This window comes from Vulpes lagopus, chromosome 1 (genome assembly GCF_018345385.1).
Source record: "Vulpes lagopus strain Blue_001 chromosome 1, ASM1834538v1, whole genome shotgun sequence".
Lineage (NCBI taxonomy): Eukaryota > Metazoa > Chordata > Mammalia > Carnivora > Canidae > Vulpes > Vulpes lagopus.
The window spans coordinates 50759199-50903377 of NC_054824.1; the positions used below are offsets into that span (position 1 = coordinate 50759199).

General features: G+C 36.2%; 2 protein-coding genes and 1 non-coding gene across 4 annotated transcripts; all 3 read right to left on the minus strand.

The window, feature by feature from the left end:
• Nucleotides 1–12174: 12174 nt before the first annotated feature.
• Nucleotides 12175–97716, minus strand: FAM83B (family with sequence similarity 83 member B). 2 transcript variants are annotated; one of them, XM_041760310.1, is made up of 5 exons: nucleotides 97583–97716; nucleotides 78496–78999; nucleotides 25410–25574; nucleotides 24334–24458; nucleotides 12175–18160 (listed from the first exon to the last, which is right to left on the minus strand). In XM_041760310.1, exons 2-5 carry the CDS (start codon nucleotides 78949–78951, stop codon nucleotides 15859–15861), a joined length of 3048 nt encoding a protein of 1015 aa, XP_041616244.1. In that variant the 5' UTR covers nucleotides 78952–78999; nucleotides 97583–97716; the 3' UTR covers nucleotides 12175–15858. The 2 variants fall into 2 exon arrangements, with proteins under 2 accessions (XP_041616244.1, XP_041616254.1); XM_041760320.1 differs by lacking the exons at nucleotides 78496–78999; nucleotides 97583–97716 and adding an exon at nucleotides 73888–73973.
• LOC121474798 lies at nucleotides 63513–63620 on the minus strand. The gene has a single exon (XR_005983531.1). It is a non-coding gene; the product is annotated as a U6 spliceosomal RNA (small nuclear RNA).
• A 27479-nt stretch (nucleotides 97717–125195) lies between the features above and the next one.
• LOC121486665 (glyceraldehyde-3-phosphate dehydrogenase-like) lies at nucleotides 125196–126277 on the minus strand. The gene has a single exon (XM_041747748.1). The coding sequence runs from the start codon at nucleotides 126275–126277 to the stop codon at nucleotides 125282–125284; it is 996 nt and encodes a 331-aa protein (XP_041603682.1). The 3' UTR covers nucleotides 125196–125281.
• Nucleotides 126278–144179: the final 17902 nt, after the last annotated feature.

Genomic DNA, 144179 nt, shown 5'->3' on the forward strand with positions numbered 1-144179 from the left:
AAAAAAGAAAAAAAAGAAATACTCCAAGGCGCTCATGACCCAGCAACTAAACGCTGTGCTCTGAGGGTCCCTTAAATTTCATGTCTCTTCTGTCTCCTGATCCCCGGAGACTTATTGAAACCAAGATCTTCAATCTGTGAGCCCTGAAGCCTTCTTACCCCCTTGCTCTTTGGAATCCTGTGTCATTGTTGCCTTTGATCACATTTGTGTGAGGCAATCATGGTAGCATCCCCCTTAAGGGAACCAGTTTGAAGCTTCTTTCCATATTTTGAATCACTGTCAGGTTATTAAAATGATTTTAAAGAAAAAAAATAAATTTGAATTTGGATAAGTCAATAATGGAGCCTGATGTAGAAAAGTAACTAATCTAAAAATCCATAATTTAGTGTGGATAAGGATCATGATCAGTTGCCACAGTTTAAAAACAGGTTTTGCCACTTAACCAAACTAAGGTGTATTGCTATCATAGCACGTGGTCTGTGAGAATCCCAAACATTCTTAAGATTCCCTGACATGAGACAAAGAGCACTTAAAACTGACTTCTCAGGTTCGCTATACATTAAGACATCTCACAATCTCTAAACCATTGCATTTAGGAATCTAATAAAAGTAAATGGGATTCTATCACTTTGACAAATGGAAAGGCTGTTACTTCATGAAAATCACAGAAAGGCTGGGAGGGAACACGTGTCGCAAGCTGACACTGGCACAGCACCTGTGACCCACCGGCTGCCGCCCACCTGCCGCCCACTGGCCTGCCCCACCTCCCAGTCATTCTGCTCTAACCAATCTGTGACCTCTGGTTTTCTATTTCTTGTAACTTGCTCAGAAACATTTCAAGCTAGATGATATTTATTTATTTATTTAAATTTTTATTTATTTACGATAGTCACACACATAGAGAAAGAGAGAGAGAGAGGCAGAGACATAGGCAGAGGGAGAAGCAGGCTCCATGCACCGGGAGCCCGACGTGGGATTCGATCCCGGGTCTCCAGGATCGCGCCCTGGGCCAAAGGCAGATGCTAAACCGCTGCGCCACCCAGGGATCCCAAGCTAGATGATATTTAAATATTTTCTTTACCTTCACATGTTTAAAGTTCTAATTCCCAACATCTGAAAATCAACCTCTTTGTCGAACTTGGAGTTCACTGGAAAAATACTGCCAAGAGTTTAAAAGTTATTATCGCCTTCATCCAAGAAAACACATTTAAAAAATGCTGGTCCTACTATGCAAATATTTACCTGTGCCCTTTTTTCAAGGGCCCTCAAATCACATGGTAAATGTCTTTCATATTCAAAGACTTTTATGAAATACCAAATATTATTATTTTCATTATAATAAAGGAAATCAAGCACAAAGATGTTCAGTGCCAATACGTGGTTTGTCAGAAGTACATTCAGATTTTCACTTTCCCTCTGTTCTTCCCTCCATTTTTATCTAATTTTATTTTAAAACAAAGTCTTTCATCTTATCATGATTAGAATGCAAAATATTCTCAAGTTTTCCCTCTGGAAATCAAATGAGATTAGTGCCAAGCACTGTGAAAGCACTTGATACAACAAATGTTTAACTCTGAATCTCATAAAACACATTTAAAAAAAATTCTTTGCAAAGTTCAATACACATTGTTTTTTTTGTTGTTGTTGTTGAATTAGCAAAATACATAACAGAATTTTCTCTTCTCTTTAAAAAAGCAGTATTATATTCTGCTTGAGGGAGAACAATAAAACATCAAACCAAGTTTAGACTCCCATGTGCATGAAAACTGCAGTAGGTAACTGATGCCAGCCTTCTGTGAGTGTCTCAAGTGACCACAAGGAGATATAAAAACAGGAAGAACCAGAAAACCAGTTAAGCAGAGGCATGCAGGCAGTACTTTTGAATAATCAGATATGACAAAAACATAATGTATTAAGATGACCTAAGGGTTTTTCTTGTGTCTAGGTAGAAATCAGAAAACCCTCATTTTTATAACTGTAACAAATTATACCTTATGACACAGAACTATTTGGAGAATTGCTTGTAAGCATGTATCCCCACTTCTCCTTTTTGTATGCATAACCCCCCCTGTTGCTAACAAGCTTTGGAGCAGTTCTTCAGAGCAATCTGAAAGACTGCTTGCTAGGCTATGGTCCTCAGTAAGACAACTAATAAAGTTTTTACTAACCTATTTTGAGGTTGCCTTTCTTTCAGTTGACAATGTGGCAACCACGAAGGGACCCCAAAACAGACACCACTTGCTCATCTGGACTCCACCAGGAAACAGAGCTTTGGTACTGGTTCTTGTGCCCAAATGTGTCTTTACATTGAGTACAATGGACTGGGTAAGTTCTTCCTGAGATCCAGGGCTCCCCACTTGGTAGATGATCCAGAGCTTTATTCATTGTTGTTATTTTTCTTTCTTCTGCAAAGTTAGGAAAAGGTGCCATTCTGCATATGACCCATATTTCAGGTCTTAACCTTTCTTTCTTTCTCCTGCAGTCAGGAAAGAGCCCCATTTTGTAATTAACACAGGTTCCTGTTCCATCCTTTGTCTCTTCTTCCTGCGTACTTCAGAAAGGGGTGCCGTGCTGTGTAGAACACAGGTTGCAAGTCTATTGAGGGACAAATTTTTTATCCCAGAAATTAAAAATTCTTCAGAATTTTGCCAATTTGAATACTCGATGCTACAATGGCATAAATGAGAATCTGAAGAAATTCAAAGACAAGGGACAGGAGCTCCTCTCATTGGAGAGTGTAGGGGTTAATCTTACACCCTGTAGTGGTCTCATAGGGATCCCCCTTTACAGTACAGATAATTTGGTTTCTCTGTGGAGGGATACATATAAGAAACTTTTGCTCATCATTCCGAACACTTTTGTTTTAGCCCGACTTAATGCAGAGAAACACTGAGACACAAATACCATCAACCAACTCCAGGATGAGACCTGGAGGTACAAGGTCACTTTAATCAGCACACTGGTCCACACCTAAAACCCCTTAGGTAGTACCAAGCATTTAAACCCACTAGGAATGAGATAAACCATTACAACCAGAAAAACAGGATGAGTAACACTTTCAACATTCCAGGGGATTCATGTTTAACAGACATAGATCATATATTTGCAAGCTTCTAAATAAATGAGAAAATTCTATTAAAAATGATTCTAATGTTCAAATGGCCTAACTGGGGATCTTTTGAAATACCTTGGGTTTACCCACCCAATCAAGAAAGCCAGCTATTAAATTCAACAACTGGAGTGGGAGGCATATTTTGATTGGTATTTAGAAGCTTCTAAAAAAAAAAAAAAAAAAAAAAAACACTGGCCACATACTATGCATGCAAGAAACTAATAAGAACCTTTCTGAAATAGTGACAAAATTGAGCTTAAAATCATCAACTCCTGAAGAAGTATTTCCTTTTATTCCACTTTTTTTTATCCTTTAAATGAGTTGCCAGGAGTGAGGTATTAAAATCAAAGCCTCCTTCTCCTCACCATGCTAAACCCATGGTGGCTTTATAGTCAAAAGTTGGCCAGATTAGAAGCTGAAATTCAAACCCTGATGGTTTCTTTTAGGTCTTCTCCCCTAAATTAAAGTTAGCACTATACACCCAAATGGAAAAAAAGGAAGTTGAGGATAATGTAGTTGGATGGGTAGATAAACCTGTGACATTATTTAAATTGTCACCCAATTCCTTGAGGGATTCAAAGCAACTGTCTTAATCTCACAAATCTTTGCAAAACTAGACCTATGGCCCCAAAAACAATTCAAAGTACTTCAACCTGTCCTTTTCAGAATCTCCAAACCTCCTTTATTTAGGTCAAGGTTTGTAACCTCTCTGGTAACTCTTATCTAAATTATCCCTATTCCTGAATTGGAAGAAAAAAAAAAAAAGGAAAAGGAAAAAGAGGGCTTTTAAAAATTCAAATGAGTATAGAAACATGCCTGCTCAAAATCTAGCCCACAGCTTCTGAGAAAGTTTACTTACCAAAGATAATATAAATATGAAATGTCTTTCTCACAAATATTAAAACGAAGAGCTTTAACAATCTGAGGAAGTGTCCTTAACTTATTCTATCTGCCGAAAAACCCCAGTTTGGATCCAGTTGTTGTGTTGTAAACTCATGTGTTCTGTATTATCATACCCATCTTATGGTTAAAAAATTGAAAAACAATAAGACTTCTGCTTGAGAGTGTCTGTATTGTAGATTTGTGGTATTTTCCACCTCTAGATAGTATTGCCAAAAAAAGTAATTTGTAAAAGAGCTCTAATTGGCCTACAGAAAATTAAGCATTTGTATGCATTAACTTCTCAGAAATATAATAGAATTAGCCCAAGTAAGTTTTCAGTTCACATGACCTAGTATTAATCTTAAAAAAAACAAAATAAAACAACAAAAAAACCCCTAAAACTAATTGAAGTTTGTTGGTTTACATAAAACAAGTTTGGTTTTGTTTTTAGAACTGTCAACATTCAATATACTTGTATCCTACCTATGTTTACTCAAAGTCAAATAAGCTTGTGTTACCTCTGTTACAGAATTTGTCAGCAAGAAAGATAATTTTTTTAAAGATTTTATTTATTTATTCATGAGAGACACACAGAGAGAGAGGCAGAGATGTAGGCAGAGGGTGAAGCAGGCTCCATGCAGGGAGCCCGATGTGGGACTTGATCCCGGGACTCTAGAATCATGCCCTGAGCCAAAAGCAGATGCTCAACCACTAAGCCACCTAGCATCCCTGCAAAAAAGATAATTTAAAGATGATAGCTGATAAGCATCTCAAATATTTTATTAATAACAAGTGAATTAAAATAGATATAAAAGTTTTAAAATTTGTCAGCAATATTCATGTCTACTTCAAGTATTTTCCCCTACTTTTTTTTTTTTTTTTTGTTTGTGTAACTTAAAACCTTAGAGTTTTGCAAAGTTACATGATGGATAGCCATTAAATATCTAGATCATTTTCAAATAAGATAAAATACTGAAACATTAATTACTAATGTAGGTTTATCTACCTTTGACTTTCTGTTATACAGAAACTAAAGGTATTTGGGTCTATTAATAAACATTTTGTGCCATGTTGAAACATATACTATAGAGAAGGCATGTATTTCTAAAAATTACTAAATGTATTTGTAAATTGTTCATCTAAAGAATACTGGAACCACAGGCTCACAATTGCTTACTACTTTAGTTTCCACTAGAAACTGAGGTTCCCAAGAGTTAAGAATTCTAGCAAATGTAATTAAGATTAATGAACATAATAAGGAAAACAACTCTATGCAAGGAAAGTGGGATACATGCTTTTGATATAAAAAACAAAAGGCATGAGGAATAGGAATGCATTTTTGTTTAGGAATATGAACATTATTTTGTCCAAAAGTGAGACTATTTAAATAGGGAAAACACAGGACAAATCTAAATTAAAAAAAAAAAAGAGAGAGAGAGAGAAGTCAAAAAAAGAAAGAAAAGAAAAAAGTTGTAGAAAGTTCTTAAGAAGGAAATCTTTGGAAAGTAATTTTATATATGATCAGTAGTGGCTAAGATTAGAATTAATTTATATAAAATGAGTTTTAATGTCAAAAGTACACTGGTATAAGATTGGAATTTGGTTTTTCTCTGTTAAAATGACAAAGTTTTCTTAGATTATTGGTCTACTCTTAATGTGAAATTATAAACAAAGTTTCTTTTTTTTTTTTTTTAATTTTTTTTTTTTTTATTTATGATAGTCACAGAGAGAGAGAGAGAGAGAGAGAGAGAGAGAGAGAGAGAGAGGCAGAGACACAGGCAGAGGGAGAAGCAGGCTCCATGCACCGGGAGCCCGATGTGGGATTCGATCCCGGGTCTCCAGGATCACGCCCTGGGCCAAAGACAGGTGCCAAACCGCTGCGCCACCCAGGGATCCCTAAACAAAGTTTCTTAACCTTTAATGTTATCACCTAGAAAAACAAAGTTTCTGTTTTGTCTTTATGAAATCTTTGACCACTTAAGAAAACTGAATCTTATATTAAAAGAGCTAAATTTTGCCAACAACTTGTAATTTCTATATTTGCCTCTAGAATCTTTTATTGCAAAAATAAAAGGAATCTTTTATTGCTACCTTGGTTAAATAGAGAAGTATTATTAAATATTAAGTTTTGACCTATAATCTTATTTAGGCATGTTCTTTAAAACTTTTATATTTTTGACAAACTTCACAAAATTTAAATTTTAAGTGAAGTCTTTTTGACTCATTAGTCTTGTTTATTGATATGTTAAATTATTTGGGAAGCATTGTCAGATAAATGATAAAACTTCTTAGATTATATGAGTGAATGCTACTAATATAATTGTTCTAGATATTACATGAAATTTCTCAAGTTTTGATATGTTTTGGTATAATATTATCACTTGTAAGTCTAATTATTGAAATGGTGTGTGTCACAGAAATAGCCAGATTTCCTTGTCAACTGCCTTAAAATGAACTCTCATCAGATCTCTAACCATAGCCATTTTTGAATCTTTTTTCATTTACCATTATTGTTTTTACCTTACAAATGTGAGACTCTTACAAATGTGTTTCAGCTTCAAGGAGATTCATGGAAAAGACTTATGACACATGCAGGTATCTGATACCCTTACAGTTATAAAACTAATCTGGGTTAAGGAGTTGCCAGAACTAGTGGGAAACTGGATTCAAACAGAACAAGAATTAGTAACACAGTAGTGAATGGACTTTTGTTTGAAACATTTACTAGTTCTGTAATGTTTGCTCTTCCAGATTTAAGGAAACTTTCTCTTAAGCTATCCATGATTTAGAGGATTTGAAACTCTCAGTAAATTCTCTTACTTCCAAGGCAGTTATAGTTATTTGCATAAGTTCAATAAGAATTTGTTCTCCTAACAGGACATATTGGAAACATCACTTATATTACCAAGGCTTTGACTGGAATGTCATTTTTGAGAGAGACATACATAGACTCAGAGATGACTAGACTGCTTTGAGGAACTAAAGTTGATTTTATGCAGCCAATGAAGCCCCTTGGAAAAATCAGCCTGATACTGCTGACAGGGTTCCTGGGAGCCTTACCAAGTGAATAAGGAAGGTCACTTCCTGGCAGGTGTGAACATCAGAATATTTTGGGGACCTCAAGAAGAAAAGAAGTAACCCAAATCTATAGGTATTATAGCCAAATCTGATGGCAAGTATTTGGCTTGGCTTCTTAGTCTCAAGGGGCTATTAAAAACTCAATTTGAAATTCTTGCAGCAACACAGATTTGAAAGGATCTATGTGGACAATTCCTATTCTTGCTGGCATTGTGTAAATAATTAGGAAAATATTTTTAAGACGACTTATTTACAGACAAAGTGGTTTTAATTTGGCAATCTTCAGTGGAAATGAGAGTGATTTCTAAGAGAAAAATTGTTTTAGTAACATAATTTTGTGTATGTTAGATTCTAGCTCTGATGGTCTCTGAGTGTTTGTTCTTTGCCTATAAAATTGGGCTGGATCCTGAATTATTCTGGTTTCCTCCAATATCTGGCTATGATTCTCCAAACTAAGATTTCCAATTTTCTTCTGTTCTTCTGAATTAGAATCAGTGAGAACTTTAGACTGAAGCTAGAAAATTTGAGGTCAACTTCAGAAAAATTGCCACAACAGTCATATTTAGATAATCATCGTACTTGTTGCTAAATGGGCCACTCAGAAAAATCACCAGAGATATTCCAAGTGAACCAGGGTAATCTGTCAGACTGCACTGCCTGCCTTACTCCATCTGAAGATGCTTTGAGCCTGACATCTAGACTTGGTCTTACGGATAGAAAGTAGGACTCAGACACTGGGTTTATAATTTGCTCTATTAACCTGTGTTTTTCTTTTCTTTCCATTGGAAATGCCTCTATTAATTACCTACATTGCTTGCTCAATGAGAGTCCAACTGTAGGACCACCTCTCAAATTAAGACAACTGTTTAACTGAACTGACCTAGTCTCAAGACGAAGAGTGGTTCATGAGATGTGAAACACATTTCTTACCTAAGATCCAGTTAAACTCCAGCTAGGAGGGAGTAAGGTTGATATGTGATGTTATTCTAAGAAAAAAAAAAATCTTATCAAAAGGGGGAATGTTAAATTGTACCCACACTACAAAGACTTTTGGTGAAAATTTATTCCAGATATGAGACAGATTTATCTGGATGACTCTCAGAGTAGCTTAAGTCAAAGGGCTCCACTCTGCTGGAACATGCCAATCATACCAAATATCAGCCTTAAGTGACCCAACACCCAGTCTCAGGAAAATTTTAGCTCAATGGCTTGGTTCTGAAATTCTTGGTTTTAAATCTATTCTAATGGTTCTGGCTAAGATGTCAGCCTTTTTACTGCTAACACAGAGTACAAATTAACTTGTGTGCACTGGTGTACTCAGACTTGCACTAAGCTAATGGTCAAATATCTAGATGCTATAAATAATATATACATTTCTGTATAAAGTTTGACAGTTTATGCCTAGACACAAAAAATACCTCAGGCTATAAAATTCATAAACTTTAGCAAATGTAAAAGTTTACAGATAGTTTTCCTTTCTAGGAGATATTTGCCTCGTATATCAGAATAACTGAAGGAACCTTCCTAATGCCCTGGGACAAAGAGATATTTGGTCACCATTGCCTGCCATAGGTTGCAGTTGCCAAAAAGAGGGATCATGCATGAAAACTGCAGTAGGCAACGGATACCAGCCTTCTGTGACAGTCTCAGGTGACCTCAAGGAGATACAAAAACAGAAAGAACCAGAAAACCAGTTAAATAGAGGCATGCAGACAGTACTTTTGAATAATCAGCTATGATTAAAACATAGGTATTTGATGAAGAAATCAGAAAACCCTAGTTTTACAACTACTACACATTATACCTTGGGACACGCACATATTGGGAGAACTGCTTAAAAGCATGTATGTCTCCTTTTCCCCTTTTTGTATATATAACTCCCTGTAGCTAGAAATTTTCAGAGCAGTTCTTCAAAGCAATTTGAAAGACTATTTACTGGGCATTGGTCCTCAGTAAGACAACAACAACCAAAAGACATTTACTAATTTACCATTTTGAGGTTGGCTTTCTTCCAGTTGGCACCCCAGTTATAAAAACACTAAGTCTAAGCTTTCCAGTAGACTCTTACTAACAAAAATGCTTATTTTGATTTAAGAGTATCTAACTTATTTAGCCTTAGTAGTGAACTAAAAATTTTGATAGTTTGTAAACCAATCAAATGAATAAACCAAAAAACACTCCCTCTCACAACCTAAAAGAACCTTCTTTTAAAAATGTGGTCTATTAAATCTAATCAAATGAGCCTGATACCTGAGACACAGAGAGATTGTGAAAAATCTTTATTCCTATAGCTAGAGAAAAGTTTAGAGACAAAATGTGTTAATGTCAGGATAGACCCTGAAAGTTTTTCTTTAAAATAAGTCCCCGATTAAATGTTCTTGGTTTCGTTTTGTTTGGGGTTATTGCCGCCCCCCCCCCCCCACATTTACCTCTTTCTAATTAAAGCAAAATAGTGGGAACTATTCTGTCAAATTGATTTTGGGAATTTTGTCACAATGTTTTGTGTTTTCTTGTGGCTCTGTTACAGCTGCAACTTGTACTTCCCAAGCCATTCGCATTCAGTAAGAATAAGGGAACAGTAAGTTCCCATCTAAATATGTCCTGGTGGGGTGTCCACCTTCCCTCATTTTTTACCACATATGTTCTAAGAGTCCCTAGAGAGACTTACTAGCTTGGCTTCCTCATGGCACCTATTCTTCACTGCTCTGGCCCTCTGTGATAATACTGCCAATTACTGCTCACACCAAAAGTGGTAGATGTACCTACTTGCTGCTCAGCAGTCTGCAGTCATTGCTGTAACATTTTAACATTAGCAGAGAGGCTGCTGTTGAATACAGGAAGCTGTGCTGAGGATCATGGTGTGGATGTCCATGGTGGTGGCCCGACACCTGACTCCCTGTGCACCAGCCATGTAGAGTTTAGAGAAGCCACTCTTCCACTGGCAGTGTAGCTGACCTACATTGATGGCCGATTTGAATGACTTTACACACAGTAACCATTTCCTTCCCTTGTGTGCCAACTGTCTTTCAACTGAATTTGAATAGCTCTACTCCATTTTCCTTTAGGATATATTCTTCACCAGGGGCTTTCTTTCCTTAAAAAAAAAAAAAAAAAAAAAAAAAAATTTGTTCTCAGAAGACTAGCCCCGTTGGATCTATAAAGATGACAAGATCCTAGGGTAATGTGGCTGAAATTTAAACTAGGACCCATGTTGCATTAACTCATTCATGGTTTTTTAATACAAAATGTATATTTTAATGTATGGATATTAGTAGAACATATATTTATGTAACTGTAGTTAAGGAAATGACGGGATAGCCACATAGAATATCTATTAGGCATCTCTTCTGTGTAATTTGGTAAGCATTAGGAGTATATCAAAGCACAAATTTGGACAAATAGGCTTCGGGTAGCATACACATTTTTGCTATTAGTTTGGGCTATTCTTAAAACACTCATGAAGATTTGCTACAGCTTCTGATTATGCAGACATTCTCTTTTCTTCCTTACATCAAGTCTACTATAAGGGCACCTGGGTGGCTCAGTCATGATCTCAGTGTCCTGGCATCAAGCCCTGTGTAGGCTCCTTGCTCAGTGGGGAGTTTGCTTCTTCCTCTGCCTCTCCCTGTGCTCATGCTGGTGCTCTTTCTGAAATAAATAAGATCTTAAAATAAAAAAGTATCTACTATAACCTACATATTTGGAACAAAGTAGGTTCCCAGTATGTTAGATAAAAAAATGAGCTAGATTGGATTCCAGTGGCAGCACCGTGGATAACTCCATGCATGGCAAAATAGAGCTGGAGGCAGCACCGTGGAGGACTCCACACATGGCAAAATAGAGCTGGAGGCCAGATACACCAACCTTGCTGTCTTCCCCCATCTGACTGTGGTGATCATTGGCATGTTCTTCACTGTCTATTTCTGTTTATGAGGTTACCTCCACCAACTGCACTTGGGATAGCTACAGAGTGCCTCATCTCCTTGGTGGCCTTGATCTTCATTGACTTTGGAATCTTCTTCCTGTTGCTCTAGATTGGCATCTATGTATGAACTCCCAAGGGTTTCAGCTAGGTGGATTCACTGAATACCTGCTTTGTAAACTATTTTTTTTTTACTATTGCTGCAAATGTCCTACCTGCTGCCCACAATAAAGGCAGATGTGTGACCCCCCCCCAAAAAAAGAGCCAGATTGTTAAAACAGCATGTAATTATTTCCCATAGGCAAGACACACACCTACTCCTTTCAATTCTCTTTTGTCTTATGTCCAGCTACCTTTGATTGGTCTTTGACTCCTTAAATCAACAGAGCCTAGTTGTGGGTTTCCTCTAGGATGGTCACAAAAGTAAAACTTTACTTATTTTCCTCACCATCCCATTGAAACAGGGCTTTCTTAAACATCTGTATTTATAGTAAATGGAAAAAAGAAATCAAGTTTTTTCCTTAAAATTATACTTACCTACTTAAAAATTACATTTGTCTTTAAAATGACACTATTTAATTCCCAATACACAGAATTTCAACTGCATCTTACTCTGTGATATATAAGGGATTATATAAGGGATATATATATCCTGTGTGAGATAAGGGATTTTTTTTTCTAGGAAAAACATATTTTGAATTTTAAATAACTTTAGGTTGTTTAATGTCACTAATTGATCTACTACAGATGCATTTTTAGAATATTTTATTCAGACTAAATGCTACAAAGTTAAACAAAAGACAGCTATCAGGTTTTTCTTTCTTTTTTTTTTTTTAGCAAAATTGTCCTATTTTTCAACATCCCAAGTTATTAAAAATTAAATTGATGAGTTTAAAGTAATGAATTTAAAGTAATAATGAAGACAATGTGTATAGGATATTGTTGTTTAAGGGAAGAATACTGTCACTGGCTATCAAATATGGATAAATATTGTATGAAATATAATTGCTAATCAAAAGTAAAACGAAGTGTTTGACTTTATTTCAAAATTCATAAATATTAAAAATATGCATGATGTAAATCATATAAAAGTAAGTAAAAACATGTATTTAAATGGAGAAATGCAGAGTATGAAGATAAAAAACGACTTACAATATATTGATGTTTGTACAAAATTATTTAATATTCATTTATTAGATCTAAAAACAAGCTACTTTGGAAGAATATTTCTTTGATAACATTTAGATATACAAAAAATGACTCTTTGGTTTATAATTTCATCCTTTTCATTTTAAATATGCTAGAACCAAACTAAATATTAAAATAAACCTTTTAAGAAACAGTATCAGACATGGTTAATGTGAAATAAATGATTTACTTATTTCCCTTAGCCATAGTCACATTGAGTCATATTTGTCTTTCATGACAAATCTTTGGAATAATAGTTGAATAACTAGATAATCTTGAGTAAAGTTAAAGTTGAATGTAGCCAGAGTTCAACTTCTTCCTTGCTTATCTGGATCACACTAGATGTCATCTTGATTAAACGAGATACTTGCTTCCATAAAAGTAGACTGCCTACATATACCCATTACTCAATATGCCACATTAGAAGTATGGCTAATCCCAATCATTCTAATAGAGAGATACCAGCATGTTCAGAATATAGGCACTTAAAACTATTGTAAAGGTATCTGCCAAGACTTATTTGAATTCATACTTACTTTCTTGAGTTTCTGCTTACAAACTAATATATTACGTAGAGAGTAAAAACTGCCTTACCAACTCAAAGGATTAGTTTTTAATATGAAAGTACACCTAAGTGTCATTATCTTTCCACCAATATTAATATGGGAAGAAAACAAAAGTATTTTGCTTGAAATGATTACATTTGTGAAGTCTGTAAGTGTCTGTTTAAAACTTAAACTCTGAGTAAATTATTTGAAGTGTTATGTGCTTGCTCAGCCTTCACCCTGAGGAATTTCTCAGCCCCAGAAACTTGGGAAAGTTACTACACAAAGATTCTGATATACAGATGTTTCTGAAGTGAAAAATAAATAAATAAAAGGAAAATAAAGACAAAAGTCAGAAGAGAATAAGTCTGTACAAAAGCTGAAGCTACCTGTCACAGCATCCTGAAACAAAGCATCCTGCACTTCTCAATGCCACTAGGGAGAGGAGCAATTCAGCAACTCTGCTTCCAGAAATGGTAGCAGTTGCTGTAAAAAGGCAACAGGCTTTTTGCTTGTAATTTAAAAATGATTAAAACTAGTCTATGTAATTTCAGCTTCAAAGTTATCTTGTTCTACATCTTAGGACTTCCACTTTCAGAGCGGCCTAATGAAAATTAGCCCATTATCCCCTTACACCTGAAAAATGTCCCATCTAACAGACAAAGAATGGTTAATATTAAAGTCAATCTGGTTTGGGTAACTGTGGGTTCTGTCTTTGGCAAGTGGGTAAAGGACCATGATCCAGAATTTAAAAAGTGAATTGTTCTAAGAGCAAAAGGAAAATTCTCTTTCATTCACTGGACTCCAATTCTAATGCTTTTTAAAAGTTGATACTAATATATGAAGATGATACAATTTCTAGAATTCTAAAAAATAGTCCACTAACAATCAGATTGTTTCAATGCAATTTAATTCCTTACTGGATGATAGGCAAATGCACATTCCCATAGTTATTATTTTTTTAATGCAAAACTTTGGTAGATGTGACTACTTTTCCTCTGAAAGATAAGTTTTCTCTCTCAAAGTTTTATTTGTATGCTATTCACTTATTAGAAAGTCTGCAAAATTTTCAATCTGTTACCTGTAGCTTTCCAAAACAGTAAAATCCCATGTTGTAGTAGTTGGGAATTCCTATGTTATAATGGGAGTTTTAAAACCTTCTTTTATGAATGATGTTAAACTGAGTTTATATTCTGGATTTGTTTATAAAGTGTGATAAAGTGGCTATGTTACTACAAGATTTCTGCAATTTGTAAAGATAGAGCAAAAGAGAGAGAACATTCAGAAAAGTTCCCTCAATTATAGTGGAGTAGGAGCCAGCAAAGTGTGGTGTTGTTTAGTAATAAAAAGAGGCCTTTGCATTTAAAACCAATTTTGTGTTCAAACCTAGTTCTACCAATGAAGAACCGTGTGACTCTTGGAAAGTTATGTAACTTCTCAAAGGATTAGTTTTCTCATTTGCAAAAAGGAGCTACTGACTTCACAGGGCTATTGTGAATATTTAACAAGGTAATATATTTAACACTGAGCTTCATTCCCTGCCTAGCTTTCTAACCTAATGCGCTGCTTTCCCTAGCATAGATACAAGTTAAACCTGTAGTTCCTTTCCCTTTTTCATTGTCACAGGTCAACCAGCACAGCAGATATTAACTGTGGGAACTATAGGTTCTAGCTCAAGACCTGGTCTATACATGTGCTCAACTAAATGTTAGGTTTTCTTTTCCCTACTATGTTTTCTCTTGTCATGTTCTTATCATGGTGTTTAACCACTACAGAAAAGTATCTTAATGATTGATATTTTAATGCTCTTGTTTTATTTAATGACATGGATATTATTTGACTGAATCCTGAATTTTTAAAACATACTGCCCCATATTATAACTTAGAAGGTGTTAAATAATACATTTAAAGCGTTATAGAAACCCTTCACACCTCTCAAATGACACATTATTTCTTGAATTCTGTCCTTTGTGGATGAAGTAAAACCAAGGTAAAGTCTCTTTAATGCATGTGGGGCTTTAATTACTCTAAGAAGGGCAAAAGGGCATCTTATGATCTAAATATCATCATCCAGTTAAGATATGGAGAGATTTAAAACTTTCAACTGTCTATGCTCATGAAAGAATTAGGCTAGATACCACTTCTCATGTTCATCACAGTACTTTTCATGCAAACACTATGCACTCATAGTATATTTGGCCCAGTGTGAAAAACAGCAAGGGCTTTTGCAAGCAAAACACCTAAGCATTGTCATACTGATCTAAGATAAAAAATTACGTAGAAGTTTACATTTCTAAAAGCTTTTTTTTTTTTTTAAATCTTAGAAAGAGAGGTATAACTCAGGTTTCTTAAATTATCTGCTGCTTGCTCTAATTTCAGGAAAGGAATGACTATGAAAGTTCAGCAGCTCACTGATGAGTGAAGTATGGGCTCCCTTGGTCCAGAATAGAAAGAAGGACAACATGTATGGTTTTCACAAAATTAGGAAAAGAAATTTCTACCATGTACTACATGAAGCTGATCCTTTGCAAACACCTCAGTCAAAATGAAAGATATGCTGAGCTACATGGTTTAAACTGCACTGTTGCTGCCTGACCAGTTGTATATGCTTCATAGGAAAATTAATGAAATATTAATAAAACATAACTTATTCTATAGAGTTTAAAGGGAATTAAAACCCAAAGAGGCTTTGTCCTATTTTCTCATAATTTGGACATATGAAAACCCACAAAGATATATTATAGAGGGCCACTGATAGTACTATGATCCTTTTTTAAAAGGAAAGACTTCAGAATAAATGCTTAAAATCCATACACTGTCTCTCCACTAAAGTTTCTATTTGAGACTTAAGAATATCTTGAGTCTGAAGAATATATTACATTTTTTGCCATTACCATTTAAAAATCATGTATATAGAGACATTCCATTGGCATTGTAATTAAGCACAACTAACTTTATCACACAGAACAACTTCACTGTATATCAGTACAGTGGTAAACATGTCATACCACAAACTCTCTTCCCTACAAAAATCTACTGGCATGTTACAAAAACTGTCCACAATATTCTTTGGAGAAATATTTATAGCTATAGTCATTTGTATTTTAACAACTATTTGAAATTATACTATTTCATTTATTTTTGTGTATAAAGTTTCCAAACTTCTGCATAAATCCTCGGAACTTGTTTTCATTTGGCTGGTATGAGTGATAAACACCAGTGTTGTAATTAAGCATCGGGCTGGACCTGCCATAACTATTGCCCACAGTTGTGGATTTTATTTCTGGGCGGTGCACACCAGTATTTGGTATGTTGCTTGCTGGCTGAATAGAACTTTCGATCTTATAGAATGGCTCGAAGCGACTGTAAATGCGCCTGTCGGTTGAATGAGATCTTAGAAGCTCATTGGGTTTAGGCCTTGGAGAAGAAGCTGGTTTTCTTTCAGGAGCAAGAGCTGTATTAATCTCCTTTGAATCTCGGTATTGGATCTGTTCAGTGTTAAATCTAGGGGCAGAGGCATCTCCTGCTCTTTCCAAGAACTTGTTTTCAACCGGACCTGGAGAAGGCATTCTTTTACTACTTTCATCGGGTGGAGAATTCATCCCCTGAGGTGAGCTAATAGTTACATCTTCCTTACTCTTGTGAATACTGCCTTGAGAATTTGATGAGGAAGAACGCTTTCTTCTAGGAGATGAATCCATTTTTGGTTCTGATTTTTTTGGTTTTTGATTATCTTCAGCCTCAGAAACTAAAGTGTCAGAACTACTACACATTCTATAAAAGGCAGGTGCTTTATTTTTGGATAGATTTTCTTTCTTCTCTGGGGTAAGGCTAAGTAATGACCTTAACTTCTGAGATCCCTTTTTCAAGAAACTTGGAGAACCTTTAACTTCCTTCTTTGAAGTGAGTTCTTTGCTAGGTTCATCTTTATTCATATCAAGCAAAGCGGCAATGGAAATTGACTTGGCAGCAGGGCCACTTGGAGGTTCTCTCTTGATGACCTCCCTGTCCTCTTCTATGCTCTGGGTCACATTGTGCATGCTTTTAGAACTTTTCAACAAATCCTCTTTGGGTTTTTCTGGTTGTCTAACTCGATTCCTGGTAAGTGTACTATAGACATAATGCTTACTATGTCCGTGATCTAAATTGGCTTTTGAGTGGTCGAAGAATGGGAAACTTCGCCTTTTGAGCAGATTCTCATTTTGTTGATTCTTCAGATTTTCTGCCTGCTTATTTACACACAAGGATGTATATAAATAGTTGTTTGAGTCTGTATGGCCATTTGTAGTTTGATTTAAGACTGCTGAGTGGTTTTCGGGAACCTGCAAGGTGTGCATTTTGGGTGCCTCTGACTGCAACGGGAGCTTAGGGGCTGATTCTGGCACAGGTTTGTCTGTCGTATGCTGTACACTCGTAGGGGTGTCCGGGACCTCTTTAGGTGTGTCACTTCCCTGGGAACCAATGACTGTTGAATTTGAGGAGCCAGTTGTACAACTGTTAACTTCTTCCTGTTCAGGTAATGTTGGTTTAAACACAAAAGAGGAACGAAGCCGAGAATGAGTGTAATGGGCATTGGCTTTCAAATTTTCAGAACTATCATAGCCCTCAAACCGGTCACCTAGAGCCGATCCATTTGAATCAGGTGCAGCTTCTGAATGATCATTTAAGTAGGATTCAATTCTCCAGTTACGCAAGAATGACTTTGTGGTATGTTCAAGGGTTGGCATTCTTTGCTGCAAAAAGCGAATATGATTATCCGTCCCGTTGAAAGATCTCCGCACATTTGAGTTCCTTTCTGCAAGATTTGTTGTTTTTCTCTGGGCAAGCCGATCAGCAAAACTCTGGGCAGGTGTGTTACGGTGGCTTGCATAGCCTCCTCGTGATGAGGAGGCCACACTAAGACTATCTGAAGGCTTTTTCCAATTACCTGGAGGATTAATGTTTCGATTCAGAACCCTGTTAAGCAGCAGGTGTGGTGCTGTTTCTGGCTGTTCCCCAGCATAACTATGCCTCTTCCAATTTTCATTTATCTGACTGGATTGATACTGACGGACTGTATTTGGACCATTAAAGTTTGGAATAAAATGAGGCTTGTATCCATGATTTCTTATGCTATATTTGTCATGTTCATTTAGAGTATATATTCCTCTGTTTTTGAAATAACTAGATTCTAGCTTATGAATTTTGTCTTGTCTGCCAAAAAGGTTTCTTTGGCTCGAAATGGAAGCTAATGAAGAAAGTGAACGCTGGTAGGTGCCATTCTCCCAGAGTGTTTTGCCATGTTTCACCCTTGCTGATTCTTCCTGAGCAAATGAACTGGGGACACAGGATCTGGCATAGAGAGTTCTAAATTCTTCATCAAAGGACTCAACAAGTTGTCCTGTGATTATCTGAACCATGCTGAGGTGAGCTTTTTCAAATGACCACATGTAGCTGAAAAAGAATCAAAATTGGAAAATTTCAATTTTTCTATCAAAAGATTAATGACAATATATACCTCCACTAAGAAAAATGTGTCATTTAACATCATCAGGAAGAGTATTTTTGTTCATTTTCCCTGGCTACCATTATTTAGAACATCTTCAATCATTAAATTCTTGTAGTACCTTTATTTCCCTACTCCCATTTTCATATCCTAAATAACAAAGCAACTCAAGTCCTGGCTTTGAACCCACCCATAATTTCTGACATTACTTTCTAGAAGTCCAAAGAAAAGCCTGCTGTGCATTCTGCATCTCTGCCTACTAAGATTTTATGGTATAGAAAACATTGTATTTCATATCTAATATCCTGGCAGAAGGTATCAGTGGAAAAGTTGAGAGACTTGGCTTTTATTGAGTTCTCTACCCACACAAGCTTGGGCTTCAGTTTCCAAAATACTAGCACAATCCTATCATTCCTTATAGTTCTAGCATGTTAAAATGCAAGATAGGTCGTTGCTAATACATTCATCTTATCTCTGTGGCTTACTCAGGAAGTGCACTTTGGGATGCCAGGGCTTGTGGACAGAGAGAGGACCTGTGGCCAGTAGCCCCGGTCCATAAAGGGCACTTTACTGCTTACTTTGCTGGACAGGGAACTAGTAAATTTAGCCTCAAAAGCTATGCCAGTCAGAATGCCAAATAAAATCTTTTGATATAAAATATAATCTCTAGGAAATTAAAGTTTGTAACTACTTTATAGTTGTGAAACTATACAGTTTAAGTTGTGAAACTTCTACAGTTTAGAGGGGACAGATGAAATTTCATATACAATTTCAAACCTGATTTGTAAAAATTTAGATAATCTAACCTACAGAGTCACTGAACCAAAAACGGAATTGCTAATATGCTCTGTACCAAATACTATACATGATATAATAGGAGTTAATAAAGGAGAAAGGAGACAGAGACATTCTTTACCATGAAGGAACTTACTTGTTATAGAGGAGACACAATAACAAAAACAGATGAAATACTAAAAGAATGTACAGAGTATGAATTTAAAATACACAAAATATCATAAATAATAGTGTAAAACTTAAGAGCCTTATTATTCTGATATAGTGAGCTTTATACAGTGTACTTATTGAATGCATGGTAGAAGAAGAATAATTCACTAAGTGCTCTTTTTGTACAGATGTGTGGGCCACCAGGCTGACTTAAAATAAATGATACAAAGTGAATCACTAAAGGAATTTTCAACCCCATTGAAAATATCAATACAAAATTCATAAGAAACAGCAAATAAAGGAATGAATAGTTAGTTATGAGATACGAGAAAATTCCTGGAGACAAGTAGAAGTTAGCTGTATTTTGACAGAGACCAGACAACCCAGAAGGTCAAACACAAAAAGGTGTGGAACAGTTTGTGGGGGGAGAAGAAACACATGGGAATAAAAAGGAAATAAAAATGGCCATGTTTTGGTTGAACAAAGAAAACATATTTAGCTGATGAAGTTATATAGGAGACTAACGAATGAGTGGGGAAAGTCTTGAAAGCAAAGCAAAGTTTGCATAGGATCCCCCTGCCCCCCCGCCAAATTCAGATAAATTATCATAAAAAGATGTTTTGGGATAATTTTTTTCCAGTAACTATTTGTAGTATAGACTTGAAGGATGAGCAACCAAATTTACTGTGATGAGTAAAATAATTGGAATAAGGTGGTAAGAGCCCAAACCAGTGTATAAATTGGAATAAAGGATAAAAATGTTGAGCTGGTAACAAGAAGGGAGAACCAGAATATTGGCATGTCATAAAGGACATGTATAGATTCTGAAATATAAACAGCTTTCAGGTGTTGAGCTCAGGAAACTGAGAAGATAATGGTACTGAAATATATGTTGCAACTGGAGAAATTACCTTGCTTTGGTAAATCAGAAAACAATATTGTGATATCACTTTAGGTAACAGTAAGACATCCAACTGTATATATTCAATGTAGAGATTATTCTCCGGAAACACTGAACAGTCCTAAATAAAAGAGCTATTTTACTGACATTCAGGCAACTTTCAATAAAACTGTCAAGACTAGCCAATCACTCTCCTGTAAACTCAGCTGTTGATAAATATTTCCCATGCAATTTCCAATAAGCATTAGAGTCCCTCATTTTTTAACAAATTCACAGCATAAGATCAGCAGACATCTGAAGAAAGTTAGAAGATGGCTTAAAAAAGCTTAAAAGCTTAGATGCAAAACAGAGACCAAAACAAACAGGAAACAGGCACCTGGAGGAAACAGACATTGCACAGAGAAGAATACATATAAAAACAGAGACACAAAAATACTATAATTAATATCTTCAAAGAAAAAGAGAAAATGATGCATCTATAAAACACAAACAGGATGCATTGAAAATGGTACAAGTAGAAGACATTCAAAATATTTGATAGCAAAATTTTAAAAAGAAGTTGTAATAGATGTGTTAGAATAAAAACTGAGGAAAATCCCCCAGGCAATACAATGCCACTCAGCCCCAAACAGAAAATCAGAAGAAAAAAAAAATACAATGGGAGCAGAAACCTAGTTAGTAAGAGCCTGAGAGAGAGAGATAAAGAGAGAGAATAGAGACAACTGAAGAGAGGAAATGATCCAAGAATAAATAAGAAAATGTCCCAGAATTGAAATATAGATTTGGATTGCCTAGAACAATACATTTTTAAAAAGCCTACACTTAGAAACATAATAAATTTTAGAATAGCAGGGGATGGAAGAGAAACCTTAGAAGTTTCCAGAAAGAGAAAAAAAGTTACATAAGAATGTGAATAACAATTGTTTGAGACTTCTCAAACAACAGTAATTTTGATTGCCAGGCAGTGCCTTTCAAAGTTGGAGGAAAGATGATTCGATTTAGAGTTCCATCCCCAGTTAAGCCATTAATCACCTAAAATTATAAATTTTATATTTATATTTATAAATTATATTTTTAAAACATTTTTATAAGAATATAAATTTTAAAATTCCATACTGATGGAAATTGTTCTTGAGCAAACATAAGAGAAAAACTAGGACTTGAAAAAAAAAAAGAAGGAAAAATGGGATTAAATGAGATTTAAGAAATTGTGGCTCAAACTACCCAGGGGTATGGGAAATTGCAGGACCCCAGCAGTGCTTCAAGTTAAAGATCTGCTAGTCTGGATGGGACATGACAGATTACTGGTAGTAAATGAGCATTTGAGAAAGTTGTTCATGTGCTAAGAAATCTGTAGAATCAACTGGAAAAAAAATAGCAATAGATAAATAAGAAACAAAGACAATGAAAAAACCAAAACCAAATGGTCATTATTAACTTCATTATATAAAAAGGAAGCATATTATAAATGACTCCGTGGCCCATCAATGATCAATTCTGACATAATTTCAATAATGTAAACTGAGACTTCTCCCTGAACAAATAACTGTGATAAAACTGTACTGGGTGAATGGCAACTAGGAGGGCAAGTAGATATGGGTGAATAGGAAATGTAACCCTTCAATTATCATAGTATAGAGTCAAGAGATAAAATCTAAAAGTGATAAAGTGAGCATTCATAGTATAATCACATTATGTAAGAGAATGTAGTAACTATCAGAAGAACTAGCTGAGAGAATTAAATAACTAACTGTATCTGGAGATGAGGATCCAGGAATGGATACAGGTGGAGAACAAAGATTGATCAAGGCTTGAGCTGAGATCAAGAGTCAGATAGTCTTCAAGTCTGATTAGAGATGGTACCCAGAAGCCAACAACTTCAGTGAAACTTATGTTTAAAGTAGCTTTTATAGAAACCATAAGATTAAAAAAAAAAAAAAAAGCTTATAAAGCTCTCTCTCAGTCAAATTTGTGGACCATATTTACTAAATATGTTCCAGATTTTCACATGACAATATCAAATGAGGGTATCCAATTTATTTTTATTTATTTAATTTTTTGGGTATCCAATTTATAATTTGATTTGTACATATTGATTAAAAATGTCTATGTGTTTTGTCTTATCAATGTTAGTATCATGATAAGACAAAACACTTGTGTTTTTCTGATAAAACTGTCATCATGATGAGTGAACTGCCACACAATGTAGGAGTATGGTGAGTGCAGACAACAGGCCTCTTTGGAAATGCTTGGAGTTTAAAATATGAAGACATTTTATGGCAAAGAATTTTGAATTAAAGAAGGTGGCATTTTGATTTGGGGTATGAGGAAGATTATGGCAATATTGGAAAAGGAAACAATTTTACCCTAAAATAAGTCAACTTTTAATCAGTTTCTACAAAAACTGGTTCATGACTGTTACATCAAATCCTGTTACAATACTATTAATACGAAAGGTTCATAATAATTAGGAAAAAAAGATAATCATTTTTTTAAAGAAGTATATTTACAATTAACATGTAATAGTAAGGCAAGCAGAATTGGTACATAAGAATTTTGGTGAATTTTTATCATCTGCGGTCCTAGGCATTCTATATTCACTTTTATAAACAGTAACTTAAATTCTGCCTCTGTCTTATGATATACATAGACAAAGAGGTTTTGTTGCTGCTGTTTGTTTTTCCCAACAGCCTTTTAAAGTAATTCAGGCATAGTCATCTCAACATACAGAACCTATTAATGCCTAGTGGTAGCAAAACAAAGTTAAGGCGAATTTATTGTTCAAGGTAATCTTAAAAGTCAAGTTAAATAATAAAAATAAAGCATCCATTATGATGAGATTAACTAATAAATACCATTCTATAAGTTAACTACTAATTTTAATTAAAATTTCAATTAAAAACCCTATAAAACCAAGTGTGTCTGAAGAAATACATACATGTATAATGAGTCTTTAAAAGCACTCATTAATTTCAAGCACTGGTTGTAATTTCTGTTCTTAACAAGTTTTCCTTTAGAACTCCAAATGGCACTTTCAAAAAAGGTCCCTGAGCTTAAAGGGAAAGTTAGCAGGGAGTAACAACTAAAACATTCCTAAAATAATAGGTGACTTTAGGGGCTATGATGCATTTACTCCTTTAATTCTTACACCAATGACATGAGATAGGCTCTAGGATTATCATTACTTTACAGAGGAGTAAACGTAAGTGCAACCAAGATGAGTAACTTGCCTACGGCCAATCACTTCAACATGTTATCTCCTTCTTGTGGACTTTTTAAATTCTTAAGAGAAAGGGTAAAAGTTTTCCCTCGTCCTATTTATACCCACAGCTCTCCTGGCTCCTTCCACAGTCTTTAGTAATGAGTTTGTGCTGCCCTGGTGACCTAGTAGTTTGCATGTGCTTGTTGGTATTTTTATCTGCCTGTTGATATAATCTTATTGTTTATCCCATTTAGGACTGATTCCCAGAATTTACAAGAGACTATTAGGGTAGCCCTTGTACTCTGGAGACAGCAGGGCTCAGACTGGGCTGCCAGGGCTGCCAGGGCTGGACTGCTTCTGACCTTTAGCTGTGGAGTTTTTAGACTAGTCACTTAACCTTCTGGAACTTCAGGTTCATCATTTATAAATGTAGATGAGAACAGCTGCCCTCTAGATAAGTAGTAAGGATTGGGGGATGGCATAATGCAAAAGAGCCAAGCTGGAACAGAGTAGATATTCCACCAGTGGTAGCCTTCAAATATGCCAGAAAATAGTAACCCAAGTAACCTTGTCTAATATCTACTAAGGGATTTTAAATAGCCTGACTCTAAAATGCTTTTTTGGGTAGCACTATATATAATGACTACATGATGATAACCATCAGATTCTAATAATACTAAAATAAGGACAATCCATATGTCAAGTTGCTCAAAGTGATAAAGTACTTCTAATTTTACGAGCAATTATTAAGTCCATACCAAGACTGTTTTTGTAAGGAGTAAAATCACTCCTAGCATTATAGAACTGTAAGGAACCTGAAATATTAGTCACAATCACCCCCCCAACCCCAAATTTGGGGATGAAGAACTTGGAGCCCAAGAAAGTTATATGACTTGCCCAATGTCTTAATGTTCTTTAAAGCACAACCAGAACTAAAACCCAAGTCTCCAAGCTTCCATGCAAAGGTTTTTTTCTTTTTTTCTAAGAAATAAGTAAATAGATTATATTAAAATTTAAAACTAATAAATTCTATAAATGAATGATAATGCTGGAGGTAAACATAATGATCTTACCTGTAGGAACCATACATAACTTTCTGGCAGTCAATTAACAAAAATTTCTGTTCCAATTTTCCATGAAATTTTGCTCCTGTTTTGGAAAGATAATCTTGGCCTTTTACTGTCCGCACTCGAATATTCTAGAATTACATGTAAATATAAAGTAAAATTATAACTTGAAAAGAGATATTTTGAAAGTGAAATACATGTCAATGTATAATCTTAGTACCAAAAGAGTATATTGAAATAATGTTTTAAAACACATAACAGCAACAACAAAAAATGGCAAAAGCAAATTTTAAAACATCACCCAAAAAAGAAATACTCAGGAAAAAGTCACTTAAAATATGTACTTTGACATAACATAAATAGGAGCCATTATTTTATATTTTACACAGAATGACTTCATAAATCACCTGGGATCCCATGTAAGAGAACCTTTCAGGTTACAGGTAGCAATGATTCCACAATAACTACGATTAAAATCCATGTTCCTTTTAAAAGTCAAATGTAACTGAAAACACTATGCCTAACGATTGTGATAAGCAACATCTGCTGAGTGAAAGAATCACTTGAGTCAGTGGTTTCAGGGTTATGCATGGAGAAATTGAAGCACTCATTCTGACTGAGCAAAGTTAATTCAGAAGCTTAAGTGCCCCATCGTCAAGAAAAGCACCTTATAAAACCATCATGAAGACGTGTGTTTTCAGCCACATTCCAAAAAGTACAAGGGTACCCTTCTGTGATCAAGCATTATACTACCTTATATATACTAATGCATATTTGTATACGTTTTTATTTTTGGTGTAATACAGCTTACCTTGCCTTAAATTCAACTGAGATAAAAATTGGTACACAAAAGGGACCCCTGGGTAGCTCAGTGGTTGAGCATTTGCCTTTGGCTCAGGGTGTGATCCTGGTGTCCCGGGATTGAGTCCCACATCAGACTCCTCGTGGGAAGCCTGCTTCTCCCTCTGCCTATGTCTCTGCCTCTCTTTTTCCGTGTCTCTCATGAATAAATAAATAAAATCTTTTAAAAAAATGGTACACAAAATATTTGAAGAACAAACAAACAAAGATGGAATTCTTACCCTGAGTCGTTGAACTTGACAGCCCTGTTTTTCAGTCATATTTAGGAAATGATTAAAGTTGGACTCATCAAGCAGAATGTATATAGATATTCCTCGAGTTGATGCCTCTACTATTTCTTTGAAAATGTCCACATCTGTAAATATATCCATCACTAAAGCAATGACCTATTAAAAATGAGAATGTGAAACAATTTTAGATACCCAGTAGGGAAAGGTTTAGAAATTGTTTGTTTTCAATAATAACTGGATAAAAGAAAATAATCAAATACATAATATTTATAAATATATACACAATATGTTTGCAGTTTCCTAAAGATGCAAAGGTATACTGAAAATAAACAAGTGACTACATACACATTTGAAGAACTAAGTAATTTCATACTGACTTTAAGTCAAAGGGGATCTTCACTCAGCCTGTCTCTGCCTCTCTCTCTCTCTCTCTCTGTGTCTTTCACAAATAAATAAATCTTTTTAAAAATGGGGGATCTTCGGGATCCCTGGGTGGCACAGCGGTTTGACGCCTGCCTTTGGCCCAGGGCGCGATCCTGGAGACCGGGGATCGAATCCCACGTCGGGCTCCTGGTGCATGGAGCCTGCTTCTCCCTCTGCCTGTGTCTCTGCCTCTCTCTCTCTCTCTGTGAGACTATCATTAAAAAAAAAAAAAAATGGGGGATCTTCATTTCAGTAGGATGCTGAACAAAGGGCAAACCCAAATCACAGTTGAAAGGATGCAAGTAGGGTAGTAGTAGAAGACAGGAAGATTGAAGGTGGAAACCAGTGTTACAAATTTTTGTGGGAAACATTTCAGGGGAAAAATAAGCTTTCTGAAACTAGTTGTTAGTAATAAATGTCTTGCAGTACTGAGAATGAGAAAAAAAAATCTTATAGAAATACAAATATAGCTAGGAAGCAGCCAAAGCTGAGAAAAGGTATACGGCTTGAAGACTAGAAAATTAAATACATGTGCCTAAAATGAGCTTAGCAGGCAAAATAAGCAGAATAAACAAAAGAAAGAAAATGGACAAAAAGGCAGTAAAATTAAGAAGATGAACACAGAAATTTCCTGAAGAACAGATCCCTAAAATGGAGAGAGTCCACGTTAACTGTTGGCAACAAAACCAATATTGACTCTGAGAAGCAGTGGAGTAAAATAAAGCTTAAAGAAAGGGGAAATCATTTCACTGACCACCTACTATGTGCTAGACAAGAACAAAAAATTCCTGCCCTTGGTGAAGATTACATTTAGGTCAGGGAAGAAACCATAAATAGAGTAATTCAGTAATAAGCTACAATTTTTTTTTTTAAAGAGTTATTTCAGAAAGAGAAATTGCATGTCAGTGTATGCATGTATAGGGCCAGGGGCAGGGGAAGAGGGATAAGCAGACTCCTGGCCAAGCATGGAGAATGACACAGGGCTTGATCTCATGACCCTGAGATCACGACTTGAGCCAAAATCAAGAGGTAGACGGGGCAAATGAGCCACCCAGGTGCCCCTATACGATGAGAAGTTTATTTGGGAAAAAAAAAATAGAAAAGAATAAGGGGATCATGAGCCCCAAGAAATTGAGAAGGTAAGGTTTGGGACTTTCTAGATAGATCTCTTTGATAAAGTGTCCTTTGAGCAAAGACAATTAAAAGGAACTGAGTTAGTTATCAACATGGATATCCTGAGAAACTGTGTTCTAGGCAGGGAGTACTAGCAGTGCAAAGGCCGAACATCAGGAATTTGCCTGGTATATTTAAGAAACAGCAAGGAGACAGCAGAAATGAAATGAAATCACAATGCCTTGAAGGTATTATAAAGCCGTCAGCCTTCCATCTGAGTAAGATTGTAAACTATAAGCAGCTCATCAGTTAAGGCAATATGCAATCTGATTTATGTTTGAAAAGGACTGTTCTGTCTACCGTATTGATTCTAAGGGTGGGAATCAGGGTGGAAACAGAGAGGCCAGTAAGAATCACTGGAGCAATTTAAGTGAGGGGTGATGGTGGCTAGGAGGAGGATGGTCCTGGTCCTAATCACCATCAATGATGAAGACAAATGGCCAAATGCTGGATATCTTTGAGCCAAAGGATTTCTGAATGGATTGAAAATAGGATGTTAGGGGATCCCTGGGTGGCTCAGCTGTTTAGCACCTGCCTTTGGCCCAGGGCGTGATCCTGGAGTCCTGGGATCCAGTCCTACATCAGGCTCCCTGCATAGAGCCTGCTTCTCCCTCTGCCTGTGTCTCTGCCCCCACCCCTGTCTCATGAATAAATAAATAAAATCTTAAAAGGAAAAAGAAAAAAAATAGGATGTTAGAAGAAAAGAGGGGAAATAGAAGGTGACTAAAATTTTTAGTCTCACCCACCTGAAGGACCAAGTTGTCACCTACTGAGATGGGGAAGAATGCAGCTACACTAAATCTTAGGCAGAAGATTAAAATGGCTAGTTAAATTCAAGGGGCCAAGTGGAATGCTAAGTAGAGAAGTCTAGGCTAGAGATGTCAATTGGGTATCAGTTGTGCAGAGATAACAATTAAATCAAAGTAACCAAGGGAGACTAGTTTAAATAGAAAAGGAAACCAAGGATTCAGCCCTGGGACAAGAGAGAGTGCCAACAAAGAACACTCTAGTTTTGGTGGAGTGGTAAGAGCAAAAGCCCTACTGTAAGGGATTCAAAAGGGAATGGGAAGACAGATACTGGAAAGCAGTATGCAACTCTTTGAGTAAGCTGACTATAATAAGCAGCAGAGAAATGAAGAGGTAGCTGTGGGTAGAGCTGGGTCAAGAGGAGTTTTACTTTTCTGTTTTAAGGTGAGAGAAATAACAGCATGTCTGTATGCTAATGGAATGAGTGCAAATGAATGATGTAAGAGATATGGGGAAGAAAAGAATTTCTGAAGCAATGTATTATTAGGCAATAAAAGAGAAAAACTAGTGTAAAAAATAATTAGAGCACAAGAATAAAGACCAGTAAAAGATCATCTATAATATCAAGACAGAAGACCAAGGGTGCAGATGCTGGTGGAAAGGCAGGTATGGTAGTGATGCTGTGCAAGTTCTCTGGTGAATGCTTCAATTTTTTCCATGAACTGGGAAGCAAAACTTCAACTGAGAAGACCCTAGATTATGGAAGACATGTTAAAAGATGACAAAAGGGGTATTTAGTAATCATCTAGGATGGTAGGAAACAGAATAAACTATAGAAATACAGTATAATTACAGGGCAGTATTAAGGATTCACTAAATTACAAACTTAATATGAGAACAGAAGGGGTGCCTGGGTGGCTCATTGGTTGAGCATCTGCCTTTGGCTCAGGTTGTGATCCCAGGATCCTGGGATCGAGTACCATATCAGGCTCCCCAAGGGGAGACTGCTTCTTCTTCTTCTGCCTATGTCTCTGCCTCTCTCTCTCTCTCTCTGTGTGTGTGTGTGTCTCTCATGAATAAATAAAATCTTTAGAAAAATAAAAAAATGAAATGAGAACAGTCAATGTGGTTGTGAATTATTCTCCAACTTTATTCAGCTGCAGGGATGTCATCATGGAGCAGGCAGAGAGTTTTGACCTAATCCTGGATGTAGTTATAGCCATGAGAGTACAATGGAGTGAGAGAAGGAAGGGGAACTGAGGACATAGGTAATGGGAAGAGCTAAAGTGACTGGTCATAGGATATAAAATAAACATCATGGGTATGAGATGCAGTGAAATGGGAATGGAATCAATGAATTTGTAAAGTCTTGAGGGGGTTAAAAAACAAATATTAATAAATTATTATTTTTTATGTTGACACTAATATAATAGTAATAAAAGTCCTATCTTTTAAATATACATATTAACATAATATAGCTACAGATGAAATGATACACTGCCTTGTATTTTTTTCACACTGTAGTTGAAACAAAATTGGCAATGAATTGATAATCGTTGAAACTGGCTGATGGTACATGAGGGTTCTATATACTTACTCTCTACTTTTGGAAACTTCCACAGCACAAAGTTTAAAAAATAAATAAACACAGGAATATTAGATGTTAGCAGGTACCAAAGGGAGTAAGTCATAAATATATAGAGAAGTGATAGTCAGATGGGGGATACCTGAATTAGGTTCTATAGGACTTGCAATTATAGGTTATGTTGTTATCAAGGATATGACTGGGAGTCAACAGCTGAGGTATATGTAGGACAAGATCATGGGAAGCAAGGAATTGGATTTTAGAAGCATCTCTTAACATACAGCTAAGAAAGGATTAGCATTGGAAAGAGTGATAGCGACCAAGGAACAAAAATTGTCAGGAAATGAGCGAGGATGGAATAGACACCTGGCAACAATAACTAGGAAAATGTAATGGACATATCATGAATATGTTAAAAGATGAAGAAAGTCATGGATGATATATAAAATTGTTTCTATTTACTCTAATGAGATGTTATAACAAAATACTGGACCATATCCAAATTATACAAGTTGACGACATTCTTCAATCTACCTATGAAACATACTTCAATCAGCTATTTTCTGGGAAGAACAATTTCAATCATTCTAGTAGCCTCACATGACCCTTTTGTTACTTATGAATGGTATGAGGTGTCAGAAGAAGGAAAAAAAAGTGATAATAACCTCATTCATGTCTTGTGCATATTCTTTATAAAACTAAATTTGTGAAAAAATCTTCATACCACGTCAAAATTATTAATTAATGCATTCCCTCTGCAATAATAAGTGGTACGTTGGTGTATAATACCCATGTAAGGAAAAGAAAATGTCCATATTATAAACTTATTTTACATAATAACTTCTAAAAATATAAAAAAATAATAAAAATAAAAAAATAAAAATATATGTCTGGAGCAGTCTAACACTGCTTTTTTTTAACTAGGGAGGAATTTTTTAAAAAAATAAGGAAACAGGGATCCCTGGGTGGCACAGCGGTTTGGCGCCTGCCTTTGGCCCAGGGCGCGATCCTGGAGACCCAGGATCGAATCCCACATCAGGCTCCCGGTGCATGGAGCCTGCTTCTCCCTCCGCCTGTGTCTCTGCCTCTCTCTCTCTCTCTGTGACTATCATAAATAAATAAGAAATTAAAAAAAAATTTAAAAAAAAATAAGGAAACATTATTATACAACATGGTATTGTTTAAGAAATTAATCAGCACATCTAAAGAATTTATCTTTTATTTGCTAGAGTCTCATGTAATAAATTAATTAAGACTTTGGAAATAAACAAAGTCAATATACAAATATTACCAGGATAAATAAAAGTTTCTGTTTGCAAAAAGGTAATTGAAGTCAGTCAGCCAATGGATGATTCTAGAATACTAAATGTAGAACAAATTACAGTCTCTCTTGCATGACAGATAATACACTGGATCAGGATCCAAGAGACTAGATTACACATCTTTGACAAGCTTATCTGATGTCAACTGAGCCAGGTAGCTTATCAGAACTTCTGATTTCCCGCATCCTCATGAGATGGAAAATTACATAAAGTCTACAGAAAATTTCAGCTGTGCCAAGAAAAGCAAAATAGAATGTAGCTTTTTATTTTTATGGTGAGTTATATTCCTGGAGAGGAATAATAATTACTAATGAGGTATGCCAACCTGATCTGAAAGTATTACATTCCCAGGTAGTTAACTAAATCACACTGTGTTGTAGAAATGACCACAATGACTATCAATAATGAAAGAAAAATTATATACCTGATTAGCATAAGACTTTTCAAAAGGTAAATCAATTGATTTTCTAAGTCAATAAAGAAACCAGTCACACTCAATGGTATTCATTAAACTACTATGATGTTATATACTGTTTAAATTCTTATTTTGCTTCTTCATTAATTCCTGCTTTATTCTTACTGTGTAAATTGAAAAAAGTAAACAAATAAATATATTCATCAGCAACATGAGACCTAGGAAATTCTAGAAAGATATCCTGGGTCATTTTTAAAATCTGAGTTAAACCTCATATCTTTTAGTAGTTTCAGAGAACCTGACTCAAAGACACTGGTTTTCACTTATCTTACAGTAGCAAATTTTCCCAAAGTGACCCAGACACTATATTAAAATAATATGAATACTGACAATGAATTTTTCCTACGTTCATAATCATGACACAATTTAAGGCCATTCAGGAGATTATATAATCAGTTGTTAAGTAATATACTGTAAACATAATTTAGAGAAAGAAAAAAAATGCTCTATACATGCATGGTTGTTAGGGGTTGGGTACACAGCAGAAGGAAACGGACTACCAGAGCTTCATGGATAAGCCTTAAATAATGAGTAAAGATTACTTTAGCCATCCAAGCTAGAGAACCAGCATTGCAAAGACAAAAAGGGAAAGATTCGAATGAAGATGATAGCAATATTTTAAAAAATGTTTATTGAATTAACCTAAAGTTAAACACAAACGTCATTACTTATGAATATGGAATGGACTTAGTTAGGATTTATACAGGTTATGAAAGATCTTGAGAATCTGACAAATGTTTAGATTTGATCTGGAATGCAATATAAACCCTGGAAAATTAAATATCTGGTCAGAATAGTGTCCTGAGAAAATGAGTCTGAGAGCAATCTTCATATTGAAAGTACCTAAATTCCACTGAGTGATACTGACTAAAGATTATGAAGCCCCATTATTCTCATTATAATGTTAGTATTTATAAATGCACTAAAATACAAAAAAAAAAAAAAAAAAAAGGTGCGGTAGAAACCAGTGATAAAATGAAAAGAACTGAAAATTGAAGACGGAGTTGATAGAAAATGTTTATCACAATGTTAATATTGAATACCTGTATTGCCTTTGAAACATGCTTCACAATCTTTAGAATTTTAATTTCGAGCTCTTATTTTTCTCATTGTAATCCATTAGGAAAGAAAGCCATTAGCAATATGCTTTTATATGACCTAGATACTTCATGAAATGTAAGTATACCTTGGGTTAATGTTCTGTATTCACAGAACTGTCATTATCATCCTCAAAATTGAAAAATTGAATATTATACCTTTTATGCTTCAAAATACTAAGCACCATTTGAAAGGGTTCGGACTTCCTTGGTAATTGCCTGCATAGATACAGGAGGACTTATTTTTTTCCGACAGAAGAAAAGCTAATAAAGAGTTCAAATTTTAAAAAATAAATTAATGGAGTTCTATAATAACTATATTTCTAATAAAATTCAACATAGCTAGAAAACTTCGGATTGAATAATAGAAATCAAAGGCAATGATCACTTAGGGAATATATATTTTTGAGTCTGTAAAACCTGTCAAAAGCAAAGAGCTAAGCAGATTTCAGAAGAAAGAGAGGCTGATATTAAGTGCTTTTGGCCCTTCTTCTACAGCCTAAAGTAAAAGTGTTCATTTTTTTGTAAACTGTTATATACAATACATTGTATGCACTATACTATTATTTAGTAAGTTACAGTTTTACATTATGAATACCTTAATTTTACAGACATTTAAGTACCCGTACTAATAGCTGTTACTACTATTATCATTTGCCTCGTCTATCACAAGAGACCTTAAGGAAGCCACTGAAACCATTCTGAGTGTCACTGACTTTTGTTATACATTAAATAAATGAGAGAAGATCTTTCATTTTATCAAGCTTTAGAGTTCTGTTTAAAGAACTGTTGATTTACTCCCAATTACCCAAAACCCGGGGGAATGTCTGGGTTCTAATATGGCTGTGACATAAATTTGTAGAACCAGTTATGTATGTCTGACAACTCAGAAGAGAAACTGCATAAATTATTTCCTACATCTTTTTACACTGTGTTATATAATTGAAAGTACTTACATACCACTATTATGGACTGAATGCTTGTGTCCTCTATGTGATGGTGTTTGGAGGTGGAGACTTTGGGACATAACCAGGTCATGAAGGTAGAGCAATCGTGAATAGAACAATGACCTTATAAAAAAGGCCCCAGAGACCTCCTTTGTACCTTCCACCATGCCAGGACAGTGAGAAGAGGGCGGTCTATAAAGCAGGAAGGGAGTCCCCACCAAACACTGAATCTGCCAGCATGTTGACCTTGGACTCCAGAACTATGAGAAATAAATGTTTGCTATTTAAGTTACCCAGTCTGTGTTATTTTTGTTATAGTAGCCTAAACAGACTAAGACGACTACAAAAATGAATTATGCTTTTATCTTTATAATTTAAGTAAAGCCTTTTATCAGCTCTGTGCAAGTAGGATCTTTGCTTTTTTTTTTTTTTAAAGATGTATTTATTTGAGAAAGACAGAGTGAGAGCAAGCGTGATCGAGAGGGGCAGAGGGAGAGGAAAAGAGAATCTGAGGCAGACTTCTTGCTCAGCACAGAACCAAAAGTGGGGCTCAATCTCACCAACCAAGATCACGACCTGAGGGGAAACCAAGAGTCAGATACTTAACAACTGTGCCACCCAGGTGCTCCTCTTTGCTTTTTAAAATAGCTTTAACTCTAATACTTCAAGAAATCAGAAATCAAGAAATCAAGAAAGAAAGAATTGGGGGCAGGCCTAAAAAACTGAAAACAACTTGAAAGAAGAGCCATACTCTTTACATTGATTTCACAGTTCAGTACTTCGCCTGAAGTGAGTTTTCCTAAGGTCTGGCCAGGCAAAGGTCTGCTAGCCTGAGCCCCCAAAGCTGAGGTGCCAGAGGATCTAGACAGAGTAGTTAGCAGTGGGAAAAAAGAGCTCAGAACTTCCTAGGGTCTGTGATCAGAGCAGGAGCTCCACCAGGAGTGACTTTGAGAGCCTGGATGAGAGGAGGCAGTACCAAAGCCAATTCTGTTCAACCAGCAACAGTTAACAATCCCACTGACTTTGTGCAAACCCTAGCTCAGTGTGTCAAAAGGATGCTCTTTAAAGATTTGTGCTCTGTTATCATAGCACTAGAAATGCTAGTTTATTCTGCTGCTAAGGGAGAAACAGTCACATTTTAGTCAAATATTGGAAACATTTGTAAGAATATGAGAAAGTTAAATTTATATATTTATTTAAAAGTAATAATAGGGATGTCTGGCTGGCTCAGTGCATGAGCATCTGCCTTCAGCTCAGGGTGAGATCCCAGGGTCCTGGGACTCAGTCCTGCAGAGAGCCTCCTTCTCCCTCAACCAATGTCTCTGCCTCCCTCTGTGTGTCTCTCATGAATAAATAAATAAAGTCTCTAAATGAATAAATAAATAAATAAATAAATAAATAAATAAATAAATAAATGTTATAATAGACTTTAATAGAAAATTATGAAGCATTCATAATTTTTAAAAGACACAGTACATGCTATATACTACCCTAATATTTAAGGTATATAGGTATATGGCAGTATAGGTATTACCTCACTAGGAATGAGTTAAAATGTAATATTTATGTGTGGCTTTAAAAAAAATCATTTATTATCAAAAGTGTCAAACATACAGAAGTGTTGAAAGAACACCAGAATGAATATCCATATTGACGCCAATATTTAAGAAGGGTTAAAATGTTGTTATGTTTAATTCTGTGTAAATGTATTAAGAAATTTGGGATCAAAATTCAGAATAAAAGTTGAGATAAATTGGATTATGGCTGTAATTTTTACCCAGGGTATTGGAGAGGCTTGGGATGGATACAAAAGGCACCTGACTAGACTAGAAGATTCACTTGAGACCAACAACCACTCATTGATAGTAATAAACATTTCTCTACTTAATTTAACAGCTTGCTATTAACCTTTCAATTTTGCACTAAAATTGTATGTGTAATTGGTTATTTTCACTGATTATGCTTAAAAGAAAATATGGGAAAAATGAGATTATAGTAATTATTATTTTAAATCATTAACTTAAACCAAGCAAAACTATGCAAAATTATGACCAAAGAGGTAAAACTATGGCAAAGGGTATATTGTTATATTTTTAATTTTGGGGGCTTTTTAATTTTCACCAATCATGAATATTAGCATGGCATTAAAATGATAATTCTTTATCAATATTTTAAATTTAAGAGGAAGCCATTGGGAAAGAAATAATTAGGAGTCAAAAATTCTTAAAAATCATTTTTAAATCTTTATATCTTAAATTCTTTAAAAATCTTATAAAAACTGTAATTTTAAGTCAAACCTCTATTTAGATTAAAACATATTTAATTGTGCTGTTAATTATTTGGTCTTTCTATAATTAACTCCACAGAGTTTAAATATATTTACATTGTTACCCAGCTCCCAAGGTAAGTATACCTGAAATAGATCAAGTATAGATAGATCAAGTATACCTGAGCTTAAATTTTGTTGGGATGCAGTGGCTACAGGGTGCCTGCATTCAAGGAGTTTTCTGAGACACTCATTTATAGAACTATACATTAATGTGATACTTGCCATCATAAAATTATGACCAAACTAGTGTAAAGGAAAAATTCCTTCTAACTAAGAATTGTATGCCATCAGTACCTGGAGCCTGAGTGAGGTGTCTCCTTAGATCTTGTTAAATAAGGGAATGAGACTACTTTCTAAGAATTCAAAGTCACTGAAGAGTGGATCAAAGCACTGGTACACAGAGTCCCTTAGCAGAGAGAGCAAGGTCTGCATAATATGACTAGAGCTAAATGAATACAGATGAATGGAGCAACCTAAACAAAAGTAGACACTTCAATAGAAGAATATAGCAGTTGGATGATTGTGGAAACAAAGTCACAGAAACAAATACTGCCCCAGTTCATTTAAGTACTGTCCAGAGACAGGTGAATGACCAAAGGCACTTATTCTTTCTGTAATATTGGCCAAGTAGACTTGGTTTAGTAACAGTATCTGAGCCAGACACATTTTAAACCTCATGAAACAAATTTCTCTTATTCTAATTTTGTGGCCTTCAAGTATACCAGGGCTTAACTGTGCATACTGCCACAGGGAGACTGGAGACAGATAACTAAGATCTGTGAGGACAGTGAGCCCATACAACAGGCACTGTGAAAATGGCATTCTGATGTCAGATATCAGTGTTCAAAACTTAGCTTAAATAAATTTACTTTCAAGTAATGGATGAGGCTTTTAAGTCTAAGGTCCAGAATGTAGATCTTAGTTAAGTTGACTAAACTTAACTTTCTTTCCTGAGACTCCTGGGAGATCTTTCTTTCTGAAACATAATCATCCATGGGCTTGAAATACCTCGTATGTCAATTTCTGCAATATAATGAGGCGTCATGAAGAAAGGAGTGAAGGGCACTCCAATCAGAAAGAGAGTGAAAATCCAGATGTGTTTAGGAATATCATAGAATAGTGTCTGAAGAGGAGGAGGAGTTTGGGTAATATGAACTGAATTATGAGGGAGGCTCAGAGGCACAGCAGCACTAGAGTGGGAACAGCTAATGATCCAGTTTTGCTGAGACTTCATCTGCTGAGGAGGAGTTAGCCATTAGGCAAGAAAGAATAGAATGGTCAGTTTGTCCCAGATTGCAGGAGGACGTCTTGAATGCCAGTCTAATCAGATTCCATAAGGCACAATGAGGAAACATTTAAAGCTTTATATTCAAAGAATGATGTGATCAAAACAATACTTGAGAAAATGAGTATGTTGGTATGTATGGGATGAATTAGAAATTGGAATATCTACCAGCAGGGAGAGGAGTTAGGGGGTTTTGATCTTAACGCAGCATAAATGCATATGATCCCAAAGTTGATTGTTGTAGCAGAAATAAAAAGAAGGGGTGGAGATAAATTTGCAAAGGGTATTTTAACAAAACTCAATGGCTTGAAGAATACAGAGCAGCTAGTCTGGGATCATTAGGGATAAAAGACCTAAATTAAATGGATAATTATAGCACCATTATAAGAAAACTTAAAATTCAGTAGTATTTCATTTTTGTATTCAGGGAAGCCAAAACAATGTGATAATGTACTAAAAAAGATGTATTCTTTGATTTTTCTATCTACCAACCTGCCTACCATCCACCCACTCACTCATCCATGCATTGTCCTTTTTTTTTTTTTAACTACTGAAACGTCAGCATTTTTCGGCATACAGGAAAAGTTGGGTGGACACCAAAAGAATAAAATGGGAAAGAGGTGATTAGGTAGATGGTATAAGATCTCAATGTTGTTAGAATGGGATGGGGTGAGCAAATGAGGAAGAGTTTGTTTTTGACTTAGGTTACACAAAAGTGCCAAAACCACACGGTAGAAGAAAACAAAGGGTGGTAACTGAGAAAATTACCATACACTTCATAGTTGGATTTAACCTGTTCTTCTGGGTGTATGTTCAGTAAGAGCTCAGATTGTCTTTGCATAGGAATGAAAAAGAGCTGTTCTCAGGAATACAGTAAGAAGTTAAGGGGAAATTAAGTTTGCTATGTTAAGTGAGAGACCAATTGGGATAAAAAAAATGTTAACCCGTCATTGACATTTTAGCACATTTCTGAGAAATCTCCAGCAATGTTCAACTATCAAAGACATTTATATAACAAACAGGGAAATTTTAATACTGCTTAGATATTTAATAATAGTAATGATTTTTTTAGGTTTGATAATACATGTTTTTAAAAAATCTATTATTTTTTAGAGAATGAAATTGAACCAATTATAGATGAAATGATCTGAGGTATGCGATTTTCTTTAATTTAATTCAGCAACCTTGGGGAATATGGAGGAAACAAAATTGACCACAAGTTGATAATTATTGAAAAGAGTGGTGGGTGTATGAGGTTTCCATTGTATTATTTTCTCTTTTATGAAGGTTTGAAAACTTCCCTAACAAGATAAGGAATCTAGAAACTAGACCTTGACTCAACCCATTTTATTACTTATCTTCTCTTTTTTTCCCCTGTTTTTATCTCTTTAACTCATTTGCTATCCATGCTAAAATTTCCATTTGTTTTTGTGCTCATTCTTCCTAAGTCAGTTTTCAAGGTTTCCTTATGTCCTTACATATTTATTTAAATCTGGGATCAGCCACTTTCTAGCTGGGTGAACTCCAGATAGGAAAATTAACCTTTTAAAAGAGTCTCGAATTTCTCACCTATAAAATCAAGTAAATAACTCTTATCCTAGGATTGTTAGAGAAATTTAGATGACATGCATCAGGTTGCTGTTACGTGGGTCACGATAAAGAATGATACACATTATAAGCACATGGTAAGGATCATTAGATAGTTGCTATTATCAATAAAAATGTTGTTGATAACATAGCTTGAAGAATAGACACTTTTGTTATATTTGAGCAGAACTTTACAGTCCCTAATTTAAAAAGAAGATGAGTGAAGTGTTGCGCATTTCTCACATCATTATTCTCTCCATTTATAATGCTGGTCTTGATGAAATATTCTTGAATAATTAAAAGAACAACTACTACAAAACTTTCTATTCCTGCTTAAAGAGGCTGTTTTCTTTACTTGAGCAATAACTGTTCCACTTTAATGCTAACCCTAAACAATTAACGTGACATAAAAAAAAAACAAACATACCTCAAGGCAAAAATATGACAAATCCTATTTATTCTAGTAATTTCTATTTGAATAAGGAACTTCAATATCAAAGAGTTACATTAAAATCACGAAATTGGGATCCCTGGGTGGCGCAGCGGTTTGACGCCTGCCTTTGGCCCAGGGCGCGATCCTGGAGACCCGGGATCGAATCCCACGTCAGGCTCCCGGTGCATGGAGCCTGCTTCTCCCTCTGCCTATGTCTCTTCCTCTCTCTCTCTCCGTGACTATCATAAATAAATAAAAATTAAAAAAAATAAAAATAAAAAAAATAAAATAAAATCACGAAATCATTACAGCAGCTTTTTCATTTAATGCAACTCATTCCCACCTCTTACCTTACAGTCAAATCGTATGCACTTAATCCCCAGTTTATTTAACTTGCCTACGCCTCTTTTCCCTCTACGGTAATTTTCACACTACTAACTTCTGTGAGTTGTGTATTATTTTTCACTTTGATGTTTGAAAGTTGCAAGACAGCATTCCTTTGGTATAGGGAGCAGTGTTTCTAAAAGCCAGGAGATACGGACAATAATTTTCAGGAGACCATCAAGCTAAATTGAAAAACTTTAGCCACATTACTTAGACTATTTCCTGAATAATCCCACTCCCACACACTTCAGGTTTCTTAAGCAGTTTGAACACCTAATGACAGTCATTCTAAACAGATAGACGATATACAGACACAAAAGAGTAAATATTTTTCAGTGGGGCTCTAGTCAGAAGACACAGATTTTTTATTTTATTAGCAACTATTTTATTTTCAAGTTTTCAATAATATTATTAAAATCCCATTGTGAAAATCTTCATTTTCTCTACTGAGAAAATGAAAAAGTATTATTTACTTGTTTTCCTAAAGCAGGTTCATAGCAAGAGATGGGTCAAATGTCTACATAAAGTCTGTTTCTGTTTATTACGTATTTTGCATCTGAAAGTTGAGGTTTTATTAAAATGAGGATGACATCGAGAGCTGAAATAATCACATTTATTCCAGCTATTTCCATTACATTAAAGCCAACTGTTTCATCTATGAAATTAAGTTCCATGCCCTCACATTTCACCTTTGATTGATAATTTTACATAAATATGTCATTTAAAAAATAAAATGTGTTCCATATAATATATCCTCAAGGATTCACCAGTCTGTAAATATAGGCAAAATGGAAGTTAATGATTAAAGAGGAACAGAATGAGATGAGGACAAAAAGAAGAACAGCTATACAAAAGCTCTCTTGGAATAATACATTAAATTTGTACTTCCATTCTAACAAAATTCAGTCTGGAGTTTCAATTTGGGCAATAAAATATTTTTAAAAAAATTTAAATATGCCTATAATTTAGGTTTCTTGAGGCATCTTTTTTGGAAATAGATCAAATGGTAAAGAAATTTATACCAAAGAGGCATCAAGACATTCAGATACTCACAGCAGAAGAAAAATTATCCAAATCATTAAAATGTGGAGAAACTCAATAAGAAATTCAACCATAAGCTTTTATTATTGAACTAATATGCAGCTGCAAGCTTGCCTATTGATAAGGGGTCTAAAGTAATCTGTCCTCTGAGAGAATTGTAGGAAAGGGTTACATAAAATACTCTTGGGAATTTAAATATCTGATTGAATGCAGCATTTTAAATAACATATTTAGTTTTAAGTTAAATTCTAATTCATGAGCATCCAGAAGACTCACAATCCTACTTCATATATCCAGTTAAAAGATCATCTCACTGTTTTTTTTAGACTTAACGTTAGATTTGCCCTTTTTTACATTGAACTCAAACTTAGAAAGTTAAATTTAAGGCCATTTCCTTCAATTTTAGCATTTGGATCAGAAAATAAACAAACCAGCAGTTAGCAACATTTTATAGTATCAAAAAAATTATAAAACATTTGTCTATTATACAAATAACATAGTTTGTCTAATTCTCTCCCCTCCCAGGGTAAAAATTACAAAAACAAACAAACAAAAGTAGACTAAGAAAAGAAAAATAGTGGGATGCCTGGGTGGCACAATGGTTGAGCATCTGCTTTGGCTCAGGTCATGATCCTGGGTCCAGGAATCGAGTTCTGTATCGGGCTCCCTGTGAGGAGCCTGCTTCTCCCTCTGCTTATGTCTTTGCCTCTGTGTGTGTATCTCTCATGAATAAATAAATAAATTCTTTAAAAAAAAGAAAAGAAAAGAAAAATAGCAATATTTTCAGTTATGCCAGGGACAATGGCATTTTTATTTCATACTGGAGTACATACATTTTTTACAAAACTGAGATTATTTACATAATTCCATATGTTGTATATTGGTCATTACAGAATATTCTCCTATTATACAAACTGTCATAACATCACATGTTCAGAAAACATTGTTCTCCAAAGTAGTGTGAAGAATGCAGTCTGGATACTGGAAGACCAGTTAGAATTCTGCTACAAAAGTCCAGAAACCTAATTGGAAAAGGAGATTCCATCTTTTAGAATTCTGGTAGGAAAACAAATTTCCCACAGGGTTTCAATGTTAATAAATTTATGAAAAGACAAAAAAAATTATGAAAAGACTATTTACAGAAATGTGGGCACAGTTAAGGGTACCAGGAAGGGAGACAAAGGCCTAGCATTTAAGCAGGGAGTGTGTCAGCGTAAAAAACAAACAGAAAATGAACTTTTCTCTGTCCTGTTCACTCTCCTGCTGGTGCCTCCCACTGGGCATCCCCCATCCCCAAAAGGAGAGCAGGCAGCAAGGACCCAGCTGATGAAGCCTAGTGCACCAGCCTTCAAAAACCAAAGGGCAGAGAAAGGTGGAAAATAGATCCGATAAGTATGGGCAAGCAGATAACACACTCGCAGATGTAGAACAGAAGCCAGATTTCAGAGATATTTAGGACGTAGGTGACAAAAACAACATGTGACAGTCAACTGGCTGGCGGGGTACATGAGGAGAGTGCACTCCTGGAGAACTTCCAGATTTCTAGATTGTGTCACTGAGTAGTTGGTATCACCGATGACAGACATAGGCAGATGGGAGGTTGGAAAGCGTGAACTTGGCTTTGGGTCTGCTGAGTTTCAGCCATCTATGACACAGTAGGTGGAAACCCATAGATAGAAGCTGCTGGTCTTTGGGGTCTGGGATTCAGGAGAGGGCATGTGGTCTCCAATTTCACATATTCCATTCTATATTTCAGACAATTTAAAAATAATTTATGAAATCAAATGTAAATTCTTTATAATGGAATTCACCATCTATTACAATCTAGCTTCTCTCCTTAATCAGAGCATATTCATGCATCCCACTCTGATGGCCATGTTCTTTCACCATCTTTCATACTGTACTTGTACAGTTCCTTTTCTTTAAAATCCCCATCTTTCCCTTTCTTTATGAAAATCCAACTTACCTTTCAGGTCTTAGCTTACCTTCAGGCCCCTTTCATAAAGCCTTTACCAAATCCCTAAGCCTAAATTAAGGGTGCATCCTAATTTATATTCCATCTATAGTTTATACTTTTAGCATAGCATTTGTTTTATTCAGATGCTTACTTGTTACTTTCAATGAAGAAATAAGCTACCAGAGGGTGGGAGGTATACCAGTCATTTCTCTGTCTCCACCAATTTACCAATAAAGCTTAATAAAATTTATTAAATTACTGTTATTTCTCCAAAGCATCAAGTTTATTTTTAAATAGTAATCAAGTAAATTTTAAATGAGTATTTACATATCTTCTATTGAACTCCTCAAAATTCTTGTGATTTTCTAAATAAAGCAAACCTCTCATGGTTCTTTTCATTTCAAACTGACAGAGTTGGGAGCCTGGGTGGATCAGTTGGTTACGTGTCTGCCTTTGGCTCAGGTCATGCATGATCCCAGGGTCCTGGGATTCAAGTCCCACATTGGGCTCCCAGCTCAGCGGGGAGTCTGCTTCTCCCTCTGCACCCCCTCCCCTCACTTATACATGTGCACACTTTCTCTCTCTCTTTCTCCAAATAAATAAATAAATAAATAAATAAATAAATAAATAAATAAAATCTTTTAAAAAGACACAACAGTGTTCTGGGAAAGAAGTATATATGAGCACTTGGACTGCTGTTACTATGATGTTCAGCGTCTTGTGTTTATAGACATTTTATGTATGTGTACCTGTATGAAAAAGCTAGAAGATTCCTAAAGGTTATCTGCATGCTATTCAAATAAAGTATGTCCTGAAATATATTGTAATTGCCACAGATAATAAGTGCTAAAAATATAGGTTTTAAGAAATTGGAATAATAATATTGGCATTGTGGAAGTTGTTGGTAAGAATCATATTTCTTAAAACAGCCCTAAGAGTTGGGCTGGACTAGTAGTAGTATACATACATCAATGACATACTAAGATATGTATTTAATATCACGTAGGAAGTGATGAAGTTATGACGAGAACTAATTCTAGTTCAGCACTCTAATACGATGCCATATGACCCCAGGCCTCTGTCTGAATCAGTGGAAAATGTATATATTTGAGAGAGTTCCAGGACATGGTGGCTATCTCATTTGGTAGAATCCAACTTGATCCCAGATGTGTGGTTAATGCTTCACTGATAACAAGAGGCAAAGAATAGTTTGATGCAGAGTTGCGTTCTTGAAATAAAACTGTATGCTACGTTCTGAATTTTGTCTAAAAATTCTGACAATCTCCATGTTATTATCATTGGATTAAACTAGTATTGAATTCTACTTTCTCTCTCTAGTCTATATAGAGCCATATCTAAAGTCACTATAGGTAGAACCTTATTCTGAGAGGCTCTATTCTAAATGCATTACAAGTGATTTTCAATACATGTAAAGTTTATGAGATATGAAAATTCGAGCTAGATTTTTTCTTAAAAAGTATAGTGAAAAGTGGTTATTTGAAAAATCTATTTCATTAATATAAATTTTAAAAAGTAATCAGAATGAATCATATATTCATCTATGCTAAAATTCATAGAATATTTAAATAAGACAGGTTTCAAAATGTTTAAAGGAACTCTTCAGTGGTAGAATTATACCTTAGAGATATTTCTAAGAATGGAAGAACCTTACCTATCTATCAAAGGAGTCAAAATGCAAACGTATAAATAGAATGGCTCATCAAAGAAACTGCTTAGTCGGTAATAAAGAAATGGAAGAGAAAAGACTGGAATCAAATAAGAAATTTGAGAGTGAATGAAATCACGGACTACAATTTCTATTAGTAGAATACCTTTTCCCAGCACCTTTGCCAGCATTTGCTAGTTTTTTCCCCCCCATGAAATCCCAAAAAGGCAATGCCCTCCATTTGGTCAACAAATGAAGCAGCAACAGTTGCCTTTTATTTCACAAGCATCAAGTCCACTTATTTTTTTCTTCCTCTAAATTTTGGTAAAGGAGAGCCTTAAATAAGTAGTGGTAATTTTTTTAATCCCTTGAGTGGATTTTCTTTCATGAGTTCTATATCACATCTGTTTAATGCCATTCCTTTGATAAAAATCATATGGTGACTCAAGCTAAATGTGTTATCATAACATTTATAATATTTGGTCTCTTTACAACCCATTATAAAAAACATGATAGCTTTAGAAATTGAGATTCCTTCAAATTTTAATACATTCTCTGAAATTTGGTCAATACTAGTGTTTAATTGGAATCCTGCACAGAATGAAAGAAATTAATTCGTTTATCACAGGAATAAGTTAGGTCAATTCTGACCTCTGAAATTCTTTCAAACTTTGAGATTCTATGTTCCTATTAAAAAAAACATAAGCAAACACAAACAACAGCAGCTTCATAAAACACATCTCCTATGCAAATGTTATCAAGACTTCTATTTCCTTGGTCTCATGCTCTCAGGAGACTTCTTATGCTCCAAGCTAATGAGATGTTAGGTATAGAAGTTGAAAGTAAAGATCAAATGAAAGCAAAGAGAATAAGGAACTGAAGAGACACAGAATGGCTAACAGTACTCAAAAGTGTTAGCCACATGGAATGAAACTTTTTACTTTTATATTTTAGCAACATTAACAATCCTTTGGAGTTTATGGTTTTCCATGGTAGAATTTCCAAACAACTGAGATCTGTAAATACAATTACACTGTCTAAGAAAAATAACACATTCTTAAATTCTTAAATTCTATTTGATTGAATAAAATAATGATAGGAATTATCTTCCTTAGTTAGTTAAAAATATAATAAGACATCTCCATAATGGCTATAAAACACTACAGACGCCACAAAAGAGGATAGAATATGTTTCTAACATTTTGTTTATTTGTTTTCTTTTGCAGTTAACCAGCATTCAAGAAAGGGCACAGGGTAAAAATGGATGCAAAGCACATATTTAAAAAGTAGGTTTTCTCCCTATAACTCTAATGAGGTTTATATTTGATGGTGCTATTTACTCTAAATACATTGCCATAATAAAATAAAATGGAAACGGGCACTTCATAAAACAGAATGAATTTTAATATAACTAGGAAAGGATGTCTACCCAAAATGGTTCATGAATACATATTGGATGAAAGAGACTGTATAATACTTGCTATACCTATGGATCACTATGTTGTTATTTAGTCATAATATTTTACCAGGACTCAAAGATAATTCTTAGCAACATTATATCAAATCTCCTTATTTTTTAAAACACCTATAGCAACTGTAGGAATAGTCAATAACTTGTTTTGCTTTCACTCTGTAGTCTACAGTCCAGACTTAGATTGAGTTCTGAGTCTAGGAAAGTATGGATTTTTTGAAAATTTCAATTTAGATGATCAGATGAAATAGATAAAGTAGTAGCTCCACTTAGTCCATGTATAACATATATGGAATCACTGTCAACAGCTTTTGGTGCTTTTATCTCTTCTGACTAACATAAATGACCTCATTTATTTCTGAACTGAGCCATTCTGTAAGTTGTGGCCCTTTGAAAGTGCCACAACTTGGGTTAGTTTAGGTTCTCCACAGTGATGGAACATGGTGGGCAGCTGAAGCAAGATGGGATGCTGCCTTTAGTCTGGTCAGCTCATTCACAGACACACTGAGGGTTCTGTAAGGGAGCACTGGGGGGACCCGTTTCCTGAGGAGTGGACAGTAGGAGAGCAGCTCTGAGAAGCATGGCTGGAGCCCACAGGGACTTCTACCTGCTCCAAAGCCTGACATTTTCTCTGCAGCAGTTCCTCTGCTTCCCCTCCATCCTTTCCTCACCTTCTCCCTCCTGCCTTGAAACAGAGAAGACTTTACACTAAGGAAGCAGCATGACACCAGCAGGTCCTCCTCATCTCTGCCTATTCTATTTCTACTTCCACAAGGCTCCTGCCTCTGGGAATCCTCCGTGCCTTTTTTTTTTTTTTTTTTTTTTTAAATTCTAAACTTCTCAGCTGGCCACCCGGACTCACCAGTCTGTGGGGTGAAGGAACCCAGGAACAGTTCCAGCTGTTCAACTTTCTTTCTTTATTTCCCTATTTACTTATTTATTTATGATAGTCACACAGAGAGAGAGATAGAGAGAGAGGCAGAGACATAAGCAGGCTCCATGCACCGGGAGCCCGACGTGGGATTCGATCCCGGGTCTCCAGGATCGCGCCCTGGGCCAACTGCCGGCGCTAAACCGCTGCGCCACCCAGGGATCCCCTTTTTTTTTTTTTTTTTTTTTTAAGGAAACATCCTTTTCCTTACAGGTAATCAATCTTCCCGTCCTGTCCCCTCCCCTCTCCTCCTCTTTCTCCTTTATCATTTTGTTTCTCTGTCTCTCTCTCTCTCTCTCTCTTTCCCGGTTTCTCTGTCCCTCTGGATATATATTATTTTCTTTCCTTCTCTTGACCCCTTGGCTTCTCCACAGAGTTAGTTTTTTGCCTCCCATGGCCACTTGGCCAACTTTGGCTTGCGTGAGGTTCACTTAGCCCCAGCTAAACTCTGGGTCTGACTATTCTTGGCCTCATGACTCTAATGCTAATGTCAACTTCAGGCTCAGACTCTGAATCTCTTAGTCTAATGTCTTAACAATCAGAACCTCTTAAGCCCACCCATGAAACAAACACTAATAACTGAAATGGGCAGAAGTGGGGTCATGTCTATCTGTATATTTTTTTAATTTAAAAACAAAACAAAACTGTGTACTGAGTTCTCATTCTCTGCCAGTCACTATGAGAGGTACTAAATCAGGGCCAGAGATGGGGAAGGCAGAGTACTTTAACTGACTGTTTATCTTAAATTACCTTAGAAAAGCATAGGGATGAAATAATCTAGATCACAACAATACTTAATCATTGGACAATAGTACTACCAGACAGACATGGCAATATCTGAAAATTCACTCAACAGGGGGCTTTAGGACTTTTGGAAGATAATGCTACTCACTGCTTTTGAACAAATTTTGTTTGTTCAGGTGAACTTGTTAACTGCCTTCATATCAACATACTTCCTGATCATCACTCCCTAACACTATTAAATATCTGAGAAGAAAAACTACTTTGCAAAGTATCTTAGAAGAGAAATAGTCTTGCACTTGTAGTTTTTTTAAAGCATTGACTTGTTACTTAATAACTGAACATTGAACAGTATGTCAACAAAGACTTTAAACCATTTGTGATTAGTCATGGGAGCCTTAAAATAAAAAGCAAATATCTTAGCCAAATGGGATGGGACAATAACAATCTAGGGTGCATGACATAATTTTCACTCTGACGAAGAACTCTTCCCTTAGTCATACTGGATAGTCATTAGGGTTGACACTAATTCCTTAGTGAGGAAGAGCTGGGCGGTGCTATCAGAACCTACCATATATGTGCATAATCTATAAATATATGGAGTCATGATTCTCATATTTACCTGGAAAATTAAACATGAATATATATAAATATTCACAAAAACTTGAGTAAGTGAAAAGTAATATTTTGCTAGAATTAAATAGCATGCTACCAGCACATAAAAAAAAAAAAAAAGAGAGAGAGAGAGAGACCAGTAGAAAGGAATGGAGCAAAAAATAAAGGAAAGAAGTAAAAAATATACTCAAAATGTTTTTTGATAATGGTAATTTTAGAACAGTTGAGAAACATAATGTATTACATTAATGGGGTTAGGAAATAAAGAATAACATTTCTATAGAAAAGTGATTAAAACCAATACACAGGGATCCCTGGGTGGTGCAGCGGTTTGGCACCTGCCTTTGGCCCAGGGCGTGATCCTGGAGACCCGGGATCGAATCCCACGTTGGGCTCCCGGTGCATGGAGCCTGCTTCTCCTTCTGCCTGTGTCTCTGCCTCTCTCTCTCTCTCTCTGTGTGACTATCATAAATAAATAAAAATTTAAAACAAAACAAAACAAAACAAAACACTAGTATTAAAATAAAAACTTAAAAAAAATAAAACCAATACACATAGCCAATAAACATATGAGAAGATGTACAAGACCTCAATAATAGACAGGATTGTAAATTAAACCAGCTATCAGGTTTTACCTATAATCATGTCAAAAAATTGAAGTGGTTAACAACACTCAATGTTGTAGGTAATGAGAGAAAAGAGGTACTCATATGAAATCTCAGAGGTAGTACAAATTGAAATAATTTTCCTAGATGACAATCCAGCAATGGTCTTTACAGTTAATAGGTTACCAAACTATACCTTTTTGTCACAACAGACCAATTCTCTGGACCTATCCCAAGCAGAAACATTACTCAAATGTAGAAATGTATGTACTTGCATGTTCAACACTGCATTCTTTATAATTATATAAGCAATCTAAATGTCCGGGAAATAAAAGGGCATTACAAATATGGCACATCCATATAATGGAAAAGAAGTGGCAAAAGTAAGCCAGGTTTAAAGCAGTATGTAGGAATAGAAACCCATATATTGAAATATAGAGAAAAACATATATAGAAAAAAACTACAATTACAATCACAAAATTATTTCAGGTTATTTTTATTGTCTTCTATCTACCTCTTGTGTTGTATTAATATGATAAGTAGGATTAATCCCATTTGTTAGGTTATCCAAATTTGTTTTAAATAGCTATGGAATTAAATTATATAGATTCTAGCTTACATAAGAGGGACTTCAGTCACTCTGAACAGATCATTTTGTTTTATCGTAAAGGCTGAAGTTAAAGAGCTCCTCAAGATTCTTGTGCTTAGAGAGAAAACACAGTAACCAGCACCCTAAAAAATTCTGTTTTAATAAGACTTACTTCTGTCCGAGTAAACTATGGGTTACACATATTAAAGATTTTGGACATCACTAGTAGAGTAGTAAAAGTAAAATGAGAAGAATAATCTTAAATCTTACTCATACAAAATAAGGAAGGTCTGCCTGGAATTCTACAGTCCTTTTATCTTGAGACAAACACAAAAGTATGGGAAATTGTCAAAAACAAGGTAACTATAATTAAGAAGGCATGTGTAGCCTCTCCAATAACTACAACAAACTGATTAGAATTTGCAGAAAGACTCTTATCACAATAGAATTGATGACTCTCATGAGAAGCATAGACAATTCCTACTAATGTGTCCCTAGATAAGATGAAATTCCATATAGGAATCAGATTTCCAAAATTTCTACTTCTGGAAGTTGCTGGAGTCAAAACAATGGAAATATGATCCAAAATTACTTAAAGTGAATTCACGATTTATAGATTCACATATGCCTCTGAAAGAGAAATGCAGGGGCATTTAGGGACACAGTCTTCCAATTTCAGAGTCAACATCATGAAACACAATTACTCTGCTATCTCACAACATGCAGTTTGATTTCAGTATCAGAAGCAAAGCACAGAGATATAGGAAACAATGTTCAACCCCAAAAGGCAATGCCTTTGCTATGAATTAAATGAAATAAACAACTCTCCTGAAAGTGATTCAAGCAAATAGTGGCACATTCACATATTATGAATGCAAATAAAGTCAGTCTTATCCTCCCTAAAAAAGAAAGACTCAAGGATGGGAAGACAGCTGACCTCTATAGACTGGAAAAGGAGGCAGGAAAGACTCCTGAAAGTACAGTCTGTCAGATTAGCTACTTGCCATACAAATGACATACCTGTCACTAAACAACATCAACCTGTCAGAGTTAAAGTGCTTAATTGCCTTAAATTATTTCTTTATAAAGCTGGTTAATAAAAATGATCTGAATGTAAAATACTAACTTCTTTTCAAAGTCATTCCAAGGTAGAACTTAATATTACCTCAGCAGCATGACTTCAGCCAGCGACTGCTGTTTCTTTTGTTTCAATATTAAGGAATGGACAAAAGAAGCAAGGCTATTTTTATAAGAACCTACATGTTCTTTTATTAGCTGTCTATATCATGGCAATGCTGTGTCACCAATTTTTAAAAGCTTCTTTCAGTGAGTATGTGATGTGTTACATATTCTTTCATAGGGCAAGAAAGTCTTGAACATAATGGTTTCAGGGGATAAGACCATCACCTCTTTGCCTTATTACAACAGGCTTCTGCCACATTTGTTTCAAGAGAATAATAATATACAATTTTTTATAAAGTGAGCAACACGGTAAACCTGATACAATTCTGCTTACTGAGATACTGTATTGAGCTAGGTATTTAACAAATTCTCCATCTCAGCAGTGTTTCCAATCTAGGAAAACATGGTAAATGTATTAAGAGAAGGGCAATAGATTTCAAGGATAATAACTGTAAAAAAAGGCAGGATCAACATAAATTATATTCTGAGACATTTTTCATCTTTAACCTTCAGGCTTTTTGTTTTTAGACTATTCAAGAATTCTGATTTGGCTAGATACATAGACAGATTCCCAGTTCTTCCTACATGTGTGTCAATAACAGCTTTTGTTGCCAGCAGGTCAGCAAAGTTGACTAGTGTCAAAGAACAGTCATGTTCTATTGAAAAAATTTAAATTCTGACCTATGATTGCCCTTTAATGTCTGAATACACAAATAACGTTGCTTTGAACAGTGAGTGCACCAGTGTCTGGTGTTACTTAGCAGTTACATCTGTAGACAGAGTTCTTGTGGTCTTGCATCCATATTTTCAAACCATTCATACTAAGTAGAATAGGTGGTGGTCTATCATGCTCTTCAGTTTTGACATCTCTCACTTCATTGTTAAAGGAACATTTTTGAGGCTTACTATTATTTAGCTACAAGCACAGAGTTGGTTCAGCCTTCCAATGTCACGCATTGTATTTGCTATGTATATGTGTTACAGGTGTATAGGCATATATTGTCACTGAGAGGTCCCTTCTTCTCCCCTCAGTCATCAATACTTACTTGATTAAGAGAAAAGACAGAATCTTTAGCACCAAGATTATTACTTTACAAACGCTTCATTTTGAGTATGTGAAAATATAAAAGGCATTTTATTCTTGGCATTTTTGAAATCTGAAATCAAAGTGCTATCAACCACTGCTCCTTTTGCAATAGTCCTCTCATTTTTTTCTGCTTTAATATTCTTCAAGAATACCACACTCCTGTCAAGTAAAAGCTGTCTTTATACATAGTGAATCCTACTGCATCCAAGAAGAATAAAAAAGTTTGAAAAGGCATTGAGAGATTTTGATACACTGCCACGGTGGGATGAGCTGAGATGCCTTACTCTCTTCCAAACACTCCACCTCACTGAAAGGCAATGATCTAAAGACAGATTAATTCTACATTTTTGCTTTCAAGTTGTGCTTTGTAATTTACATGAGGATACTAAAAGCTGCAAAGCCCCAGCATTAAGCTGAAGTATAATAATTATTACATTAATAACTTCATGCACACAAGTATATTTTGCCCAGAAATGTACATTTTCACAAAATTGCAGTCCATTTTCATTGTGATACTACATTTTGTAATCATTCATAAACTATATGTCATGGAATAAATTATTTTAACCTATTTCATATACAGGTTTTATTTTTGTCTGTTTTTACCTGAATCATTTCATTTCATTATGATTAAAAAGTTGCTTTGGGTCATTGGTCCCCTGGAGCTCAACTTTTATCTTCATTCACCAATGAACCCTTGAAAAGCATTCAATATGGCAACTTCCACTAGCTTTTGAACCGAATACTGACAGAACCAGGTAGAGTGCTGGAATATTAGGTATGCCAAAAGACAAAATGTGTATCTTGAGTCAGGCACAGAGTTGCCACATTTACTACTACATCCTAAAATCACAGTGTAAAGTTATCTTTGCTTGTAATTTTTAAAATGCTTACAAGATAAACATTTGGGAAAACCTGGAACCTATTCTCCTATTCACATAAATGCTGTACACAATGTCTGTTTAAAATATAATAATAAGGCCTTCCTAATTTCCACTTTATCAATTTAAACCACCAATTTTGTATTTCCTAACAAATCCATTTCTATTTATCATTTTTATTTAAGAAAGATGCTGGGCATTTACTATGTGCTAGGAATTTTAAAACATAGAAAGCAAAGATCCTATCTTGAGTGCTTCAAAGTCCAGTTGGAGAAACAGAGGCATAAACAATATGTGAATCACAGCATGAGTAAGTGCTACAAAGATGAGCATGGAAGCACAGAAAGTAATACTGAACTAATGTGGGGAGTTCAGGAAATGCTTAGCAGAGAAGACATGTTAATTAAAGCTTGAAGGTTAAGAAGAAATTAGTAGAAAGGAACACTGCAGGGGAACACACAGATAAGAGGTTCCCAAAACAGTATGGGCAAGAGACCACGCCAGCCTGACGGAGAGCAGATGGCACTGGGGACAGAACAGATAAAACCAATTTGGCATACGTTGTTGAGAGAATCAACAGGTCTTGATCAAAATTTTAAATGAGGATAAAGGAAGATATATGGGAGAGGGAGGAGTTCAAAAACTGACTTCAAGGTTACAATTTTTTTTTTAATTTTTCTTTATTTATTCATGAGAGACAGAGAGAGAGAGAGAGAGAGAGACAGAGACATAGGCAGAGGGAGAAGTAGGCTCTTCGCAGGGAGCTCATAGGGAGCCTGATGTGGGACTCAATCTCAGACCCTAGGACTACACCCTAAGCTGAAGGCAGACATTCAACCACTGAGCTACTCAAGCATCCCCAAGGTTACTATTTTTCATTGCATGGTAAGATGGTGATGTCATTATCCTAATTAGAAAATACAAATGGAATACTCAATTTGAAAGAAGGGTAGAAAAAAAAAGTTCAGTTGGGGAAGTACTAAGTTTGGGGTACCGGAAGCACTCGGATGGAGATGTCCAGAAGACAGTGACTGTGAACAAATGATAGGCAGCAATTCGTTCTTTCTGCTTTTGTCCCAGTCCTCAGCAAGTAACAAATGACCTGCAAGACCAGCCATCTCCATGTCTGAGTCTCCCCATGACATATAAGGAGTACCTGAGCCTGCTTCCCTCCTGAGCACAGCTAGTGATGAGTCTTCCCAGGATTCCTATTATTCCTGCACAGTCTTGGGTTGGGGGCGGTGCAGAAAATTATCTTTGGAGCTACAGGCAGCTTGGGAGGAGAAAAGCAACTGAGGGCAAGCAATAGGGCAGTTCGAGAATGCCAGAAGCTTCTTGATCATCTCAGGCATTAATTCCCAGGGGATATGGAGAGAATTATGTTGGTTCCTTGAAACTGCTACTAAAGCCAAAATAAAAAAGAAATAAATTTTTTTTAAAAAAAAGGAAAGAAAAAAAAAAGTAGCTAAACATCCAAAGGGGTAGGGAGAACATAACATTAGACACTCTAAGAAAGGCCAATCTGAGTAGAAAAAGGAAAAGTATGTAAGTGATAGCATGATTCTGAAAATGCCTAATAATGCTAGGCAAAAATGTATACTAATTCAGACGTTTTCCTTATACAGGTCTTCTCTCTGGCACAGATAATTGTTTTACTTGATTATGCTATAACACTGCAATTGCTTAAACTGTAAGGTGGCTGATTAGGAAAATAGGACAGCCATGGTTTCTATTTTATACATGCCTAATCCCTCCCTGCTCCCCAAAAGCATTGCTGACTGTGAAAGGAGCTGATCAATTCTTCTTTGGTCAGATATTTTAGTGTTACTTCCACATCTTTTCTACCGTCATTTTATCCTTACTAGTCCAGAAAAAACAAGTTACTAAGAAGTTCCAGAATATAAATCTATCAAACAAAAGCTTAAACACTGTGACCTGAATTTGTCAGCTAACTTAACAGTTAGATTTTTGTGTTCTTTTGTATTTTTCCAAATCTGCATAATTTTTCAGGTAGAAATTATTAGGATTTCTGTCAAAAGTTCTAAGAAAATTTCCTTAACCCTCTGCCCTTCGATTCTATTCGTAGAGAATATGATACTATGTAAGTAAAGGCCAGAAATTTTGACTCTACTTAAGAGCTTTCTATTTATAAGATTTAAACTTATCCAGAATACACAATAATGCAGTTAAGGCTTTCATTATCAGTAAGATGATAGACATTATTTTAGATTAATCATGGTACCCATAGCTGTTTCCCATCTGTGGTTTCCCTACTATCCAGATGTCATTGCTGTGGTTTTCCACTGGGTCACATACTGAGTTACCGCCACACCAGTGTGGCAGCAAAATTAGCAGGTAAAGCCATCCTCAGGTCTGTCAGAGGGTAGTAAGTAGCCTAAAGGGTCTCAGGGAAAGGACATGGAAAGGAATGGATACAGTGTTGAATACCAAATTAAATGAAGTATTAATAACAACAGAGAAGACTCAAGTGAAGAAAATACAGGGACAACTTTTAACTAAATACTAATAGGATGGTGTCAAATCTATTTTTATATTATCTTGCATTCCTGGTTTTGTTTTTTTTTTTTCCATTTGACCTCTAAGAATCTAGGCTTGACTATAATACTCAATTATGTTGAAGTTTTAGTAAATATACTTGATTTTTATTAAAGAAGTTCCTTCCAAGTATTTTGGCTAACACATATACACTTGAACTAAGTAAATTTTCCTGACAGTGGTAGAAACTTTAAGTACTAAAATATTTTTCTTGGTTTTTTTTTTTCTATCAGTTTTGAATGGAAAACATTCTTACATATATAATATTCTTCCCTGACTTTTCAGACATAGTATACTGAATGTAATTTAAATCTGGAACTATTTAAAGGTTTCCTAAAACAATGGCAATTTAGAAGGTTGTTGACAGTGCCAGTCACTACATTCAAGGGCCTTAACTACTATACTTAGGGTATTCTTTTGTCTGCTTCCTACAGTTTTTCTCCTGCTATCAAGATGCCAAACTAATCTTTCCTTTTCTTGTCAGTATGGCTTCTTGTATTCTAATTTAATAGCTGTAATCTGATCTGGGTTGGGAAAGATTAGGGAGTTTGTTTTAATTGCGTGTAAAATAAAGGTAAAGAGGCTCCTGAGGAAGACCAGGTGGCATGCTACACCAAAAAAGCTGTAGTTTTTTGTAAGGTCTCTCTTGGCTGTTTTAGGGCTGACTCACTGATTTCCCCTACTTTGCATCACTCTACATAAATGCTTTAAGTTGGCAGCTGAATCTGGAAAGGTAGAATGTTAAGCATATACTTTTGGTTTAAGCAATTGATAAAATATTTTAACCAATGATGTCTTTAAAAATAAATTCTATGCCATGTTATTGGTTATTGGTTTTAAAGCCCATTTCCCCTAATTTAGTTGAAGTGTCTCTCAACAGAGACAACCAATTACACATACATACATTCCATAAAAAGTTAAAAGCATGAATGTAAACTTCACATGCTTAATTTTAGAATATGTGTCACCTTGGTGACACGAGTATTTATTAACATTCTCTGATGAAACAACTGTGTTTGAACACATACCACTTGTGAAAGTAAAAGCCAGAACCACAAACTGGATAGAAAAGGTACATATGTATTATAAAAAGAAACACACAAATCTTAAGGAAGTAAGAAGATGTATAATAGAATTTTATGCAAGGTTAAAATGATACAGACTGAAGGGGCCTTTTACCCTCCCCTTTACCTTCCCAAGAATATGCCTGCTCCAGTCAAACCAAAACTTGTCCTCTCTTGGCTCAAGAGTAATCATTTCTTCAATAGGTCTTTGTAATGCTCATTCTCACTGATCCAGTATTTGGAAATTATTGTTGTTATTGTTTTCCCATATCCCTTCTGAGTTACAAAGTCTACAACAATAAAGTACTTGTAATACTTTGGCAATAAGTCAGAAACTGGTTACAGTCTTCGATCTACCATATATATCAGCTGTTAATCTTGGTCAAATTACTTCACTTCTTGAAATCTGTTTCTTTATCTGAAAAAAATGGAATAATACATACATACAGTGTTTTCAAGGGTCAAATGAAATACTTTATTTAGGCATGTAGCACCATACATAGCACATAGTAAAAGTTAAGTTGGTAGAGCTGAGATTCAAAGCCAGGCAGTCGGGATCCAGAGCTCATGCTCAAAACCACTGCCCTAAGCACAACATAAACTTGTATGTTCTGAAGTTTCTCTCTGAAAGGCATAATATCAGATTTGTCCCTGCTTATTTCTAATACTTTTCTGGCCAAAGAAAGCTATTCTCCACTAGAGTCCTAAATTTCAAGAGCCTGTACCCTTTCCAACACATCATCTACCAAAAATTTAAAAGAAGAGGTTTTGTATTCTATTCCAGTCAAAAACAAAAATGTTAATTCAAACACCAGATGGTTGAGGACAAACCCCTGTAGAGTTCTGTTTCTTAGGTTCCCCAAGATGACACATATTCTTAATTAAAACCTCTTCAAGTATATTCTCTCAAATATTAGACACCTGCCCAAACCAGATTATATCTGTTTTTTTGGCATATGTGTTTTTTATTGGCAGATACCACATACATATGTTAGGTTACAGAAAGTAGATTTCCCCAATTTACTTATGAACTGTCATCCTAAACAAAATCAAGACATTCATCAGATCCAATAGATTATTTGTACCATCTGACCACTATTCTATCAAGAAATTTAAAAAAAAATGCCTTTAGGACTTAGGAGTTTACAAATTCTTGGAAGATCCATTGCTTCCTGAATTTAGATATGGAACACTTAGAGAGTCACTTAAAGCAGTGGACACCACAGTCATCAAAGGCCACTGTCTGCATATACTACAGAATTAATGTGATTAAAGAGCAAAAGACACACTCTTAAATATGAGCCTAGAAAGAACTCTTCTCCCTTACCCTTAAACTAACCCTCTACAAATATAAATGTCCAAATGAAAAAGAAGAATTTCCTTGGTGGAATAATTAAAGAATACTATTTTCTGACCACCATAAAATATAGTGATTCAGGTTAAAATAAGATGACAAAAAACCAATTATCATTTAGCACTTGTAACACTTAAAGTGATTAGATTGTCAAATCACTTCCAAAATGGAGAAGTAGGAGGGCTATTGTCATAAATATTGAAGCCTCACACATACAAATGTCCATTATAAAGTACTCTTTGAGATTCCCTTTTCTATTTCTCTGCTTATAAATGTTATAAAAAAATGTTATCAAAGAAGAAGCCTTGATGCTAAACTTTAGGTTTTTATAAAAAAGAATCACTTTCCATCTATATCACTTGAAGGATTTTCAACCTTAGATTTAACTTAGAAATTGGCCCTGTATGTAACTTGCAACTTGATATAGTACAATATTTTATTTGGTTCGTGGATGTTGACATATACCTGGAAATATGAAACTTAAGATGCTGCGAATGTCTTTTAAGAGCCACCAGGTGATGGTAAACATTCACATATGGAATCTCCTAAGATTTAGAGTGTTAAGTTACTGAACTGATACAGGAGTTTGGCTCATATTTTAAGGTCTAACATACTTACACAGTTAATAAACAGTTAAGACTTGCAAAAAATTGCCCTAATACACCAAAGTATAAAACTTATCGATGAATAATTACAATACAGTGTCAAGAAACACGTCAGTGGTATAAATGAAGAGAATTCTAAGGAGGAGTTTCATCTCACCAGTAGACATCAGGCTTCCTATGTTGGTTATCTATCACTGTACATTAAATTACTCTCCAGATTTAGTGGCTTAAAATAACGAATGTTTATGATCTCACAGTTTATATGGGTGAAAACCTTGAGCGAAGCTTAACTGAGTGGTTCTCACTCAGAGTCAAGGTTATAGTCATCTGGAATTGGCTGGGGAGGTGTATCTGCTTCTAAGATGCTTCACTTACACATCTGTTGGTAGAGGTCTTATTTCTCACCCCATGGGCTTACTTATAAACTGCTGAGTAACCTCAAGTCACAGAAACTGGCTTCCCCAGAGAAAGTAATTAAAAGAGAGCAAGGAATAAGCTGTCTTTTGTAACCTGGTCACACCATCACTTTTGCCATATTCTTTTCATTGGAAGGGAGTCACTAAGTCCAGTCTGCACAGAACTGGAGGTGTAAAATGAGAGAGAGAGATTAATCATATGTGATTCCAAAGTATTATGGCCTCAGTGTCTAAGGAAATGATGATGCCTTTCACAGAGAGATGACCGGCGGGAAAGTCTAGTAAAGTTTGTAGACTTCCAGCTATTATGTTAGACATATTGCATTAAAGTGGGCCAAACAGGTAAGGATGTCGTATGGTCAGCTTGAACTAAAGGCCAAGTTCAAAAGACAGGCTATCCCAGAAGATGTGGAGTAGAAAGCAGCACTAAGAAATAAAATGCTCAGAGAGAAAGGAGATCCAAGGATAAAAACCTTTTAAACATTTACTTTCGGGAAAACATTAAGAAGGGACAGCTGGGTGGCTCAGCCGTTGAGCGTCTGCCTTTGGCTCAGGATGTGATCCTGGGGTCTGGGATCGAGTCCTGCATTGGGCTCCTTGTGGGGAGCCTGCTTCTCCATCTGCCTCTCTCTCTGTGTGTCTCATGAATAAATAAATAAATAAATAAATAAATAAATAAATAAATAAATAAATAATATTTTTTAAAAAGAAAAGAAAACATTAAGAAACACCAGTTAAAAGTACAGGAAAAGGATGAAGAGAGAAATATCATAGACACCAATGGCATGGGAATTACAAATGGACACTGAGAGCAAAGCAGAATAAACCTAGGGTGACTTAAAAAGTAGCCAACATGTCTCAATCACTCAGACTATAAGGCACCCACAGAGGAGAATGGAAGAGAAATCTGGACTGCAGGGTTGGGAGGAAAGAAAAATAAGGAAGTACAGACACTTGACAGCAACTATTTCTTAAGGAAGCATAATGGTTAAAACATGAGAAAAAAAATGGTAGAAAAAAAATGATAGCAGGATGGAGGCAAGCAATTCACTCTAGAGGAGTACCATACTGGAGAGCAGAAAGGAAATAACCATAAATACAAATTAAAGGTATCAAAATCAAAGTAAAAGCTTCCCTCATTCGGTAGGTTGCCTTTTCATTTTGTTTATTGTTTCCTTCACTGTGATAAAGCTTTTTATTTTGATGTAGTCCTGATAGTTAGTTTTGCTTTTGGTTCCCTTGCCTGAGGAAACATATCTAGAAAAATGTTACTATGGCCGACATCAAAGAAATTACTGCCTGTGCTCTCTTCTAGGAGTTTTATGGTTTCAGGTCTCACATTGAGGTCTTCAATCCATGTTGAGTCTATTTTTGTGTATGGTGTAAGAAAATGGTTTCTTTTTCATTCTTTTACATGTTGCTGTCCAATTTTCCTAGGACCATTTTTTTCAGAGACTATCTTTTCCTTACTGTATGTTCTTGCCTCCTTCGTTGTAGATTAATTGGCCATTTAAGTATGGGCTTATTCTGGCCTCTATTTTGTTCTACTGATCTATTTTTGTGCCAGTACCCAACTATTTTGATTACTACAGCTTTGTAGTGTATCTTGAAATCTGGAATTGTGATATTGAGTAAGGGACAGGCAAGGCTGGGCAGGGAGAGATAGATTGGGGGGAAGAGGGGAGCAGGCATGAAATCAGGCTCACAGAAATCCCAAGGATGCTGAAATGTAAACACCAGAGATCAGGAAATAGACCAGACCGCCTGTTCCTGGATGTTATGGAGTATTTTTCTTTGGTGGCTACAAAGTAATTACAGAAACTCACCAGACCACAGAGAAGTAAGTCATTAAGTGTGCTGTCAATAGTCCTTACTGAAACCAAGACTGCACAAGAATCTCAAGGCCACAAACTCCCTGGTCAAGGTTTCAATAAAAGATCAGCCTAAAAACTTTCAGTGGCAACCCTGTCAGGACCCCTCTCACTTCAGAGAGCTTTCTCTGTATCCTCACTTAATAAACTTCTACCACTTTACTCACTCTTCTTTGTCCAAGAGATTCATTGTTTGACTCTGTGAGATAAGAACCTAGCTCTCCCCTTCAATAGCTCCAGTATTTTTCTTTCTCAAGATTGCTTTGACCATTCAGAGTCTTTTGTGGTTCCATTCAAATTTTAGCATGTTTTTCTCTAGTTTTGTGGAAAAGGCTATTGGTATTTTGATAGATATTGTACTGAATCTGTAGATTGCTTTGGATACTATGGACATTTTAACAATATTAATTCTTCCAAACCACAAGCATTCTCTCATCAGTGTTTTATAGTTTAAAGTATAGGCAAGTCTTTCACCTCCTTGGCTGAGTTTATTATTTTTCATGCAAATATAAATAGAATTGTTTTCTTTATTTCTCTTTCTGCCCCATCATTATTAATGTATAAAAATACAACTGATTTTTAAGTACTAATTTTATATCCTGCAACTTTACTAAATTCATTTATTATTTGTAATATTTCTTGCACATGATATATACAATAAAGGGTTAGTATACAAGTATACAAAGAACTTCTACAACTCAACACCAAAAAATAATAATAATCCAATTAAAAATGGGCAGAGGACCTAAATAGACATTTTTCCAAAAAAAAACCATACATATAGCCAAGTGAAACATGAAAAGATGCACAACATCACTTATCATCAAGGAAATCAAAACCGTAATGAGATATCACCTTACATTTGTTAGAATGATTAGGATCAAAAAGACAAGAAATAACACGTGTTGGCAAGGATGTGGAGAAAAAAGAACCTTCCTGAACTCTTGGTGGGGTTGTAAATTGGTGCAGCCACTGTGGAAAACATTATGGAGGCTCCTTAAAAACTACAAATAGAAATACCATATGATCCAATAATTCCACTGCTGGGTATTTACCCAAAGAAAATGAAAATGCTCATTTGAAAAGGTACAAGCACCCCCATGTTTATTGCAGCAGTATTTACAATTGCCAAGATATGGAATCAGTCCAAATGCTGTCAATAATGTTAATGGATAAAGAAGATGTGATTTTATATATGTATATATATATATATGTATATATATATATAATAGAACATATATATAATAGAATATTATTCATCCATAAAAAAGGATGAGATGTTACTATTTGTGACAACATAGACAGATCTAGGGGACATTATGTAAAGTAAATTAAATCAGACAGAGAAAGACAAATACCATATGATGTTATCTATATGTGGAATCCAAAAAAGAAAACAAATGAATAAAATACAAAGTAGAATCAGAGATATAAATAAAGAAAACACACCGATGATTCAGTGGTAGGGGCAAAATGGGTGAAGGGAAGTGGGAGATACAGGTTTCCAGTTATGGAATGAATAAGAATCATGGAAATAAAGGATACAACATAGAAAATATAGTCAGTGATATTGTAATAATGGTGCATTGTGACAAATGGTAGCTATATTTAGAGTGACATGGCACTGACAAATATAGTTGTTGAATCACTGATCAGGTGACAAATATAGTAAAAAACAAAAAAATCAAAGTAATAGAATCACAGGGTATGGGTCAAGATTACAGATTTTTTTTTTCCTCTGAAGAAAATAGATTAGAAGAGGGTAGCATTTGAGGTGGAAAAGCTGGAAACTTAAAAGAATTCACCTGGAAAATCCCCAGTTGAGAAGGAAGCTTTGGGGATTTTTATCAAAGCAGCCCTTGGCATTTGAGGAGAACAAAGATGCTCAGTCCAGTTTTAAATGTTAAACCCCTGATAAATGTGTAATTAAAAGAAAAATTGTTCTTGACACTGTTTCTTCTCAGTAATGACAAGATCAGTTGAATATATTGTTACATAGGTTATAGCAATCTGTAGCAGTTTCTTCAGTAGTAACCAGGAAAAGAAATGGACTTTTTACTTCCGGTGTTGAGGGGATAATTTCACATGAATAACAAATGAGTGCATTCTTTGGGTCACATTTCCCAAAATATTATTTTTAAATAATCGTTTGGCCTCTCAATTTCTTTGATATCACCTTTGAAAATAAAACAGTGTGGACACACACATTTACTTGAAACTAAGCTATGGGAAATATGTGATTTTGAGCTCCAGGTATTTTGCTACTGTGAAACTATGTAAATAAATCCTAAAAGCTATGTTGATTGAATTAGAACTGGTCTACTTTTACAAAAACATAAAATGGCAACTGACAGGACAATCTTTTATTTTAGGAATGAGCTGCATGATTTTTTGAATTGGATTGTTAACTGGAATAAAGTATTTGGAATGTAACTTACAAAGAGAAAAAGGGTAGTGTACTTGGCTCATTGAATACATTTACTGTTTGAATGCGGCAAATATTTTTGAAAAAAGATGAAAAATAAACATACACTTGAAAAAAATTAACGTTATATTTTCCCAAACTCATATTTTCTAGAACAAAACTCTGAAGAACATAATGCTATAAAATTCTTGGTTTTGGTTTTATTCAGGGTTGTTTGTTTTCATCTTCATGTTTTAAATAGATTATGACATTATATACTTCGTTTAAAAAAGTTTAACTGAAAGTTAAAATATAAAAGTTATATATACATAAAGTTTATATAAAAACTATTACTAAATTAAATACAGCAGTATATGATATTTATGCCACATCAAGTTAATTTTAATATTTTAAGTTTAGAAACATTTAAACTCTATTAAATTTCCTAGTAAAATGTTTGTATGTGTGTTTCAAGGAATTGCAGATCTCTCTCTAATATTTTAAACACACAAAACTGAAAGTCTATACCTAAACCATCATATGTATATATGAATGTCCAACCTTACATATGTAGCATATCTGTATCTAAACATATTCTCACATGTATACTATTTGTGAGTAGTATTTTAAACACAAGAATTTACCATTTGTAGCTTCTATAGACAAAATTTCATTGGAATAATGGTTAAAATAATGAGTTGCATGACATGCACTATACAGAGAAATGTTTTGTGGGGTTTTTTTTAAGATTTTATTTACTTATTCATGAGAGACACAGAGAGAGATAGGCAGAGACATAGGCTGAGGGAGAAGCAGGCTCCCTGCAAGGAGCCCAAAATGGGACTCAACCCCAGATGCCAGGATCATGCATGCCCTGAGACGAAGGCAGAAACTCAACTGCTAAGCCACCCAGGTGTCCTGAGAAATGTTGAAAAAGTAAGGCATGAGAAGTTAAAATAAGATACAGGACAGTTTCCATTCACAAAAATGTTGGAAATGTTCAAAGTAAGAATAAAATAAAACGGGCCTTTAACTGATTCACTGGATGAGTAATATCAAATTTTAATACTAGACATAAATTTTAAATAATTTTTTCTAAACATAAAAATAGTGATAGCTTATCAATTTTTTAACTTTTTGTTTAAATTCCAGTTAGCTAACATATGGTGTTAATATGGGTTTCAGGAGTAGAATTCAGTGATTCATCACTTACATACAATACCCAGGGCTCATCACAAGTACCCTCCTTAATACTCATTACCTTTCTAGTAAAAATATGGCATGCTTCATGAATTCTCATGTCATTCTTGTGCAGGGAGCATGCTAATCTTCTCTGTATCATTCCAATTTTTAGTGTATGTGCTGCTAACATAAACACTATCACATTGGTTTTTATTTTAAACTCCTTTACTATATATCTGATGTGTATTTTTTAAATTCACATACAGATTTTGTGATATTTAATCATACTAATGTATTCAAAATAAAATAAACGGGACTTCTCTAATACAAGACAATGATAATTTTATTAGACTAGTTCTCCTACTGGAAATAATAAGGTGAGGAAAAAATAATAAAGGCAGCCAGTATTTAAGGAGCCAAGATCATAGATAGAAAAGGAATAACAAAGTAAGACAATTTTTTCCTGCCACTTTTTCACCCAATACTTTTACACATTTGTCAATTCAGAGCAAGGCACTGATGCCAAACTGTAAGTTATGGTGAAGACTATTCAGCAATTTCAGAGGGATAGACAAAACAAACAAAACCGGAAGCCAGTACCACAAAGGCAAAAATGACTCCATAACTCCTAATCACAGAGCAAAGGGAATCACAATAAAGGGAACTCAAGAATCCTTGAAGTATTGCCCTTAAGATACTTGCCAAATCCTAAATTCCTCACTGAGTAAAAGGATAAGAAACCAAACAAAAGGAAGTTATTAAAAGGGAAGAAAGCTTAAGAAAGTTTTTGACAATCACATTAGAGTTCAGATTCTTCTAAGAAAGAGGCTCTTGTAAACACCTTCAGTGTTGAAAGGAAATCCCAGAAGTGTTATCCTAGGGGTAAGGAAAAACTGGGGATAGACCACTATTCTGAAAGACTAAATCTCAGCCTCATTATATCTCAAGCCCTATTTGAATAAGGCAATCTAATCTTATGTTAGCTGTCAACCCAAGGAAAGCTAAATCCTCTCTAAAGAAAATTATCTCTGCAATTTTTTATACTAAATATCCAGCATTCAATCAAAAAATCCCAAGCACAGGACAGGACAGAACCAAATGACCAAACATCAAGAGAAAAAACAAACAATAGAAATAGACCTATAGGTGATCTAGATACTGGTATTATCAAACAGAATTTAAAGTAACTGTTATTTAGATATTCAAGAATTACATGACTGAGAAATACCAATGCTAAAATTAAGAGCTCAACAAATGAGTTTAATAGTAAATAATACTCAAATGAAGAAGGATTCAGGACTTAACAATAACTATATAGAAAGTATCTAGAATAAAGAGAAAATTATGGAAATTACAAAAATGAATATGAAATTTATATGGGATATTTTGAATAACAAAGCAAAGATGTATACCATACTTCTAATTAGAATTCCTAAGAGAATAAGAGAAATAGAATAAGGTAGAAGCAATATTAGAAGAGATGCCACTGAGATATTTAAAACAGCAGGAAGACTTTAAGACATAGACTCAAGAAGCTTTCCTATGTCCAAGAGGGGAAAAAAATAGAAAAATAAGTATTCATGTAGTTATATCATCATATTAAAGCTACTGAAAATGAGAGACGAACGAGTCTTAAAATCAGACATAGAAAAAAATACATTATTTTAAATAACATTAAATGTTAACTTTACAAATTGAAATGAGTTTTAAAAAAATTCTACAGTAAACACTATTCATATTTCATGTTATATTCAACATTGTAACAGAAGACCTAGCAATGTAATAAGGTAGTCAAAAACTTTGAAAATTACGTGGGAAAATAAAAATAGCATTATTTACAGATATGATATAGAAAATTCCAAGTAATCTATATAAAAACTATTGGAATGAATTTATCAAGTCATTGGACTCAAGTCAATATCTATTTAAAAAATCATTTCTATATACTAGTAAAAAAGACCAAAAAATTAGAAGAAAAAACTTTTAAGGTACCAATTCCAATAGGATGAAAAATAATAAATAATCCAGAACAAACCAAACAAATGATATGCAAGAACTATATACAGACAACTACAGAATGTCACTGTAAGAAATGACTAAATAAATGGAGGCATATACCTTGTTTATGGATTGGATGATTCAAACTGTTCTGTTCTATGTAATGTCAAGTAAAATTAGAATTTTTTTTAATTGATGAGATGATTTTAAAATTCCTACAGAAAAGCAGAGGATTTAGAATAGCCAGGGCAATACTGAAAAACACAAAATAAAACAACAACAACAAACCCAGAGGACTTACACTACTAAATACTGAGGCTTAACATAAAGGTAGGGTATCTAAAATACTGTAGTCTTGGCACAAGGTTAGAAAATAGATCAACAGAACAGAGACCAGAAATATACCAGTAGATAATTGGTTACTTGATTTAGGACAATAGTGACACTGTAGTAAAGCACCGAAAGGATGATTTGTCATTTAAAGATGCTGGTTCAACTAGATCTTTATACAAACATTAACATGGATCCTGATCTCGCATCATACACATAAATCAATACTAGAAGCATCTGTATAGCCAAATATGAAAGATAAAATAAAACTTCTAAAAGCCAATAAATCTTAGGGTAACTATTTTCTCCAAGAAACCACAAAATAGCTAACCTTAATATAAAAAATGAACAAATTGGGCTGTGTTAAAATGAAGAACTTCTGTTTATGTAAAAATACCATTACCAGGGTGAAAAAGTAAGCCACAGAATCTATTTGCAATATATGTTTCTAACAAATAATTCATATACAGCAAACAAAAATTATTATGAATCAATTTTAAAAAATAATGTATTGTGACAGACGGTGACTACATTTATCATGGTGAGCATTCAGCAATGTAGAGAACTGTTGAATCAATACGTTGTACACCTGAAACTAATATAACACTGTATATTAATATTTCAATTAAAAATGAATCTATTCTTAAAAGGAAAATAACCTAGTTAAAAAAAAAAAAAGAAAGAAAGAAAGAAAAGGATAAGAATCCTGAGCCCTATGACAGAATGGAGAATCTATCTCATCTAAAATCAAGGGACAAATACAAAGGTGACAATATCATAGGAGGTAACTAATCAAAGTCTGGCAAGGGAATTGACCAGAGCTCATTCAAACAAGTAAAATTTAACACTGATTTTTAAAAAATGAATAGGAGACAATACAGAAAAAGATGCCTCAAGTAGAAAAATAATCATTATAAAATTAAGAGGGAATAAGCTGCCATGGAAGGCCCAGAAAACAGAAATTCAATAATACTAGAGTTTAAGGTGACTGATGGACGCAAGAAGATAAAGCACAAAGGTAAGGACGCATGAAAATCCTCATATATGCCATGGTTACTGAGTTGGACTCTAGTAGATAAGCAGGAATCAAATGTAACAGTATCTGCACAAAAGTGTGGTGAGAATTCAGTTGGTCTGCATGGTACCAGCATAGAATGGTCTATCAGAGGTAATACTGATGGTTTAGTGCTGTTTGAGCCCCCTGCCTGGGCTCTAATACCAGCATTGCCATTTCCTATTTCTAAATCCAGGTATAAATTACTCAACCTCTTTGTTTCTCACCTCTGAAAGGAGGCAATAGAGGTCTCTACCTTAGAGAGAGCTGATGTAAAAATGTTAATACATATAAAGAGCCTAGAACACTGCCTGGCACATACCACTCAATAAACATTAGATGATGTTAATGCCCTTGAGAAATTTAGTTCTCCTTCTCAGTAGAGGAGCAACATAACATTAAAGTCTGGTGATGGACAGGTGCTTGGGTGACTTGATTTCCGCTCAGGTCCTGATCTCAGGGTCATGTGTTAGAGCCCCGTGTAGGACTCTGTGCTCAGTGTGGAGTCTCCTTGTCCCTCTTCCTCTGCTCCTTCCCCTACCCCTCTGTTCCTGCATGCATGCTCTCAAATAATTAAATAAAATCTTAAAAAAAAAGTCTGGTAACGAAATTGAGAAGCTTGAATACTATCTGTCCTAACGTTGCTAATCAGTCGGTGACTTTGCACTTTTGGATTTTCTTAATTTCCAATTGTCCATTTGTAAAAAGACCACATGGCTCATGATTCTTTTTTTTTTTCCCCCAGTAATTGCTTCAGAATTTCAACAGGCTTCAATGTGACTACTATGACACAGCAGATACTGATTTTTTTCATGATTATGGATTTTCCAGTAGCACATATTGGATTGGTATTTAGCCAAATGGCAATGTTTTTGCTTTTCACATTTAGTTACTTGTTTAAAATACCTGTTTGAATTCTTCAGGGGGAAACTGAAAGGTGATTATTAATAAGAAATTAATACAGTCCAATGGAAAATGTTGGTTTGTGAAAGAAAATGTGTACTTACTGATTTTTCCTGCTTTTAAAGCTTTGCAAGTCAACTAATTATTGAGTGTTTAATTATTATCCAAAAGCAGTTATGAAGCTTTGTTCCTTTCTAAAGGAGAATTCCCAGGAGACTCTCAGCATATCAGCACTGGTGTACCAAGGAATGATAGGAGGTTACGATAAGGATGGGTGGGAGTAGAAGGGATCTTCCCTCCATGCAGCAGAGTCTGCCCTGGTGAGGAGCACCATATTATCACTGACATTGTTTACAACTGCCAGTATATGGTGTAACAAAAAGCAGAATGCCTTTTAGTGAATTTTATTGTTGTTTATAAATTCCCTAGAGATAATGAACTTCCTTATTACCTGCATTCAGGGCAGGCAGCTCCCACTGTTCCTGCTTTGTTATGCCACTGATTATCAGTACAGGAAATCAATTATTTTATTATGGGAAAAATCCTAAGTGAAAGAAGTCAGAGGCAAACTTTTATACATAATTTCAAATATTATCTCAAGTATATTACATATAAACATTCTATTTCAGAAATCTACATAAGGCACTAAAATGCATACACAACACAGTTGTGTACACATGTACTTCTCTATCCATCTATTTATCATACAGGGAAGAAAATATCTAAATTTTATCTCCTTATATCTTTCTTGTATTTTTCTAGATTTTCTATAGGGAATATTTGTACTCTGATAATAGGAAAAAATACACTATTTTTATATATACATGTGTTGATCCAGTAAGCAGTGTTTGTCAATCAATATTTTGAAGGTCTTTTATTTATATCAAAATTTTTCTACTTTGAAACTTCATGAAATGTCTCCATAATATGCTGATACCTAAAAGGTGTGGAAAAAAATCCAGATCCTTTATAATACATAGGTCACTCACATAATGTTCATACACTCACAGCATTTTATCCATATATCTCTATGAATCTAATCTGTTAGTACAGCTTTCAAATATTAGATTGTAAACCATGTGAAGTGCTTCCTTTTCCACTTACAACATAACAGAGTATCTTACACCTAGTAGGGATTCAATAAGTACATAAAGATTTTAATTATGTATATTCATGTAAACTTTTGTACAAAAATTAATTTTATTGACTTAAAATCTGATAAGATTTAAATAATAGCTTTCATTTTTTTAAGAGAAAGAGTGATTTTATTTATGTGTTGATTTTTTGAAAGAGAGTGTGAGTGTGCATGAAAGAGGCAGTGTGCAGAGGGAGAGAGAGAAAAAACCCTAAGCTGACTATTCTTTCAGCACTGAGACAACGTGGGGCTTGATCTCATGAACCTGAGATCATGACTGAAGTAAAATCAAGAGTCAGACACTAAACTGATGGAGCCACCAAGGTACCTTCAAATAACAGCTTTATGATTCTCCATAATCACCTTCCTTAAGATACAAAAGTAGTTACATTTTTCTATTATAGAAGAAAATGGAATGTATATTTTCACTTCAAAAAGACATCTGTTTTTATACTGAATTTTAGTCCACTTTAAACTATTGTTAGCCTTACGGTGAGTATTATCCCAATATGTTACAGCCTATTTTATATTGTCCCTACATTTTAACTAACCAATGTGAATGTGAATAAGCCTAAGACCAAGTTCTACACCATCACTGATTTACTCGAAAACATTTCATGACTTCTTACTGGCCATATCCATCCAGATGATTTAAAAGATCTCCACAATTTGATCTCTTCCAGGAACTTCTGCCTTTTTATCAAACCCACTCTACTCACTCCATATTCCCTACTATCTGAAAATGCCAAATTTATTCACCCAAATGACCTATATAAAAAGAGACCTCCCAAGTGACACTTTCCCAGTATCTTATTCTGTCTTTCACTCACCTGACCCAGCATATCAGCATTGCTAAATAATTGCTTTTGGGAGGTTCCACGTCTTAGCAGGTTATGTAAACTCCTGCTTTATCAGGTCCTGGGTCAGCATCCAGCTAGTCAATCTTCTTGTCTCTCACATTCTCTATTCCCCCATTTTTTTGTATCTGAATCTTATGTAAGTTACTTTCCATCCCTCAGGATCAAGACTGATCCTCCAAGTCCAGTCTTTCTGTGTTTAGAGTCAAATGTGAACCCTAATCTCTACTTAGATATGTCTGTAGGTCTTGGTCGCTAGGCTATTGGTCAACCATCCTGGGGAAGCGGTGGAAACAGAAATGTTCAGGCCTCTGTAACTTAGTCTCTGTGCTTCCTGATTCCAACTCTTTGATTACCGATACCACCTTCAAATGACAATGCCATCATTCCAATTGTTCAGGCCAAACATCTTGAGATTATTTTATATTCTTTAACCTATTTCATACCCATATTTACTGTCTTCAAAATATATCCAAAAACTAACCATCACTGCTTGCCATCTCGACCATCTAATGTATCATCATCTCATACTTGAATTATTTTCAAAGCCTCTGCTGTGCTTACTCGAGCCCTATAGTCAATTTTCAATATCATAGTCAGATGTATCCTTTAATAGCATATTTGAAATGGTATCTTTCTTTTGCTCAAAATTCTCCAGCGGCTCCCCAATTTACATACAGCATAAGCCAAGGTCCTTATAATGGCTCATGTGGGCCTCCATGTTATTTCTCTGAACCTACCTACTCAGCTCCCCCTTTTTTTTTTCCTTGGGTCCAGCAACTGGCATCTTTATTGGCATCCTATAACACACAAGAAGCGTGTTCCTGCTCTAAAGCTTCTCCTATGTCTAGCCTGCTCTGCTGGAAATAGATGCATGGCTCATTTCCACTTTCCTCAACTGCCCCTTTCTTGATGAGGTGTACCTAAAAGGTTGGCCAAATCCGACTGATCCACTCACAGCTGAAGCCTCAAGAGGCCATAGAACAACTTCATAATTGGGCTGCTCTTCTTTTACTTCTTCAAACTTCCCCTGTATTTAAACTGAAGAGAACTGATTTCGTTTTAGTGCCTCCTGATGTGTAGTCTTCATCCTAGATGCTCCATGTCATCAACTTAATCATAACCTTCTGTCAGTGACAGGTACATTAACTCTGACTTTTAAGAGCAACCTCATAATGGCTTTGTATATGGTTCATCTAGAAACCAGTGCAACTATATCTCTGCCAACTGGTGTTAACCCTAGATCCCCTCAACTATATCTTCTAACACCTCTATTTAGGAATAGGCTTTCATCATTAGTTTCCAATTATGATCATTTTGGAGTCATACCTGTCACAAAAAAAGCAGATTACTCATCAGTAAAATATGGACGATAAAAAGCATTTATTTCACAGGGTGGTTGTGAAGGTCACTTTAAGGTAATGCATGTAAAGTGCTTAGTACAGTGCCTGACACAGAGGTGTTCAGTAAATATTACCTGATACTATTACTACATTACATAATATAAATCCATTACTCAAAACCAGATCCCAGTTTCAGTCCTTACTATAAAAGCCAACAATTTTTTTCAAGATAATTTGAAGAGTGACTAGTTTAAAAAAAAAAAAAAGAATAATTAACATAAAAGTATATATCACATGATGAATCTGTGGCAACTACAGAACAGTATGTAGAATCCATTAAATACAAAATACAAGTCTGGTGTTCAGCCCTCATCATTTAAAAAAGGCTCCTGCAGCAAACCCCTGTTACATTTTACATCTCATTAGAAGGACTGATAAGCAAAGGTCAGTTATATCCTGTTATTCTCATGAAAGTTAACTTTTGATAAGATGCCTCACTGTGCACTTGAGTTTCTAAATTTATCCCACTTAGCTGCAAGCTATGTTTCATTTATTACATTTTAAACAAGAATGCTTACAAATGATCTTCCTTTTGCCTATGTTGTTTTCACTCTCTGCTGGATACTACATGCCTTCTTCCCCTCTGAAGTTATTTTTATAGTGTGGCTCTAAAGGGATCTGAGTTTGGTGCCTGGGTGGCTCAGTGAGTTAAGCCTCCAACTCTTGATTTTGGCTCAGCTCAGGATCTCAGGGTCATGAGACTGAGTCCCAGGCTGGGCTCCACACTCAGCTGGAAGTATACTTGGGATTTTCACTCTCTCTCTCCCTCTGCCCCTCCCCCTGCTCATGTTTTCTAAAATAAATAAATAAATCCTTAAAAAAATTCCCTTAATCAAATAAGTCAACTGCATTTTCAAATAGCTCAAATTTCATATTGTTCTTTTCCAACCACTAATAGAGGTATAGGTTAATATTATCAAAATGGAGTTTCTGATAAATTTATTGTCCCCTGTAAGTTTTTCTAATTTTTCTTATTAAAGCTAAACTCTTAAGTGACTAGTTTTCAAATGAAATTCTGTTAAAAAAAATCATGGGTGGTCTTTAGATTTTACTTGATAACACAAGCCTGGTAAAACATATAAGAAGAATAATTATGGTAAGCCTTAAATAATATTCCTTATCATTTTATTTTATTTTACTTTTTAAAGTAATCCCAATACCCAATATGGGGCTTAAACTCATAACCCTAAGATCAAGAGCTGTGTGCTGTACTGACTGAGCTAGCCAGACACCTATCCTTATCACTTTTTGAATTATATCAGAAATATTCAGCAAGTGATATCTCATAAAGTCAGAGTTACTTAAACCAACCTCAACACCAAATGACAAGTCTATCATGAACTTTAAAAGTTTACAAATTCTTGTTCTTGTTCATAAATATGAAACCCTTGTACAATTTCTTTCTTTAAAAATCTAATAAAGTTATCACTTTAAAATTCTAGAGGAAAATGGAATGATTTCTTTTTTGTCATGACCTATAGAATATGCACCTCTCCCTTTGGTATAATCAGAGCTTTCTCTCTTTTCAGGGCTTCAGATTTTAAGTATGAATGTATGGCTTAGAATTTTTTCTTCAACATGTAACAGCTTTACATAAAAAAATGATATCATTTTTGTATATCCTGAAGCTGTCTTCATAGTAGGTCCTATTTTCCAATTTACTTACATTGAATCAATACTTTCCCTTCGAAGCAAACATTGGCAAAATGTTGTGTTGCTCTACAACTGATGTAGAATGTGCAATCATTATAATGCTTCGGAAATTGGTTTAAGCCTTTTCAGGAATAAGCTTTTCATGAACAGCTAATAATCCAAACTGGCATTCCTAGTAAGACACTATCTTGTTGGGTATTGAACTTGGTCAGATGTTGCTCTCACTTTTAAAGAATAAATGCCAAATCACAATGATGCAAAAAGATATAGAAAAGCCTGGAATAATGTAGTAAGAGGAGAAGGAGGTGATGGAAAAAGAAAAGGAGGAAGAATTTCAACATCACACAATGGGTATTAAATATATGGTCGGTGTCATGTTAGACATATCAACTATTTCATTCCATCCCCACAAGGATCTTATGGAGTATTAGCATCACCATTTTAGAGATGGGAAAAATAAAGCTCAGAGAACTTGTAATATAATAGCTAAGACAAACTGCTGTTTGAGCTGGGATTCAACCCAGCCCTAACTACTCCAAGATTCAGAGTCTTTGTATAATTCCCTGAAACCTCTTTAAAAAAAAGAGCATTATTTGAATTTGGATAATTAGAGAGAGAGAGAGAGAGAGAGAAACTATGGTGTTTTTTCCTCCATACAAGTTTTCAAGTCAACTAAGAAAACCCAAAACTTGATCTTGCAATAAGGTTAGAGTCCCTACATGGTGTCCTCTTTCCTCCCTCCTCTCCCTTAAGCAATTGTGCTAAAAATTATATACTTAATGTCAACAGAGTTACTGCAGAGTAGGACAAAGGAAGTAGGTAAATGAACTGAGAAAAATGTGAAATGTGTTACCTTCCTATATAGCACAAGGAGCTCAAAATATATGAGTATTCCCATACAGACACAGCAACAGTTAGCATAGCAAAGCCAGTGCAATTTTAATAAGACATCTCTCTCTCTCTCTCTCCCACATATACACATAACACACAAATATATGTGTGTGTGTGTGTGTGGGTATGAACATGTAATACATTTCACTTAGAGAAGAGATATTCAAATTAATGTCACAGGATAAAAAAAAAGTCATTAAATCTGACTTAGCAAAAAAATTTCCTGGAAAAAAACTTACGTGGACTCCAATTCAAAGAATGAAAGTATTCACAGCGAGAGGTGCAACAGAAAGGGCAGAGAGTAAGTTTTCTTTCTTTCTTTTTTTCTTCTTTCTAAGATTTTATTTATTCATGAGAGACACAGAGAGAGAGGCAGAGACACAGGCAGAGAGAGAAGCAGGCTCCATTCTGGGAGCCTGACATGGTACTTGATTCTGGGACTCCAGGATCATGCGCTGGACCAAAGGCAGATACTCAACCCCTGAGCCACCCTGGCATCCCAGAGAGTAAATTGGGAACATCAGGAGAGTGATGGTACTGGCCTAATAAAGGCACTGATAAATACATCAATATCACTTAGTTGGGCAGGATATAATCGCAAAGTCATACAGATGGAAGTGACACACTAGGCCACACACAAAAATATTGATATACTGGACTAATTCAGCAAGGAGTACAACATATTGAAATAATCTTGAATTGGTAAGCACTCTTAGAGATCTGGATAGGAACATTAGATTAAAAAAAAAAAAAATACTAAAAGGCTTTGCTTCATGTCTTTCACTACATAAATGAAGATACCTGGGGAGGTACAATGACTTGTTCAGTCTCTAACTAGTTAGTGGTAGGCCCCTGATAGTAGAGCCTCTAGTCTAGTACTACCTTTATAATGCCCGCAAATCCTAGGAAAAGCCCCATCATCTGTTCACCTTCCCATTTGTGGCCATGGGCCAATTGGTGGTTAATGTTTCTCTGTATTACTAATAGCTCCCCAGGCCATAACAGCCACACCCAAAAACAATGACTCAAGAGAGGCAGTAAAGAACACCTCAGGAACTTCTTTGCCCTAATTCTCACTAGACTCTTGCTTATGTGTCTTCTCAGTTCCTATTTCAGAAGATTAAGAGTCAGACCGCACAGAAGAAGCTAGCCTAGAAGGAAACAGATGAAAATAGCATTCTGATTAAGCACATATTCAAGACCATCAGAAACTAGAACTTTATGGATATCCACCACTGAGTAGCTTGAAGAAAAATTACTTTAATGAAAGATGACTTTTTAAAGTAATTAGAGAGGATACTTTCATAAGAGGTGTTCACAGTAATTAGGAATACATGCATATATCATCTTGGGAACACCTCTTGAGAGACAAGTAATTACCTGGGAAAAGTTTTGCTAGACGTTATCAGACTATATAAAGTCGACCCAAATGTAATTACGGCAACCACATACGGAAAAATATAAGAAAGAGTTAGAAAAAAAGAGCCAGTAAATAAAAAGATGGCCCTTTTCAAAGGGCACAAGTAAGAAGTTATTTGTAATTGGATTTTCCCAAAGGAGAATTATTTAATAACAAAATAAGCAGACGTACAAAGAAAAAAAAAAAAACAAACAAAAGGAAAAAACAAGAAAACAAACCAAAAAACCCTCTATACAACTTCTAAGTGACAACTGGCAAAAATAAAAACGAATAAACAAAAACAAATCAATGGATTTTTGAAATACTATAAAGAGTATCTTCTGCTTATAAAAGAGTGATTCAGACTTGTGACTTTAGAGACAAGAGCATAGAAATCAGTAAAATTTAAAAACAAGAATATTTCCAGTAAAGATAGATGTTATATAGTATCATTTTTATTCCCTTTCTCAGGGGACTAGAAGGTTAATTTGGTAATCAGACTTCTAATGTTTGGACCTCTAAAAAAGTGCTTCTGGATTCTTTTCACTACTTTAAGATTTTTCCATAATATGACATTTATTTTCATAATTACCCTCTGTCAATTGCAAACAGAACAGTGAAAACAGACTTAAATTCTTCTCCCAGATCATTCTTCTTGGGTCCTGCTTTGTTAGCCCTACTTGTTTGGCTTCATATCTCAATAATTTCATTATGTTGATTACCTAAACAATGTTCCTAAGAAATCTGAAGGCAGGAAAATGTGTTCTATTCATTAAAATAAACATTACTACTTTATGGAAAAAAAAAATCATCCTCTTCATAATGCAATGACAATTCATTGAGAGTTATTCAATAAAGAGAATTTCTTCTGAAAATAGTTTGAAATAAAAGTTTGATCCTGATAAGTAATAAGTTTCCTTTGAATCTGAAGAATATAAGAACCTGACTTATCTGCTGAGTAAATGACAGTCATGAACACTACACATAATCTACAAAGCAATGTGTTCTGATAAGCTTTTACTTAAAAATAATATTTTCTCTTCTTAATTTTTTTTTCACAAGACCTTTTCCAGTTATGGGCTAAATAACGCAACATTTTGTAAACATGGGGTCAATAAGTTTTTTATTCCTGGAGTACTAGATTCTTCAAAAATATTTAAACATTCATAATGACACACAAAGATATTTCCAAAAACACTAGAGAAATACACATTATGTACATAAATAGGCCACCGGACTTCAATATTTAACACATCTGGGGGTAGAAATTAAAATGTTCTCCAATACTTTGGGAAAACAAAACACTAAGTTATCTGGTATGATTTATATCCAATCACAATATACTCAATTCACAATGTTCAAATAATTCTCTTTCTTTTAATTCAGCCTGGGTATGTACAACCTAAATCAAATCAAGGTAAAATTCTCTTTCTTATTCCATGCTATTTTGATTTTGTGGAAGAGAAGCAGAACATTAGATCACTGTTTTACAGTATGAACTTCACATTGCTCATCTTGCCAATTCAAGTGGGAGTTCCCAGCAGACGATGACCAGGCAAGGATATTACTTTTACAGGCTCACTAAATAAATAGCTGCCACATTAGAAAGAAAAACACATCAAATGCTCATGACTAATGTTCAGTTTCCAGTGAGTGCTAGCTCAAGAACTTATGATAGCTCCTGAATTTCACTTTGCATCACAGAAATGCAACGCTCCAAAGGAAACTAGCTGTGTTGTAAGCTGATGAATTCATAACTAAATTTACCATAATAACATTAATCTTCACTGATGTATTTTTAAATTTTAAGTTACTATTACAGTTCAAAATCATACCACCTCCTGGAACAGAAATTAGCAAATGGTATGTTACTTGCTATTTGTTACTCTACCTTTGCAAGGATTCATATATATTCTTGACTTTCATTCTATTGCTTTATAAAAATACAATTGTAGGATGTGTCCACAGAGTATAGAGAGTGCAGTATTGAAAATATTCATGGTACAATTCAGAAAATTGAACCGACAGTTTAATTCATTCAATAAGTTTGGACACCTACCATGTGCCTGATTCTGTAGCTAATTTTTAACAAGTGGAGTAGATTAGCACTTTCTTTAATGTAATACTCCTAAATTCACGGCTAAAAGCCAGGTTATTTGAGTGCAAAATGTTTGAGGAAAAAAAGTTGCCTTACTTTTGCAAAGCCTACATTTGACATTAGTCTTAGAACACTGTGTCTCCCTAACATGATTGCGAGGCTTTTAGTTGCCTACCTTGCAAACTACAATGTCACTGCGAATTTCAAGGGTCTTATATTTCTGTACTTCATAAAAGCAAGCTTTTGAAGCACTTCTGGGTCTTGGTGACATGAAATAAAGCATTGTCATGTATGTGTGGATGCTCAGGTCCCTTTTAGATCTACATTTCTATATTGCATGGTTTCCGTAAATAAGAAATAGACACAGTGAAAAATTGTAACTCCTTATCCATCCATTTTTAAAACTCTAGGTTGAGTTCAATAAACAGCTTAGGTAATTTTTTGTAATCTCAAAATTGTCTATCATGGTACTGAGTACCTAAAAAACGTTCAATAACTTTTATTTGATTGATTAAAAGAAAACTTCTACAGTTTTATTTGAGCCCTAAAATAGAATTTCTGAGATTTATAAGCCAATATAAATATTTAATAAACAGCACAGAGGCCATAAAATGCTAAGTCCCTCAGGACCCTACCTCAGAATTTTACATTGTCATACCTGACTTTATACCATTTCCATACAAGTGAGAAAATAAATAAATCTACGGTTTATTTAATAGCATAAATGATGTTCAGAGAAAGAATTAGGGCTCAGTCCTTTTGAATACATAAAAAATTTCACCAGATTTACCAATAATACATTTCCTTTCAGAGATTAAGGAAAATGTAAGAGCTTTGAACTCAATGAATGTATCATGTCATCTTGTTGCCAGTTCATACACCTTAGCCTTCACAGGCAGAAGAAGGTATGAGAAGAGAAGGAAATCTCCTGTAGCAGGGACCTATTGCTCTGTTAAGTATACACAAGATACAGGAAGTACAACTCTATGTATTCATATTATATTTTTCTGAGAATAATAGGCATGGCCCACAAATATAGAGGTTCTTTTAACATACATATGTCATACTACTTTGGTGCCTTTTCCACATGTTTCATGATTTTCCTTTAGAGTGGAATGAATAAATCACGGAGATGAAAAGTGCAACATAGGGAATATAGTCAATGGCATTATAATAGTTTTGTATGGTGATGGATGGTAACTACACTTGTGGTGAGCACCATATAAGGTACAGACTTGTTGAATCACCATGTTATATACATGAAACTAATGTAACATTGTGTATCAACTATATTTCAATGAAAAAAATCCATTTAAAAGAAAAACTTCATTTAGAAATGGAAAATGTTACCTTTCTTGCTTCTTTGATCATCTTCCGAATAGTTTCCTTAATTGTAAGTAATTGTGCTCTTGGTGGATGAAAGAGGAGGTCTATATGGGTGCCTCCCAAGAGTCCAGGCATCACATATGGCCAGCCTAAGTCAAGATTTGGAGCTTCCACATCAGACTCAATGGGCCAGTAAGTCCCTGAAGATGAGGTATCATCATAGGAGTTATCAGTGCTGTGTGCTGTACTTTGTGCAACTTTCTGGACATTTTTCAAAATATAATTAATTTCTTCTTCAGCTAGGAAGTCTGATACTCGTTCCTTGGCAAGAAATTCTTGGTATGCTTCTAAGCCATGTTCAATTAGTGCATCAATGGCTACTCGATACCATTCCTTGTAGTGAGGCTCAATGTAATTGTCTGATTTACACTCATCATTCAACGAGGACAGCATTGATGAAGTTTCCATGCTTGCAAGCATTTGACAACAGCACTCTCAAATGTCCATCCGTACAATGATGAGAGGTATCTGGGTGTTTGAAAAGAAGGAAATAGAGATCAAATTCTGTAATGAAAATATTTAATGATCCACATAAATCATTATTTTTGCATTTATTCGTTTCTACTACCAGTAGCTCTATAGGACACACACATCACATCCAAAGTGGCATTAATTGCACCATAATTCACATACGTATTACAAATAAGCTAAACAGATTTCCTTTTGCAGGTCACTAGTTGATTTTCCTTCTCCAAAGTACCTCTACTTTCAGTTTCTCACCTAAAGAAAAACATCTCCCCTTCTCTGACATCCAGGAAGGTCACTCTTCTTAATTTTAATCTGAGACTACACATGGTCATATCCATTCATTTCTATACTTTTTTTTTTAATTTGGGTTTTACAATATTTTAAAATAGAATATAATCAGTACCTGGACATCCATTAATATAAGTTTTTACTAGTTACTTGTTATGCAGATACTCACATGCTAAGGGAATATAAAAAGCATGAAATACTTGCCTTCCAGAAATGTATTAATTAGTTGGAGAGGCAAAATATACACACAAAACTGCCTCTTACCACTTTGAACAAAGCCATATATTGCTAAGGGCCAAAATTAGTACTGCCTGTAGTCAATGCTTTCAGATGAAAGCAAATAGAGATCAATACAGAATAAATGATTTAAGTATATCCCTATGCAGGTCATAGGCTTCAGTTGAATCTGAGGTACTAAGTAAAAATATGATTAGGTGCCAAGAAGAAATATTTTAATTCACACAAGAGTGGAAAACATAGCAAAAGCACAGAACAGATATGAGCTTGATACATTCGTAAGTTAGTAAAAAGCAAAAACAAAAACTACTTGGTCTGCTGGAAAGCGGATTCTTTTCACTAGAAGTAGGAGATAAATTTTAATAGACCTGGTGAAGCCAGGTGTTGAGGGACATGGTAGATTTTTGTGGTTCAACAAAACCAGTCTTTAAAACAATTAGTCTGGCACTATCAGGGGAAAGAGGGAGAGACAAGTAGCTAAGTCTTTCAGTGTTCAAAGACCCAGTGAAGAAGTGACAAGAATATTCAGGAGCTGGTTCAAAGTAAGAACTCCTGAGATCTGATAGTTTGACAGCATTTAGGTGATGAAGAAATTGAAGATATCAAAGATAACTCAAGGATTTCCCTTAGGAATTCAAATCTGCCTAGCCAAGCTCCTACCTCAACTCTCACAATGCCCACAGACTGTCATTCATCCAATCCTTCACTGTGTAAGATCACACACTAGACTTTATCTCAACCAAATAAGGGACTTTCCAATCTTTTGAAGCCATGCTCTCCATTGTGTAGACTCAAACAAAACTCAGCTTTATGATGTGCTATGAGCACTAAAGGAATAATTTCACCAAAAACATCTTTGTCAAGGGCCCTATTCTAATTTAAGATTTTCCACTTAACCCAGTGTATTCGGACTCAAGACTATCTTAACTCAAACCTAATTTGGGAGGGTAACCCACAAAGCCATTACCATCTATTAACTCCTCAGATCAAAATATGTAACAAATCACTAATCATACAGAGGAGTTGTGAAGGAATAGAAAACAGAGCCACAAGTTTTGCTGAAAGGGTGGGGAGATCAGAAAAGATTCAGCACCCATACTAAGGCAGAGCTAAAGAATAAGGAAGACAAAAGGGTCCACATGATTCTTTTAGTGGAGACAATCCTATCTGAATTCCTAGGCTCAAAATTTTTTACCAACAAAGTCTTAAAGTACAGAAAGCCTAAAGATTAAAATGATACAAGAAAAAAAAAACGAAACAAAATATGTTTGTGCTACTTTCAGCTACTACGTAGAGGCCAGGGATGCTATTAAACATACTTCCATATACACAGGACAGCTACCTGCATTAAGAAATTATCTGGCTTCTTCTTTGCCAATTTGAATGCCTTTAATGTCTTTTTGTTGTCTGATTGCTGAGGCTAGGACTTCCAGTACTATGTTGAATAGCAGTGGTGAGAGTGGACATCACTGTCTTGTTCCTGATCTTAGGGGAAAGGCTCCCAGTGCTTCCCCATTGAAAATGATATTTGCGGTGGGCTTTTCGTAGATGGCTTTTAAGATGTTGAGGAATGTTCCCTCTATCCCTACACTCTGAAGAGTTTTGATCAGGAATGGATGCTGTATTTTGTCAAATGCTTTCTCTGCATCTAATGAGAGGATCATATGGTTCTTGGTTTTTCTCTTGCTGATATGATGAATCACATTGATTGTTTTACGAGTGTTGAACCAGCCTTGTGTCCCAGGGATAAATCCTAGATGACATGATACTCTACAGAGAAAACCCAAAAGCCTCCACCCCAAGATTGCTAGAACTCATACAGCAATTTGGTAGCGTGGCAGGATACAAAATCAATGCCCAGAAATCAATGGCATTTCTATACACTAACAATGAGATTGAAAAAAACAGAAAGTAAGGAGTCAATCCCATTTACAATTGCACCCAAAAGCATAAGATACCTAGGAATAAACCTAACCAAAGAGGTAAAGGATCTACACCCTAAAAACTATAGAACACTTCTGAAAGAAATTGAGGAAGACCCAAAGAGATGGAAAAATATTCCATGCTCATGGATTGGCAGAATTAATATTGTGAAAATGTCAGTGTTACCCAGGGCAATTTACACGTTTAATGCAATCCCTATCAAAATGCCATGGACTTTCTCCAGAGAGTTAGAACAAATTATTTTAAGATTTGTGTGGAATCAGAAAAGACCCCGAATAGCCAGGGGAATTTTAAAAAAGAAAACCATAGCTGGGGGCATCACAATGCCAGATCTCAGGTTGTACTACAAAGCTGTGGTCATCAAGACAGTGTGGTACTGGCACAAAAACAGACACATAGATCAATGGAACAGAATAGAGAACCCAGAAGTGGACCCTCAACTTTATAGTCAACTAATATTCGATAAAGGAGGAAAGACTATCCATTGGAAGAAAGACAGTCTCTTCAATAGATGGTGCTGGGAAAATTGGACATCCCCATGCAGAAGAATGAAACTAGACCACTCTCTTTCACCATACACAAAGATAAACTCAAAATGGATGAAATATCTAAATGTGAGACAAGATTCCATCAAAATCCTAGAGGAGAGGGATCCCTGGGTGGCGCAGCGGTTTGGCGCCTACCTTTGGCCCAGGGCGCGATCCTGGAGAACCGGGATCGAATCCCACATCGGGCTCCTGGCACATGGAGCCTGCTTCTCCCTCTGCCTGTGCCTCTGCCTCTCTCTCTCTCTGTGTGACTATCATAAATAAATAAAAATTTAAAAAAATTAAAAAAAAATTCTAGAGGAGAACACAGGCAACACCCTTTTTGAACTTGGCCACAGTAACTACTTGCAAGATACATCCACAAAGGCAAAAGAAACAAAAGCAAAAATGAACTATTGGGACTTCATCAAGATAAGAAGCTTTTGCACAGCAAAGGATACCGTCAACAAAACTAAAAGACAACCTACAGAATGGGAGAAGATATTTGCAAATGACATATCAGATAAAGGGCTAGTTTCCAAGATCTATAAGGAACTTCTTAAACTCAACAGCAAAGAAACAAACAATCCAATCATGAAATGGGCAAAAGACATGAAGAGAAATCTCACAGAGGAAGACATGGACATGGCCAACATGCGCATGAGAAAATGCTCTGCATCACTTGCCATCAGGGAAATACAAATCAAAACCACAATGAGATACCACCTCACACCAGTGAGAATGGGGAACATTAACAAGGCAGGAAACCACAAATGTTGGAGAGGATGCGGAGAAAAGGGAACCCTCTTACACTGTTGGTGGGAATGTGAACTCGTGCAGCCACTCTGGAAAACTGTGTGGAGGTGCCTCAAAGAGTTAAAAATAGACCTTCCCTACGACCCAGCAATTGCACTGTTGGGGATTTACCCCAAAGATTCAGATGCAATGAAATCCCAGGACACCTGCACCCCGATGTTTCTAGCAGCAATGTCCACAATAGCCAAACTGTGGAAGGAGCCTCGGTGTCCATCGAAAGATGAATGGATAAAGATGTGGTTTATGTATACAATGGAATATTACTCAGCCATTAGAAACGACAAATACCCACCATTTGCTTCAACGTGGATCGAACTGGAGGGTATTATGCTGAGTGAAATAAGTCAATCGGAGAAGGACAAACATTATATGTTCTCATTCATTTGGGGAATATAAATAATAGTGAAAGGGAATATAAGGGAAGGGAGAAGAAATGGGTAGGAAATATCAGAAAGGGAGACAGAACATAAAGACTCCTAACTCTGGGAAACGAACTAGGGGTGGTGGAAGGGGAGGAGGGCGGGGGGTGGGGGTGAATGGGTGACGGGCACTGAGGGGGGCACTTGACGGGATGAGCACTGGGTGTTATTCTGTATGTTGGTAAATTGGACACCAATAAAAAATAAATTTATTTAAAAAAAAATTATCTGGCCCAAAATGTCAATGGTGCCATGGTTGAGAAATCTTCATCAAGTTGCTCACTTAATATGCATGGTATTGTACTACTAATTAAAGACCTTTTGACACTCATTAAAGTTCTTTTGTGCACATAATACTGGACTCATTTTAACAAAGAAATAAGATTTTCATTTACTTGATAGAATCAATCCATCGGAATAGAGTGTAGTTCCCCAAGATTTAGTGAGGTGTGGTGTTCATTTGACAATTCCAGTTCATAAAGGGATGGCATCCAGTGATCCCATGAAAATCACATCTGTTATTTGTAATTGCTTAAGACAGTAGTTAACTGTTGGTTGTTTACAAAAATCTTAAATTTTCTTAGCACTTATTTCCTAATTTTTAAAATGTAACTTTTGGATTCCTATAATATGTGAGGTTAAACACCTATTATCTACTTAGAAGTTAAAATGCATGAAGTGCTTTAAAAAAAAACTATTGATTCCCAAGTTTTATCTACATAAATATATACTCTGCAACTGTAAAAAAAAAAAAAAAAAAAAATTCATTCTTGAGCTATAGGTAAACTGTGAAATCACAGAGATCAAGAGGACCATGAAAGCAAAATAAAACCATGAGGACAGAGACAAAAAGTTAATGAGGGAAAACAAAACAAAACAAAACAAAACAACAGAAGATGAAAAAAGTAAAACACTATATAGGATTAATCAAATAGGAATGCCAGATGCAATGTAGAAAAACACATCATAGAAAAAATGCAATGGCTATGAGCGTGGAAGTTGAGATATTACATAAGAGTTAAGATAAAAAATAAATATGCTTGATATTGTCCTGCTAGAGAAGCTATACCCTCTAACCCCTGCCTAGAGATACACATTTATCACAAGAGCTGTTTACAAGGGATAATTGTGAAGGAACTATTTAGAAACAAATTTTAAGGGAGAACAGTAAGGTAATGGTACTTGCATAAGTGAGTATTACAATAAAACAGCACCTGCATTTAGTTACAGATTTAATATGGCACTCTCAAGAGCTCAACTGCTGAACATTTTAAGGGTGTAATTTGAGGACAAAATTAATTGGGTATACCTTTAAGCATGTAAAGCTGCATTATTTTATTAATAACCATTAAAAACTCCTAGAAAGTATATATAAACATACATAATAGTTAATGAATAAAGAAAAATAAAATTTCACTATCATGTAAAAGCTAAACCGACCACTAAGGTCATCTGCTAGTTAAGTGACTCATTCCAAAAAAATTGACTTATAAAATAAGGGTTTCAAATCCATGCCTCAAAAGCATTACAAATTTATTTGATATTGAATCTTTGGTGTGATTTGTGGAAAGTATAAATTCTAAGTGTTAAATCTATAAAGGATACAAAACTAGGTATTAAACATTAGATTTCAATTCATGGGCTACTCTGGAAAATGTTTTGGCAGTTTTATCACAAAACTAAATATGCAAATGACATACTTGTTTATGGTTTCTGATCTAAGAAGATTCATTAAAAAGACTTCTGAAACAACAGGTTAGTGGAAAAATGCTCCAAAGAGAAATTACAACTTTCTTATCACAAATAGTTGGAGGTTATGTTTACTAATGTACAAGTAAATGATCGAATGTCAAGACTTTTTTTTTTTTTTTTAATTTATTTATGATAGTCACAGAGAGAGAGAGAGGGAGAAGCAGGCTCCATGCACCAGGAGCCTGATGTGGGATTCGATCCTGGGTCTCCAGGATCAAGCCCTGGGCCAAAGGCAGGAGCCAAACCGCTGCACCACCCAGGGATCCCTCGAATGTCAAGACTTTAAAAGAAACACAAAAAGGATCACAGCTGCTGGTATCTCCAAAATCCTCTTCCCACTTCTGTCTTAGGCTGTTAGTATACAACTCCTAAATGCTGTTATGGGTTAAACAATGTCCTCTAACAAGGTATGTTCACGTTCAAGCCCTCGGTACCAGTGAATGTGATCTTATTTGGAAATAGTGTCTTCTTTGCAGACATAATCAAGTTAAGATGAGGTCATATTTAATCCATGCTCCACAACAGTTGAAAATTATGTCTCTTTTTCCCTTGAATTTTTAGGTGTCTAGATTGTGTTTGACTTGAAATTTGATTACCAGAAACTTAAGATGACAATTAAAATATTAAAGATGATACTATTAAATTTAAAAATTGACTATAATAGTCAAGTTGTCAAGTACAATTTGGTATCAAATTTTGGCATCCAAACTTATTAAAAAATTCTCAGCTGGCTTTATAATAATACTTACAACAAAATGGCCCAAGAGTACCAATTGCAGTCTGACACAGAGTCTCATTTTCAGCAGGCCAAAGAATACATGAACACACAGCACACCCAGTCATAGGGTTCTAGTTGCAAATATCTCCATAGGTAAATCACAAATAGAATCACCTATCTTATCAAACTCATGAAAACTAAATACCTCCAATTCATTTTATAAATAAAAAAATATAAATTTTTATAAATAAAAATTCCATTTGCTTAATATCTGAACATTTATTAATTTCTTTAAATTCGGCAATGGTGTGGTGTTATTGCTTTCATGTCAAAGTACTTAATTCCAGGGTTTGTGTATATTACCTGTTACTCAACATATTTTCCATCCCCAGTTTAAATGATAGACCGGATATAAGAATATAAAGACTCCCAATATATGTTAACAACATTAAAACATAATTGTTTACTGTCATTGGAATCATGAAGTAGTTCCTATAGAGAAATTCATAGAAAAAACAATAAACATTTTTCTCAGAGAGTGTACACTAGATAGTCAAACTGCAGAGGAATACTCTATGCATAGCTTAAAATGCAAGTGGAATTACTCTATGCATGGCTTAAAATGCAAGTGAAATTAAAGCAAATTACTGTTTTAACAACAACTAAACTGCTCCTGAATAACGTTCTATCATGATACTAGCATTCCAGAAGCTCTAATGAAAAGAATAAGGTCATCCTAATGGGGTTGTATCTTGTGCTATAAAGTGTTCCATCTTGTCCTGATCCTGATCAATATATGTAACAATCGTTCAGATGAATCAATGGAAACACACTGATACAGTTTGCAGAAACAAACAGCATATATATTAGGTGCCAGAATTAATATTTTAAATGATCTTAAGATCAGAAGAGTCATCTTTTAATTGTGTGAAGTGGGAGAGTAGGGTTGAGTGACAAATCACTGGTTGGTTCAGTGACACAGAGTGGGTGAGATGGCCCAAGTTTTGTCTTCTACTCTGCCACAAACTGGTCTTAAGTTTTTGGTCATGAAATTTCAGGGGTCTGAGCCTCATGTCCCTCATCAGGAAAAACGGATAAAAGAACAGTACTGACTGCAAAAGGACTAAATGAGATAAAAAGCTCTCAACTCTGTATCAGCCATAAAGACTACTAAAATAAATTGTTAGATAGTAATGAAAGATGACTTCAAACACTTCCATTTTGACCTCAGTGTGTACTTTCTAATTGACTAAATTCTTCTTCCCAGCTTATCTCTTAACTCAGGCAAAAGACCCTACAGGCAAAACATCCCATGATGGGAATTTCAAGCAGTAAGAACTGCTCTGAGCCAGCAAGATTCCTTCTGACTGACTCCAAGACAATTATCAGCTGACCTCTTCTGCTCATCTGCATTTGCCCACTGACCTTTGTCCCACATTTTCCTTATAGAAATGTGGAAGTGCGACGCCTAGGTGGCTCAGCAGTTGAGCGTCTGCCTTTGGTTCAGAGCGTGATCCTGGAGTCCTGGGATTAAGTCCTGCATTGGGCTCCCTGCATGGAGCCTGCTTCTCCCTTCTGCCTCCTTCTGCCTCTCTCTGTGTGTGTCTCATGAATAAATAAATAAAATCCTTAAAGAAAAAGAAGAGAAAGAAGAAAGAAAGAAGAAAGAAAGAAAGAAAGAAAGAAAGAAAGAAAGAAAGAAGAAAGAAAGAAAGAAAGAAAGAAAGAAAGAAAGAAAGAAAGAAAGAAGAAAGAAGAAAGAAAGAAAAGAAAGAAAGAAAAGAAAGAAGAAAGAAAGAAAGAAAGGAAGAAAGAAAGAAAGAAAGAAAAGAAAGAAAGAAAAGAAAGAAGAAAGAAAGAAAGAAAGAAAGAAAGAAAGAAAGAAAGAAAGAAAGAAAGAAAGAAAGAAAGAAAAGTATTTTCAGCACTTTGGAGACAGACTTTGAAGTGCTGGTCCACTGTCTCCCCAGAGGTGGCCTCACTACAATAAACTTTCTCAATTCACTACTTCTTGTCTGCCTTTGGATTTTATAAGCAGTGAGTGGCTGAGCCTGAGCTTTTGGATCCCTGAACCCCCACACCCTAGTAACAGTAATATAGGAGAGAATTTTACTTAACAATAAGGCTCTATTTTTCTCTTATTTTCTTCATGAGTATCCACTTTCTGTATATAATCAAGTAGAGGACAGATCTTTGAAAGAGTCCTATCATGTGCAATGAGTTGGGCTCCAGGGCACCCCTGACAAAATTCTAACAGGATATTCATTTTACCTGCTGAAAAGATGTGTAATACCCACAAACTTGCTAAGGTTATTTGGGGGAGGGGAGGTGGTTAAAAAAGTGCTTCTAGTGTGACAAGAACTGCCTAATGTCCTTCATCTCAGTTTCTCAGTTTCTCAGTTTCTCCTATCTCCTAAGTCAGCCTTCATAATTCAGCTTTTTTTTTTTTTTTTAAGAGAGAGAGAGAGAGAGAGAGAGAGAGAGAGAGAATTCACTGGAGCAAGCACAGGTAGAAGAAAGAGTGCAGAGGGAGAAGGGAGAGAGAATCTTCGGCAGGCTGGATCTCAGGACCCTAAGATCATGACCTGAGCTGAAATCATGAGTTGGATGCTTAACCCGGGAGCCCCTTAATTTTCTTTTTTGAACTTAAAGAATATTCTACACACCAATTTTCAAATGCAAAACAAAAAGCCAAGCCAAGACAGTCAAAATCTTCCTCTAGTAGTTTTAATAGCATACAAAAATGATGACACTCTATGGGTAACAAGCATGTTATCAAACTAAATGAGAACAGAGTTGTAATTAAAGAAAGTTCATCCAAAAATAAAAATAAAAACACATACATAAAATTGAAAGTGGCTACCTTGGAGAAGTGGTTTTATGGGTGATTTTTAAAAACTTCTTTACACTTTTCTGTATTTACCAAATTTTTATCAATATATATGTATTCTTTTGCTTTGGGGAAAAAATGAATTTTTAAGAGATTTATTCCAATAGTTATTTTTTACTTTAGAATACCCTCCTGTTTTTCCATTTATGTACTAAGTTGACTGTCATAAGTAATTCAAAATGCCTCATCTAAAACAGTTTAATAATTCTTACAGAGCAACACGTAAACAATTACAGAATATGGGAAACTAAAGCTATATAGGTTCAGTGACCAAAAAGGAAAAAAAATTAAAATAACTGCATTCACTTCATGAGGTCTGAATAAGTAGCTCACGGTGTGCTGTGCTATCCCCAACGTCCGGTGAAGGAACAGAGTCCCTGTAAGGAGCTTATATAGCAATGTTGCACATATTATCACCTTCCGTGCATTATTTAAATGCATTACTCTCTACCTTCTTCACTAGGCTATAAACTCTGTGATGGTGAAGATTATCTCTGTTTAGCACGATTATTAATGCTCAGTACATAACTGTTACATAACAAGCTAATAATATACTTATTTAATAACTGACTATAACATTATGAGAGCTGATTATGATAGGCCAAAAAATCCTGAAGGGTAAGTTTTTTTAAATGATAGTATCCATGCAGAACTCTTCAGACTGAAGCACCTATTTGTTTCTATTAAATGGAGGTTAGTTTTGTGATACAAAATACTGCCCACAGAACAGGACTCTTAAAAGAGTAATTAGAAACCCCCTGAGCATTATAAAACTAATTAGATAAATCCACAGATCTCTATAAAAATAAACATAAATACTAATTTCAAATGAGCACTTTGTCAGTAGGATAGAAATGTTATCAAGTGTCATTTGGGAATTCTCCCCTAAGAACTGCATTTTGAAATGTTTAATTATGTTAAAGTCATTCTGAAAATAGTTTCTGGGTATTTAATCTTCATGAAATGAAGTTCTAAGTCTTGTTTTTCAACATAGTGATACAAATTAGCTGTAAAGTAGGACTTATTTCTCTCCTGTTTTTGATATTACTTCTGTTATAATATGAACTTATTTCAGCAGGAAGAAAGGATTCACTGGGTGTTTAAATGGATTATGATTATAGATGTGTAGTATACCATTAAGGTGAAATTAGAGTATTTATTCCAGAGCAGTGCTGAGTTTAAAAGCCCATATTTTCCAACATGGTAAAACAGCAGTGTAAGGCTGAAGTTTATCCAACACACAACATCTAATGCAAACCTAGATTCTGGTTTCAAGAAGTGTGTGTATATCTCTCTATACTAAAGGTAGGCAAAACTTACAACAGGATCAGTATCTGGGTTTTTGTTTATTTTTTCCGTGAGAATGCTACAGTACTAGGGGAAATGATTTTTTAAGTGACTACTGTTACTGCCAATGGTATCTGAAAATCATTGCCAAGATATTCTCAATACTGGATTGTAGGACAGAAGGTAAGAATTTCCTTCTTAAGTCATCAAAGCTATTTATTTTCCTGCTGTCTGGGCTTGGACTTGGGAACTTGACTTAGCTGTACCTTCACTCTTCTCTGGCAATATTCTCCCCAGGATAATGTCATCTAGTCTTCCATCAGAAAATATTCTATGTCCATGATGACTTGAAAATCTCTAGATGCGACTGTTCCCTCAGGCTCCAGACTCATGTATTCAACTGGTTTCTAGACATATTCCCTGGCTTACAGTCTTTACAGGGAACATGCCAAGTTAATTCTCATTTTAGGATGTTTTCAATAGTTGTTCCAACAGCTTGGAATTCTCTTTCTTTTCATTCTTATTCATGGGGCACCTCCTTAGAGAGGTCTTCCAGACCTCCCATTTTAAAAAAGGACCTACCCTCTCTGTCATGTTTAATTCTATTACCTGGTTTTATTTAACATCGAGCACTTATTATTACGTAAAAATAATCAAGGTATTTGTTTACTTGCCATTGCCTGTATCCCCCTCACTAAAATGGAAGTTGCTCAAAGGCCACCATGCTGTTTATTCTAATTTATCTGTGCCTCTGTCATATTGGGAATTCCTTATTTTGACTATCACTGCTGTTTAGTTAAGGCCTATTGTCTTACATTTTAAGTATGCTGAGATCAATGTTCCATTCTTCTCTTACTCTTAATCACAAAGGGGAAATAACAAGAGGTCTATTTCCTCACCCTCATCAGTCTGTCTTACCAACCCTCCCCACTTCAAAGCACCTATCTACAATTCCCTGATTACCACCGGAAGTGGGTTCAAGATCTCTCAACCTCAGTTTCTGAACCTCTGTATGATACAGAACAAGGGCTTGATATATTTAGATGAGAGCACCACTAGCAACAAGGGCCCTACCAAGTGAAATGTTGAACGCGTCTCCGATGCCTTCTTGTCCCAGCTTTTGAATCTACGTAAGACAACAGAAAGTCAATCTTGGTACACACTGACATTTACAGAAGAACAGGTGCTGTAGGAAAACATCATAAACAAGTGTTCCAATATGAACTAGTAAAGTGGCTTTCCAAATACAGATAACAAAAACAGTGTCCTTCATCTATGAAAAAGTGAAAGTTTGCAAATAAAATGTCTTAAGAAAATGTATTTTCCTTATGCATGTTAGTAACGAATGGCTATCAAAAGTCAGTGTTTTATGTATTTAGCAGCAATAAAAAAAGACCTTGGACTATTAAAAAGTAGAGGTTTGGGGCGCCTGGGTGTTCAGTCTGTTAAGCATCTGAGACTCTTGATTTCGGCTCAGGTCATGATCTCAGGGTCCTGAGACAGAGCCCTATGTTGTGCTCCTGGTCTACTTGTCCCTTTCCCTCTGCTCCTCCCCTGACTTGCATGTGCGAGCTCTCTCTAAAATAAATAAACAAAAATAGTTTTAAAAAATAAAAGTAGAGGTTTATAAGAGAAATAATATTGCAGAAACTGTGCAAGTGGACACAAGTTTATTTAGTTAATATGCCAAAAAATATGAAGTGTTAATAACCTATCTAGTGTGGAAAGATTTTAATTTGTATAATTTAATTTGTATAAAGAGCCATATAAGTAAACAGAACATGTAAAGCAATCTCAATGTCTAGCAAGCCTACATTAGTCTTTTCCCTCAGGATTCACTTTTAATTAAGCCTGTGTAGATAGCTATATCAGAGATGAAATGAAGTACTTCTTTTTTACTTTCCCTCAGAAATTCCCCAAAAAAAATCTGATTGGAAACCTAGCCCACCCTACTTTAGATCTTTTGTTGTTTTCTTCATTGGCTCCTCTCACTTGCTCATAGAACACTTGCACACACAGAAGTTAACCAAAAACGTATAAATAAATATATATTTTTTAAAATCCATAAAATGGGGGGATCTCTGGGTGGCTCAGCGGTGTGGCGCCTGCCTTTGGCCCAGGGCGCGATCCTGGAGTCCCGGGATTAAGTCCCACATCGGGCTCCCGGTGCATGGAGCCTGCTTCTCCCTCTGCCTGTGTCTCTGCCTCTCTCTCTCTCTCTCTCTCTCTCTATCATAAATAAATAAATAAGTATTTTAAAAAATGCATAAAATGCTGCTGGATTTGTAAAGATGGGTTTCTAGGTCTTGTGGATTACACATAAACAGTGTTCCTTCACAATTGTGCTAAATTCCTGTGACAGTGGTTCTACTCTGGGTAACAGTAATGACTGAGCAAAGGCTGACGCTTATAAAGCTCTAGTCATCTATAAACCAGACCTGAACCAGAAACTGCACCTGGCAGCTCTTCTGTTTCACTCCCATTTGTCTGTAAGGCCCACACCGGTGTAAGCATGATGGAAAAGAGAGAAGATACCCCCAAATAATGATACCACTGTCCTAGGATATGAAAATCAAACATAATAATTAGTTTCTTTAACTCAAGTCATTTATTCTATGTGTGACACATGCATATAACTAATTAGGATGTTCACGGGCTTCTGTCCCAACTTTTGCGGAACTTTATTTTGGGTCCAGTAGCCTTAGAGTACTTTTGATTTTCTTTAGTGTCATTTTCCTACTGAAATTTCTTTAAAGTAAGTTTTGATTATATGTACAGTTGATCCCTACTTAGGTTTTTTCGATCTTTGAACCTTCCTACATTAGATGCTGACACTAAAGAGTACCTTTCCTATGATAAATCCAGTTTTCAATCCATCAATTAATAAACATTGCAACTTACTGCAGAGGCTGCGGGCATGTTAATATCCAGTTTCAGTAACACCATTCTTCTTTTTATTCTTATTTGTACTCTTATTTGAATATTTTATTGAAACTTCAACTTATTTTATCTCAGTTTTAGGAAAATGGAAAAATGAAAGTCTCTATGTTAGTAAAATGCTTATCTAAGAAGCTGAGTATAATAACGGCAAAGATGGTAATTATTGAACATGTCAAAGAAGGCAAATCTTTAGTTCTAATGAGATGATCACTGAACACATGTACACATGTCAGAACCATATTGTTGAATAGTGTTAGGGTTAAGGTTAGGGTTCTAACCTAACCCTAAATGATTCTAACATTTAAAGTATAACCGCAATTTTATTTATATTTGATCCTTATAAAATTACCTCTGCAATATATGTTATTGATTTTCATATTATTTGAATCTTATAGGTTTTTAGAAGCCCACAATGTACCAAAATAGAAAAGTGTACTGATACTGAGAGATGACAGACAGAAATAAAGACAAATAGGTGAACACATGGAGAGACAGCCACATAAATAGAAGTAGGGAATGGGAGAGAAGGAAAAAGAAAAGATGAGAGGTGGAACAGAAAATGAAGATGAGCTTAAGGATGAAAGGGGATGAGGAAAGAAGGGAGGGGAAGACAGAGGAAAAGAAAGAAAAGGAAGAGAAACATGGAGAAGGAACAAAGAGGCCAGAAACCGCCATAAGATTGGACAAAAGATTAGAGAGACAAGAAGAGATGAAGAGAAGGAAGGCATGCATTTGAAGCAAGGAGTCACTGGGGTGGGGGCAGGGGGAGACTTGGTCACTAGCTTCTCACTCTAAGAACTTAGCTGGCTTTTGCCCTTCTCCAACAAATAATTCAGAAGTCACATTTATTCAAGAAAAAGGCAATTATTTTAAAACAACAGAAACAGCTGTTGAATGAGTCAGAGGAGACTAAGTAGTTGGAGCAATGTGCTGTTAAGAATGAAAGCCATCATTGCCTGTGCATGGAAATAAATGACAGCCTGGACAAAAGTTCTGCTGAGTGACTCTACTGCAGCCACTGAAGTGGAAGATGCCACTTTTTGGTGCTTTGAAAACTGCCTTTTCTTCCCCAAAAGAGAAATGCTCATTTAATCAGAGAAGCAACCTGACAATAAATAGAGAACTAAAACCCTTTGAAATGAAAATGTGACAAAACAAGTAAAAATAATGAGCTTCCCAGTGAGACTGTGGAGAGATGTTAGTTAACATTATTTTCTGGTACCCTTAATACGAAGTGATCACAGAGAATCTCCCAGTAGGATGGGACACACCCGAGAGGCCAATAGAATTTAGATACTTTGGGGGCACCTGGGTAGCTCAGATGGTTAAGCATCTGTCTTTGGCTCAAGCTATGATCTCAGGGTCCTAGGATGGTGCCCCCATCCCCTGTCCTAGGGCTCCCTGCTCAGCGGGGAGTCTGCTTTCTCCCTCTTCCTCTGCCTGTTACTCCCTCTGCCTGTGCTGTCAAATAAATAAAATCTTAAAAAAAAAAAAAAAAAAAAAGAATTTAGGTACTTTGTCCAAAATCATGACTAAGTCAGGTCTGCTAATGTTTAATTTCACAAGTGATTAATGGACATATACACTATCTGCTGGAACATCCAGAGAATATGAAGGAAATCATAAGTGGACCAGATTCATTATTTTTTTTGTACTTGTAAATGTTATTAGGTCCCTAACTGTAAGCTTCCTGAGATCCAGGAACAGTATCTTATTAACCTTCCTACCTAGAGTGAATCATCACATTGCTCAGCACAAAATAGTGCTGTTTTATGTGCATGTTTAATGGAGAGTATTAGAGCACAAAATCATAACTTTTAGACATCAGGACTGCATAAATTTGGTGTAAACTTTAGATATCAGGACTGCCAGTAACATGGAAATTACACCTGACCCTATGCCAATTCTCAAAAGGCTGACCATCACTAATTTACCTTCCCCAGAAATGGGTGCAGTCTACAAATCACTTGATATATAGTTCAAAAGATAAAAGTCATGTGCCTTTAGGGGACATCTGGCCTCCCTCCTAAGGACAGTATGAAAATAAAACAAAATTATAAACTGAGTAGTAATTAGATGTCCCTGAGGAAAAGGTTCCTCATATCAGCCATGATCAATGATTCAAACACTTCCCAACACAGATGTGCCCAATGGGTGAATAACCCTTATGTCTGGATCATCTCTCCAACCCAGTCTCATCGCCTCACAGCATCACAGCTGCTGAAAACATCATTTGCCTCTCTGATCCCTCATTCCTACCTCCTATATATGTTAACCTCTTGACTTCTTAATAAGCCTTCTCCTTCCCAGTCCCAGAGCCAACTTGCTCCCACTCCACTTCACCTCCACACATGCCCCTTTTACTGGAGCCCATCATTTCCCCAGTTCCTATGGCAGTAGCCCACAGTTCTCTGTTTCTAAGGATTAGAAGTACGGACCCCCTGGGAACCCTACTCCACCCTTGGGGGCTGGGGCAGACATCACAAAACAAGGCTAATGTCCACTGGCCTACCTCAGTAAAAGGGAAGGTCCATCTGAAGGCTTCACATTTTCTCAGGGAAGTACTGGTGGATTTAATTGTTTGGTGGAGCTTAGGTGCTATTTGTATAAAATTTAATCCAGGGTACCTTAAAATCTATAACCATCAATTAGAACACTATTTGGGGGGTGATAGGGAGACTGTATGATCATTTTCAAATGATAAACTTGCCAACAAAATTCCTCATACATCCCACTCCCAGATTAGAAATAATTCAATAAACAAAAGTACAAAATAAGCAGTAATATTGTGTTTAACAGACATTGAATTGTGAAACACCCCCTGGAACACTCCTATTTTACAAGTTACAGAGAGCAGATATACAAACTTACCTAACTAGCTAGACAAGGACAACTTGTAATTTAATAAATAATTAGTTAAATTAAGCTAAGTGGGGCCTTTTCAAAAGCTCTCCTCCAGCCAGATGTTATAGAAGAGGATCACACTTTCATCCACAAGATTCTCAAGACTTAAAGTGTAATATTACATCTTGGAAACTCATTACTGTATAATATAATTGGACAGGAAACAGGTAGGTGAGTTGCTGCAGCATTAAGTCATGGTCAAGAAAATACTCCATGTATGAACCTCCACCATAAACAATAAGAGGATATCGTAGCAGGAGAAGATATAATAGAAAGAATAATAAAATTAATTAAACCACCCCAAAAGAGTTTAGTCTGTTAATAGTAATAATCTCCAGAGAGTAATCACAAAAGACACTGAGTCAGCACCATAGGTGTGGTTTGTCTCCATCTATGCCAATCCCTTTCAGCAACTGTTCAATAGGCAAAGTTTCCCACAATAAGTTCTGAGCATCTGTGGTCTAGAATGTGCCAGCTTTAAAGGCAGCATCTACCCAGCCCCTCAGCTCTGCAGGGTGCAGCCAGCACTCTTTAATAGGTGTGTACACCACGTGTGCCCTAAACCCGAAAGCCAGGGGGTGGAATTTGAAACAGGAAGGTGTGGGGACTGCCATCATCCTGGGAAACAAACAAAACAAAGACTGACCCCTAACTCCCACTTCATCCGGCTTCACACCATTCTCATTCCCTAGTTATTTTGAAAAATCAACCCAACAAACAAAAACTCGATTTCTCTTCTAAGGCCCTTTCATCATGCTCCCTTGTCCTATTTCATGTCAGGGCTGATTCAGCCTCAGTCATGGATTTCCCTGGGGCTCTTGCATTGGTTGGGGATGAGAAAGGGAAAGAGGGGAGGTGCCTGCCAGGAACCTGGCAAAATGTGTAGCAAGTGGGAATCTGGAATGAGTTGCTGGACACCTTGGTCTCCAGCCCTGAGTGCGCCAGCACGGCTTTTCTTTGTGTTCTGACCTCCTCTGAGTTCTCCTCTCCACTTCTGGGTCAGAAATCCCAGAACTTAGAACCTCATCCCTGCATGCAGAGTCAGCAAGGTATCCTGTGTCCGTTCCCACAGCCTCCTCCACATAAAGCACCATTGTCTCTTTACATCCTCAGGAATGCAATAACTGACACACACACATTCTCAGCCTCCTCACACACCTTATAGGGGGTAATCATTCTCCTAACGAACGTGTCACAAAGAATAGGCCTACAGTCCCCGACTACCTTTCCAGAAGCTATCTCCTCTGGGCACACTGGTTCTCAACATCTGGTATGTACTAGAATCACCCTGGAGAGCGAACCAAGGACACAGGCCGCCGACTGGACTTGGGAAAGCACAGGTCTCAACTACTCTCAAGGCAACTGGATTCAAACAGAAGAGATTTCGTCCAGAATAAGTCTTGTCTTGCTTTCCCAGTCCATCCGCACTAGGGACCTAAAGACACACGCGCTCTTGGGCAGCCTGCGCCCCTCGGCGGCCGGCCCGCGGGCCCGTTCCCCCCGCCCGCCAGGCGCTTCCAGACCCCGCCCCCCGTCCCCCTGCGCCCCCCCCCTGCTCCCCTGCTCCCCTGCCCCGCGGTCTGCTGCGCGCTCCAGAAGCCGAGAGGAAGCCCCTGGAGGAACCCGAGCGCACCCCGCCGGAGACCTAACTTCTCAAACTTCCCCACGCGACTACGGAGGAAGTTGACCAGACAGAGGAAAGGCGCTTCTGCACCCCGGGGAGCAGCCGATCCCGCCCCGGTGCTCGCCATCCCTCCGCCCCCGCCGGGCCAGCCCACCGCGGGGGCAGCCTCGGGAGCCCCCGCCCGCCCCCCGCCCCCCGCCCGCCGCGGCCGGGGAGCGCCCCCCGAGCCCCACTTACCGCCAGGAGCGCCCCGAGCGCGCGCCGCCGCGCCAGCCGCCCGACGTTTGGCGCCCAGGAAACGGCGAGGCCGAGGGAGGGGACGGGAGTTACCTGCGGCGTCAGGTCCCGGCCGCCTCCGCCCCGGCCGCGCCTCCCCGGGCCCGGGCGCACGGCCGAGGGCGGGCGGGCGTGCGGACCAGTCGCAACAAGTCAGAAGCGGTGTCGCTGCAAACCCCGCGCAGCCAGAAAGCTCTCAGGACCCGCCGGAGCTCCCGACACCCAACCCTCTCCCCACCCAGCCCTCTGCCGGCCGACTATAAAGCCTGCCCTCCCCGCCCGCCCTGCGGGCTCCGGGGCCATTACACGTCCCGACACCTGGGCCCGGGCGAGCAGAGGCCGGCAGGACGGCGGCGCTCACCTGGGAGCCGGTGACCTCGGCGGAGCGGGGCTGCGCCCCCACACCTGCCTCCTGGGCTGGGAAGGCGGAGGGCGGGGGCCTCAGGGTTAGAGCGGGGGCGTGGGGGACCGGGTCGCACTCCCTGGGGAGGGTGGGGCGCAGGCAGCCTGCAGGAGACCGTGCCAATCAGCAGGCGGCTCTGCAGACCCCTACCCAATGCAGGGGCTTTCCAGGCCTGGGAGGCAGCAGGCGGTGGGAAGGGGGTAGAAGCGGCGCTTGTGCACGTACCTTTTTATGTGAAAGGGAAATTCTAAGCATCATCAAAGATTTGGTATCGACTTTGGATGACCCTGGTTGTTGACTTGAGATGGAAAAGATACTGCTTAAAACGGGAATACCTGCGTGAAAAGCAGGCCGCTCTAGGTGGGCTGCTGTGGAGCAGTGTTCGGGGAATGACGGCATTATGTGGTTTCAGCGTAAATTACAGCAATTAATAAAATTTATGTTTTAAAAATTTGTCTACACCTCAATAACTCTCAGGAATGTTTCTAACAACTGGATGATCATAGAGTCTTCAAAACATAGCCCGCTTGCAGCAAACGTTAAAAATGCAGCCTAGTACGGGGAAAAAATGAAGCTGGGGGTAATAATAAGCATATTTTAAGCTTTGGGCATGATGTGTAAATTATCATAAAATGGAATTGACCTTAAAAATGACTTTTATGGATATTTTGCTCTGAATAAAGTACCTGGGGAAAATGCTAAACTATTGGGATTTCAGTTACGTCTTGACTGATGAATCAACTTAGACTGGAGGGTGAGATTTACATATCCTAGATGCTGAAACAGAGCACAGAGCAAAGGGCTATGTCAGAAAGTAAAAGCAAGTTCCAAGAGAGAACAAAGATAGGCTTCCCAGATTGTGGTATCTGTGATTTATAGTTTCTTCAATATTATGATCTTCAGTTTATTTTGTTTTATATATGTAACTTTTTTCTTTGGTTCCTGCGATTCCCCTGTCTAACCTTTTAATATGTTTGCAATCTTGGTCTTCATTTTCGACATGCAATCATCTGACTCACTCAACTCATGTTATCTGTGTGTGGTACTTAATTTAGTTGTTTGCTTTTATGATGTTCAAAAATAATTCTGGATGTTTCTCAGGGGCATCTGGGACTGCATTCATAAATACACACTTAAAAATAGCAAGAATATTTAGACTAAACAAGTTACAATGGGCCCATAGAAAGTCTCATTTTGTTAAAATGTTCATTCATACATAAATCAAGTGAAATTTCAAAGAAGGATATCTATTAAAGTGTCAATTCTTAAAAGCAGATGAAAGAGAGGAAAATGTAAATGGAAAGAGAGATGCCATTAAAGGTGCCATGCTAAAGCCTTTCTGCCCTAAGTGGGATGGGAAAATATGCAAAACTGACCTGACCCCTTAAAGGAGCCTACAAGCCAAGTGAAGAGAGTGGACACGTGCTCTAGGAAAGGGAGCTAATAGTACAACAAGTATGAGGAACTAGAAGTGGAAAGCACATAGGTCTTTAAAAGGTAAAAGGAAGTAATGATTAACTGCTTAAATCATTAAGGGATGCTGATGGAACTTCACAGAACTGTTGGAATTTGAATTGAATAATGACAAAACTCATTAGTTAGTGGAGTATTCTTGCGTCCCTTTAAGAGCTTTAAAATATACATATTTTAATGCAGTTTAAGACAATGGCTTCTAGGCAGTAAAGCCATCCATACAGAAAGAATGTCACATATAACAATAAAAAATCTAGAAGTGTTTATCAAAAACAGTTTTCCCAAGAACTCTGAGGGAAGTTAAGAAGCAAAATTACCAATAGTGTTGGCAAAACCTACCACCGGCTGAATCAGCATATTAGTTTAATACTCTTATAAGACACTTCGTGTTAAGACTACTGTGAAATTTACTGAAATGAGCTTCATAATCATTTCATATTCTTGCCACATTTAAATTGTTATGTAAACTATTATGTAAGTAATGGTTAGCCAGTCACTGGTTCAATACTTAAATTGGACAATTTTTGTGAGAATTTTGTGTAGGAAAGGCACTGTGCCAAGTACTGGGCAGAGGATGGAAAGATGAATAAAGTGTTGTAGATATAACTAGGAATCATCCATGTTAATCTGAATTCTTGACTTGCATGTGTGTGCGTGTGTGTGTGTGTGTTTCTATGTGTGTCAAGATGCAACAATGCAAACACAGTTTAAAGCCCACAGAGATGGGATCCCTGGGTGGCGCAGTGGTTTGGCGCCTGCCTTTGGCCCAGGGCGCGATCCTGGAGACCCGGGATCGAATCCCACGTCGGGCTCCCGGTGCATGGAGCCTGCTTCTCCCTCCGCCTATGTCTCTGCCTCTCTCTCTCTCTCTCTGTGACTATCATAAATAAATAAAAATTAAAAAAAAAAAAAAGCCCACAGAGATGTTAGAGTATTTGTGAAAAAGAAGTGTGGAAAGAAATATAATTAAAGTTAGATATAGATAAAACAATAGATAGATAGATATAAAACTAATAATTGTTTTATTTTCCATCACAAAATACCTTTAGAGGAATGAAAATGCACTATTATACTTTGTGATTCCTTCATTTTCAAAATTACTATGTAGTACTGTGTAGTTTTTTTAATCTGAAGTATCTAAAAGGTTAGGTAATTTTAATATTATTTCAGGGAATGAGGCCCTCTCCTTCCCTCTTTTTCTTTTCAGCAGATCAGATACATGAAACTAGAAGGTGGTTTTACATTTTTCATAGCACAAATAAATAATTTTTAGGCTCTTGCCAGTATTTACTGGTAAAATGCATAATTATGCAATTAAATGGAGGGACAGAACATGAAGCAATGCTAATAGGAGATATTTGATAAAAAGTACTGATTATTGTAATTATTTAATGTTTTAAATATTCATTATTAGTCTTTTGTTGCCAGTATTTGCTAAGACATGAAAATTGTCCAATTTAAGTATCTTTTAAATTACTTCTCCTGAAAAGTCATGAGCTCTCTGTCATTGTTATAGATGAATATGAATGCTATCTTCAGAGGTATTTTATCATGGCATTATCACCAACATTATTAACACAATCACAGACATCCATTGCTATCGTATGTTATATAAATTATGTAGAAATACATCAGTAGTGATCATTCTAGGTGTCCTCATAGGCAATCATTACCTGGACTAGATTTCACAGAGTTCAACTGAAGTCAGCAATATAAATTATGTTTTGTAATTAAAAGAAAAAACAATGAGAAGGTGAGAGAGAGAGGGAGGAGAGGACGAATCAGTAAACTGCCAACTCCATGGGCCTTTTTTGGAAGATCTAATTTGCAGATGTCTGCAATGCTGTATCACTGTCTCCTAGACATAACATGTTTCTTTTCACTTCATGCCTTTGCCCATCTCTGCTCAGCGGATGTCCAGTCTGTGATATCTCCCTTGCTTCTTCCTGCCTCTCTGTATGATAGCCATCACTCAAGATTTACCTCTACTCCTTCATTGTCCAATTCTAGCTTTGGCTGGTGTGGGCTCATTAAAATGCATAAGCCTTAATCCCCTTTCTACTTCTCTACCAAAGATATGTGACTTTATAACATCCCTATTACTGTGTGTGTGTGTGTGTGTGTGTGTGTGTGTGTGTGTGTGTGGTTTTTGGGTTTTTGTTGAAGTCTTCTGGTATAACTTAATCCTCCCAGTATCTTGTCTTCTCTGCTAGTCAGATCAGGAGTTCTCAGTAAAAGGTTGCCAACCCTTTGGAAAATGCTATAATGATTGAGGGCTCCACAGGAACTTAGTGGGCGAGGATCCGGAATGATAGATGTCCTATAATATGTCCTTCACAATGGAAAATTACCCCATGTGTTGTACAAATAACAGCAGTCCTGCCAGACATAATGAAAGTGAAAAGGCCATTAATACTTACTTAAGTCTAGAACTTCTCTGTTATACATACAAAAGAAGAAATTTTTTTGCACAGTTTGAATATATACCAACTTCCTGAAATCCAATTACAACATATTTTTAATTTACACATTTGTCAGAATTATTCTTTATTTTTTATGTTTATTTGAGAGAGAGAGAGAGAGAGAGAGACAGCAGGGGAGGGGCAGAGGAAGAGGGAGAGAGAACCTCAGGCAGACTCCCTGCAGAGTACAGAGCCCAATGAAGAGCTTGATCTCACAACACTGAGATCATGACCTGAGCAGGGATCAAGAGTTGGACACTCCACTAACGAGGTACCCCAATTTTTTTATTTTTTAAATCATAGCACTGACAAAACTGCATCAGCTACCAATAAAACTGCTGACTTTCCTTTTAACATCGGTGGGTCAAGCATCTAACAACTTTACGTTTTTTGGTCTACTTATGTGTGAATATTTATACACAAACAAACAGCCTTCTTTGTAAATTTCTTATAATTAGGCACGAAATTACTTTTTAAAAATATGTGCATAGGTTATTTTATGAAGAAATGGCATTCGGTTTTACTATTATAAGGGGACAGTAACCTTATTAACCTCATTTGTTCAAAAACATAGAAGGGTATTGAGTCTGAGTGGTGAGAACTATAAAGCTACATTATACTCTTTTATGGGAGGAGCAGCATGAAAAGGAGGGATAAGCAAAGTAGAAAACTAGGATTTATGGAGTAATTCCTTTGTATAAGGCATAATGTTTTAGATTCTAATATATGTTCAGTACTCTGCAGGACCCGCACGTGATGGCATGCAACTGCTAAGTGATGAAAGAATAAGGAGTTCAAAAGTATAAAGCATTCACTGAATGGTAACAACAAAGTCCTTCACGTGGATTATTCCTATATGGTCTGGCTTATCTCTCTGCTTCAACTGGCATCTCCTCCTCCCCTCACATCCCACCCCCACCCCACCATTTTCTGAGATCTATCAGCCGTTTTTCAGATTCTTTTCTTCTTCACAGCTTTTGCAGATGCTGTTCCTTTGCCTAGAAAGCTATCTTCACCCTGCTTCTCCTCTTTTTCCCTTGAGGAAACTACTCTGTAGAATATTTCCTATGTTTATTTGTTTTAATAAATGTTCATTTTCTTACGCAATATCATTTCATGGAAATCCTGTATCAAAAGGTAAAGTTCTAATTAATTTTTAATGGGTGCATAATATCCCTTTGTGAGGATACTTATTATATAAGTGGCATTCCCTCACTGATAAGACTTTTATATTGATATTTTTCTACTATTCACAATGCTGCATTAAACATGCTTGTGTATTAAAGAAAAAAATCTATTAACTCCTTCAGAGTTAAATGCAAAGCTTCTATTCCCAGGAAAGCCTTCCCTAGACCAGTGAATTCCAGGTTTACAAGACATCATGTGCTTTTTCTTCCTAAAAACCATAAGAATTATAATTTTAAGTTTATTTATGCAAAGTTCAACTCCTTTTGTTCCCAGAGAACTACCACAAGTTCCCAGAGAACAAGCATCCATTTCTGTCCCTCATTGTACCCCTTGTGCATAGTAGGGGCTCAAAAAAATATATGAAGAATGAAGAAGAGAGTGAGAAAGGCAAATGAATTCATAAAATATGAATGCCCTGGCTTTAACTCTTCTAGATAGTGCTGATGTACTGTCCCTTTTATCTCTTAACAACTCCTGTAGCTGATATTTCCTCTTTCCTTCTGAAAACTGAGAACTGGTATAGAAGTGAAAAGGATAAATGGAAGAGACTGTGAGCTTCAAGGATGTGACTTCCACATTCTTCAGTATCAAACTTTCAGTATCAAAATTCATCTCTAGATCACTGCTATAATCACTAGAGTGAAGTTACTCATATAAGCAGATACACTTTTGAACAATGTCCTTTACTGCCTTCACCACTCCCCAATTAAAACAACCAAAAGTATATTTTCCTGGTTGGAGATTAAACTGATATTTAATTTAAATACATTAAACTTTATAGGTAGATGTACCATAAGGCACCAATTCTGCTTACAAAAAAAAAAAAAAAAAAGGCAAAATAAAATGCACCGTCGTTATGATTGCTAGTTGGAAAAAAGGAATTACGGGAGAATGTTTAACCAAAGGAAAAAAAAATTAGCAAAACATAAAATACTACTGCCATAGACAGATTACATTGCTATTTGTTATTACATGAAGAATACAGTTTTTTATTTAAAAAAAAAAAAACTAAACTAAAAAAAAAAATAAAAAAAATAAAAAATAAAATAAAATAAAATAAAAAAAAAAAACTATTAAGAAAAGCATTTGGGATTTTAGAGCAACTGGAATGGAAAAAAAAAAAAAAAAGATTAAGAAGAAAATAGAGGGTAGCCCGGGTGGCTCAGTTTTTTAGCGCCGCGCCGCTTTCAGCCCAGGGCATGATCCTGGAAACCGAGGATCAAGTCCCACGTCGGGCTCCCTGCGTGGAGCCTGCTTCTCCCTTTGCCTGTGTCTCTGCCTGTGTGTGTGTGTGTGTGTGTGTGTGTGTGTGTGTCTCATGAATAAATAAATAAAATCTTTTAAAAAAAAATAGAAGAAAATAGAAATTCAGACGACAGAGACTGAAATCAATACCATTACCAAATCTACTGATCCCAAGTTGTAGAGCCACTTGATCGTCACTGAAATCCTGGATGAGTCCTAACTCTTTAGCATGGCATCTTAAATTCCTGTGTCTCCATGTCCCTAAATCTGGTGTAATTATAATAATACTGACTGACCTCAAATTGATGTTGCATAGCTTAGAAAACCTGCAATTATCATACAAAAGTCCAATATTACTACGATTATCATTACCGCAGACATTCCTCACATACTGCAAACATCAAAGCCAAGGCAAGCTCTAGGATGACTTAGAACAAAACCCAGTCTTCGTCTCTATGTGGCAGAACTGCATTCTGATGCTTCATCTAGGATGATCACATTCTAAAGAGATCATCTGATGTTTCAAAATATCCCCCCAAAATTAAGTTTTCACCTTGCACACAACCTATGAAGTAGGGGAAGGCATTTGTCTTAAATTAAGCCAATCAGATTTTCTCTTGGCATTGACAGATAACTTCAGCGTGCATCTGGAACTATCATATTAGTCTGTGGAGTAACCATATTTAGCCATGTAGACCCATAAAACTGGATTTAAAGAGGACAAGGACACGCAAAGGTACAGTGCCAAGGAGAGACAAAAGAGAACACTGAGTCCTAATTGTTTTCCACTTCCTAAATCCAGATTCTCTTGTGGGCTTGAATGCAATCCTGTCCTGGGACTCTGGAAAATAGTCCTCAAAACATATTTTCCATTCCTATGTTTATAAATACAAGCTTGTTTCTGTTGCTTGTGATCTAAAACTTCTAACTAGTGATGCACTTTAGTATCAGGTGAAGGACTGAGTATAATAGACCTGAGCATAATGTAGAACTAGCTAAGTCTGTAAATGGTCAGGTCCAGGGGGCAGGGAGACAGTTTCTCACTGCAGAGGAAGAAACTGATAGTCCAAACCTGCCACAATGAAATATTAGATTGAGCTATTATCTGTTGGCTCTTGAGACTTAGTCCAAATGCTTACCAATGATGAACATTAGTGGAAATAGTAGCAAATAACAGCATATGTGGGAGTGTATTGTTTACACCTTGAAAGTTTTAATTTTTGTACAGGATATGCTACACTCCTGTATTCAGCTGTGAAGCATACCAAAAAAAAAAAAACAAAAAAACAAAAAAAAAAAACCTGTGTCACTTATTTAAAATATTTGAGGTTTAAACAAACAAACAAACAAAATCATTAATCACATGAACTACAGTAAGTAGATTTACCGAGCACTATAAACAAATTTGATGCATGGATTAAGAAACTACAGAATTCAAATATTAGGTGTATATATATCAAACTTGACCACCCTCTCCCACTCCTATATCTTCAAATTAACCTTCAAACATTTGTCTCTGATAGTAATGGTCTCTGCATTTCATTACAAAGTTCATTCCATCACTACATGGTGAGGAAAAAGTACAAGGATGGGGCCCTGGTAAGAAAGGCCTCTTCCTTTTTTTTTTTTTTTTAAATAAATTATTTGTTTATTGGTGTTCAATTTACCAACATACAGAATAACACCCAGTGCTCATCCCGTCAAGTGCCCCCCTCAGTGCCCGTCACCCATTCGCCCCCACCCCCGCCCTCCTCCCCTTCCACCACCCCTAGTTCGTTTCCCCAAGTTAGGAGTCTTTTTCTTCTCCCTTCCCTTATATTCCCTATCACTATTATTTATATTCCCCAAATGAATGAAAACATACACTGTTTGTCCTTCTCCGATTGAGTTACTGCACACAGCATAATACCCTCCAGGTCCATCCACTTTGAAGCAAATAGTGGATATTTGTCATTTCTAATGGCTGAGTAATATTCCATTGTATACATAAACCACATCTTCTTTATCCATTCATCTTTCGATGGACACCGAGGCTCCTTCCACAGTTTGGCTATTGCAGACATTGCTGCTAGAAACATCGAGGTGCAGGTGTCCCGGCGTTTCATTGCATCTGAATCTTTGGGGTAAATCCCCAACAGTGCAACTGCTGGGTCTTAAGGCAGGTCTATTTTTAACTCTTTGAGGCACCTCCACACAGTTTTCCAGAGTGGCTGCACCAGTTCACATTCCCACCAACAGTGTAAGAGGGTTCCCTTTTCTCTGCATCCTCTCCAACATTTGTTGTTTCCTGCCTTGTTAATTTTCCCCATTCTCACTGGTGTGAGGTGGTATCTCATTGTGGTTTTGATTTGTATTTCCCTGATGGCAAGTGATGCGGAGCATTTTCTCATGTGCATGTTGGCCATGTCTATGTCTTCCTCTGTGAGATTTCTCTTCATGTCTTTTGCCCATTTCATGATTGGATTGTTTGTTTCTTTGGTGTTGAGTTTAAGAAGTTCCTTATAGATCTTGGAAACTAGCCCTTTATCTGATATGTCATTTGCAAAGATCTTCTCCCATTCTGTAGGTTGTCTTTTAGTTTTGTTGACTGTATCCTTTGCTGTGCAAAAGCTTCTTATCTTGATGAAGTCCCAATAGTTCCTTTTTGCTTTTGTTTCTTTTGCCTTCATGGATGTATATTGCAAGAAGTTACTGTGGCCAAGTTCAAAAAGGGTGTTGCCTGTGTTCTCCTCTAGGATTTTGATGGAATCTTGTCTCACATTTAGATCTTTCATCCATTTTGAGTTTATCTTTGTGTATGGTGAAAGAGAGTGGTCCAGTTTCAGTCTTCTGCATGTGGATGTCCAATTTTCCCAGCACCATCTATTGAAGAGACTGGCTTTCTTCCAATGGATAGTCTTTCCTCCTTTATCGAATATTAGTTGACCATAAAGTTGAGGGTCCACTTCTGGGTTCTCTATTCTGTTCCATTGATCTATGTGTCTGTTTTTGTGCCAGTACCACACTGTCTTGATGACCACAGCTTTGTAGTACAACCTGAGATCTGGCATTGTGATGCCCCCAGCTATGGTTTTCTTTTTTAAAATTCCCCTGGCTATTCGGGGTCTTTTCTGATTCCACACAAATCTTTTTTTTTTTTTTTTTTTTTTTTGATTCCACACAAATCTTAAAATAATTTGTTCTAACTCTCTGAAGAAAGTCCATGGTATTTTGATAGGGATTGCATTAAACGTGTAAATTGCCCTGGGTAACATTGACATTTTCACAATATTAATTCTGCCAATCCATGAGCATGGAATATTTTTCCATCTCTTTGTGTCTTCCTCAATTTCTTTCAGAAGTGTTCTATAGTTTTTAGGGTGTAGATCCCTTACCTCTTTGGTTAGGTTTATTCCTAGGTATCTTATGCTTTTGGGTGCAATTGTAAATGGGATTGACTCCTTAATTTCTCTTTCTTCAGTCTCATTGTTAGTGTATAGAAATGCCACTGACTTCTGGGCTTTGATTTTGTATCCTGCCACGCTGCCAAATTGCTGTATGAGTTCTAGCAATCTTGGGGTGGAGGCTTTTGGGTTTTCTATGTAGAGTATCATGTCATCGTCGAAGAGGGAGAGTTCGACTTCTTCTTTGCCAATTTGAATGCCTTTAATGTCTTTTTGTTGTCTGATTGCTGAGGCTAGGACTTCCAGTACTATGTTGAATAGCAGTGGTGAGAGTGCACATCCCTGTCTTGTTCCTGATCTTAGGGGAAAGGCTCCCAGTGCTTCCCCATTGAGAATGATATTTGCTGTGGGCTTTTCATAGATAGCTTTTAAGATGTCGAGGAATGTTCCCTCTATCCCTACACTCTGAAGAGTTTTGATCAGGAATGGATGCTGTATTTCATCAAATGCTTTCTCTGCATCTAATGAGAGGATCATATGGTTCTTGGTTTTTCTCTTGCTGATATGATGAATCACATTGTTTTACAAGTGTTGAACCAGCCTTGTGTCCCAGGGATAAATCCTACTTGGTCATGGTGAATAATTTTCTTAATGTACTGTTGGATCCTATTGGCTAGTATCTTGTTGAGAATTTTTGCATCCATGTTCATCAGGGTTATTGGTCTGTAATTCTCCTTTTTGGTGGGGTCTTTGTCTGGTTTTGGAATTAAGGTGATGCTGGCATCATAGAACAAATTTGGAAGTACTCCATCTCTTTCTATCTTTCCAAACAGCTTTAGTAGAATAGGTATGATTTCTTCTTTAAACGTTTGATAGAATTCCCCTGGGAAGCCATCTGGCCCTGGACTCTTGTGTCTTGGGTGGTTTTTGATGACTGCTTCAATTTCCCCCCTGGTTATTGGCCTGTTCAGGTTTTCTATTTCTTCCTGTTCCAGTTTTGGTAGTTTGTGGCTTTCCAGGAATGCGTCCATTTCTTCTAGATTGCCTAAGTTATTGGCGTAGAGCTGTTCATAATATGTTTTTAAAATCGTTTGTATATCCTGGTGTTGGTAGTGATCTCTCCTTTCTTATTCATGATTTTATTAATTTGAGTCTTCTCTCTCTTCTTTTTAGTAAGGTTGGCTAATGGTTTATCTATCTTATTAATTCTTTCAAAGAACCAACTCCTGGTTCTGTTGATCTGTTCCACAATTCTTCTGGTCTTGATTTTTTTGAGTTCTGCTCAAATTTTAATTAACTCTCTTCTTCTACTGGGTGTAGGGTCCATCTGCTGTTTTTCCTCTAGCTCCTTTATGTGTAAGATTAGCTTTTGTATTTGAATTCTGTCCAGTTTTTGAGTGGATGCTTGTATTGCGATGTATTTCCCCCTCAGGACTGCTTTTGCTGCATCCCAAAGATTTTGAATGGTTGTATCTTCATTCTCATTAGTTTCCATGAATCTTTTTAATTTTTCCTTAATTTTCTGGTTGACCCTTTCATCTTTTAGCAGGATGGTCCTTAACCTCCACGTGTTTGAGGTCCTTCCAAACTTCTTGTTGTGATTTAGTTCTAATTTCAAGGCATTATGGTCTGAGAATATGCAGGGGATGATCCTAATCTTTTGGTATCGGTTCAGACCCGATTTGTGACCCAGTATGTGGTCTATTCTGGAGAAAGTTCCATGTGCACTTGAGAAGAATGTGTATTCAGTTGAGTTTGGATGTAAAGTTCTGTAAATATCTGTGAAATCCATCTGGTCCAGTGTATCATTTAAAGCTTTCGTTTCTTTGGAGATGTTTTGCTTAGAAGACCTATCGAGGGTAGAAAGAGCTAGATTGAAGTCACCAAGTATAAGTGTATTATTATCTAAGTATTTCTTCACTTTGGTTATAATTGGTTTAAATATTTGGCAGCTCCCTCATTTGGGGCATATATATTGAGGATTGTTAAGTCCTCTTGTTGGATAGATCCTTTAAGTATGAGATAGTGTCCCTCTTCATCACTCACTACAGTCTTCGGGGTAAATTTTAGTTTATCTGATATAAGGATGGCTACCCCTGCTTTCTTTTGAGGACCATTTGAATGGTAAATGGGTTTATTTTCAGGTTGTAGGTATCCTTCTGTCTAAAATGAGTCTCTTGTAGACAGCAAATAGATGGGTCCTGTTTTTTTATCCAATCTGAAACCCTGTGCCTTTTGATGGGGTCATTAAGCCCATTCACGTTCAGAGTTACTATTGACAGATATGAGTTTAGTGTCATCATGAAATCTATTCAGTCCTTGTTTTTGTGGATTGTTCCATTGAACTTCTTCTTAAAGGGGAATTTTAAGAGTCCCCCTTAAAATTTCTTGCAGAGCTGGTTTGGAGGTCACATATTCTTTCAGTTCCTGCCTGTCTTGGAAGCTCTTTATCTCCCCTTCCATTTTGAATGAGAGCCTTGCTGGATAAAGTATTCTTGGTTGCATGTTCTTCTCATTTAGGACCCTGAATATATCCTGCCAGCCCTTTCTGGCCTGCCAGGTCTCTGTGGAGAGGTCTGCTGTTACCCTATTATTCCTCCCCATAAAAGTCAGGGATTTCTTGTCTCTTGCTGCTTTAAGGATCTTCTCTTTATCTTTGGAATTTGCAAGCTTCACTATTAAATGTCGAGGTGTTGAACGGTTTTTATTGATTTTAGGGTGGGATCTCTCTATTTCCTGGATCTGAATGCCTGTTTCCCTTCCCAGATTAGGAAATTTTTTGGCTATGATTTGTTCAAATACATATACTGGCCCTCTGTCCCTTTCGGCGCCCTCGGGAGCTGCAATTAAATGTAGGTTTTTCTTCCTCAGGCTGTCGTTTATTTCCCTTAATCTGTCTTCATGGTCTTTTATTGTCTGTCTCTTTTTTCCTCAGTTTCCCTCTTTGCCATCAACTTGTCTTCTATGTCACTCACTCGTTCTTCCACCTCGTTAACCCTCGTCGTTAGGACTTCTAGTTTGGATTGCATCTCATTCAATTGATTTTTAATTTCTGCCTGATTGGATCTAAATTCTGCAGTCATGAAGTCCCTTGAGTCCTTTATGCTTTTTTCTAGAGCCATCAGTAGCTGTATAATAGTGCTTCTGAATTGGCTTTCTGACACTGAATTGTAATCCAGATTTTGTAACTCTGTGGGAGAGAGGACTGTTTCTGGTTCTTTCTTTTGAGGTGAGGTTTTCTTTCTAGTCATTTGCTTAGTGCAGAGTGACCAAAAACAAGTTGTATTGGGAAAAGGAGCAAAAGAGAGGAGAGAAAGAAGGAAAGAAAAGAGAAAAAGAAAAAAGAAAAAAGGAAGAAAAAGGAAGAAAGAGAAGAAAAAGAGAAAGAAAAAGAAAGAAGGGGGAAAAGGGGGTGGGGGAAGCAATCAGAAATACAAACAAACAAACAAACAAAACAACAAAAAAAAAAAAACAACACAAAAAACGCGGGGGAGTATCTTCTGATTCTGCATACTTTAAGTCCCTTGACTTCCCCTGGAACTGGTCCGTCTAGCTGGTCTTCTGGGGGAGGGGCCTGCTGTGCTGATTCTCAGGTGTTAGCACTTGGGGGAGCTGCTCTGCCCCTGCCTGGTGCAGGGCTCAGTGGGGGTTGTTCACCCCGTGAGGCCCCGGGAGGAAGCCACAGTGGCGGGGGCAGCTCTGGGACCCTGGAGTCAGCTCCCGCAGTAGCTCCGGGGCTCTCCGTCTGCAGGGCCTGGTGGCTCCGGGGCAGGGCCGCTAATCTGCTCAGCTCGGGGCAGGAGCGTCCTTGCTGTCCTGGGCCCTCCCGGCCTCTGCCTGTCCCAGGGGGGAGGCCGGATCCTGGGCTGTGTCCCGGCGCCCTGTGCTCCGGGGCCTGCGCTGTTGGATTCGCGCTCCCGCCCCGCAGCCCCCTCCGCGGAGCTGCCGCCCGAGCCCCTCTGAGCTGCTCCGGGTCCCGCCGTGCGCGCTGCAGCCCTTAGGGAGCTCGGTGCATCTCCCCGGGGCGCAGGTGCCTGTTAGTGTCCCAGGGAGCCCGAGGGCATCCCCGCCCTCCTGGGTCCTGCTCTAACTCCCTGTGGGCCCCTTTCCGCCCGGGAAGGTTGGTGCAGCTCCTGCTCCTCCGGGACGGGGCTCTCCTGTCCTGGGGACACTCACCCCGGCCTCAGCCCGGCTCCTCGCGGGGCCCCTCCCCCTTGGAGGCCTTTTGTTTCTTTATTTCTTTTTCCCCGTCTTCCTACCTTGATAGAAGCGCGAACTCTTCTCACTGTAGCATTCCAGCTGTTCTCTCTTTAAATCTCAGGCCGAATTCGTAGATTTTCAGGATGATTTGAAGGTTATCTAGGTAATTTGGTGGGGACAGGTGACTTGGGGACCCTACTCTTCCGCCGTCTTGCCCCTCCATCCCGAAAGGCCTCTTCCTTATCCCATTATTACCCATCCATGATTTGTGGCTTAGGTCCCTGAGTAGAGAATAATTGGGATGGTTGAACATTGGTAACAGCTCATGATCGAAGGGAGGGAGCTTTTATGGTAAAATAAAATGGATAGAGTTCCCCAAAATGAAGTCAAAAGACAATCTAGGAAGTTTCAGGGCAATATGAAACTTTGAGGAACAGTGACCCATGATAACAAATACTGTGGAGAGACTGGGTCACCCTCAGATCCCAATCCAAGCACCACCAGGAAGTAAGGGGTGTTTGCATACCTATGTAAGTGTGCATACACACACACCCACACACAGAGGAGTCTTCCTCATGCTCCTCTTAGGGGTGGCTCTAAAGGGCACTGCATAAGGAAAAGATTAAGATTTACCTCATTAAGGTTTCATCTTGTTTTTTTTTTCCCCATCATTGTTTATCAGCTATGTTGATCAGGGTTAATGTTTACTTTCAGGTCATAGTATATAAGGTGGTGAGAATCCATACCAAGACAGATTTCAAATGAACTAGAGAAGGAATGAGTTTCATTCAGGGAAAATTAACCCCTTAAAAACTCCGTCAATTGCTTTTGTCTGACCAATAACCCCCTTTTTGGGAAAACCATATTTTCCCTGTTCCTTTTGTGTCTGATGGACTGAGTACCATAATACCTCTTCATTCTTCTCACACCCACCATGTCAGCATATGACTAGCCTTTCACATTTTACTGGAAAAAAAAGAATGAAAGAGAGAAAGAAAGAAAGAAGAAAAAGAAAGAAAGAAAGAAGAAGAAGAAGAAGAAAGAAAGAAAGAAAGAAAGAAAGAAAGAAAGAAAGAGAAAGAAAGAAAGAAAGAAAGAAAGAAAGAAAGAAAGAAAGAGAAAGAAAGAAAGAAAGAAAGAAAGAAAGAAAGAAAGAAAGAAAGAAAAAAGAGAAAAGGGGGCAGGCTGTTCAAATCAGACAGGGCCAATCAGAAATTGTCTCTGGAATCCAACTCCCAACATTAATAACATATTTTTCTTAGTATCTTGGTCATACTAAAATGTATAAGGAATAATATAACAAGGACTCTTGTAAACCAACACAGCTAAAGTCCCTATATACCTCCCATAGCTCATTCCCCTGTGATCTCGCAGAGGTAATCAGCTCCTGCTCCTCAATTTGGTGTTTATCCTTTTCATGTCTATCTTGATACTTGTTTTCTTCCTATATGTATGTATCCCTAAGTGACATATAGGATTGGGTTGTAAGGTTTACAATTCTATCAATCTATCACAATGCATTTAGAGAATTAGAAGCTGTCTTTCTGCTGAGATTGGTGACCTGAAGTGAAGAAGCCTGGAGGACTGGCTTCCTTCTTTCTTAACTGATGAGGAAATGCTGGAGGAGGAAATCAAGCCAAATTATGAAGGAAAATAAACCATAAATGGGGGATAGGAATATTATATGATGATTGAGTCCTAGATACAGTCAAGTATAAAACCATCAACACAGTTCTGTTTTAGTTCTAATCTGAGTTGTGTTTTGACACTTGCACTTATAAGAGTCCTCATATATAGAATGGTGTCTTGAAAAATAATATTTTGGGTAATACAGCCCTGAAATAGGAAATTATCTGAGTCCATGTATCATTGTGAGCAGCAATGGTCTCTGCCTCTGCATGGAAAGTTGGAAGTATTTGATATGTCTCTGGTGTATCCTAGAGTTCAGACCCTCTGCTTTCCTTAGGTGGAACCTTTGGGGACCTAGCAAATATATGAGAATGTTAGCAAATCTTGGTCATTTTTAGCAGCCTCCAGTGAAATCTGGCAAGAATAGATCACACTTAGATTCCCAAGCCAGAAACCTGCAAGCAGAAAGAGAACATTTAGATTTGTTAATATAGAACAAGACAGAAATCTGAGGTGGCTGAAGGTCAGAAAACCAATGCCTTGTTAATTATAAAACAAAACAAATTATCTGCACCCCCCCCCCAACTTAGAACAAATAAAAGCAGAAAGGTGAGAAAACACGATTGGTACTTAGTGGTTTAAATCATGGACTTCATCTTCCAAATGTTTGTACCCAAACTGACAGTTAACACTCTCTCTAGGAGGTAAATAAGGTAAAGCACTATCTTCTGGGATGCAGCAGCACAAGGCAGGGGTCGGCTCACCCTTCTCACCATCAGCTTAAGGCTAAGTGGAAGTCCTATACCAGTGACTTCGAGAGATCAGTTGTTAATACAGTAACAACTCTTGGGAGAAAAAAACCCATGGGTGGAAGATTCAGTGCTCTTGATCTAGGATTTCTTTTTTCTTTTTTTTAAGATTTTATTTATTTACTTGAAAAAGAGAGCAAAGCAGAGAGAGAGCACAAGCAGGGATGTGGGGGATACAGAGAGAGACAGAGAAGCAGACTGTCCACTGAGCAGGGACCCCATCTTGGGTTCCATCCCAGGACCCCAGAAGTATCATCACATGGGCCAAAGGCAGATGCTTAACCAACTGAGCCACCCAGCTGCCTCTTGGTCCAGGGTTTCTATAGCTAATTATCATTCTGTGGAAATTTCAGATAGAAATGAACAAGTAGAAGAGTTCTGGGCATTTCAAAAAAATTTAATTTTCAGAAAAACCTCAAGCCTGAAAAACAAGAACCTATTCTATTGCTCAGCCATTAATTCAACACTCAGGTCATTATAACCATATCTACTGAAAGTGGGTGCATTAAGCAAGTATAGCCCTACAGAGGGAATCCTTCCATATGCTCCTTTCAGACATGGCCACTGAGAAAAATGGTCCCTCATAATCCTCGCAGCAGTGAGAGCAAAACAAAGTAGATCAGAATTTACTCCAAATCTACAACTCACTCCACAGCCAAAGAGGGGTTCTTACTATCCCTTTCTATCGAATATGATTTATGCTAAGGCTCAGTGACAGCTATTATTTCTTACCCCCTTTTTCACAAATAGGAGGCTTATTATAGTTATCTTTTTCTCTCCTTCTACCCCCATTGTGGATTGTAATTGTTAGGGTGGTTAAATGCTTCAAAGAGACCCACATTGGGCCTGATCCAGGGGGAGTACACATCAGTGGCTGTGCCATCTAAAGGTAATATTGGTTATATTGATGTGCTTCCCTTTGGAGAGGGACTGAGTATATATTCAGTGACATTTGTAATTATTACAGCACGTTCGGTGAAGACATTTAATAATTGGTCAAAATACAGATGGTGGGCAACCATAGTTGGAATATAGGAATGGGTTGGGAAGTATTTTATCAGTACTTCTACTTTGTGGATCTACTCTTTTCCTAATCACAAGGTCCCATGGGGGCTGTCAATCATATAGCATGTCCCTACTCCTCATATACATACTTAGTCTCAGAAGTAAACACATGATGCAAGCATGGCCACAGAAAGAATTCTATTTTTCTTAAACTGAACAACTGATCCTAGATGGACCTATGACCAAAATGAGATTAATCACAAGAGTCCTTCTCTGTACTGTATATTTGATGGTGGAGAGAAAGCTGGGGGAACAAACCATGAATCTAATAGATCACTACATAGATAAATTCCTTTTGAAATAGAAATAACATACAGAGGGAAGCAGTGGAGATAGAGAGACACATATTGGAAAATTGAACTTTGCAATCTAATTGAGCCTGAATCTAGAAGTATCTTTGCACTTCCCAATTAAATGATTTAATACATTTCCATTTTAGTTTTAAATTGATTTGAATTGTTTCTCTCCTAAAACTTCTGATACATGCCCTGTGTCATGCCAGAGGGTGCAGTAATGGATTTTATTTCAGGTTTCCTCCTGTTATGGAGCAGTTGAGTATGTTTGTTGTTATGCATCAAGCAGTTTAAGCATGGATAGAATATCTTTGGATATATGGAAAGAAATATATATATGTGCTAAGAAATCAAGAGTAAAATATGGTGGGTCTTTTTTGCAGTGTTAACAATAATCCTCTATCCTCAGGAAACTGATCTAAACATCATGAGGGTGAGAAGACAGCCAGCCATTTTAAAATTTTACCAACTCTTTTATCCTAACAGGGTCAGGAGATTAGTAAATCCAGTTGGATTGATCACATTTTCTCTCCTATTTATCAAGAGAAATGGCTTTGAGAACTAGATAGCTAGTCCCAGTACATGACTTGAACTATAACATGTAAACTCAGAGGCTGTGGCAATGTCTCTGAGTTCACATGTTGTAGTAACATGGAAACTCCTTTTTCAGAGAAAAGCAGAGAAAGCCATTATGTGGAGATGAAATAATTATGCAGATGTGCAGGGATAAACAACAGAGATGGAAGGACAATTTTGATGCTTCTCTTGGGCCTAATTCTATTGTCTTCCTAGGCTCAATGCCAGTCCAACCCTTATGTCACTCTTTGATCTCTGCAAATTCAATTAAGCTGCATTGTGTTCTTGCCCTACTACTAGTTGGGTTCTCTTTACTTGAACTGGATGTTTCAAAATAAAATAGTTGTGAAATTATAATAATTTTGATGGTAATGATAATAATAACGCTAGCTAAAATTTATTGAGCATTTTTTATAGCTTCACATGTGTCATTTATTCTTCACTATAACCTCATGAGATAGCTGTTATGATCCCTAACTCAATGATGAAATGAATGTTAACATATATTGTTACAAGATTTTTTGTTGTTTTATGTTTAATTGAAAAACTGATATTCAACTGAGTCATTATTATAAATTAAAGAATCAGCGCAGTCCAGATGGCTCAGTGGTTTAGCGCTGCCTTCAGTCCAGGGCGTGATCCCGGAGACCCAGGATCAAGTCCCACATTGGGGTTCCTGCATGGACCCTGCTTCTCCCTCTGCCTGTGTCTCTGCCTCACTCTCTCTCTCTCTGTGTCTCTATGAATAAATACATAAAATCTTTAAAAAAATAAAGAATCAATAGCTATACAATCCTATAAATAAACTGATATTGACTTCCAACAGAAAAGGTAAGGAATAATCACAGGAAGAGAGCAAGTTCTCTTGTTGGTATTGGTTATTCAACAGCATGGTATGATAGTTATTAAGAGGTAAATATCAGCCATCAGGTGGCATTATGAGTCATTTTGACAGATACTATTATTTGATCAAAAAAAAAAAAAATCCCCCAAAACAACAACAGCAAAAAGTGATATCTCACTGTTTAAAGTTCTCAGTAAAAATCTTGTATATCTGTTCAGAGAGATGGCACTTAGGGCATTCTGTCTTCAGTATCTAATTTTATTTTCCTCTGATATTTTTCTTAGCTCAAGTTCTGGCTTTAAATTTTAAGCAAATGCTTACATGACTCAGACAATTTGATGTAACATGAAAGGACAATTGTGCCCTTTCTGAACAGAACTCATGTGACGGCCTTAATAAAATTAGCTGGAAAAAGTTAACCATGGGAAACCTTACCTATGACATGACTCATCATAAAATAATTCAATATAAAGGCAAGGTTTGAATCTAATATATCATTGTATCTTCCACCGCACTTTGTGCACTTTTATGTAGTACCCACTAGATATTCTTGAGAAAATCAATGTAAGGTAGATCCTAATTTGAACTGCATCCAAGGATGACTTGTATATGATCTAGAAGGCTTTCATTTCAACAATTCATCATGATTACAATTTCCTGTTAATGTGCCACAGATTGCTGGGAGGCATTTTCACTGTATTAGCATGTATTTTCATATTTATCTCTCCTATTAGAACGATTTCCTTAATATCAGAAACTGTGCCACCCTTATTTGCATTTCCTTCTGGATGCCTAGTACACTGTGAGCTTTTGATAAAAACAGGTAAAATGAATCAATATTATATCAAACAAAGAATATTTCACAGTTCTAGTGTATTCACATACCTCAGACAATTCAGCTTGAGGAGTTACACAAATTGTTCGGCTACCTATCATCTCTTTTTGTTGTTGCCATCGCTGCCATCTACAGATTTCTTAGTCACCCTCTCTACTTCCTTGAAGATTTTAGAATCTGGTTTGCTCTCTAATTCTTCGTGAATGAGGATCCACAGAGATAATCTTTCTAATATATGTTGGTGACTAAAGTTTTTAATTTAACAATTTTAATTTAACAATTTTAATTTAATTTAAATTTAATTTTAAATTTAATTTTAAATTTAATTTTAATTTTACAATTTTAGTCTTCAACTTACCTCAAGTAACCACTCTTGTGGTCATACTTTGGACTTTGCCATTATCCTCAATGATGTCCCCCTCCATGATACCAATGTCAAACATCACACTCTCTGACCACCACTTTTATTCTTCTGTTCGTTCCCACTACACCTCTGAAATCTAAGACACTAACTCTAGTAGACCTTAAGTTCATCAACTCCAACACTTTTCCTTTCTTTCTTGCCTCCTCAACCCCTCACTTTTATCCTTCCTGGCTTAGATTCCATAGTCCAACAAGACATACGAACATACATACGTACTTTATACATACTCTCAATTCCCTTGCCCTCTTTCCCTCTATTGTATAATCCTAGCCAAGAGCCCAATTCTGAGTGAATAACCCTCCATCTATTCTGTACCTACATACACCATATGAGAGACTGACTACAGCTGGAGAAAAACTCATCACCATGCTAAGTGGTCCCAGTTTACATTTATGATTACTAACTTCTAGCAACACCTAGAACAACACCTGTCCTATCCTTGTCTAATTCACTCCATACTGTACATCCTATTTTCCTATCTTCTCCTCTGTCCCTGAACCTCAACTATCTCCACCTTTCCACTCTTGGCTAATGATTTTGTCTCTAATTTTACTGAGAAAACTGACAAAAATCTAAGGAAAATGTCCCAACATTCCAGCCACCGAATATAAAGACTTAAAAATAAAATCCTACTCTAACCTTTGGATAAACTATTTTTACTCCTGAAAAAGGCTAATTCCACCACATGTGCACTAGATTTCAATTCCTGGCACCCACTCAAAGGCAGGAGATGCTTTCTCTCTCTCCTGCTTCATTCTTTCTACTGACTCTCTCTACTAAATCTTTTCTGTGAATATACAAACACATTATAGTATTTCCCATCTAAAGGAAAATTTAAAAAAATTAAAAAGTTACTTTCTCATTCCTTTGTTCCTCTTTACAACAAAGGTTCTAAAAAGAGTTGTCTGTACCAAGAGTCTCTAACACCTGTCTTATTCTTTCTGGAATCCATTCCGATGAGTTCTTTCCGATCCCTCATCCACCCAGCCCACTTAACACAAATAGCTCTTGACAAAATCATCCACATCACATCATTTGCATTGCCAATTCCAATGATCAGTTCTTGATTTACATTTAACTGGATATATCAGCAGCATTTGTCACAGTTGGTCAATCTATTCTTCTTGGAACACAACCCTCTACTCCATGCCTTTTGGCCTCTAAGACACTTCACTGGCTATTCCTTCTGATTTTTTTTTTTTTTTTTTTTTGCTAATTCATCCTCATCTTCTGGATTTGTATACACTGACACTTTTCAGTTCATCTTTTGATCATTTCTTTATACTTATTCCCTAGTGATCTCTGATGAGTCCATAATTTTATTTCCAGCCCCGTCTTCTCCCTTGAACTGTGGAATTATTTATCAGATGCCCCCATCATACTTTAATTTGGAAAAATAATAGCATCCTAAAACTAACATATCCAAAATAAAGACTTACGTATTTTAAGACTTCAAAAACAAAACAAATCAAAATTCTGCCTTACTTGTAATCTTCTCCAGTAAATAGTAACTCCATGTCTTTTCATGTCAGCTAAAAATATGGATGCATGTTTGATTGCTCCTTTTACAATATAATCTGCATTCAATCCACCAACAAATATTATTGAATTGTTCTTTAAAATATATCTTGAATCTCTTCACTTATTATTTCACTGCCTGTTACTTCTGATCATTTCTTACTTGATCTATTGCAGAGCCTCCACACTTGTCAACCTGCATTCACCTTTGCTTCTATGATCAGGAAGCTTAGATGCTGCTATATTTAACAGGAATACACAGTAGTGGTATGAACAAGACAGAAACTTCCGGGAGGCTCCATGGTCATCAGGAACTCTTTCTCACTGTTGCCCTGTATTAAGAGAATTGCCCCCAAATCTAAGATGTTTGCTCCAGCCTGGGCACTTGTCTGTATTCTGAGGACCCAAGATGGAGGAAAGCACAAAAAGACATTACTCCCATTACTAAGGAGACGTCACATAAAATTTCACTTATTATTCACCAGAACTTCGTCACTTGGCCATGCCTAACTATAAGAGAAGTAGAGTAGTATGTGAATCCTCCCATCAATGTGTTGAGCTAATGAACTATTACCAAAGAGTAAGGGAAAAGTAAATATTGAGAAGCATCTAGCAGTTTCTGCCACACTTTCCTATAGTGCATTCTTCAGCACTTGTAGCTGTTTTTGGCAACAACAACCATCCAGATACCTAGTCACTGTATGGCTGGAAAGAGACTATCACCTTAATTACTGGAAGAGCCTCCTAGCCCATCTCCCTACTCTTGCCCCATCATGACTATTCTCACAGAGCAGCCAGAGTGAAATTTTAAAAACATATCTGATCATATCATTCTTCATAATAAGACATTCTAATGGCATCTCTTTCTACTCAGATTAACAGCTTATGTTCTTGCAAAAGCCTGAAAGATCATACGCAAATTTTCCTCTGATTACTTCTCTGATTTCATTGCCATTGACTTTCCCCTGTACTCATTATTCTATGTACACATTGTCCTCTTTGCTGTTACTTGTACATCCCACAACATAGTCTCACTGCTGTGCCTTTGCACTCACCATTCCTTCTGGCTAGAATATGTTTCCCTCAAATATTAACATGGTTTCCTCGGGATGACCTCATTTGTGAGGTCTTCTCCAACCACGCCACATAAGAGAACCATCCCCAGTCATTCATTAGTCCTTTCACTCTTCTTTATTTTTCTTTATAAACTTCCCCTTATATAACATTTTTCTTGTTGTTTTATGATTTTTGTGATCTTTTCCTATTAGCATGTAGTCTTTTCAAGAGCAGGGATTTTATCACATTTGTAATGAATAGTATTTGGCACACAGAAGTCATTCAGGATATAATGAGAGAATAAATTAAGTTTATTAGTGGGGGGGTAGGAAAAGTTAATAACTATTGTAGAAAATAATTTTTTGAGTTCATTAACTGCTTTTCTGTATACATCTGGAAGAATATTAATTACTCATTTAATAATATCTTCATGGGTGAGATTAGAAGTGCTGCTATGTGACTTCTTTTTTACCATTTTGATCTCTTGGTATGGAACATGACAAACACATGCCTCCCATATTAAATGTTTATGAAATTTAAATATATTTTCCTTACCAAGAAGTTTTGCTCAAGGAGGAATCATTCCCAAAGTTAACGAGGTTTCTTAGAATTACACTTAAATAGTCAGAGACTCACTAAAGCCACATTTTAAAGTGGGCAAAGACTTTTAGAGATCTTCATGAATTATGTGACTAGATATCTCAACCTCTGATGATGAGAATGTTGAATGAGATTTTTGTAGTTCCTCCTCCAATAATTTTCTGTTGCTAATATCCAAAAAGATTAAGATTTATTCTAGAAATAGATGTTTGATTGAAAATTTTCCCTATATTCTTTCTGTTCTGTAATTACAACTATATTGAAACTAATTTGACTTAATCAAATTCAATAATCTGGCTCATATTTTAATACCTTATGTTTATTGTTTGTCTCTTACCTTGCTGCTAAAGAAATTACTTTCTTTTTAGCTGAGTTCCAAGTTAAAAGCTATTTTTTTCTTATGTCCTAGTCCTAAGTGGATTGCATTGCTCTATTTTCTGGAGACTCCAGATGTTAATTAAAACATACAGAATTTATTAATTGAATACTTCACACTTGAATCTGTATATTAGCCTAATGAAGAAAATATCATTAGGCCATTTCTAACTAGGTCACTTAGGCACATACTGTCTTTTCACACATGAGATCTATTTGAATTTTTATTCTGTTAACGTTTTAATTCTAACTTTTGCCCTCTTTTCAGTTGGTTGATGATTATTTGTTTGAAGGAGAAGGAGTTGCTTTTTTTTGTTAATTAGGGAAATTTACTTTTTATCTAAAAGTTGAAATTATTTTCTAGTTTGTCTTTATATTGATTTTTCTTATGATGATTTTAGCCAGGCAGTCATTACTTAAATTTTTATTTTCAAGTAATGAAATTCATCAGTATGTTATTTCATGGCTTCTGTGAGGTTTTTTTGTATTATATTTAGAAAATTTTTTTCATTCTGAGATTAATAAAGGATTATTCTGAAACCACAATGAGATATCACCCCACACCTGTTAGAATGGCTATTAACAAAAAGACAAGAGATAACAAATGCTGGCATGGACATGGAGAAAAGGGAATTCTGCTGGTGGGATTAGAAACTGCTATAGCCACGATGGAAAACAGTATGCAGGATCTTAAAAAAATTAAAAATGGAACTACCATATGATCCAACAATTCCACTTCTGGAATTGTTCTCCACTCTCATCCAAAGGAAATGAGAACACTAACTTAAAGAGATATTTGCACCCTCATGTCCATAGTAGCATTATTTACAATAACCAAGACATGGAAACACCTAAGTGTCCATCAATGTATATACAGATAAAAGAGTTGTGTGGGTGTGGGTGTGTATACACAATGGAATACTATTTAAAAACTAAAAAATGAGGAAATCCTACCATTTGTGACAACATGGATGGACTTTAAGGCCGTTCAATGAAGTAAGCGATGAGTGAAATAAGTAAGATAGAAAAAGACGAATACTGTATGATCTCACTTAGATGTGGAATCTAAGAAAAGAAAAAAAGACAAATTGATAGAAAAAGAGATCAGACTTGTGGTTACTAGATATGGAGATAGAGGGCAGGGGGAGTTTGGAAGAAGGTAGCCAAGAGGTATAAACTTCCAGTTATAAGACAAATAAGTATAAGGTATAAGAGATATAATGTACAACATGATGACTGTAACTGACACTGCTGTATGATTCACAGCAAAGTTAAGAGAGCTAATTTTGAGTTCTCAAAGCAAGAAATATTTTTTCTTTTTTGTTTCATTTTTTACTGTATCTTTATGAAAAGATAAATGTCAGCTGAACTTATTGTGGTAATCATTTTATAATATATGTAAATCAAGGGCAGCCCTGGTAGCTCAGTGGTTTAATGCCACCTTCAGCCGAGGGCCTGATCCTGGAGACCCAGGATCGAGTCCCACGTCAGGCTCCCTGCATAGAGCCTGCTTCTCCCTCTGCCTGTGTCTGTCTGTCTGTCTGTCTCTCTCTCTCTGTGTCTCTTATGAATAAATAAATAAAATCTTAAAATATATATATGTAAATCAAACCACAATATTCTACACCTTAAATTTATATAGGGATGTAACCTAATTATTTCTCAGTAAAACGGAATAAAAAAGAGAATTATCCTCACACTACCTAGGGTGGCTATTAAGAAAAACAGAAAACAATAAATGTTGAAGATGATATGGAGTAACTGGAACCATTGTTCATTTGCACGTGGGAATGTTAAATGGTGCAGTTGCTGTAGAAAACAGTATGTCAGTTCGTCAAAAATTAAGTGGAGAATTACCATGTAATAGAGAATTTACAAGTAAAAATTTGAATGATATTTAAGCAGAATTATTCACAAAGCCAAAAAGTGGAAAAACTTAAATGTTATTAACAGATGAATAGATAAACAAAATATATATCCATACAATGGAATATCATTCAGCATTAAAAAGGATGAAATTTTGATATATAATACGACATGGATAAATCTTGAAAACATTTTGCTAGGTGATATAGGCCAGGAACAAACAACTATTATATGATTCTACTTGTATGCAGTAATTAGAATAGGCAAATTCATAGAGGTAGAAAATACAATAGTAATTGTCAGGGGCTTAGGGGAGGGAAGTTGGGAAGACGTTGTTTACTGAGTATAGTGTTGGTTTGAGATGATAAAAATGTTCTGAGAGTGCCTGGGTGGCTCAGTCTGTTAAACATCTGACTCTTGATTTCAGCTCAGGTCATGATCTCAGGGTTGTGAGCCTGAGTCCCACATTAGGCTCATGTGAAGCCTGCTTGGGATTCTCATTCTGTCTCTCTCAAAAAACAAAAAAAACAAAAAAATTAAAAAGTTCTGAAAATAGATAGTGGCATTCATTGTAATTTATTGTAAAACAATATGAATGCACTTAATTCCACTGAATTATATACTTAAAATGATTAAAATGATAAAATTTATATTATGTACATTTTAGCACAATTATAAAGAAGAATGACTCCATTATATCATGTAATACTTTTGTAGCTTCATTTTGTAGATTTCAATATTGGATCCATTGTTCAGTTGGAAGAATCAGGCCAATTTTAAATAAAAGTTTTTAGAATGACATTTATTTATTCAGTTTTTTTTTAATTTTTTTAAATTTATTTATGATAGTCACACACAGAGAGAGAGGCAGAGACATTGGCAGAGGGAGAAGCAGGCTCCATGCACCGGGAGCCCGACGTGGGACTCGATCCCGGGTCTCCAGGATCACGCCCTGGGCCAAAGTCAGGCACCAAACCGCTGCGCCACCCAGGGATCCCTATTTATTCAGTTTTATACTGGTTTGTTTATCATTAAAATGAAATTTATTCTTTTAATGTTCAAAAAGAACTCACTACGGAAAATTTTCTGAAGTGTGCATATGTGTGTCTGTGTGTGTCTGTGTGTGTGTGTGTATACACTTTTTGGCTGTGCACAGTATACTTTATTGTTTTATTTTATTTTATTTTATTTTATTTTATTTTATTTTATTTTATTTTTCACAGTATACTTTATTGACGGCATATGACAAGGTAGGGCTCCCCAAGAGCCTCCACTTCGTCAGGGGGTCTGGGATATAAATTGAAGGTCAGGAGATTCTCAGTGTGTTGGGGGGTTAAGTTGGGGCAGGGACTCCCCAGCAGCTGAGGGCCTCTCTCTTCCTCTTGTTCTCACTGGGGCTGGTGGTTCAGGAGGCTCTTACTCCTTGGAGGCCATGTGGACCATGAGGTCCACCACTTGGTTGCTGTAACCGAATTCATTGCCATACCAGGAAATTAGCTTGACGAAGTGGTCATTGAAGGCAATGCCAGCCCCCGTGTCAAAGGTGGAAGGGTGGGTGTCACTGTTGAAGTCACAGGAGACAACCTGGTCCTCAGCCAGGATGCCCTTGAGAGGGCCCTCTGATGCCTGCTTTACCACCTTCTTGATGTTGTCATATTTGGCAGCTTTCTCCAGGGGGCAGGTCAGATCTACAACTGACATGTTGGGGGTGGGGACATGGAAGGCCATGCCAATGAGTTTTCCCTTCAGCTCAGGGATGACCTTGCCCACAGCCTTGGTGGCGCCAGTGGAAGCAGGGATGATGTTCTGCGCAGGTCCTCTGCCTTCAGGCCACAGCTTCCCAGAGGGGCCGCCCATGGTCTTTTGGGTGGCAGTGATGGCATGGGTGGTGGTCATTAGGCCCTCCACGATGCCAAAGTGGTCAGGGATAACTTTGGCCAGAGGAGCCAAGCAGTTGGTGGTGCAGGAGGCATTGCTGACAATCTTGAGAGACTTGTTGTATTTCTCGTGGTTCACACCCATCACAAACATGAGGGCATCAGCAGAAGGAGCAGAGATGATGACCCTCTTTGCCCCACTCTTCAAGTGAGCCCCAGCCTTCTCCGTGGTGGTGAAGACCCCAGTGGGCTCCACAACATACTCAGCACCAGCATCACCCCATTTGATGTTGGCGGGATGTCGCTCCTGGAAGATGGAGATGGACTTCCCATTGATGACAAGTTTCCCGTTCTCAGCCTTGACCGTGCCATAGAATTTGCCGTGGGTAGAATCATACTGGAACATGTACACCATGTAGTTGAGGTCAATGAAGGAGTCATTGATGGCAACAATATCCACTTTGCCAGAGTTAAAAGCAGCCCTGGTGCCCAGGTGCCCAATATGGGCAAATCCATTCGCTCTGAGCTTCACCATTGTGTCTCCCGGAGGCGGCTGGCACTACACCAGAACATGTGGCTCCCTGTCGAACGGGAAGGAGCAGAGAGCCTGAAATGTATATTTTAAGAGAAGATAAAAATCAGCTTTTCTTAATTTTATTAATGATATTACTTGAGAAAGGAAAGAAGGGGCTACTTCTAAGTCTCACTTTATGGTAGGTATTACAGAAAATCAAAGTGGATAATCACATTAAAAGTTAAGTCAAGGGATCCCTGGGTGGCGCAGCGGTTTGGTGCCTGCCTTTGGCCCAGGGCGCGATCCTGGAGACCCGGGATCGAATCCCACGTCGGGCTCCCGGTGCATGGAGCCTGCTTCTCCCTCTGCCTATGTCTCTGCCTCTCTCTCTCTCTCTCTGTGTGTGTGACTATCATAAATAAATAATTAAAAAAAAAATAAAAGTTAAGTCAAGGATGGAGTGCCTGGGTATCCCTGTTGGTTAAGCATCTGCCTTCAGCTCAGGTCATGATCTTGGGATCCTGGAACCCAGCCCTGCTTGGTGGTGGGGTGTCTGCTTCTGCCCCTCCCCCCCATCATGCCTGTGCTCCATCTATCTCATTCAAATAAATAAATAAAATCTTTTAAAAAAATGATAAGTCAGGGTAAGATTTTTTCTTTTCATAATTTCTCTTACTTCAGAAAATGTAAATTTATTAATATTTCTTGTTATATTCTTTCTTAATATATCTAACTAAAATTTTTTTTCAAAATCTGGATGAGAATTTAAGGATGATCTTTAATCCATTTTTTCAAGAACAGAAGTGTATAAAAAACTATATTTCCTCAAAGACTACAATTTCAACTATAATGATGATTGTTTTTACTCCCAGAAGTTTTCATCAATATTTTTATATAAAACCCCAAGGTTTCCATCTTATTTTATCTTAACACTCCAGAGAGTGATACTATCAGGGAGTGACACTATATTTTCAGAAATTGCCTCTAATACATATCTACTAACAATACCATTTATTAATATGACTAGTAAAAGTGATCAAGCACAAGAGTGGAAATAGGTCAAGTTAGAGATTGCTGGGGCCAAATTATGCAAAGGCTTGCACTCTCTGGTAAGGCCTTTAAATTTTGTACAGTTGATATAGGGAGATACTAGAGGGGTTTTAACAGAGGAGTAATTTAGATTAAAGCAATGTTTCCAATGCAGTCTCTGGAAGATTCTGAAGAAACATAAGGGAAGAAGCAGCTGGACCAGTTAGGCAGCTATGTCAATAGTCCAAATAAGATATGATAATTACATGGTCTAGCATGGTGGCAATGAAGTGTTGAAAAATTATTGGATTTGGGATATGTTTTGAAGTTAGTCAGTGGGATTTGCTGATAGATTGGCTATACAGTATAAGAGGAAGAGAGGAGTCAAGGATGACTCAGGTTTTGGTATTACAAATCTGTGTTTGGTAGAAGTGGAAGATTAGATAAATACAATGGAGCTAAATAATAAGAATCTTTAGTGCCAGATGAGTAGTTTGGACTTGTTCCTGTAAGCATTACAAAGTCAGTTTGGATTACTGGGTAGGAGAATAACATGATGTAAGAGGTGCTCTGGGAGCACCTGGAAGCATTGTCTTGGTAGATTGAAAGGAGGATGACAAGGCAGGACTCAGGAAACAGGACTCTTCTGGTTTGTGTCTGACAGTGGAAAGACTTGTTCCTCGTCTTTCCTCCTCTGATAATGGAAGCCCTCTTACCCAGTAAGTCTTCATTGCTATTAAATTTAAATTGCCCTCCATATCTGTTGGAGTGAGAACAAGAACATATTAGAATTAGTACAATTGGTTACACAACCCCCCCACCCAAGACATAAATGGCGTTTTTGCCTATCACAGAAACTTCCAGACAGCATAGTGAGCAGATTGGTGGAGACTCTCAGTCTAGACTATTAGATTTTGAATTTTGACTTCACTACTTATATCTGCCCAACCTTGGGCAAATTATTTATCTTCCCTATGTCTTAGTTTTCTCATCTGCGAAATGAGGTTAAAACAATTCTTAACTCATAAGGCCAAGGTGAGAACTAAATGAATTTTATATTTTAATGCATTTGGAATGCTGCCTAGGACATGGTAAAATGTTCAATATATGTAAGGGGATTTTTTTCCCTTAATCTTCAAATAAAAAAAATCAATGTAGACTAATCCTTTAGATATGTTCTTATAGTAATCTTGGTATAGATTGTTTAGGGTTTGTAGAAGGTAACTGAGAATATCATTTGAAAATAAAGAATAACAATTTGATATCTGGGTAAAGGAAACAGAAGTGTACATGATGATGCTGAGGGACTAGAAGAAGAATAGTATCCCCAACAAACAATGGGAAAGTTTGGAAAGAACCCATATTTTTTTTAATGTTAAAAGCTATAGAGCTCACCATGCTTTATTTTATTCCTTTTTTTTTTTTTTTTAAGTAAGCTCTGCATTCAACGTGGGGCTTGAACTCACATCCCTGAGATCAAGAGTTGCATGCTTTATGGACTGAGTCAATCAGGTGCCCCAAACCCACATTTTTAAAAGGGAGAATTTGATAAATTTCTTTGGAAATGTATTTATTTCAATCATTGATTTTTGATGATCATATGATATGTTATATTTACAATTAAAAATAATTGTATAATTGCCTGTAACAAAGTTTCTCTCTAGCTTCAGTGAAGAGATTTATTGACTAGAAAAAAAAAAAAGAAAAACAAAGTCCTCAAGGTGTATAAAGTGATGTATGATCATCACTTTCAAATATAATCTTATAAGAAAGGAACTATTCACCATTATTATAAAGCTGTGTTTTCTGTTTTAAAACTCCCAAACACTTTTCTCCTGGATTGAGATTTTATTCTTACTATCACGCAGATTCTATGTATGTATGCTGACTAGCTAATATTATTTCCAGTCACATATAATTGTGCGATTTAATGTTTTTGGATAATTATCAGCTAGAAATATTTTCATCTTCTTTAATGATAAAAAATTTAAGATACAAAAGCTTTGATATTGAAAAAATATTTTCTAACTGATTAAAGTGATATTTAGGCATGCTAAAAATAAATTAGAACTGTTGAGATTAATAAGGTTAGTTAAGGCAACAGTTTCCTATATCTACTACTCATTTGAAGGTCTTTATTTTTTTGCATCTGTGGTGGGCGGAAGAGTGGTCCTCCAAAGATGTCTATGTTCTAATCCACAGACTTTGGAATATATTAATTTACATGGCAAAGAAGTGTTGAGGTGCCAGATAGAATTAAAATTGCTAATCACTTGGCTTTGAGATGGGGAGATTATCCAGATTATCTGGGTGGGGGGGGTCACTATGTAATCACAAGGGTCACTATAGGTATAAGAGGAAATCAAAGGAGGGATAACCAGAAAGTTAGTAATATGGAAAAGATTAGATCAGCCATTGCTGGATTTGAAGATGGGAGTGAACAATAAGCCGATAAGTGTGGATAGCCTCTAGAAGCTGAAAGAGGCAAGAAAACAGATTCTCTCCTAGAGACTCCAGAGGGAGCACAGCCCTGTCAACACTTTGCTTTTATGCCAGTGAAAGAAACCCATTTTGGACTCCTGAGCTCTAGAACTGTAAGATGATAAATCTGTGTTAAACCATTTAATTGGTGGTAATTTGTTACAACAGCAATATAAAACTAATATGTGAGACATTCCAAAAGATGAATAGAATAGTTTAAGAAGTTCAACAGATAAAAAGGAAGAAGAACAAATGTTTTAATTCAAGATTTATAAAATTCATTATTGCCTTTCACTAAAGGAATCAAAGTTAAACTCATGGCTCAAATTAGCAACTAGAGCATTTTAATTTTATTTATTTATTCATTTAAGTAATCTCTACACGCAACATGGGGCTCAAAACTCATGACCCCAAAATCAAAAGTTGCATACTCTTCCAACTGTGCCACTCAAGTGCCCCACAAACATTTTCATTTTAATTCTATTGCTGGATTACTATCTCATTCTGCCTGGAGAATTTTTACAGATTTGGCACAACTATAAAAGCAGTGAGTATCAAATATATCAAATATAAGAACTTTAAAAGAAAACACGTTTTGCAATATTCTTATTTATTATGTTAGCATGCTATTCTTTTTAACCCAAACCAGTCAGAAAAATCTAACTAAAACAGTCAAGGAATTTATTTGATTCTATTTAGATTTATACCAGTAAGTTTTATAAGCATTAGGCTGTATTTTTAACACTGTGCCTAATTTACAATATTACTTTCAGCACATCACTTAACCTCATCATTTCTAGATTACAAATTTACAAAGAAATAATTAGAGACACTTAACCCAATAAGTGCAGGTGGTGGCTAATTAGATTATACCTGTAAAATATTCTATATACCTAATAACATTTATCATCTGAATATCCCAAAGCACAGTCTATAAACATTAGTGAGTTTTATCTCAACTATCCAAGGGGGAAAAGGGCAGAGGGATTAACTAAATTAGAAAAAGCCATAAATTTCCCTCTGGTAGTAGTAGATAGATTGTTAGGGCTATAGATGCTGTGCTTCTATCTGCTTATCAGTACTTTAATCCCTATTTTATATTACTAGGCATTATCAATAAAATCATTAATATCACAAGCCCTAAAACTCATGGAAAATGTTTCAGAGATCCTAGCTTTTGTTTAATATGATATAGAAAGGCTTAAAGTCAACTGATCTTTGACAAAGGTGGCAAAGATACACAATGGAGAAAGAACATTCTTTAAAAAATTGTGCTAGGAAAATTGAATATTCACATGCAAAAGAGAATTAATTGGACCTTTATCCTAACTGGCACACAAAAATCAACTCAAAATAAATTAAAGGCTTAAACACAGTATCTAAAACTATAAAAATTTCTAGAGAAACATATGGGAAAACCTTCATGATTTGGTGTTGGCAAGGGTTTATTGGATCTAACATCAAAAGCACATGAAACAAAAGCAAAAATAGACAATGGGAATTACATTACAACTTCCACACAGCAAAGGAAACAATTAGAAGAATGAGAAGACAACTTAAGGAATGAAAGAAAATATTCAGAAACCATAAATAGGGTATATATGGTATATTATCTGGTACATTAGCCATACAATGGGTTAATAGCCAAACAAAACTTCTTCACTAAATAGCACACACACACACACACACACACATACACACAAATGGACAAAGGATTTAAAGAGACATTTTTCAAAACAAACAAACAAACAAACAAACAAATGGCCAGTACATATATGAAAACGTGCTAAACATCATTAATCATCAGGGAAATGCAAGTCAAAATTACAATGAGATACCATGTTATATTTGTTAGGATAATTATTATAAAAACAAACTAAAGATAACAGTATTGATGAGGATGTGGAGAAACTACAGTTCTTATATACTATTATTTTTCCTTGTATACTATTTTTACAAATGTAAGATGGTGCAGTCACTATGGAAAACAATACAGAGGTTCCTCAAAAAATTAAAAATATGATCCAGTAATCCCACTTTTGGACATTTATCCAGAAGAATTACAATAAGGATCTTGAAAAAATATTTGCACTCACATATTCATTGCAGCATTATTTATAAAGGCAATAATGTTGAAACAATTCAGATTTCCATCAACAGATGAATGGATAAAGAAAATGTGGTATAGATATACAATGGAACATTATTTAGCCTTAAAAAGGAAGACAGTCCTGCCATATACAACAGAGTAGTGGTTACCAGGGGTGGAAGAGAGGGGGAGATGGGGAATTACTATTCAACAGGTATGTTTCCATTATCCATAAAATGATTATGCTTTAGAGGTCTTTTATATTTGTCAAAAATAGACAAAAATATTTTTAAAAAGAGTCAGTCCTCTCATCAGAAAATGTCTACATTAACTAGGCAAACTTCAAAGATTGAAAATAAATATGTAAATAAAGTTCAAATATGAAAGTTGCAATAAAGTATTTTTTGCAACTATAAATTCTTCTTTATCAATATTCACTTTAAATATAATTGGAAAAAAAATTAAAAAAATAATAAATATAATTGGATTAAGCACTTCAATAGAAAGGTAGAAACAAAAACACTTCTCAAAAGTCATTTTTATGCTGTCTCTGAGAGATTCACCTTAGACAAAATAGGCACAAATAGGCTGAATGTGACAGGATGGGAAAACTATCCCATGAAAACAGTAACTAATAGAAAGGGGTTTGAATACTGTGTCTATACAGAACTTTGCACTGTGTCTGGTATATTTTTAGATAAAATTAAATTTTATACACCATAAAAGAACATGCTAGTTTTTCATATTTATTTCACTCAATATTATTATCAGATTTTGATATCTCATCAAATATTAATAAACTATACTGTAATCAAATGCACTGGTGATGGTAGAAACAAAGAATGTGGGAAGTGAAACTGACTCTTAGAAAGTCATAATTGAGTTGGGTCGGTGGGATATGGATAATGTAGACTCTTGTCCTTTAGCTCTTGCTTAATAAAAATAAATTAATAGAAAAAAATGACCAATTCAGAGAAGGTAAAATCAGTGTCAATCTAATTTCACTTCTATGAATATAATTTTAGGTAAATGGAAAAATGTAAAGAAAATTTAAAAATGACATTAAGAGCATTACATTAAATAGGATAGAGCTGATATCCCTGCCAAATCTTGCCACATATTTTACAGACACACAAGCGTTATGGACCTAGAGGAAAATGAGCCAGTGATATACTCTCTTTGAAACCATGTTCTCTAACACACTGAGTCTCTGTCAAGGAATCATCTAGGAGAGTAATTCCCATTTCCAAGATTTGAAAATATTGATGGGAGAGGTCCAAGGCAGTCTGTGAAAATTGAGGGGGGCCTAACACTTTCAGCAAAAGTGTATAATAATACCAATTTCTTCTCATAATTATCAGTATTAAATATTGTGTTTATTATTCTTGCCAACTGATGGATAAAAAATGTTATTTCATTTTCAATCATAAATTATTATAATCTTTTTAAAAAATTTTTTTGAACATTTTATTTATTTATTCATAGAGACACAGAGAGAGAGAGAGAGATGCAGAGACACAGGCAGAGAGGGAGAAGCAGGGTCCAGGCAGGGAGCCCAACATGGGACTCGATCCTAGGTCTCCAGGATCACACCCTGGACCGAAGGCGGCGCCAAACCCACTGAGCCACCAGGGCTGCCCCAAATCATTATAATCTAATAACACCAAAAGAGCAAAACTCTAGAGGTCTATTGTACAAAATTGCATCAATAGTTAACAATATTGTATTGTGTACTAAAAAATTTGTTGAGACTAGATATCATGTTAAGTGCTCTTACAATAATTAATAATAATGGTAATAATAACAACAATAACAATCAAAGTGGTATCACATGTTTCTAGTTTGCCTAAATTCAAGTTTAATGCAGCTGGCACTACCTCTATCAGTATTTTTTCAGGATCTCCTCCTCATCCCTGAATAGGGACAGCCATGAAGTTTCAAGTGCTTATTTGATTCAGAAAAGAGTTTCAAGGTTTCCATAGCAACCTCCATTCCTAGTGGATATAGAATATCTTGGTGAGTCTCTTGTCTCTGTTCAAGGCTGAAGTTGCATCTAATGTGGGGTCTTTCTCAGCTTCTTACCCAAACCAGTAGAACCCATTCAGTTTAACAGTTCCACCAGTGACTTTTACCCCTCAGGTTTAAACTTTACCACTGGGGCCCCTCACTTGGGCTCTCAGGCCATGCTGCTTCTTTAGTTCCCTCCACCCCACCCACAGATACCCTGAAAACTATGCTTTTTTTGTTAAGAATTTCATTCCTAAGAAAGAGACTATCCTGGCTCACTGTATCCCTCACAGAACTTTTAGTCCTGGCATTCTTTCCTGTCCCTGGGTAGGTGTACCTTCTTCTTAGGCCTGTCCCCACATATACACCTCAACTTTAAATACAAAGCTGCCATAAATTTCTCCTTCTGGATACTTGTTCCAAAGTTCAGAAAGAGTTACCAACAGGATTTCGATTTTCAGTCAGGAAACACAAAAAGACTATTTATTCTCTTTTTCCCCTGACATATTCATGTGAAGGAGATTCTACAAAAATAAAAACTGGCAGCCCTCTTTAGAAGGTAAACCAGAATAACTATCATTCTTCTTAAGGGGCCTATAGCAATGAAAAGTAAAACCAAGTTAATTTTTTGATGGTTTATTCATCAATTTGCTGTTAAATTCTTGATAAATCACTATACTCTATAGTCCTATAAAGTGTGTGTGGCTTCCTGGTCTTGTATAATAGCACACTTATTTTCAGATATCACTTCTCTCAGGAAGTGAATTGCTCAGCCAAAGGGGATTAAACTTTTTTTTTTGTACTGCAACCCCCTTCCCCCACTTTGTAGAGCACAACTCAGCAGTGCTCTTCTCAGAGATACAGAGAGCTGCAGCACCCACAGCCCTACCTAGTATATAATGTATCACTTTGGAGAGATGGGAAGACTTCTGAAGAAACCTGCTAATGAACACTGAAACTTTGACTAAATCTATTTAAAGATATAGATGTAAAGGTCTGAAAAAGAAAGTGCTGACAAAACTTGAAGAGACCAAATGGCATAAAGTGAGAATTACATGAAAGATTTTGGAGAAAAATAGTAAACTAAAAAAATTAAACTAAAATATTAAACTAAAAATATTAAACTATGACTATCACTTCAGGTGAAACTTTTCTGAAGGTCTGTTATAAGGAAGCCCTACAGAGAGATAAAATAACCCATTCTACATTCCGTAGGATTTACTGTATGTATCTAAGCTTCTCCTTACCCGTGAGTAGAAATGAATAAAGCCACATAAATATTATTTCCAAAATATGGTAGTCTCCACCTTTATGAAAGCAGGGTCTCAATTCTACTTTTTAAGTCTCTATAAGTTATCTGTGAGAGTTTTCCTAAGGTAGCCTCTGAGGATTACTTATATTGTGCTCAATTATTTTCACTGAATCTTCTTCTGATGTCTGTAAGGTGCTAAACTGAAGAACTGGCCATCACAAATGGATGTAACCTATTTGCCTACAAGAGTCGAGATTCACATCCTTGGACTGCAAACCAGACTGGGTAAATACCATCTCTAATAGGATGCTGTCCTAATAAATACTATTTTTTGTAGAGATTTCAAATATTTGGGGTATGACCTGTCAATATATATTTTATGAATATCTTGTAATATTTTCCTATAAATGGTGTCCTATTTTTTTACTGTGTTTCATCAACTCATTTGTTAATATTTCCTGAGCATTTTCTGCGTGCAAAACTTGCTTACGTAGATGATGCATTCCTCAGCAAGGTATAATTTCTGTTCTGATATCTAATGGGAAAGGAGGACAAAACAATGGTAATTAAAAGAAAAAAATGAGAAAGTCTATATGAAAAGTATAAGTACAAATACTTTATAGTTCAGAGGAAGAAAGTACTAGCTCATTTGGTTCTGTAAGAAGACTTTAAAGAGAAAGTGGCACTAAGATGAGCCTTAAAGAATGTTTTAAAATTACATTTTTAAAATTTATTCTGCATCGCAACTGTTTATTACATCTAAATTAGAAAAAAGTTTTAAATAAGGAAATAAAATTGCCTATAAGCCTGTCAGTCAAAATTAATTCCATGACTATAGAGGATTGAATTATTGGTCATAATTTTTATCCTCTCTATATATCCATGATCTTGCTTTGTGACTTGCATTTCCTCCCACTAAAGGTTGTGTACACTTCCCTGGATCTTGATTGTGGACTTAGCTATGTGACATCCTTTGGTTGATGGGATATTAGCAGATGTGACACTAGCAGTAGCTTAAAATGTTCCTGCTCTCTTATGCTTCTTCTATTGTCATGAAAAAACCAAACCAAACCAAATAAAAAATTAGATTGCTTGGGGATCCCCGGGTGGCTCAGGGGTTTAGCGCCTGCCTTCAGTCCAGGGTGTGATCCTGGAGTCCCGGGATCAAGTCTCACATTAGGCTCCCTGCATGAACCCTGCTTCTCCCTCTGCCTCTCTCTCTCTGTGTGTCTCTCATGAATAAATAAATAAAATCTTAAAAAAATTAGATTCCTGGACCCAGAGAATAAGAACTCATAAAGATGACCCATTGGACCCATCCAACAAGATGGAGGTAAGTCCACCAGAGCCTTTTCTATAATAGCTAATTCCTAAACAAACAATAGACATGCAACTGGAAGTAACGCACTATTTTTGTAAGCCACCAAGTTTTGGGGCTGGTTTCTTATGCAAGATAATTTGTTAATATTTTGCTTTCTATGCTTTCACATCATACTATAAATGCTATTGTGTAAGCTGATTTTATCACTGAATATATTTTGATTCCATTCTGTTACATCATTTTAACGTCTGAATGATTTTTTTTTTTTTTTAAACCAGTTCTCCCAAGTCAAAAGCTGCATTTGTTAGTCTTAGGTTTGGTTGCAAATCAAAGAAAACAAAGACTAAAAGTGAATTAAACAAGGCAGAATTTTATTTCCTACATGCAAAAAAGAAATTCTGGGCTGGTATGGTGCCACCTGATGTAAAATCCCAGGACCATCTTTTTCCCAAGTTGTAGAATGATGTAGCAAAACTAAGCAGAGGCAAAAATCATTTTCTATAAGTGGCACAAACCACTCTTATTTATATCCAAAGATAGAACTAAGTTACAGGGTCACACCTACTGTAAGAAAATGTAAGAAAAGTATCTTGTATTTCAGGCAACCAAGATCCAGCTAAGAACTAGAGGTTCCAATATGAAGTGAGAATCAGAGAAAAAATAGTGGATTATAATTGAAACTCTCTGTGATTGACACCCAAGGTGTTTTTAGTCTTTGATTATAATGAATAACATTATGATTAAATGTATAGTTTTTGACAAGCAGAAATGAAGAGAATATTAGAGAATGAAGTACATGTAGGAAAACTTAGAGTCTTGTTTAAGAGTAAGTTATATCACTTTGTGGTAGTGTACAGTCGTATAGGGGAATATATAGAAATAAAACTTGTTTTTCCAAAATTATTTCTAATCTAGTGTGTCCATAAAGACAACAAAATCCTGAGTTCCAACGTCAGTGGTATTGGTCCTTTATTTTTAGATGGTTCTCTAATCAGCATATAAAGCACTTAGGTTTACTAAGCAAACTAGTTAACCCAACAAATAAAGCCATCCTTGACACTTTAACTCCTATATTATTTTTTATATTAAATTAGAAGACCTTTCTTGGAATAACTAGTTATTTTAAAATGTGTATGAAAAATATTCTATATTTTTATGTATAGTTTACATTGCTTGTTACAACAAAATAATAACTTTCATATATAGAACTTTTGATAGGTCACTTTTTTTATATAAATGATCTTATATCATATTGGTAATGTCTGAAAAATGAGCAAAGAGATGTTATCTGTTATGCATGAGGAAACAAAAATCTCAAGAAATGTGAAATACCTTGCTAAAGATCACCAGCTAATTAGAATAAGATCTTCGCATTAAGGCTAGAATCCAGCTACACTGCTTTTCTGAAAACATAAATACTTAATTTAAATGTACCTGTATTTAATATGTTGAATTTCATGAGAAACAAATAGCAGATCATTGATTAGCAATTATCAATAATTTAAAATTCTTATTCCAAATTCTAGTAATATCTAAGTGGTATCAAAACTACTCAATTTACCATTACAGATTTGTTGTAAGACCTTAAATGAACATGCTGGCTCATCAGTATCTTCTGATAAGAAATATTATTATTTCAGTATTTTCTTATTTTTTTAAAGATTTTATTTATTCATGAGAGACACAGAGAGGCAGAGACACAGGCAGAAGGATAAGCAGACTCCCCGCAGGGAGCCCAATGTGGGGGACTCAATCCCAAGACCTGAGGATCATGATTCCAGCTGAGGCAGACACTCAACCACTGAGCCACCCAGGCACCCCTCTTTCAGTATTTTCTTAACATATACAGCCAAATCATGTAGTCCATTGGTTAAAAAAACAAAGCAAAACAAAAAACCAACAAACAAATTCTGAAGTGACCAAGCACTCAGATGGAGTCTAGAAAGCTGTACTGAACCACTCTTTTTCTCAAGTTCAAGAACTTTATGTGATCCATAGAGAGTCCACACTGAGCAGCAATCAGGAGAGACTATTATGAACTTATTCCACAAGTAGACTTTATTATGACACTCTGAGTAGTTCCTTTCACTGTCCCTCTCCAGATCTTTTAGACTTTTTGTAATGACTCTTTCTTTACATATAAATGACCTTGCTTGCCTCAACAAACATATTATCCTTTTAGCCCATTCAAAGCTTTCACTTGGTTTGTCAACTGCTCTGTTTTTTTAAATTTTACCCCAAGGAGGCTGAAAAGTCTTTAAATATATCTGATGAATGCCAGATACAATTAAAAGTAACTCTCAGGGTGAAGCATCAAGGTAATCAGGCCTTTTATCTCAGTGAGAGTGAAAGTTTCTCACCTGATTACTTTATGCTAAAGTAGTTGGCTTATCTTTCTAAATTTTATTTAAATAATAAAAGTCTATCAGATACTCGAAATTATAGGTGTGACCTATTAAGGGAAAAAAAAGGTATTTCTCTACCTCTGAAGTTTCTTTTTGGTGATCTAAGAATTAAATTGACATGAGATAGATCAACAGGAGAAAATCAAATTAAATTACATACATATTAGCATAAACATGAGAGATTTCAAAGACAGTTGGGAAAATGAAGTGTGTATCATCCTGAACTAAGAGACATGGGGGTAGGGGTCTGGGGCTTCAAAGGCAATTCATAGGAAGATGAAAACAAATAAATGTTTGGTAACAAATGTTTGCTGCCAGGCCCTACACAAACAATGGGACACAAAAAAGGAATTTTAAGACTTTTCAAAAATTCCTCCTGTCTACCATATCTAGTTCACATTACAGTTTACCCTTGAATAATATGGGTTGGCATAGCATGGGTCCACTTACATGTGGATTTTTTTACAGTTGCAGTACTGCGAATGTAGTCTCTCTTCCTTATGATTTTCCTGACATTTTCTTTTCCGGAGCTTTCTCTATTGTAAAAATACAGTATATACTACATTTAACATACAAAATATGTATTAATTGACTATTAATGTGTGGAGGCCAAGAAAAATTAAGGCCATCCCACCTAAAGTTTATCATTAGCACAAGTACAGCCATCTTAGGCCCCTGTGAATAAGAGCTGAACTTTAAAGGGAAAAACTGCAGAATGTCCTCAATGTCCTTGGCAGGTAATCCCATATCAGAAAGACAACAGAGCCCACGCCCATGGTAGAAAATCCCCTAGACCAGCCTAATTCTTCCATCCCTTCTGGAAATCCCCTAGACCAGCCTATAAAAAACCCAGCTGTAACCCACTTTGGGGTTCAAGTCCCTGCTCCGCTGTGTCGGGTATACTTGGACCCAAGCTCGAGCTTGTAAATAAACCCTCGTGTGTTTGCATCAGTGTCGGCTCCTTGGTGGTTTCTCGGATTCGCAATCTTGGGCACAACAAATGGTATTGGTAAAGCCTTCAGTCAATGGTAGTCTTAGTTAAGTTTTTGGAGAGTCAAATGCTGATTCTCCACCACAAGAGATGGCAGACATGATCCCTAACTTCTACATTGCTTGAGGGTCAGCTTTATGCAGTTGTTATCTATGGTGATAGCTTCTTACCTGGAGCAGATCATCTATCTAAATACTTTTAGGCAGTTAGGGGGAAGGTCAAAGGTTTTTCCTGAGCTTCTGTTTCTTAAAAATCATAAGCTTAAAATAATCCATGTGCCAAAGAGACACATTTGAGTGGCAAGCTTTGCTTCCCTACAAGTCCTTACCCTAGTTGGATAAGAAAGAAGTGAGATATGGAAATTTCTCAAAAAATTAAAAATAGAAATACCATATGACTCATTAATTCCACTATTGGGTGTTTACCCAAAGAAAATGAAAACATTAATTGGAAAGGATATATCCACCCTACATTTACTGCAGCATTATTTACAACGGCCAAGATATGGAACCAATCCAAGTGCCTCATCAGTAATAAATGCGTAAAGAAGATATGATGTGTGTATATAACACACACACACACTAAAATATTACTTAGCTATAAAAAAGAATGAGATTTTGCAATTTGTCACAACATGGATGTATATGGACGATATTATGCTAAGTGAAATAAGTCAGACAAAGACAAATACCATATGATTTCATTTATATGTAGATTCTAAAAAACATAACAAAACCAACAAAAAACCCCAAACAGATTCAAATGCAGAAAACATACTGTGATTGCCAGAGGGCAGTTGAGTAGAGGTATAAGTGAATTAGATAAAGAAAATTAAGAGGTCAAACTTCCAGTAATAAAATAAATATACCGTGCAGATGAAAAGTACAGTAAAAGGAATATTGTCAGTAATATTGTAATAATGTTGTATGGTGACAGATGGAGATTATACTTATCATGGTGAGCACTGAGTAATGTATAGAATTGTTGAATCACTATGTCATACACCATAAACTAATATAACATTGTATGTTGAATATACTTCAATAATAATTAAAAATTTAAATAGAGTTATTCTTTTTAAAAATATTTTATTTATTTATTTATCTTAGAGAGAGGAGAGGCAGGGGGAGGGGCCGAGGGAGAGGGAGAAAAAGAATCTCTAGCGACTACCTGCTGAATGTGGACTCTAATGTGGGGCTTGATCTCACCACCTTGAGATTATGACCTGAGCAGAAATCAAGAGTTGCAATCTTATCTGACTGAGCCACCCAGGCACCCCAGGAGATTCTTTCTTTGTTTTAAAGACTTCATTATTTGTAGAGAAGTTGAGGTTTACAATAAAATTAAGAATATACAGCGATTCCTCACAAACTCTCTGCTCTCATACATGCATAGACTCCTCAGTTATCAACATTACTCACCAGAATGTAATTTTTTTTTTTTTTTTTTTTTTTACCAAGGATGAACTTGCATTGACACATCATAATTGCCCAAGTCCATAGTTTGTCTAAGGATTCACTCTTGGTGTTAAACATTAAATAGTTTTGTACAAGTATATAATGACATATATCCATAATTATAATATCATACATTTTCATTCATAAAACTTCTTTCAGTTCTATAAATTCATTTCATCTGTTCCTCTCTGCTCCTTGCCCCTTTCCCAAGCCACTAACCTTTTCATTGTATCCGTATTTTGCTTTTTCCAGAATGTCATATGTTGATATACTACATAGCTTTCTCAGATTGACTTCTTTCACTTAGTAATATGTATTTAAGCTTCCTTCATTTCTTTTCATGACTTGAAAGCTCATTTCTTTTTATTGCTGAATAATATTCTATTGTCTGGATGTACCACAGTTTATCCATTTACCTTCTGAAGGAGAACTTGGTTGCTTCCAAATTTTTATATTGGGGAATCATATATAAAGCTGCTATAAACATTAATGTGCAGGCATTGCATATTGTTTTCAATTCCTTTGAAGTTTTCAACTCCTTTGGGTAAATGCCAAGGAACACAATTGATAGATCATATGGTTAAGGTATATTTGGTTTTATAAGAAACTGCTGAGTTATTTTCAAAGTGGCTATAACATTTTGTATTTCCACCATCAATGTATGAGAGTTCTTGTTGCTCCACATTCTCACTAGCGTTTTAATGTTATCTGTCTTCCAGATTTTGGCCATTCTAATAGGTATATAGTTGTATCTCATTGTTTTAATTTGAATTTACCTAATGACATATGATGTGGAACATCAAGGGTTATTTTCCATATATATATCTTCTTTGGTAAGGTGTCTATTAATGGTTTACGACTTGTCTTCTAATTCTCTTGATATTTTCTTTTGCGAGCGAAGTTTTTAATTTAAATGAAGTCCAGGGGATCCCTGGGTGGCTCAGCAGTTTAGTGCCTGCCTTTGGCCCAGGGTGCCATCCTGGAGTCCCGGGATCGAGTCCCACGTTGTGCTCCCGGCATGGAGCCTGCTTCTCTCTTCTCCTGTGTCTCTGCCTCTCTCTCTCTCTCTCTCTTTCTATGTCTATCATAAATAAATAAATAAATCTTAAAAATAAAATAAATGAAGTCCAAGTTTTATTAATATTTCTTTTAATATTTCTTTCATGGGTTGTGCCTTTGGTGTTGTACCTAAAAAGGTATCACCATATCCAAGGTCATCTAGATTTTCTTCTGTTATTTTCTAGGGGCTTTATAGTTGTGTTTTACATTGAGGTTATGATTATTTTTAATTTTTGTGAGAGTGTAATATCTGTGTCTAGATTCAGTTTTCAGCATGTGGATGTCCAATCATTCCAGCACTGTTTGTTGAAGACACTATTTTTGATCTGTTGTATTGCTTTTGCTTCCTTGCCAAAGATCAGTGGACTATATTTATGGGGATCTATTTTAGGATTCTCTATTTTGCTCCATTGATCTATTTGTCTATTCTTTTGCCAATACTACACTGTGTTGAAACTATAGCTTTATAGTTTATAGTAAGTCTTGAAATCAGGTAGCATCAATCCTCTAATGCTACTCTCCTCCCTACCTTGGGTCTTTTGCCTCTCTGAATAAATTTTAGAACAATAGTGTTTATATACATAGCATAATTTGTTGGGATTTTAATTGGGATTGCATTAAATCTATAGATCAATTTGGAAAGAACTGAATCTTGACTATGTTTGACCTATACATGATCATGGATATCTTTTCATTTATTTAATTCTTTGATTTTATTCATCAGAGTTTTATGATTTTTCTCATATAGATCTTGTATACATGTTGTTGGATTTATACCTAATATTTCATTGTGGAGTGCTAATATAAATGGTACTGTGTTTTTGGTTTTAAATTGTATTTGTCCATTGTTTGTATATAGGATAGATTTATTTTTACAGTTGAAGACTTGCAAACATTTTTCTCCCACACGGTAAGATTCTTTAATAATAAAATTAACTAAAATTGTATATTGATAACTGTGGCAGAAATATGCCTGATGAATAAAAATTTTTATTCAGCAAATGTCTGCTATAAAGGAGCCAATATGTGTACCTTATTAATATTTGGCTAGGAGAGTCAAATAAAAGTCAATTAAAACGGTAATGATTTGTACCAATCTTGTCTGGACAAAGGAATGAATAATTTGACCTAAACAGCTATTTTTATTTACAAACATAAACCAGTGCAATTGTACATGATCAACAATAAAGTTATATTATTGAATGCCTTTAAAAAAAGATTTATATATTTGAGAGAGAGATAGAGTGTGGGAGCAGGAGAAGGGGCAGAGGGAGAGGGAGAGAAGCAGACTCCCTGCTGAGGGTCAAGCCTGACACAGGACTTGATCCTGGGACCCTGAGATCATGACCTGAGCTGTAATCAAGAGTCAGATGCTAGAACACCTGGGTGGCTCAGTGGTTGAGCATCTGCCTTCAGCCCAGTGTGTGATCCTGGAATCCCGGGATTGACTCCCACGTTGGGCTCCATTCTGCTTCTCTCTCTGCCTATGTCTCTGCCTCCCTCTCTCTGTGTCTCTCATGAATAAGTAAATAAAATCTAAAAAAAAAAAAAATCTGATGCTTAACTGACTGAACTATTCAGGTACCTCTATTGAGTGTCTTTTTTATCTAAACTCATGTAATATATTTAATGTTCTTATTGACTTTAAACTCTTCTAATAAAATCAATAATAAATATTTGTTGAGTGAGTAATCACATATAGGTATCATTTTTATGACTTTATAATACCAGTCAAATATCTAAACTTCAAATTAAAGACCTTCTATTAAACACTATTATCCAACTTTATTTTCCTGTTATTTGAAACTCTGTTTTTGGTGAATGCTTTTAGT

Excerpts from the sequence above, each read along its gene's own strand:
- LOC121486665 (XM_041747748.1), bottom strand. The coding sequence starts at position 126,277 with ATGGTGAAGCTCAGAGCGAATGGATTTGCCCATATTGGGCACCTGGGC.
- FAM83B (XM_041760310.1), bottom strand. The coding sequence starts at position 78,951 with ATGCTTGCAAGCATGGAAACTTCATCAATGCTGTCCTCGTTGAATGAT. Across the intron at positions 25,575-78,495 it reads TGATCAAAGAAGCAAGAAAG|GTCATTGCTTTAGTGATGGA; the intron begins GTAACATTTTCC and ends CATTTTTAATAG. Across the intron at positions 24,459-25,409 it reads GTCAAGTTCAACGACTCAGG|AATATTCGAGTGCGGACAGT; the intron begins GTAAGAATTCCA and ends ATGTAATTCTAG.